This window comes from Nansenia antarctica, assembly GCF_963989245.1.
Source record: "Nansenia antarctica genome assembly, chromosome: 4".
NCBI lineage: Eukaryota > Metazoa > Chordata > Actinopteri > Argentiniformes > Microstomatidae > Nansenia > Nansenia antarctica.
Window position 1 is genome coordinate 21,695,483 of NC_137689.1, and position 123,378 is coordinate 21,818,860.

Here is a 123,378-nt window from a genome sequence, read left to right on the forward strand (position 1 = left end):
GGAAAGGGCCTTGACAGCTGCATTGAGATCAGTGGCAACTTTATCAAACTATACATCACTAGGATTTAAAGCTCCACATCGATGGTATGATTTAGAGGCAGATACATATAAGTGATAAACACCACATGAGACACTCATTGTCCAACACCCTGGAGACACAGAATTACAAATGTTCCAGGAGGATGACAGTATTTGTCGCATTAGAAACAATAAAATCACAAAATGAATGTTTTGGTGCCAAAGTACAGAGTACAGACGATTCATTCTTGAAGACATGCAGCCATAGCGGAGAGAGAGACCACATCCACATCTTTCATTAAAGAAATAACAGAAAAGACACAACAATACATATCCATATAATGTAGTTTCATAAAATCTTGGTCCTTGATATCTAGGCTACTGTAACTAATTGGCTTCATATCATGCCTATTATCTCACCATCATAGCCCCCCATGGCGGCACAGAAACAAACTGGTACACAATTCCATTTCTCGTCAGTGACAGAGTAGTCTGGGGTCACAGACAGTGGGGTTGAGGTTTGGTGATCAGCATTCCTAACATCCCCCTTATGAGGCTAGGGTGGGCTGTGTGTGAATAGAGAAGGAGCTGAAGCAGACACAATGAATCCTGCATGATTTATTTAAAGCACAAATTAATAAGGTCAGATTCATCATAGTCTTCTTCCTCTTTCAGTTTTAATATTTAATGCTATTCAGGGGACAAAAGAAGCTTTCTCTCTCCTCCATCCCTGATTTCTGTGACTAGGGCTATCCCATTACTCATGAGCCTATCACTATGGGTCTAATATATCTACATACACCTAGTAGGTGCTCTGGATGCATATACTTAAAGCAGCAAGGGCCTGGATCTGACTGTGTGGGGATTGACACTGTTGTCAAGGTTATTTCCCCTACTGAGAGAGTGGGACTTCTCAAGGGCAATTTAGAAAACTAAAATAAGTCGACCATCATACATCATACAATTTACATCATGATTCTCTATTTTCCTCAAACATTTGACATCTACGATGTCAAAATGAAGACAGAAAGGCATGCTGTTTTATGCAGTCTTTGGCCTCACTAAACATTTGAAGTTGTACATACTCAATGCAAAAGAAAATGCTAATTTGTCTATGCTAATAGCGGCAAATATGTGCCTGTGTCCTTGTAAACAAAGTCAACGTAAAATGGCTCCCTACAGGCCAGTGCTCAACCTTGTCAAAAGATTTTAAAAAGTGGTTTGTTTGGACAGCACTCTTTACTGAACGGTCGTCATCCTTGATGGCTGCAGATTTACCGTGGCCATTTAGCACTATTTTAAAGCTCAAGTCTACATCCTGGACCATTAAATCCACATATCTGGGTCCTTATGATATCTTCACTCAGTCCCAATTAGAGACGGCGAGGGCAAACGTTCTTTTAAGACATTTTTATGAAACAACGCTTCAATGATGGATCCTGCAATCCTCGCTGAAGGGGATGGAGTGGGCGTTGAATTGCCTCAGCCAATTACTGACAGACTTGTGAAGGCATAGAAAAGGAAGACCTTGATAGCTGAGAGCGAGGTTTGGTGTAATTGCATTAAGTGGGGGAGCAGCTCACAGCGTTGGGTCAGTCTGAATCTGTCCAACGCTGATCAGATGCTGCTTCTGCCGAGCGGGGCTGAGGGAGTCCTGTCTCTGAACCGGCAGCTTTCACAGCTGACTTCCCTCTGAGCTCCCCTCCACACCTCTCAGCGGCTGTACATTGGCGAGAGAGGCATGTTTGACCTCTCACTTCCCACAGGTATCTATCTACAGAAACCCATCATCGGGCTATAGTACACTTACATGGCATCTCGCTGTCCAGAAACATTGGATATTTGATCCAATTACATTTGATTCCATTGTCATACACAGTAGCATATATGTCAGGAGTCCCTGATATTAGCAGCTGCTGTCTTCTGGTTGTGGGGGTTTTCGTGGGTGAGACAGTTCTCATGTCACATTGGTGTTAATGGGGGGCGAGGCCAGCCCCAAGCCCACTCTCTTGAACCAGAGAGAGAGAGAGGAAGGAGTGTTTGATAGGTGAGTGGAGGAGGGGCCCTGCCACCATAGCCGTAGTAGGTTTCTCCAGGGGAGTAACATACAAGTAGGGATTTGGACGTGTTTATATTTGCTAAGTTCCTTCACCTAATCCTCCAGTACAGAGACCATGGGAGGGAGGGGGACTGAGCCTGTGTCCTCCTTATTTATTCTCTGCCAGGCTCGTGGCAGCAGGTGCGTCCCTAACTTGTGGTTATGGCATCAATTTAAATGACAGATAATTACTTTTGTGACAATGTGCCAATTAGATTAGGCCCAGGCAAACAACATAACGGCAATTTGCTATGCTCTGGTGAGCAATAACACACCGATCATAATTAAGAGCTATGACCAAAATAGCATGCTGCTGTGAATTGCAAATACTATTACTAACCAAAACGGAAAAGGAGAGATCGTTTGGTCTGAGGTAAAATCTGGAGGGTTATCTTATCTGACCTGTTGAATGTCATTAATCAGCTTTAATTAACTTATCAAGCTTTGTTTCAGGCAACACTAATCTAATGATGGTGAAGGTGCACATCAAGACAGCGACTGTCTGCTAAGTTTCCATCACTAAAACAGGCAGCGGTTAGCGGATGTTGTGTCTGTGGTGATGCCATGCCTGTTTGAATCTTTGTCACAATTCTGACACTTTGCATGAGTTGCTCCAGTCTGACTTTTAATTGCTCTAACCTGCCAGCAACTGCACAGGTGTAAGTGTAAGTAAACAAGAAAATTGCTGGAAAGGAGAACCATCAAGTCCCTTTCCCCTATCCCCACAGTGTAGGCGTTGTAGGGGTGTGGGGTCTTTGATTGTTTACCATTAAGATGGAGGTAAATGAGCACAGCAGAGAGTGGGACACACACAGGGGAGTGGGTGTAATATGACACTCAGACTGACTGGCTAGAGCTTTTCAGGCCTAACAGGGGGGCTTTGATTAGAGGCTGAGTTACTGTATGCTATGAATGCTTCTTACTGAATCAAACCGTTTCTGTTGTTATGAGAACATCATAGAATGGTTTTATAAGAGGGGCGAGTCACACTTCTATTACCCGTGTAGTCACTCTCAGAACACCATTTTAGTTGAGTTTATTTTATTTTGTTTGACCAAGCACATATAAAACCTGGATGAAATCATGAAAGATAGTACACAGTAGTCAGTCAAAGTCTTATTTTCTATTATGGTCCTCCTAGGATAATGTTGGCTCGAGAAGACATGGCAATAGAGTTTGGCAAGTGAAGGATATAAAAACATGTTGTCAGATCAGACTATCTATTTCATTGTTTGCTGTTACATTATTTCAGCATGAGTAACAACAAATCATGAATTCGTCTTTATATCTGATTGTATTAACATGCAGCCAATCTATAATAGCCTTGTAATTGCATAATAACTTTTCCCTACACTTGAGTCATAACATAAACCATCCAGCTCCTTATAGTACCACATTTCTGTATTACAACATGAATACAATGTTGTCACTAGAGTAATGACAGTGTTACTGCACAGGTGGAGGAGAAACATGATGGTATGATGGTGTTACGGAGAGGAATTACTTCAACTAGACTACTGGCTTCTTACTTCACTCATTCAAACTCACCAGTGAACAGTGCTGGGCCACACACAACATGGACCATCAACATGACACGGTCTTCATGTGGACCTGCACCACCTTCAGGATGACCACCGCTCATATCTCAAGGCTCTGCTTCCTCCCCACAAAGTACCAGGTACCAACCAGAACTCTCCTCTGTCACCAGAGAGCCTCTCCTCAAGGGGATTTGTCATCCCCTCCATCCATCCCCTCCACCCATCCCCTCCATCCATCCATCCCCTCCATCCATCCCCTCCATCCATCCATCCCATCCATCCATCCCCTCCATGCATCTATCTCCTCCATCCCCTCCATCCAGCTCCTCCATCCATCCCCTCCATCCATCACCACTGTGCAGTCCACTGGGTCTCTTCTCCTCCACCTCAGCCAAGATAGTCTCATCCTCTGTCCATCTCCTTTATGGCTGACACCTCCCTGTCTTCCGAGTCAAGGTACCCACATGGAACAAGCCTTTTCCTAGTCTTAAGGGAGCGTAACCATCACAGAGGATGTGATACCCAGCTTCCTGTTGTCAACATGAAGGGTACTAGAGTCCATCAAACCTGCCATTGATTATGCTGATGGCATTTAGTCATTCAGTTCCACTGAACTGAGAAGTCAGCTGAGGTTTATCCATGAGCACTCGTCTCTCTCCTCAGCATTGAACTGAATGAGAATACACCAGCAGGGCCATATGTTTCTAATATTCAGTCTTCGTTTACAACCCACTTATGACTGCCTACCAGGGGAGTCTTCAGCATAATTCATTGTTATTATTATCTAATTGGTTTGCAAAAGGCTTAATCTTCCTTCAGGAATTAACAGGGTGGTGTTGGGGAGATGGGGAGGGGGCGAGGTTGGGGGTTTTGGTGGGGGTGGTAAAGGATTTGAATAACTAAAGCTTGCGGAAGAGGCACTCTCTCTTTTCTGCTCACTCCGACTGAAACTTGGCAGCACCTCAGCGCATCTCTTGGGGTGGCTCCCAGAGCGGATCGCCTAGCTAACGAGAACTCAGTCATGGCAGCCAACTCCATGTTGTTTATCTGAAACAGACGCCGCTTCTTCCCCCAACGTCTTCAAGCCTGAATGACCGGCGTGAAAAACGCCAGGGGGCCCCCTGTGCGTCAAAGCACGAGGGCACCTTTCTCCCCATAAACGTTTCCTTTTGAAATAGGCTTCGGGGGGGGGGTGCCACCTGTATAGGTGGGGTGGTCCTGAGACGGAACAGTCAGACAGAGGAATATGCACCAGGGAACTTTACCCGGCTTCCTGTCAATAGAGCTTGCAGTGAGGCTCCATGAATAATATATCTTCTGGCATTTGCCGTCGGGGGCCTTAAGAGGGATGAAGGGACCGCGATGCCAGTCATCCGGCACGCAGCGTGACAATTGTTCTCTCTCAGTTGTCATGGGGATTCTTATTTATTTATTCCTTCTCCGGTTTTATCGGGATATGGTGATGGGCCGGAAAGGGGGGGGGGGGGGGGTGGCGGGCGGGCGGTTGTTTTGTGGTGGATGCCTCTCTAAAGACTGATCTTAAATGTATTCATTTGCTTTGCTACGCTCTGAATGATTGTCATGCACTCCCAGATTTACCTCTTACAGTCTTGTTATTCCCACATTCTGATTTACACCTGGTGTCTCAGGTTCCTGAAGCTTCTCCCACATCCCTGTCACTTGACTCCTTTACGCAAACACACACACACACACTCACACACACGCACACAGAGACACACATATGTACGCCCACACAGACACACACACACGCATGCACATTTCAAAGATATAGAAATGTGTACATGCAAGAATGTTTTTGTATCTCATGTATATAAGATTGCTTTCATAAAAACAGCAGACTATTACTCTCTCTCTCTACCATATAGTATGGACAGCAATTGTGCAGGCAATTTCAGAGCTCTTCTGTCATCTCATCATCCCCCTCACTCTGGGGCCACTACTGAAATGACTGAGAGTGGCATCTATACATTTCCAGCCTGCAGTCTGATTTCACAGCAGCCTCTGTTGTTTTCTTTTTTACACTATACTTAACTGCAGATTCAAAAATAAACATCCATAGTTTCAGCAGGAAGTACACTGCAGCAGGCAGCTGCCCTTCAATTTGCCACAGATGACAACTGCTCAGTGAACTGTGCTCCACACATAAGACTGAGAGGCCTCTTCTGGTCAGAGACAGAGATAGAGCAATAACAGCCTCACCCAGTGGCTGCAGAGGAACATTACCCCCTCCTGTCAGTGAAACTCTCATGGCTGCAGGCTATTATTCAACAATGACATTTCCCGGCTAATCAATATCTCATCATTGGCAGTCAACACAGCCTGATCCCAGTCCCTGGAAATAGCTTAAGTTCTAAGTGCACAGATACCATTTTCTGTGTTTGTGTGTGTGTGTGTGTGTGTGTGTGTGTGTGTGTGTGTGTGTGTGTGTGTGTGTGTGTGTGTGTGTGCGTGTGCGTGCGTGCGTGCGTGCGTGTATGCGTGCGTGTGTGTGTGTGAGAGAGAGAGAGAGAGAGAGAGAGAGAGAGGGGGGAGAGAAAGAGAGAGAGAGAGAGAGAGAGAGAGAGAGAGAGAGAGAGAGAGAGAGAGAAAGAGAGATAGTCCCAACTCAGACACTATTATAAGATAACTTGCAATGTCTAATTGATAAATGTGTTACATGACTATATCAGATTTCATGGACATCCAGTCTTCACATTGGTGGCAGGAGAATGTATCCAGAATCCATTTTGTCTATCTTTCGTTTCAGTCTCTCTTTCTTTGTTTCTATGCAAATCATCAAAGAAACACACAAACACTGCACAACAAAACGCACATCAAACTGAAATGGTGAAATGTCAGTCATAGTTCATAAGCTAATCAGCTTTACAGCCCCCTGAGATTTCTACTCTTTCTTCTGGAAGACAATGCTGTGTTGAGGAGGCGGATGATGGAGTGAGATGTGATGATACGGGGGTTTAATGGTAAATATGAGCAGGATATAAGTCGGTAGATAAAACAAGTCACTCAAAGCCATTTCCTCTCCATTTCACACACAGCGATACAGTTACATTTCAAAGCTGTCCGTCACAGTGACTGGCAGCCAGTCACTCTTCACCGATAACACAAAAATACCCACTGTGCATTCAATACATAATATCCTGTTTGCCATGATAATTACAACACCATGCCAGCTTCACTGCTTTTTGGGATACCTTAGGTATTACAGTGCACAGATCTTTTTGATGGAGGACCTTCATAAATATACACAAGATGGTGTGTGGTAACTGTAACACACTTCCCCATTGTAAGATACTTTTAGCAGACAAAACAAAACATATGAATGTTGTAGTAAATTGTTGCATTTCTGTACCAAAAGTGGCACAGGAATACCTATACTTAGTAGAAGTGACACAATTCCGCATTTTGTTGACATTTGACGTTAGTTTCACTCTCCGCCTTAAAATGCGTGCAACATTTTGTGGACCTCTAAACATACTTCGGAAAGCAAAGGCTTTATATTATAATATATATAAAAGGGATTATCATTTCTGTCCGTTTGCATCCATTGCAAGTGCTGGCTGTCTGTTTACTTTCATTTTCGGTAACAAAACCCTCATGTGCGCATGCGGGTTGTTTCAAGTGTTACACAAGTGTAAGCAAATGTAAGCAGGTATCGGATATGGGTCATTTTAAAAAGTAGGCGTTAAAATTTTTTGACAAATCTGAACTAGGCATTACGACCTGCAATGTAAATGCAGCCATAATGCTGACCCCAATGTGGACAATCCTGAACACTTTCCCACAGTATAAGGTCAAGTTTAAGACAGAAGATTCTGAAACAGGACAGGAACAGAGTCAATGACTCAGGCTGAAACAGGACAGAGAACATGGCAGTAATCTGAGGGCAGCTCCATTGGCACAGGCTGGCTCCATCTATCTATCTACAGGCCCGCCGCCTTGTGTTCCATGGAGGTGGAGTGATGCCTTAGTAATGGGGTGTCCCATCACTGGAGAACCCCCTTCCCCCCACCCACCCCCCCCCAACATTGATCTTGGTCGGAGGGCGGATGGATGGGTGGTAAACATCACCTGCACAACGGACTGGCCCTCCTGATGTGACAGCTCCTTTGACAGGCACACTCAGCACTCACGTTCGCTTACCGTATTAATTGGTGTGTTTGGCACGGCCCCCGCTGCTGCTTGGCACTGCCTCCTCAGCTGCCTTGCCAGACGCCATAAACTTTTCTCATTTCTGAATTTATTACACTCAGTCCACTTGAATGGCAGAGAGGAAGGCATTTTGATCAATTAAAATCCCGTCCATGCTCCATTGGAATCATTTATATCCACAGATCCTTGCCAGGAGTCTAACCGAAAACGTAATTACCTGCCTGGGAAGACGTTTTCAAAGGAAATATTGAGGAGGCTTGGTTTGGTGCCAGCAGCAGGGAAATACAGCTGAGCTTTGCAGTCCCTACAACATCAACCTTACAACAACACATGGTTTGAGGAAGTCAGTATTCATTCAAACTCAGCATGCAGGTATTGTAATATGGGAAACTGGCATGGGGTCAACAAGTACCAATTGTTGGCTTTGCTGCGAGGAGTTAAATAGGATACGAGCCCCATTTCTCAACCTCAAGCAGGCTTAATTACACTGCTGCTACTGTACAATATGAATCCACGCTAGTTGCACTTCTCATTTAGTGAGGGTATTATTACCATGACATTATTATTAGTAGTATTATTAGTATCATTGGTATTATTAGTATTACACTGAACAAAAATATTGAACACTTTTGTTTTTGCTCCAATTTTTCACGAGTTGAAATCAAAGACCTAAGACTTTTTCTATGTACACAAAAGGCCTATTTCTCTTAAATTGTGTTCACAAATGTGTTTAAATCTGTGTTAGTGAGCAGTAGCACTTCTCCTTTGCCGAGATAATCCACGCTCCCTCAAAACTTGCGACATCTGTGGCATTGTGCTGTGTGATAAAACTGCACATTTTAGAGTATAGCCTTTTATTGTGACCAGCCTAAGGCACATTTGTGCAATAATCATGCAGTCTAATCAGCATCTGGATATGCCACACCTGTCAGGTGGATGAATTATCTCGGCAAAGGAGAAGTGCTCATTAACACAAATGTAATATGAGAACACAATTTGAGAGAAATAGGCCTTTTTGTTTCCACAACAATTGACGATAACACAGTAACAGATTGATTGTACTGTAGACAGGGATATTTTGCAACTAACTGATAATGGCTACCAAGCAAGACATAAATACAACCGATTCTCTACATTTAAAAGCTCCATGTTAGGGAACAGAAGCAGAGCTTTTTCCTGATCATTTTAGCTTCATCTCGTTTAAGATTGAGAGCCTCTGTTGGAGCTACTCTCTCATTGTCCATGGTCACTTCGGAATTCATAGCACACACAAATGTATGGTTCTATTTTTTTTTTTTTACAATCTCATATCTATCATTTTCATTGCTGTGTTTATAACCCATCTCCACACCAAAGCCAGCCCTCTTACCGCCAGGATTGCTTTCCAGTCGATTGTGCGCGAACAATCACTGGTTCTATTATCATGGAGGCATTTCTCGAGGTACAACAGGGTGAGAGGAGGCATCAAAAAATACCACTTTCTTTTTTACAGTGGAAAAATAAGGTTAATAATAATAAGAGACACCGCCAAGGTCATTGCTTTCAGACGACTGTTAGCCTGATCTCAAATCTCTTTTGTCAGCTGAAGGAACTGGAAAAATGGTGGCAGTGGAAATCTCAAGCTTTCATGAGGGCAAACATCACAAAAGCCCCTTTCATTTAACCCCTTGGCTTTGTAAGCCTTCAGTCGGCGGGCTCTTTTGAATGGAGATCAGGTTTTGAGTCCAGAAATGAATAGGATCAATCTCCCTTCTGGTGGCGGGACAGAGAAGGGAAGTTTTGCCATTAACAGGAACAGGTAGAGAAGCCTTCGTTAAATGACAAACACTTCAGTGAGGGATATTACTGCCTGTTAGGCACTATCACCATCTGTCTGTATAAACTGGGTTTTAAGATACAGTCATGTGAAAAAGATAGAATACCTCTTGAAAATCTTTGTCTTTTTCAACATATTTCAACATATGGACATTTGATTTTCATTTTAACAATATTGAGAGATAGAGGTAATATGACTAAACAAATAAAACATAAAAAAAATATTTTAAACATGATTTGTAAAATGTAGTTAATACTTAAAATGCCTAAAATTAGAATCAAGTGCACTACATCAGGTGCAAATGATTAGAACATCGTTAGTGAGGATTTTGGAGGAGCCTGTTATTTAAACCTCAGACATTTAGTTTGGTTTGCTCTTGATTGTTGAAGTCAGTGGTATCACTATGGCGAGATCAAGGACTCTCTGAGGCTTTCAGAAAGACGTTTGTAGATGCATATGAGTCTGGGAAGGGATTTAAAAAGATCTCCAAACAATTAGAAAGCCATTAACTGTCCGGAAAATATCTTACAAGTGGAGAACATTTAAATCAACCTTCCTATCAAGTTCAGCCCAAGAGGAGATCGCAAGATGCTTAAAGTCTCCAACAATCCTCAAATGTCATCACAGGACCTACAGGTAGCACTTTCTGAAACCCTTGCTGTAAAAAAAAAAAAAAAAAAAAAAAAATCAGGGCAAGACAAAGGTTTGCCAGAGAACACCTAGACAAACATCAGGACTTCTGGAACAATGTGCTTTGGACAGATGAATCCAGCATTGAATTATTTGGGCACACTAACAGAAGACATGTTTGGCGCCAACAGCATTTGAGCACAAGAACCTCATACCAACTGTGAAGCATGGGGGTGGAAATGTCATGGTTTGGGGCTGCTTTGCTGCAGCAGGGCCTGGCCAGCTCACCATCATAGAATCCACTATGAATTATTTAATGTATTGTGCTTTGTATTGAGGAAAATGATCATCTGTCCAAACATTTAAGCTGAAGTGAATGTGGACCATGCAACATGACAATGACCCAAAACATTCGAATACATCCACCAAGGAATGGCTCAAAAGAAAGAAATGGAGAGCTCTAGAATGGCCAAGTCAAAGCCCGGATCTTAATCCTATTGAGATGCTGTGGGGTGATATGAAACAGTCTTGACAACCTCAAACATCACACAGCTGAAAGAATTCTGCATCGAGGAGTGGGAAAAACGTTATGTCTGAGACTGGTTGACAGTTACGGGAAACTAATTGAGGTTATTTCAGCCAAAGGGGGAAATACCAGCTATTAGGGTGTCCTAACTTTTTCCTCAGTAGAAATTGGCATCTTTGTTCAGTTTTTGTTAAATAAGTGATAACAAAGTTACATTTTCATTGTTTTTGATTCAATTACATCAACTTTATTTATAGATAATTGTTTGAAAGAAGATTTTTTTGATTTTGATTTGTTCACACACAACATTATCAGAACAATTATGAAAAAATGTCTAGTGTACCTCAGCAATATACTTTCAGTGTTGACACAATACTATTATTATTTTAGTTCTTGTGCTATTTTCCCCTCCACTGCTGGGGCAAATGAAATAATGGTGCAGGGCAGTGTGTGAATGGCTGTATTTAGCGGCTGTTATCAATCTCCTCCATTCACAGCATCCCATCCATTACACAGAGAGCTGGACTGGAGCTGGCATCCGCTGGGCCACTCGTTATATGAGAGAGAGAGAGAGAGAGAGAGAGAGAGAGAGAGAGAGAGAGAGAGAGAGAGAGAGAGAGAGAGAGAGAGAGAGAGAGAGAGAGAGAGAGAGAGAGAGAGAGAGAGAGAGAGAGAGAGAGAGAGAGAGAGAGAGAGAGAGAGAGAGAGAGAGAGAGAGAGAGAGAGAGAGAGAGAGAGAGAGAGAGAGAGAGAGAGAGAGAGAGAGAGAGAGAGAGAGAGAGAGAGAGAGAGAGAGAGAGAGAGAGAGATAACAGCACTATAAAACATACACTCAGTATTTGTATTGTCCACATTCTGTGAGATTCATCGGCTGGAGGGGACTGAAACAAGCCCTCACTGCCTCCGCAATGCAGTAAGAGAGGGCCGCGTGTCATGGACAAGGACACTGGCTGAGACAAAGCCTCTATTCCATCCATCCCGCCCCCATGTCAAGGGTAATCTTGTTCCCTGTTTGTCATATTGGCCACCACAATGAGAGGCGTCATCACTCTCGCCTGAACCGACAAAGGCGGACAGTGATGGCGAGCAGAGAGAGCCGTGTGGGACCACAGATACTGTCAACATCAAGCTAAAGTGAGGGTTCTGAGAGAAAGGGCGGGTGAGGGGGAATGGACAACGCTATCTCTACAGTTCAAAGCAGAGATTTGGAGGCCATCTTTATGACGCTCTTTGTACATATACATGTCTTAAAATGCCTAAACCAACTAACTTTGATTACGGTTTCTAAGAAGACCAAAACCACATCAAACCCCTAAACTATTGTACAAATATTTCAATAGCCACAGCTGTTGTGTCTGTTGTATCTACAGTGTCTTGACAGTCGGTCACACTGGGCCGCTGCCAACTTTAACAGTGGGATGATCACAGGATCATCACTTGTTAAACCACGGTTGCATTCCGATTCTCTTCCTTTGTCCTGAAGTGTGCACTCGTACATTCCCTCTCATGGATTTAAAAGGAATGGAATGGTGGAAAGAACATGGTGGAAACTCTCTCCAGCCCTGCTGGCGCCAATCCATGCACCAATCGAAAGCCATGCGGGAAAGTGCACAAGTGCACACTGTTGGGTGAGGGGGCCGGCCGCTGGCAGAAACAGTCTATGCCAGACCTGGGCATTGTACAGCCCCCGGGCCGCATGCGGCCCTATGGCTGTCCCTGGCCGGCCCTGTGTGAGGTCAAAAAAGTTTTTTCATAATAATAGAAATAACATGTAAATAAGTGTAGGCAATGTGTCCAGTACAATTGCATTGTCGTGAGAACAGCCCAGAAGATCACCGGCGCCCCCCTCCCCTCTCTGGAAGAGCTGTACAACACACGCTGCCTCAGGAAGGCCTCCAAGATCTCCAGAGACCCATCCCACCCTGGGTACGAACACTTTGCCCGGCTGCCCTCGAAAAGGCGGTACAGGACCATGGCCGCAAGGACAAACAGACTGAAGCTCAGCTTCTACCCCAGGGCCATCCAGGCCCTGAACACAGCAAAGACCTAGGTTCTGGGCCCTGGACAGTCTGGACGGATTGATGGCAGCTGCTGGATTGAAAAAATCAGGTGTAGTGCTGAGGCACAAATGTGTACATTTCAAGCCTGCAAACTGCGACACTTTAAATGAATGTGCAATAACACTATGTGCAATATGACAACCCTAGTCGTTTTATCTGTACAGTATAGTATAGTGGATAGTGTACATAGCCTTTATTTATGTAAACCAGCTCCTTTCCCTTCTTGTTCTTTTTTAGTTTTTTTTCTTTCCTAGCACCAGGGGAGCCACCCCTCCCAAATTTAGTTGTTTGGTACCTGTACTATAGCAATGACAATAAAGACCATTCATTCATTCATTCATTCATTCATTCATTCATTGCTTTTATTTTGAAAGCGACAATTTTTGATTTTCAATTTACGTATGTGCGTTTGTGACTAAGTTAACTAGGTAGTAGTGGGGATTACTCACTCACTCATCCATTGCAATACAATATTTTGACTTGACTAGCGAGTGTGTCATTGATTTTCAACAACGTTGACATTTATTTACATACATTTCAAAATAAAAGTCTGAAAAAATAATATTTAAGAATAAGTCTGAAAAAAGTTTCAAAACAAAAAAAGTTTCAAAAATAATAATATTTAAGAATAAGTCTGAAAATAAAGTTTCAAAAATAAAAGTCTTTAAAAAAGTTTCAAAATAAAAGTCTTAAATGTTTTTATTTCAGAATAAAAGTCTTTTAAAAAGTTTCAAAATAAAAGTCTGAAAAAAACGTTTCAAAATAAAAGTCTAAACAAATAAGTTTCGGAATAAAAGTCTGAAAAAATAAGTTTTTGGATTTTTGATCATTTTCTGAGGGGGGAATTCATCAAAGAGTGTTTGGTGGACTCTGCGGCGCTAATATGCCCAGAGAAAAAAGAGGCATTTGAGAATGTGTCTCTCTCCAGGCGAACCGTAAAGAAGGATCGAGGAAATCGCAGGAAATCTGGAACTTCAGCTGCAAAACAAAGAGGACAATTTTGACTTTTTCTCATTGGCTTTGGATGAGAGCTGTGATGTCCGCGACACAGCCCAGTTACTCGTCTTTGTACGTGGGATAACGAAGAACTTTAAGATTACGGAGGAGCTGGCAGCAATGCGGTCAATGAAAGGGACGACAACAGGGAGTGATTTGTTCACGGAGGTAAATGAATGCTTGGACAAGCTGGGACTGAAATGGGACAAACTGGCAGGTGTTACAACAGACGGGTGTCCAATCGCTTTTGAAGCGTCCAATCGCTTTTGAAGCGAATGCAAGACAAAGTCAGTGAAATGGACCCTGAACAGAAATTGGTATTTTTACATTGTATTATACATCAGGAGGTGTTGTGTAAGTCAGTGCTAAAATCAATGTTATTGATGTTGTAACTAAAATACTTAACTTAATCAGGGCATGGGCATTGAATCACAGACAGTTTGTTGCACTTTTGGAGGAGCATGAGACTGAACATCGTGACATAGGCTACCACACAGCTGTCAGATGGCTCAGCCTGGGCAAAGTGCTTAAAAGAGTATGGGACCTCAGAGCAGAGATTCAAGCGTTCTGTGAGAAGAAAGGGAAGGACATCCCAGAGCTCTCAGATGCAGACTGGATGGCAGATTTTGGATTTGCTGTAGATGTGACTGCACTAATGAATGAACTAAATACCAAACTTCAATGCAAGGGCCTTTTTGTACATGAAATGTACAGCTTGGTGAAGGCTTTCATGAGAAAGTTGCAGTTTCTCTCCAGCCAAATTGAGAACAACATTCTCACCCACTTGCCAACACTAAAGCAAGTCACACCCTCAGCTGTTCACCTCTGCAGGTACTCATCCATGTTAGGAGCTCTGCATGGTGTGATGTCAAGGTGTTTTCAAGACTTCAAAACAGTTGAGAATGAAATGAACATGATTTGTTCTCCCTTAACCTGCAGTGTGGATAATACACCCAGCGACGTTCAGCTCGAACTCATTGACCTGCAGTCTGATACACTACTGACTACAGTCAGTATCACTGCTGGACTTTTACTCTTCTCTCAAAGAGGAGAACTTTCCACACATGAGGAGGCATGCTCAGAGGATGCTAGTTCTCTTTGGATCTACCTACACATGTGAACAAACATTCTCAGTGATGAAGTTCAACAAATCCAGATACAGATCCTCTCTCACTGATGATCACCTGTCAGCTGTCCTTCGCATCTCCACCTCAGACATTCAACCAGACTTCAGTGCACTTGTTCAAGCCCAAGGCAGACTGGACTTTTCAAAAAAGAACTGAAAAATATCAAAAGCACTTGTTGCTTTTTCTACTCAGATGCTTAGCTCTGTGTGTTGTAACTTTATAGTTAGTTAGACAGTTAAAATAGATTGATTAATATGTTACATGATTGATTCACAGTTAAAATAGATTGATTAATGTGTTACATGATTGATTCACAGTTAAAATAGATTGATTAATGTGTTACATGATTGATTCACAGTTAAAATAGATTGATTAATGTGTTACATGATTGATTCACAGTTAAAATAGATTGATTAATGTGTTACATGATTGATTCACAGTTAAAATAGATTGATTAATATGTTACATGATTGATTCACAGTTAAGAGATTGATCAATATGTTACATGATTGATTGACATTTATGTTGTATTAGCTAAGAAGAAGAACTGCAGGTTCCAGAATGTCTTGTAGAAAGACGTCATATAAGTTGACAGTTTGTTGTTTTTGAGAAATGTGAATTGTACATTGAATTGAAAGTGAATATCTAATAGCTCGTTTTATTGACAAAGAAAGTGATCACAAGTGTATGTCATCAGATTTGTATATAAAGAACCTTTCGCTTGATATCACCAGTCCTAGCCATCATTTCAGAAGGTAGAAATACTACACTGTGACTCGTAATGTTGTATGTATGTAATGTTAATAAATAATAGGCACAAAGTGATGTTGCAAAAGGTCAAAACTATAGCTGTATTTACTTCCCTGTTTAAATGAGTCCTCTTGCTCTTCTATTTGACCTACTCCACATTTTCATAGCCTTATCGTAACATGTATTCTTACCAGTAGCAGCTAGTCAAAACCATATAATTTACTGCTTTTTATAAAGCGATAAAAGTAATATTGAGCAGAATTAAGTTCAGCCTACTGGTCCGGCCCTCCACAATAGTCCCGGTTTCTCATGTGGCCCATTGTGAAAATGAATTGCCCACCCCTGGTCTATGCGGTTGCTTAGTGCCACAATCGCTAGAGGGGGGGTCACACTTTTGCTGTCGATTTAGTGCAAGCTACCACCCGTCAACAAAACACCCGTCAATCAAAATGCTAAACATTGGCCCTCCATGTTTTACCAGAACACTTATCAAACTCATAAGCTTCTAAGAGGCTTCTTGCAAGGGCTTTTTCTTTTCGTCTACCTAGAAGTACTCATGGGCTCACAGCCCCATCTACAGGAGAGTCATGTGAAGTGGCCATTGGCGATACTGTGGCTGCTGTAGTGGAGAATCATACAAGACAACCAGAACAGTTTTTTTTTCTCCATTTTGTTCACCTTTAATAATGATACATCAACATGTTTCACAGCACAGACATTGGCAGGGACAGTATGCAAAGTTTCAAAATACAACAAACTCACACCCGTTCCAAACTCACTCCCGTGGTGTGTTTTACTAAACAACTCCAATAGCTACCACTATGAAACATGAATATTCTATTGTGTGGTTTTGGGAGTGCATTTATTTTATTTATTTATTTACTTGAATAGGAAACTGAAAGTACTGTAGCCTATAGTGTCCATTGTATTCCAAGGATGTTATCCAGCCGTACATCTTTTAACGGTCCAAAGAGCTCTTTGTGCTAGGTAACACACTGTTAATGGCATTTAGATTCTTCTTTTTTCTTTCTTTCTATTTGTCAGGGAACATACACAACAAGTATGGCACGAGATATAGCGACAACATATACCTCTTTATCATTTCCTGCAGTCCCTGGGCAGAAAACATTGTCATAAGATACAGCAGTAAATAAATACGTTGCAGAACCACAGCACAGAGGTTAACTAGGAGAACCAAGGCTTTTGGGTCATTCAGTACCTGCAGAGGCCACTAGAGGCCACTGCAGAGGTCAGACTCTCATGTGGATTCATTCTCTGAGTAAGTCTGAGTAAATGATCTGTATAAACTCATATACATTTAATGCTTCCCAATCCCATCCTTCCCATTTTATATCCAGGTTTATCCACACTGGTCTTTGGTATTCATGGTCTTCAGCCGGGGACATACATTTATAGACGTGTCTAGATGGAGTGATGTGCATGTGTCAGCAGTGGTGATGTCGCCACACCTATGTCCTGATAAGTCTCCTCCGCCACAAGAAGAGATGGGGGCATCTCATTTCCTGTTGGCAAGGTCACTGTAGAGCTGTGGAGGAAGGGGCAACATTAAAATAAAATAAATTTAATTTTTATAATAAAAAAAATGTGTATATATAGCAGCCAACTAAGGGGGAGGTAGATTGAACACATTTATGATAAAGATGCATTTTGTAAACCTTTCTAAAAGCATCCCAACAGGCTGCGCAGGCTCTAACGTTAAAGTGCTGGTATTGTGTAAAGGTAGACACAATGAATGTGTAATACTGACACAGCCTGGCGTGGCAAGCTTATCGTCAGAGGAGGGATCCGTTCACCAATCAAGCAGTCGCATACAGAACACACACCACGCCTGCCATGGAACAGGGAGAGGGCTTTGTTAGCAAACCGTTAGCTACCAAGAGCCAAGCTAATCCCTCGGTGGAGATAACGCCCAGGGGGAACTAAGAGGAAAGGAGGTCCAGTTTATTTTGGGAGAAGGTCTCTGCTTTAAGCCGACAGGCTTTCTAATGCCTGCTGACAGACTGGGGCCTATACAGATCCAAGGCTGAGGCACAGGATGACAATCCATTACAAGAAGACAAGTCCCTGGAGGATTTCACAGGGCCATGATGGAGGCATTATTATTATCAGTAATAGCCTCGGGAATGGATCAGTGTCATAAACAGTGACTGATGCTCCTTAAGCTCACATGGTAGAGTAAAGGCAAGGCAGGGGAGGACACCAGGGGGGGGACCCGCCCGGCAGCTGTCTCAACCGCAAACCAGGAGACAGGAGGGGGACAGAGACAGTCACTCGGGACATGGTTGGGTGACCTCAAACTTACACTAGTGGCTACAACTGACTCAAAGAGGCAGGTGTACTGTGCTATGGGCGGCGGTATCCTAGAGGTTAGAGAGGCCGGCTAGCAATCGGGAAGGTCGCTGGTTCGATCCTGCATGTGCCCTTGAGAAAGGCACTTAATCCCGAATTGCTCCATGGGCTCCGACTATGGCTGACCCTGTGCCTAGAGCAAAAAATACCACATTCCAACAACAATTGATTGACAAGTTGATTGCATGGCAAATAAAACATTCTCGTCGTTTTTCTTCTTTCTGTAGATCTGTCCGAAGGAGTTGGGGTGAGAGACAAGCATCCTACACAGGGTGTAGAGAAGCAGTAGAAGGCACTAGATGATGCCTGTGTAGAGGAAAATGACAACATCGATCCAGACAAAGAAATAACATTATCAAAACATTTCCACCCAACAGTTTCATGTATGTCCTACAACTGGTTTGCCATATTCCGCAGGTTTGGGGTGTAAAACACAGGCCATTTCCATCCCTGTGGAGTACAAAAACATGGTCCATTTGTTGGCCCTGATTGTACAGTATGATTGTACAGTATGATTGTACAGTATGATTGTACAGTATGATTGTACAGTTTGATTGTACAGTATGATTGTACAGTATGATTGTACAGTATGATTGTACAGTATGATTGTACAGTATGATTGTACAGTATGATTGTACAGTTTGATTGTACAGTTTCTCCACAACCGACCAGCTGGTGGTTCACTATTGTCCTCCCAAAAGTAGCTATCCAGGATCAGATCGAGCTGGCTGATTTCCCCTATACGACTCAAAATCAGCCAGATAGATTAAAGAAAAAAAAATCTGGATCTTTCTGATCTAGATTTCACATTTTGACGAACTGGGCCCTAGATATTTACAGCACCAGTAGGTCACATGAGAGAGAGAAAAAGCACCTTTGGATGCTGATGCTGCTTCCCTCTTCTCTCTTCGTCTCCTCTTTCTCCATATTGAACTTCTGACAGAATGCTGTACATTACATCTCAAGCCAAACCTTTCCTGCCAAGGTCTCCCCAAGCATCACCCCGTCCTCCGCTCTTGATGAATGCTCAACCCTCTGCTATGACCCCCCTTCCTCTTTCTCTCACTCTCGCGCTTATCTGTTGGCTCTCTTGACCTCTCCATCCCTTGGAGAAGAAAAGAGTGTGAGAGAAAGCTAAAGAGAAATGGGAGCAGCAGCAGTCTGTGTATGTGTGTGTGTGTGTGTGTGAGTGTGTTGAATGAGAAGGAGAAAAACAAATCCAGACACAGCCAGCCTGAACACTGAGGTGTGTCAACTTTCGAAAACTTTCTTTCATCTCTGTAATCTCCCTCACATCCCTCTCTTCTCTACCCTGCAACTCCCACACTTTCTCTTAGACCTCAGGGTGCTATAGGAACCCCATCAAGACACTCATTCAGACTTTCCTGATGCTTAACAAAACCAAAAAGGTTTGACATAGCATTTCATCTGGTTCTGCATAAGGTCGACATGCTAAGTGTCTGTACACTGTATATACAGTATGGTTGTTGGTGCTGGTTTGATTACAGGCTGGTTTGATTATTTCAGAAAGTGCTGATCTACTGGGATTTCCCCCACACAACCATTTCTAGGGTTTCCAGAGAATGGTCAGAAAAAAGAAAATATCCAGTGAGTGACAGTTCTCTGGGTGAAAATGTCTTGTTGATGGCAGAGGTCAGAGGAGAATGGCTAGACTGGTTTGAGCTGATAGAATGGCAACAGTAACTCAAATAACCACTTGTTAGAACCAAGTTATGCAGAAGAGCATCTCTGAAGGCACAACATGTCGACCCTTGAAGCAGATGGGCTACAGCAGCAGAAGCCCACTCTGGGTGCCACTCCAGTCAGCTAAGAACAGGAAACTGAGGCTACAATTTCCAAATGGGAATAGAAGTTAGGAAAAACGTTGCCTGGTCTGATGAGTCTCGATTTCTGCTGCAACATTCAGATGGTAGGGTCAGAATTTGGCGTAAACAACATGAAAAGCATGAATCCATGCTGCCTTGTATCAACGGTTCAGGCTGGTGGTGTGATGGTGGAGGGATATTTTCTTGCCACACTTTGGGCCCCTTAGTACTAATTGAGCATTGTTTAAACGCCACAGCCTACCTGAGTATTGTTGTTTTGATATGATATGATAGCTTTATTTTGAACATGTGAAAAAATTAAAATAGCAAAGACAAAATCAAAAAGAAAATAGTTATAACAAAAAGAAAAGAAAATGGAAAGAAACACTATTAACTTAACATGTCCGAAAAGGAGTAGGAAGAAGCATAAGCTTATTTAATCCTACCCCTTCTCCAATACTCAGAGATTAATAATAAATAATCAACAGTTAACTTCAATATTAATATAATATTTTTTATATTAAATAAAATGTATTTACGTATTTACATATTTACCAACAATAGAAAACAAATAATGTAAATAAACAAATAATCCGTGAAAACACCTGAGGCCCGTTCCACTAAACGAGATTATCTTCTAAGCCTCGATAAAGTTCTAATCGGCGATAATGTTAGCTTGCGTTCGGTTCCATCAATGTGGCTCAAATAATTCGCTGCTTGGTTGAGCTCCTTCTGAGTCAGATATAATTAGCCTGGTCGCGAGCAGGCTAAAAGACTGGCTAAAGTAATACGTGCGTCAAAATTGTCTCACAGGCGGAAACTATATCCCGAACGACAGTTCCATCAAGTGTCTTTTAGGAAATATTAGTTCCCACTTCACACGAGATAGATAGATAGATTGGTTGACTGTGTGATAGATAGATAATTTGATATTTTGAAAGTGTGATCGATCGATAGATAGTTTGATTGTGTGATAGATAACTTGATATTTTGAAAGTGTGATAGATAGATCGATAGATCAATAAATAAAAGAGTGTAAAAAAAAGAAGTAATTATTTCAATTTGCATTACTGTCATCACAGCGGTCTGGCTGGTGCAGTGGTTAAGGCAACCAGCTAGAGTTCTGAAGGTTGCGTGTTCGAGACTTGACTAAGTGTTTTTTTTTTTTTTACATTTAACCGAAGCCTTCATGCAAAGGCTTAAACACCATTGTAATCGTGTCAGTTCTTGTAAATTAGCCTGCACCATAATTTTATAGCCTACATACTTTTTTAGATGAGATTTTAGATTAGATTCAGACAACGAAATGCAGTAAAAAGTGTGTCCGAAGAGGGATTCGAACCACAGACTAAAAATGACGAATAAATACCACGGCAGCGGTCGGTACCACTAGGCCATTGTGACGATATGACGGTTTGTAGCCTGCTGCTGATATCACCACAGTAGTAAATATTCATTTATTAAAATATGAACATATAACAATAACTGGGGCTAGTATGACCTACGCATTTAATCGGTCAGCAATTTCTTGCCAAACCATTTCCCTCGCCTTGTTAATTGCGGCAGTATTGCACTATTTTACATCTTATTTTTCCGTCTTCATAAAGATCAATAATTCGGAATGCTGCGCAAATGTAGGACCCCTGCAGAGTGGAGTATCTTCATTTCGACAGATCGACTCTTCGGGGCTCTTTATGTCTGCATGCACGCGCCCATATCGAAGATTTGTAAGCCTGTCTTCTGTGAACACTGATGACACAAGCCTGATCCTCGTTCGAGGAATCACCTGAGGCTTGAATTCCAATCCCGAGTTGCCTGATCGCCTGATTTATTTCAATCGCCGATATACTGATCCACCTTTAGTGGAACGGCCCCCAGATCTCAATCCTAGATTAACGAACGTGTTCGATAGGACGCGTTTGGGATGTGGTAGAACGGGAGATTTGCATCATGGATGTGTAGCCAACAAATCTGCAGCAACTGCGTGATGCTACAATGTCAATATGGACCAACATTTCTGAGGAATGTTTCCAGCACCTTGTTGAATCTATGCCACAAAGAATTAACGCGGTTCTGAAGGCAAAAGAATGAATGAATGAATGGTCTTTATTGTCATTGATATAGTACAGGTACCAAACAACGAAATTTGGGAGGGGGGGCTCCCCTGGTGCTAGGAAAGAAAAAAAATGAAAAAAACAAGAAGGGAAAAGGAGCTGGTTTACATAAATAAAGGCTATGTACACTATACACTATACAAATAAAACACTGTGCTGTACTCTATGCTATGCTATACCTATTCTAACATTTCCTATTCTCTGCAACCTTATGTACCCTAGGGTTGTCATATTGCACATAGTGTTATTGCACATTCATTTAAAGTGTCGCAGTTTGCAGGCTTGAAATGTACACATTTGTGCCTCAGCACTACACCTGATTTCAATCCAGCAGCTGCCATCAATCCGTCCAGACTGTCCAGGGCCCAGAACCTAGGTCTTTGCTGTGTTCAGGGCCTGAATGGCCCTGGGGTAGAAGCTGAGCTTCAGTCTGTTTGTCCTTGCGAACATGGTCCTGAACCGCCTGTTCGAGGGCAGCCGAGCAAAGTGTTCGTACCCAGGGTGGGATGGGTCTCTGGAGATCTTGGAGGCCTTCCTGAGGCAGCGTGTGTTGTACAGCTCTTCCAGAGAGGGGAGGGGGGCGCCGGTGATCTTCTGGGCCGTTCTCACGACACTCTGTAGCGCATTCCTCTCTGGGGCTGTGCAGCTGGAGAACCAGTTGCAGATGCAGTAGGTGAGGATGCTCTCCACTGCGCAGCGGTAGAAGGCCACCAGCATCTCCTGTCCGATGTGGTCTTTCCTGAGGACTCTCAGGAAGAAGAGCCGCTGTTGTGCCTTCTTGATGATGGCTGCTGTGTTGTTCTTCCAGGACAGGTCATCCTGTATGTGCACCCCCAGGAAAAGGGGGTCCAACCCGGTACTAGCAAGGTGTACCTAATGAAGTGGTCGGTGAGTGTATATACACATAGGCCTAAATATATATATACCGATACACTCAGTGAGAACTTTATTAGGAACACCTGGGGGCCGTTCCACTAAAGGTGGATCAGTATATCGGCAATTGAAATAAATCAGGCAATCAGGCAACTCGGGATTGGAATTCAAGCCTCAGGTGATTCCTCGAACGAGGATCAGCCTTGTGTCATCAGTGTTCACAGAAGACAGGCTTACAAATCTTCGATATGGGCGCGTGCACGCAGACATAAAGAGCCCCGAAGAGTCGATCTGTCGAAATGAAGATACTCCACTCTGCAGGGGTCCTACATTTGCGCAGCATTCCGAATTATTGATCTTTATGAAGACGGAAAAATAAGATGTAAAATAGTGCAATACTGCCGCAATTAACAAGGCGAGGGAAATGGTTTGGCAAGAAATTGCTGACCGATTAAATGCGTAGGTCATACTAGCCCCAGTTATTGTTATATGTTCATATTTTAATAAATGAATATTACTACTGTGGTGATATCAGCAGCAGGCTACAAACCGTCATATCGTCACAATGGCCTAGTGGTATCGACCGCTGCCATAGTATCTATTCGTCATTTTTAGACAGTGGTTCGAATCCCTCTTCGGACACACTTTTTACTGCATTTCGTTGTCTGAATCTAATCTAAAATCTCATCTAAAAAAGTATGTAGGCTATAAAATTATGGTGCAGGCTAATTTACAAGAACTGACACGATTACAATGGTGTTTGAAGCCTTTGCATGAAATCTTCGGTTAAATGTAAAAAAAAAAAAAAAAATCACTTAGTCAAGTCACACACAACAAGTCACACACAACCTTTGGAACTCCAGCTGACTGCCTTAACCACTGCGCCAGCCAGACCGCTGTGATGATAGCAATGCAAGTTGAGACAATTACTTCTTTTTTTTACACTCTTTTATTTATTGATCTATCGATCTATCTATCACACTTTCAAAATATCAAGTTATCTATCACACAATCAAACTATCTATCGATCGATCACACTTTCAAAATATCAAATTATCTATCTATCACACAGTCAACCTATCCATCTATCTATCTCGTGTGAAGTGGGAACTAATATTTCCTAAAAGAGGAACTGTCGTTCGGGATGTAGTTTCCGCCTGTGAGCCTTTTTTTACGCACGTCTTACTTTAGCCAGTGTTTTAGCCTGGTCGCGACCAGGCTAATTATATCTGACTCAGAAGGAGCTCAACCAAGCAGCGAATTATTTGAGCCACATTGATGGAACCGAGCGCAAGCTAACATTATCGAGGCTTAGAACTTTATCGAGGCTTAGAAGATAATCGAGCTTCGTGGAATAGGCCCCTGTACACCTTCTCATTCATTCAGGTGGTGTCATAGTGTGGGGAATGTTTTCTTGGTACACTTTGGTCCTGTTAATACCAATCAATCATTGCTTGAATGCCACAGCCTATTTGAGTATTGTTGCTGACCATGTGCATCCCTTCATGGCCACAGTGTACCCATCTTCTAATGGCAACTTCCAGCATGATAATGCACCATGTCACAAAGCAAAAGTCGTCTCAAAATGGTTTCATGAATATGACAAAGTTCAGTGTTCTTCAGTGGCCTTGCGAGTCATCGGATCTGAATCCAATAGAATACCTTGATGTGGTAGAACGGGAGATTCACAGCTTGAAAGTGCACCTGAAAAACCTTTTGATGTTTTCAACATCTTGTGGAATCGATGCCACGAAGAATTTAGGCTATTTTGAGGGAGGCCCTACCAACTATTAGTATAGTGTTCCTAATAAAGTGGTCGGTGAGTGTGTATATATATATATATATAGGTTTTTAAATGCAACCTCTTGGATAAAAAGTGGGGGGGACAAACATGCAATTTTCTAAAACTGAGTGGGACATCCACCTATGCTTACTGAAACTTACAGTACTTGAACCACTTACAATGGTCTTGCAGGCCTCCAATTAGGTATTACTGCTGTTGAATATTGATCAATACTTTTCATAAAGGTAAAGTGGACATACAATTCAGAGGCATACTGTACCAGTGTGTAATGTCAGACTGACACCATGACACTTCCCCTCCTTTTTCTCCAGTGAAGTTTGGTTTGTTACTCATTTGTGATGAATGGTAGGATGGTGTCACCTTTAGATCAAAGCATCAAACATGGTACTGTGTATTGCATACCTGTAATGTACTGTACCATAAAGTATCCATTCACTTACATACTTCAATCAGGCGATAGTAACCATCCTTCCTTAATCATGGAAATTAATAGTACTATAGGCAACAATTCCACCTGAAAATAGCCCTTAATGACTATAAATAGTCTGTGATGGAACAAAAAGAACTCCCCAGAGAGAACTAGTAATAGAAGGTTACCACCAGTCAGTGTTACGAACAACATCACTTCACATTCTTACAAAAGGAAAGTACAAAGTGATTTCCATGCTGTAGGGAAACTAAAGAAACTGGAAATGGCCACTCAAATATTGCATACAGGACCTTTAGTAGGGTACTATTCAATGTTCTAAGCAAGGCAATGGTCTTGACTTGTGAAATTGTGAAGTTTATTTGGATGCAACATTGCACATTTCAGTAGAACATGTATGGGAAGAAAAAACAAGAACAAGAACCCAGTGAAGATTTTTAAAGAAAATTGAACATTTTAATGAAAACTGAAATTGTGAACACTGAGTCTCTTAAATGTATTACATTGGTTTGGAATTTGAGGGTTATTATCATGCTTTAAAAAAGAGGAACATTTAGGTATTTGTAATGTGATGCATTTGTTAAATTCAGAAAATGAAACTATTTCAGACAGCACACTTTAAAACGTTTAAATGTCAAATTATAAAACATGAAAAAACTTTTTTTTTTTCTTCTGCTGTTGCCTCTAAAATTCTGAGGGGGGGGGGGTTAATTTACTAGGAGCAGATTGCTAACGCTTCAACAGGCACAACAGCCACTAGAGATGACAGAGAGAAACAGAGAGTACAAAGATGGACTTGGCACCACACGCACAGCAGTGTTCTTCAGAGACACAGCTCAGTATCACCACATCACCCCGTGAAAAGAACATTAGCACTGTGGAGCCCCATAAACACACACATTTCCCTTGTCGCTATAACATATACAGAGATGTGTGCCCACAAATAGCTCTCAGGTGCCAGAGGGTCAAAAATACATCTCGCCACCCCCCCAAAAAAATAGTTTTCACAAGAGGCATGGACAGCAATAAGTGAGAGACAGGACAGAATGGAGCAAAAACACTAAGTCCAGCATTTCCCATTACAGACAATCGATAACTGGATGAAGAAGCAGCACTTTCGGTATTTGTTATTATTTCTATTTACATATTTTTTATTATTTTTTATTTTTTATTTGTCCTCATTCATACCATCACACACTCCCACAGTGGCATTCAGCTGCTACGATTCTGGCTACGCACTAAGTTCGCCATACGCAGTCGGATCAAACTATGCTGGCTTGCACCATCAAAGCCTTCCCAATTTAAGTGCCTCGACCATACAGTATAGCTGAATATCTGAGTTGTGTACCTTTGACATCGCTCGTATTTTGCATTCATCAAACTGTACATCAATCCCCTTTACCTTGCTCCCCTTCAACACACATGAACAAGAACACTACCGAAAACCCAGACAAATTCTCAACAGAACACTCTTGGTGTCTATCCGTGCTCACAACTCCACCACAACTATTTGAAGAAATGCATTAAAAGTAACTCAAGTACTCTGGAAAATAGCAAAACTATTTTAAGAAAGGAGTAACATTGCCATCAGCCACAAAGATCTTAACATTGAGGCTTCATAGAAAATTATGGAGGACTAATTCAGCTATAATAATCAATAACTAAATTGTCTAAAAAGTTTATTTCAAACAATATTTCAAAAGTGAGTCATCTTAATTATCCCTATAATTTTCCTTTGAAGCAAAGTAGTTTAATTCTAATTGTGCATCTACAAATAAATTAAGTGACAAAATTCAAAAAAATAAACACAGCTTATTAAACATACAAATAAAAAGTTAATACATTAATGCATTAGATCAATTCAAAGTAGGCCTAAAACGTAAAGATGCGCTACCTCAGACCGAAACTTATAATGGACTGACTATAGGCCAATAGACTATCAGCAAGCAGTTTTTATTACGCAAGCCTACTGAAAAATGATTTGCACGTCATATGATTTTCAAGCCATGACATTTTCATTAATCTAAAACACACATTGCTTTCAGCTACTTTCATGTCAGTGAAAGAAACAACAAAAGACAGCTGTAAGAACATTTGACCAGCATTGCAAATGTTGAAATAGAAAAAAAAAAAGAGAAAAAAAAAAAAAGTTTGACAAAAAGAAAACATGGCACAAAAAAATTCGGGAAGCAATTTTCATACACAAAAAATATAATCAAAAAAATAATCAAAATCGCTGTAAAAGTATAATTCTCACACAGGCACCTGAACATGACAACAGGGATTTTGAAATATAAGGGGAAACTTGCATATTATTAGAGAAACTCACTATTATGCATACACACACACATACGCACACGCACGCACGCACGCACGCACGCACACACACACACACACACACACACTCACACTCACACACCAGACTCATCATTCAAGACTTGGGAGGCCTGCATGGGCATCATTGAGGTGATTGCACATCCTGAAGGGGGATGAAAATACAGACTCATTACGTTCATGCTTTTCTTTCACAGCACAAAGCACACCAACACACTCATTCCCCCGTCAGAGTATTACTCAAACTCCACTCTTTAGAACCAGTTTTTGGTTTGCAGGCTACAACACTATCATTAAAGTAATAGCTATAATGTTTAGATGCATATTCAAAACACCCATTTTTCTTAATTAGGCTAAGTGCTTTCAAATACAAGGGGGAAAACTGTTCTGAAATTTCCCTATATCTTTGAACCCTCTTAAGAATCTGCTCAAACGCTCGTTCAACATAATCAGAACAATTCTGGATCATAACAAAGCACAGATAAGGCGCTTTGTACTGGTAGAGCACACTGACACAGACTGTCCACACCGCTTTAAGACCACCCTGTTTCACATTAAGAAGCATAGGGAGTACTTTCTCACCCACTCTGGATCAAATAAAAAAGGATAACCAACTTGGTTTGGCTTCTTTTTGTCCCGGGTGGTTCATATACCAACATAGAGGGACTTGGTAAAGTTCCTTCGTCAACTGTGCATGGACAATCAAACTACAGTACTAACCAATGGCAGTTTTAGCCATACAACTTGGTAGGTAGTCCATCTCACAAAAAACAACTCCAACTGATTTCGTTCAAGCGAAAATAAAACTAAACAAAAATATCGCTGTTGGGCAACATCCAGAAAAACAGAAACTCGTTATCCAGATAAGACATTAATTTTGAAGGGGGGATTACCTACAGTAGCTTGTCCAGTAACACAATGCATACAATGGCAGCAAAACAAAGCATTTGAAATCCCAGAGGTCTAATCTTGAACTAAAGTCAGAGTGAAGGAACTTAAAGTTTAGGTGATAGACAGTTTGAACACAGCAGGGGTGTGTGTGTGTGACCACCTTGTAGTTCCACAGGTCTGCAAGTACAAGCTGTGACGTGACCAGGGAACTCATCATGAGAGGAATGGACTAGGAAGCTCAGACTTGGATTCTTGCCATTGCATATACGCCTACTTTCATACTGACATTCAGTGGTGGTACAATGAGAGGTGCTCAAGGCTGTGAATGACAGAGGTCAAAAGTAACAAGGGTCACCCTGTCCATTATGGGTGGAAACCAGTGCAAAACAGTGTGCTTATCTACGGGGGAACTGCCTGGACAGTGAATTCAGAGGTTCAAAGCTTAACATGAATGACAGCTGCTTGCATGCCATGTCAGTGTTTTCTGCAAGCTAAAATATTTTGGTATTTTGTCACAGCTCTGTCGTTTATCAAATAGGACTCCCGATTCCATTTTTTGAGCAATTCAAATTTGAGCACAATACAAGACAGGATCTTACTCCAAACTATTTGGCAGAAAACAATATTGATCAACTTTGTCATGGCTTCACCAATGCTACCTGAGTGACATTTTATATTTCTGTATTTATTAATTCATTTTCTTAAAAATAACAACAGCCCAAAGCCATTCTTAAAATGAGTTAGTATTCCATGTCATTATTACATATATATCTGTAGTAATTAAAAGATAAAAACAATTAGTTTACATAAAGTGCTATTAATCCACACAATAACCAAATCACTTATGCAAGAGAAAAGAAACAAATACATTTCCTCCCTTAGCTCAGTCAAAACCAAAACAGATCAGAGATGGTAGTACCAATGACATCATGGCTGTCCACCAATTATATTGCCAAATTTGGCATGCCTGAAAACATTTAGGCCTCTTTTCACACAGCCACTTTTATCAAAGATACTGTATTACGCGGCATCATTACCTGTCCCCACATCTCTACCCACAGTATGACGAGGATTGGCTGGTCTGGGGCATTGAGTGATTAGTATTGCAATTGTTTACTGTCTGTCAACTTTGCTTGGTTAGGCTATATACTGAGACTTCTCACCTCATCCACTCACTCATCTACACCGGTAAACATGTGCAAGAAATACATTGTTATAATAACTAGAGAGATTAAAGACTGAAATGCTGAAACGGCACAAAATATCCTAGGCTGAACAGGTTAATTAGGAAATGAAAAACGTGTCGTTTTAGCATGTGGTGTATGCAAATGTCGCCTAAATAATGATGTCTGAGGACAGACTGTATTGTGCCTCCATGCTGATCAAATACACCAAACACTCCTCATGACAAGTATCACATAGCCCTTGCTCCACGATAAGTCACTTTTCTCCTAACAGAAAACTCCCACAATAAGTAAGAAAAACAAACCTATAAAGTTAAGGAATTAATGTCATGAAATATGTGGACTGACAGCTGCAAGGGCTAAAGAGACAAAACAAATAGAAATAAAAGCAAAAACTTTGATGAAAACATTTATAATACCGATAACTGGTTTTCAAATGTGTCAGCGTGCTGCACACCTATCAAAAGGTGACAACCAACACCAGATTAGGGTGTGGCTTTCATTCTAATTGGGCACTTCGCTGTCTGTGCTCTGGGATTTTGTTCCTACTGTAGGTCACATCTCAAAAAACACTAAACCATACACGAACAAAAAATAGTGTCAAACAAGAGATACCTAGCAGTATTCTCTCCTGGGCATCCTCATTTCACTAAAGTAATTAAGACAAATGTTTTCCCTCGAAAGATAGCCTTGCTCTCATTTAACTTGCAGCTAAACACGACTAATAATACTACCAGCCTTTTCATAATCTTTCCAATTTTGTGAATTTCAAGGCATTCCTTTTTCAAAGTGTTGCATTACATTTTCTTTCATGATGAATTCAAATTTGTACATATAATGATATGTATGCATAAATCATATGATACACACACACAGATCTACATATATTGAGCTAATTTGAATGCATGAAGAAACAAAATGATTGAGGCATCCTACTGTCAGACTGATAGTTGTCACAGTTCAATGGACAACAGGTTAAAGGCTTCGGAGATGCAGTTTGCACCCACCGTCATCTTATTTCCCCCTAACACCCAGAGGAAGGGGCTATGAGACCAATGTCTATCCCAGTGACGATCGCAGCAGGAAGTGTCACAAGAGTCCGTTCACGTGGTAGAGGCACCCAACATCTCTTACATCAAGTGCTTGAGTCTATGTGTAGTTCCGTGTGTCGGCACAAACTCCTGCAAATACTGGATTTATGTGTCCTCACATTACACCTCTTCTTTTCTTCCATATCCGACCCTTCTCCCCCCCCCCCCCCCCCCAGCCCGCCCCCAACCCCCCCCCCCAAAAAAAAGAGTTCCCATTATCCCACTCTGTATTCCAAAGAAAGTCTGTTGCGACACAACTGTCTGTCCCACTTTCACAGTTGACTCGATGTTGATTTCCAGGTGGATCATAACGGCCTAAGTAGATAACTGCAGCACCCAGGTAAGGAACAGGTTAGTGTTGACATTCTACCTCACTGATCAGGTCCGTCCTTGGTCTCGTCATAATAGACTACTCTTTTTGGATCTGGAGGGGGGGGGGAAAGGTTGGAGAAATTATACAGTGTGTGATCATTACGTATGAACAAACTTTGCTGAAAGATAAATCGACACATTTAACATCAGATCGTAAATAGCTGTGCACAGAACGTTCAAAATGTTACATAAAAAAGGTTTAGTTTACCTTGTTTTTGCAAGTTGAAAATGTATTCCATTTCTGTAGAGAGAAAAACAACCAAAAGATTAAATCAAAATGTACAAAATAGTTCATGGCCTGGTGTAAACGTTTAACTGAATTAAAATGGCACTCAGTTAACACTTTGTATTTAAGTGAAATGGCAATGTAAAGCTTAGTGTTGATTCAGCAAATTGAAGACTGACCTTTAGTGTGATAAGTAACAGCAGCTTTAAGATCAAACGACCCCCAGCCACAGCCTCTGTCCAGGCTCTTGGAGTGGGCCTGCTCCTTAGACATCCCAAACACAAGGTTGGGCTGAGCAGACTCAGCACCCAGGTCCTGACGCGAGGCCAGGACAGATGCACCTGGACTCTTAGTCTCGCCCTTTGTCTTTTCTTGCCCAGACAGCTGAGCCTTTGCCCTGTCCTCACCCTTCACTGTCGCAGAGGGAGCATTAGACACACTGCTCAGTGCACTAGTCCTTTTCTCTGAGTCTTGAGCCAATGTGAGAGGCAAAGGCTCTGGGATTGATAGGCTAGCATCAAAGCCCGTCTGGGCCACAGAATCAGGACACTCCCCTTGAAATGTGACCATCGCAGGCTTGCCCTCCATAGTCGGCTTCCCGCTTCCGCCTTCTGGCCCTACATTTGGCTCGTTGATGAAGGACAGCCCCCACTGATTCTGGAAGATGTCTCCCAAGGCTTTCTGATTTGTCTGAGCAGCCGGGGTGTCCACTTGACGAGCACTAGGGAGCACAGGTTGCATATTCAAAGGATTTAGGGGGTAAATGAAAAGAGTACACTTTCTTGGCTCGAAAGCTGCTGCCGCAGGGTTGGTTGTAGAACTACAGTCATTGTCCAAAGAGGATGCTACATTCTCACCACATGGGAGAGAGGGGGCTGTTGGAATACTACTAGCAGCAGGAGTGAAGAAGGTACCAACCGAGGGGCAACCATTCCCATCTCCAGAAACGGGGCCATTAGTAAAGCTAGCTGAGGTGATGGTTTTCATAGCGGACATGGGGACCTGGGACAGTCTACCGGGCGTCGGAGGAGGCAGAGCCTCTCCTCCAGCCTGGGCTGCTTTGTTGAGGTTCTCCTTAACTTTACTTGCATAACTGATCTTGGGCACAATTTTAGCACTGCTATTGTCCACAGGAAATACTGGAGGGGGCTTGAATAAAGTCCAAGAGTCCTCTTTTGTAGAGGAGGAGAGCTTGGCTTTGGGCCTGTCCTCAAACTTTTTACCAAAGGCGCCTGCTGTCTTACTGTCTGAGTTTTTCCTCTGCAGTTCGCTAACAGACACCTCTGAAACAACCATTTTCTTGACTACTGTGTGGCCGTCTGCTTTGTGGACAGCCTTGGTGCCGTCAAGTCGTGAGCTAACCACTTTGTCAGTTGGTTCAAGACTAGAAGCCTCTGGCTCCTGTGTGGCATTGCTCTGCTGCATGACTCTCTCCTTATCTCTAGTCACATTCTCTGTGTTCTTGATGCTGTTGCGTCTGGCCTTGCGTTTCTTAGGAGTAGTATATCCACCTTCTGAGCCACTGCCATCATTGTCAGGGGCTGGCCTGCTGGGGTAACCATTTGTAATGTAACCAGAGTTTACCACCCCATTTGGAAGTAACACAGACTCTTTCTTGTCCAATGATTTGCCCTCGTAATGATTGAAATCCAAGACCTTGTCCTTGTCATATTTGCTGTCCATAGTCTTCTTCTGATCTAAACCTTCTTTGCTGCCCACTTTTGAAACAGTAGTGTAAACCTTTCGTGTTGACTTCTGTTTTACGTTAGCAATTATCAAATGTCTGTTTCCATTGTTGTTGGTGGGATGAGGGATACCAACAAAATCATTTGCAGACAGAATCTTCTCCCCCTCCACGTCACTGGTGTTTATTTGTCCATTACCTGTCAATGGAAGCACAAGCAAATTAGTTACAAAGAAACATTTCAGCTAAATAGCTAAAATAAAATAAAAAGGTCCATAATTCTTCAGCGGTCCATAATCCTTCAGCGGACACAAATGGACTAATGGATAAATAGCCATCAGGTCTGTGCACCCTCTCAGCTCCTTTTACAGGAAACATGGCATGGCCTTTATGAGATGGCGCTGCGTCACCATGACTATTTACAATAGGCCGACGAGGACTAGACAGTACATGTCAGGTAGCAGCAAGTACAAAACAGAGAAAGATGTAGTATATGTGTTGTATGTGATGAGATGTGATGTGTATTAAACCCTGATATCGATAACTATAAAATGCTACTAACATTTGCTTATTGGCAAATAAGCATTAGTTAATTACTGGTCACATGTCCCTTATAAGACATTGTACCTAAATCAAATAGGCTAATATCTGCATTCAGAGATAACTTGGGTAATATTTCGGTAGTAGAAAAAAGTTTGAAGATGGTTTGGACAATAGATTTGCTAGGTAGCTGAATATGAGAGGCTTATTATGGTAGTGGATAAAGTTAAACAAGGGTTGGATGGTTGGATGGATGATAGATAGATAGATGAGAGATGGTTAGATAGATGGATACAGACAGATCAAGTTAGGTAGATGAGGGAGTTAGATGAACGATAGATAGATAGATAGATAGATAGATAGATAGATAGATAGATAGATAGATAGATAGATAGATAGATAGATAGATAGATAGATGCAAGGTCTTATGGTAGGGTTAAGTTAAAGATGGTTTGGATGGACAGACGGTGTGTTTGTTGATTGGATAGATGAGAGACTGTGTGACTAGATGAGAGGCGAGTTATAGATAGATCAATAATTAAGAGGTTAATCAGTATGGGTTATCCTGGCTGAAGCAGCAGTGACTGGTTAGGTAGTTGAAAGACTGTATAAGGTATCAAGTATAATACACATGCATCATTGTACTCATTTACAAGTAATCCTTGTTTCTGGTCTGACAGCAATCTAATCTAGTAACATTCCGCAAACTTGTTTCATTCTCAATTTCGACAGATTTTACAATGACTAATGGTTTAAAACAAGAGAGCCAGGCTTATTACAATACATTTTCAATTATTCTGTTAGAAAGCTAATGCAAACCGTATAGTATAGTGAATCGTCAAGTTATGTTCATTAATAATGTCATCATACATCAGCCAGGTAGCGAGCTCATCCAGTCAGCTAACAGCCAGTGTGAGCTACTGAGCTAGCTAGGAGTTGGCCAGCAAGTGTTTGCGTGGCTTCGTGTGGCTAGCTACCTAGCTACTTCACTGTGTGGCTAGCTACCTAGATACTTTACTGTGTGGCTAGCTACCTAGCTACTTTACTGTGTGGCTAGCTACCTAGCTACTTTACCGTGTGGCTAGCTGCCTAGCTACTTTACTGTGTGGCTAGCTGCCTAGCTACTTTACTGTGTGGCTAGCTGCCTAGCTACTTTACTGTGTGGCTAGCTGCCTAGCTACTTTACTGTGTGGCTAGCTGCCTAGCTACTTTACTGTGTGGCTAGCTGCCTAGCTACTTTACTGTGTGGCTAGCTGCCTAGCTACTTTACTGTGTGGCTAGCTGCCTAGCTAGTTTACTGGAGCGAGATGCAACAGGCCCACCCTAACCCAAGCTGCAGCGAGCGGCCAGCTAACTTATTGCTAAAAAAAACTCGCAAAAGTTGACTTGCCATCTGGCTGTGGGGGGCCAAGGTAGTAACAAACATTGCTGCGATGAAACTTGTTTAAAACACCCAAAATAGTTGGTGGCTAAGATTAGTTCGCTTTCTACTCAAGCGATACATTTTCTAACATGGCCGACAGGAAACGGCAACTCGGAACATTCCAGTGGAGCCGGCTTGTTTCGCTAGCCAAATATTAAACCCCTTTTCTGATCAACGCAACGTACACGTTACCCCCATTTTAGCCAAATCACGACCTGCACGTGACGAAACGACAGAAATACTACACGTCTTGATTATTCACACGAGGGGAATTTTTGTCAGGGAGAAAAGAAATGGGTGGTGGTGAGACCGGCGCACAAGGTCAATCCCCCATCTGTCAAACCACCAGCGACAGCTGTCACGCGACGTTTACCCCTAACTAAGCCATATCGTGGTCTGCTTTTAGCGAACTAACCTGGATGACATTATTTAACGATCTATGCTCCAACTATGACTGTGGCGTGAGTTAAGCTACTTCGCCTGTGCGGCTAGGTGTTTCTACAGCTAGCTATAGCCTGCTAAGTCATTGACATCGGCCAGCTAACTTTTCCGGATTGGCCCAACCTGTTTTCTTCGTCTGCGTTTCCTGATGCTGGTACTGGAAGTAGATCTGATCATTTTTTAGAGTTTTCTTATGTATAATAGGGTTTCTTCTTTCTTCTCCATGGTGGTTATATCGTCTTTCTTGTGCCCGATCTTTGGGCTGTTCCTCCATTGAAGTGTAATAGAATATCCGAGCTTCGCCCGTAGTGTGCACGGTCGCTCACTGGGCAAGTGTGTAGCCGACTATTGAAACTGTCCAATCAACGCGAGTGAAAAACGGAAGCTATTCGAGGCCTCTGTGTACGTCAGCAGTATTTCTACAAAGTATCAAAGATACTATTTTTGGTGGTTTCCTCCCCCCCCCCCCCCCCAATACCAGCTAAAGTGTTGTGGTAAATATAGACAAAAAAACAACAACCTGAAACCGAAATGGGAATATAGGAATTTGAGACTTTTGGAAAGGAATTTTGGAGTTTTTCTTTTAAACCACAACATTTGAGCATTTTAGCTTTTTAAATCATAATACTGTTTTACTTACTATTATGTTTTAAATGACTAGACTTTTTAAATAGGCACTACATTTTATAAACACTGTTATATCTGTCTGTTTTTATTGTATGTATGTGACCTATGTGTGTTTTTAATGTGGATAACGTATTCATGAACTGCACAACGCCTGTCAAAGGAGAATTTCTGTCACTCTGTGACAGACAATAAAGCAATCTTGAATCTTGAATCTAGACCCTTTCTGGCAAAGAAGGAGCTGGTGACATAAAAGTTGATATCTGTCATTCATGCAAATCTGAACCTCATGGTTGAGAGATGGGGTGGTTGAGTTGTTGAGTGACTATATCAGGCAGGCCTACCATTTACAACTTGTGCTATGTCTTATATCATCATGTCTTATAAGACACACTAGCGATTATTATTTCTAAATTATTACTTTATTGTTTATTACTCTTAAATCACTGCTCCAGTATCATCATAGACTCACTGCTGCCATTGTCTTATTGTGTATAGAGTCACTGCTGTATTGTGTATTGTGATGTTATTGCATTATTGTGTTACTGTATTCTGTGTTTTTGAAGAGGAGGAGAGCTTGCGAGTAATAAATTAATTGTGTTGCATACTCTCAGGTGACAATATAGCTTTGAAACCTGAAACTGAATAATTCTCATCAGTATCACTGTATTGTGTGTCTACTACTTTCTACCAGACTGTCCTCTGTGTAATGTCTCTATTGTCTGTACAATGTTTTTCTTTGTTATGTGCAGAGTGAAGACTGTGGAAAGAATTTCCCTTGTGAACAATAACATACTATTCTTGGTCTGCATTAGTCTATGACAGTATTGTAGCTGTCTAATTTTAGATGTACAATTACAAGATAAAGATACAAGATACATTATTAATATTATAAACTAACATTCATGCAATGATTATATGTGCACTTAAATTCGAGAATGCAGTTGCAAATGTTTAGAGTTTCATCTAGTGTGGCTTCTGTAGGCCTAAATCAGTGTTCTGCCTCGACAGCCACTAGGTGGTGCCATTTTGTAATGTAGACTTCACATAATAGATATATAATATCATAATAGTCAGCCATGCTTTAGTATTTCAAAGCACTCAAATGAAATGGTCCTGGTAGTATATTTTACCTGACTATCACAGATAAAGACATCAGCGTTTCCTACTTTATGAGAGCGAAAGCAGGACAGGTAAACAGGCAAGGCAAACTGAAATAGAGGACAGAATAGGTATTAGTTTGAGATATGATGATGACCATGACAATGTATTTGATGCAACAACATAAATCACTTATTTAGCAACAAAGAGTGACAGTTTAGTATAACCTCACTAAATCACTTGCACAGGTCACTATAGCACAAGGATACTGAATGTTCTAGCTCTTAAAAGTCTGTCTATTTAGATGTTGATCAACTAAATCATTAAAACTGTGAATAGCTTTCAAAATAGCTCAGCAGTGGCATACATATAGAGCTGACCCCAAAGTAGATGTGATATTAATTGAAACATTTGAGTCCGTCCCCACAGACAGCCCATGGATTTCTCATCCCTGTGATTCAGCTATCCCCCTCCCCTCCCATCCTCTCCTCTCCCAGCCTCCTCTCTAAGGCACTGGAGGTCCCTGTGCATGTGTTGTCCTCTTGAAGTCTACTTGAGTGCAGTGAAGATGAGCTAATGTGGCAGTATCCTCGCCAGTTCTGTTGCTGCTGGCCACTCTCTTTCATTTGCTTTTCAATCTCTCCCCTTTTTTGCCGCTCTGGGTGATGCAGCAGGACGGGGGTGGCAGAGAGCAGGCTGTGGATGTTCTCTCTCTCTCAGGACCCAGAGAGGCTTCTGGTGGTCTTGTGAACACTGTCCTGTAGAACGAGCCAGTTTCTCGACCTGGGATTGGGTTTTTCCAGAGCAATGGTAAGATTCAACTGTGAGTATAGCTATTTGCCTCTGTTTTCCTGATGATGTCGATGTCCTTCTGTATCCCTTCCTTTCTATGTGGATTTGGTAGTCTGAGGCAGTTTCAAAGTGTTCCATGTGTTGCATGTAAACCATTCAGGACGTGTTTGTATTTGTTCCTGAAGTGGAGCACAACAAAGTAAGGTCTTGTGCAGTCTGAGATGGTTACACTGTCGTTCTGGATTTGAAGACTCACAGATGTCTGCATGATGATGAGGAGCTGACTCAGAATGAATCAGAGCTCTGTGGCAGGATGGCCGGCCCAGACCCGTCCAGAGACATAGACGGTGAGTCCAATTATGATAAGCAGTGGTAAAATCATAGTGATAGAAGAGTAGAGAGGTGCAGCTGAAACACTGGCGTCTGCCTAGAGCATGTCCACCCTAACAGGATGCTGATATAGGTGAACATATCACCTTTTTGGAGAATATTAGAAAACAACACAGTTATCTTTTCGCACTGTCAATATTGAAATATGTGTATTTATCCCATGACAATGATTTACTTTGACTGATTGCTCTATTTGTTTATACATGATGTGCATCTGTGTTAGTTTGCAGAGACAGTTGTCGAGTTGTTTTTCTCTCTGGCTGAAACGTGATTAATTAAATTGTCTGCTCGGTTAAGCATCATTTTTACAAATTTATTTCTGTGTTTTGTACAGTTGATTATTTGATAGATTTGACTTCAAAAGACTTCTCCTGAAATAATTTGAAGGCCTGAGGAGTGAATTAATTTGAATGTTTATCTAAAGGAATTCATCTGTGATAGGATGATGTTGTCTTAGGGCTGGCAATGTTGAAAAGGATATTTAATTCTGCTGTTGGATTACCAATTGAATAGGAACCAGAATATGTTGTTCTGTGTTATTTCAATCCTTCCAAGTAATGTATTGAAATGGATTCATAATGGATTTTAGTCAATCTAATGATGAACTATGCATATGTCAAATATGTAGATTATTGTAAAAAATGTTGATCTTTGCCCACCCAGAAACAACACAATTATTGAAAATAGTATGCATGCTCTCCACCAGTCTTTCACATTGCTGTTGGGTGACTTTATGTCGCTCCTGGCACAAGAATTCAAGCAGCTTGGCGTTGTTTGATGTCTTGTGACCATCCATCTTCCTCTTGATCACATTCCAGAGGTTTTCAATGGGGTTCAGGTCTGGAGATTGGGCTGGTTACATTTACATTTTTGGCATGTAGCAGACGCCTTATTCCAAAAGGACTTACAATCAATGCATTTGACTAAGTAAATGAATCATCAATCCACGAGGCAGGAAAAGTAATCTAATTCAGGCCAGCAGTCGTCATGCTAGAAGAAGAAACTTAAAATAAAATAAAAAGTATTTATTTGAATAGTAGACACTGGATAAACAGTACAAGGGGGTAGAAACAGTAGGGGGGGGGGGAGCAGGCTAGTCATGACAAGGTCTTGATCTGGTGGTCATCCATCCACACCTTGATTGACCTAGCTGTGTGGAATGGAGCATTGTCCTGCTGGAAAAACAAACCAATCCTCAGAGTTAGGGAACATTGTCAGAGCAGAAGGAAGCAAGTTTTCTTCCAGGACAGCCTTGTACATGGCTTGATTCGTATGTCCTTCACAAAGACAAATCTGTCCAATTCATTCTTGCTGAAGCACCCCCAGATCATCACCTTGATCTTCTTCGTATGATCCGCCGTCTTCGAAATTTTAAGGATGGAAGCAACCTGACGCACACTGTATCCCTCTGCCAATAAAGCCAGAATTGAACCCTTCTTTTCCTCACTTTTCTTTTGGCATGGTTATTCCAATTACTTTTGAAGTACTAATAGCACTGTTTTTTCCATCCAGCTGGTCCTATTGCAAGAGGATAGTGATGACCACATCAATGGTTTTTACTTTTAATGGTTTTACTTTATACTTTTCCTTGTTAAATAAGATTCAGTTCAAGTGATCACCTAATCAGTACCTCACTAAGTAGAATGAGGTGTGAATTGAAAAGACACTGTAATGGAATGACTGGCATACATGTAGAGATACTGATTTAAGAAACATGATCTCACTCTGGAAGTTTGATATGAAGTTGGAACTGTTCTCATTAATTATGAATCAGCCTTAGCCGTTACAGCAGAGGATATACATATATGCATAAATGCCAGTACTTCTTTTTACCTGTCATGTAGTTCCCTATTACATAGTTGTAAGCGCCAACTGATTCTTTTTTGAATTATTAATTAAGGGCATTTCACTAATTCAAAAGCTCTGGTCCTAAACCAATGGAACCTCAAGGGCTTAGATCAGATCATGTATCAAAGAGCAGACAGTGGGAGAGCAGCTTTTCTTCTGTCAAGCAACATAGTTCTTCCTGCTCCACTTAATCTCTACTTTCCTTTTGAAAAATGCTCTACTTTCTTACAGTAGGTTCCCTCTAAAAGTATGATCAGATTGTTAGAAGAATATTCTGAACAGGCACCCGTTTTCATTTAGTCCTGTTTCAGAGATACTGATATGGAGCTCTTTTCCCAAACGTCTCCTTCTTCAGAATACTTATTTATGCAAGGCATTCCTTACTTTATTTTTTAATTGACCATTCACCATGTATGGAACTAGTGCTAGAGTCATGACATCTGCCCTGCTGTAGTGCCATATCTCAAACCATTTGCCTTTCTGTATATGCATGAGACACATACTGTATCTGTTTAGATCACAATTGATAAAGGTACAAAAAAGGTATGTTTACAGGATTAAAACATTCTATCGTTAGTCAGTATCAACTTCCTAGATATCCTAAATACACTAGATATTTTGACATTTAAAAAAACTGACTTCATAGATGATCAGATCATCAAATGCTGAGTAACCATTTTGATTAACATAATTAATATCCATATTACATTGACTAGTGCCCTGTAAACCTTTTGTAGCCCTCTGTCAGTAGCTATTGCCTGATACATGCATGCATACGCTTAGCTGGTAACTACTATTGTGTATACAGTAGGGGAGTAAGTATACTAGAGGTTTGTGCTCTAATGTCCTACTGCACTATCCATTGGACTGTCTTGCCATGAGCCTCCTTGCTTGTTTCTCTTTCAGCTCCAGGACGCCCCTCAATGATCCAGTGTCACGGTAAACCACAGCCACGTCCTGGAGGTCCTGAGGACCTGGAGTGGCCCAGAGATGGCCAGCAGGGTGGCACGTGTGAGGACTGTGAGGTGTGTCTGCACTGTAGGTAAGTCCAACAGAGGCCTCACAACACCAGGTATGAAAGAGTACCCAGGAGGAGTTTGAACACAATCAAATGAGGTACATGAAGAGTAGTACTAGGGCTGAAAAGATATTGTCTTGCTCCTAAACCACACCAACACATGATTATTATATCATGCACAAATACACCTCAGTTAGTGTGTAATCCCCTGTGATTGCCTTGCAAAGTTCAATGCTCAAGACATGTTCTGAAAGTTTTGGGAAAGGTTTATGATAATATACTGTATAATGTTATTTATCATATAAACATAGACAAAATGGTCTCTCTGTTGACTGATCCTGTCTGAAATTGTATCGTATCATTAGACTTGGGTCTGTGAAGTATGGCAACAATATAGCTTGTGTTGCATGTAAGACAATATAAAATCTGGACTTCTGTATTTATGTATGTCATGTCTTGTGTAAGATATGGAAATATTAGGACTTTCATAGAGTTTGTAAGTTAGATCTTTATGCAAACTGCGTACACCAAGAAAGTGTTTGTTTGTAATTATTTTGTGGTGTGCGTGCGTGTGTTGTGTGTTTGTGTGTGTGTGTGTGTGTGTGTGTGTGTGTGTGTGTGAAGGCTGATGTTTCTGGGTTAATTAATACACAAGGTAAGCCACTGAAGCAGAACAAGAGAGATGCAACTCTCCCATTTCCCCAGGCGTTAGCTTTCAGCTTCTGCGCAACCCAGCTAGATTTCTACTGTGATGCCACTGCAAGTCATACATAACCCTAACAGTGCATTTGTCAAATGGTAACGCTTAATGGATATTTACTCCACAATATCTGTTATGAAGGCCCACAATTTAGAGCCAGTTAGTTTCCCCAAATCAGCCCTATTTTGCCCCTGTTATTTCATTAATTATTTTCCATACTATTCATGTACGTTTTCATGAAGGTGTATGTATTGTTATTGTAATTGTATAAGTTCTGTCTTAGATTTGTTCAGTATTGTGCAAGCGCCAGATTAGTGGGCGTGGTTTTGATTGGCGTACGTGACTTGATGTATGTTCGGTTGGTATCTATAGCTACGGAGGTGGTCTTTGCGTTAGAGTGAAGAGGAATGAGAAGTTACTCCTGTCAGTCACAAAGTCGACCAAGCATAGCTGAATTCAGCCTCGTCAAGGTGAACTCATTACTGTGTACTGTGTGATGCTGTCTAGGAGACCTGCCTTTAACATCGACTGTTAATAGTAAATCACTAGCTACCCGCATCACCGCGGGAGTTCGGAGTTTAGTGAGTTAACAGCGCTAGCCCAGTTTAGCTGTGTCACCGTTAGCCAGCCTTGCTAGCCGCCGGCTGCTAACGTTGGCGCATAGCGAGACCAAAGCCAAACAAAGCCGTCGCCTCCGAGGTGGATTGCGACCGACCGCTAACACCACCGGAGCTGACCGTGGACCACCGGACCTGAACCATTCACACCTCGTCGTTTACTACGAAGACGCCCCTTTCCCTTCAAATTGCAACGTCACCCCCCCCCCTTATCTGCTGCCTTCCTCGAATCACATACGAGCTCCAACCAGGCCTCAACGCGCTCATTTTCAGTCCGGGACTCTAAGCCTTTTCAGGCCAGGTACTGTGTGTGAGTGAGTGAGTGAGTGTGTGTGTGGCCGGCGGGGAGGGAGTATATTGGGATGTATATATAATTTGTATAAATAAATGTGTTTGTTTATATTTGATACATTGCTGTGTGTTTAGTTGTCTGTATTGTTTAGTTTAACAGCAAATCTAGTATTGGGTTTAAGTATTGTCTTATAGTGTGATTAACTGAGTTATAGCTTGTATTATAATATATGATATATATATAACTGTGATATGCTAGTCTAAAGGGTTGCTGGCGCCCCCTGCCTCTATCCTCCTACACTGCCGATTTAGCTCAGAGTTAGTTAGATAACCAGCCCTTCCTAAAATTCTACAGTCCTTTAGCTACTCCCTGGTTACAATTGGTCCTTCGAGCCGGATAGGTTGTGTAGTGATAGCATGGCTGAGCGCAGCCAACCAGACAAGACAGTTACCCCCCCTTCTCCGCCCCCTGAGCCAGAGCCACGACCACAGAGAGTCCCGCGGTTGCCTCAGAGGTTACAAGAGTATGAGCTTGAGCTCGAAAGCTCACTGAGTGGTAGTGAGGAGCGCACTCCACGGGATACAGTGGTCGGAGAGGCCGAGGTGTCCGCCGGCGCGCGGGTGGCTAGCACCGAGACAGCCATCAAAGAGCACCAGCCTGAGGATGAGATGGCAGAACAGCAGGGTTTTGCCGTAGAAACGGAAGAGCAGGAAGGAGAGGCCCGGTCTGACAGCGCCTGCGGGCGGAAGAGGGAGGGCCTCAGCCTTAACGATCTGCCTCCCAGTACGGCGCGCTCGAGACCTAGCTCCTGCCGTTCAGTGGCTTCCTCCCGGTCCAGGGTTTCCGTGGGCAGTTCTGCCTCTGGGGCGGATAGCATGCACTCCAGAGGGAGTAGTGCCGCGCTGTCAGAATGTATGCGCCAACAGGCCGAGATGGCGTTAGAGCGGGAACGCCTCCAGTTCGAGCGTGAACGCCTCCAGATGGAAGGAGCGGAACGTGCGGCGGAGAGACAGCGCCAGGAGGCGTTAGAGAGGGAACGCATCCAGTTCGAGCGCGAGCGCCTCCAGAGGGAGGGGGCGGAACGCGCGGCGGAGAGGCAGCGCCAGGAGGCGCTAGAACGTGAACGCCTCCAGATGGAGCGCGACCGCCTCCAGATGGAGAGAGAGCAACTGCACGCGGAGAAGATGGAGGAAGTGATGCAGACCATGCGCGACGTGTGCATCAGCAGAGCTCCGTCGGCCCGTAGCTCCAGAGCATCATCCGCACGGCCCTCTCGAGTGCCATCTCCTGAACCCCCCGCCGATGGCTCCATGACCCCCGCCATGACTGTCCAACTACAGGCCCAGCTGACCACCTTGAAGGAAGAGGACCAGGGACCCGACCGCTACGCGGCCCAGAGGGAGCCAGCGTCGCTGCCCGGGAGGGGAGCCATTCCCCAAGAGCGTAGCACACCCCTAGGTCCTCCAGTGAACCAAAAGGCATGCAGGCCGGACACCCAGACCGTCACTCCAGCCCCGATCATCCACTACAGGATGTTTCCCCAGGTGGAGGGACCCAAGTTCCCCTTCTTCAAGGACGAGGACAGGAGCCAGTATGTGGAACTACGCATCTGCCTAGACACGCTCTTGGACGACTCCTGCTCAGAGTCCTACAAATATGCGATTCTCCTTCAGCATGTGAGGAACCCCAGAGCCCACAACATGGTTCTGGCCCATGCCTCCGCACCGACACCTTACACCAGAGCGCTCGCCGACCTGGATGCCCGCTACGGTCGTCCCTGGAACCACGCCCTTGCTGAACTGCAAGCCCTCGAACAGCAGGCCCCCATCAAGGATGAACGGGCGCTGGATGACTTCGCGCTCCGCGTGCACACCTTGGTTGGAATGCTGAAGACGCAGGGCCCAGCTGGCGCCAGCGAGATCAACAGCACCTCCAACGTAGAGCGGCTGCTCCGCAAGATCCCACGCTTCCGGCAGGAGAGGTTCCGGCGACAGCAGCGCGTTCGTAACCGCGGGAAGTTGGGTCTGAGCATGGCTGCCTTCGCGGAGTTCCTACTGGAGGAAGTGCATGACACCAACGTAGACGCCATGGGTTACGCTGAGCCGAAGAAGGAGAGGGAGAAGGGAGACCGCTGGGACAGGCCGAGCTCGAACAGAGGACGCCCAGTAGGAGTGCTGCACACGGAGGAGGAGCCTCGGAGAGAGAGGAAAGCCCGACCTGAGGGAAAGGATTCCTCTCAACCCCCTCAAAAGGGACGGAGAGGTCCACCGCCATGTCCGTACTGCACCAGCGAGCACTGGTTCAATGAGTGCAGTGACTTCAACAACCTGAGTACCGAGGCCAAGCAGAGGTGGCTCGAGGAGAACAAGAGGTGCTGGAACTGTGGGCGCGACCATCTGGCTAAGAACTGCACCTTGAGGAGAAAGTGCAACCGCTGTGAGGAGGTCCACCTCAACATCCTACACGAGGTCTCCCTCGCCAGGTCCACGGAGGGCACCAGAAGCCCTAGGTCCGGTAGCGCACCGGAAGAGGAAACACCTGTCTACTATCTAGACCCAACCCAGAGCAGCGGCTCCAAGGTCCTACTGAAGGTGGTGAAGGTCCGACTTCACCACAACAACGCTGTGTACGACACGTACGCCGTTCTAGACGACGGGTCGGAACGGACCATCCTTCTCCAGGAGGCAGTGCGCCAGTTGGGGCTCCAAGGGACTGAGGAGAAGCTGACTCTGCGCACGATACGTCGCGACCTTAAAGAGGTCACCGGGGCGAGAATCAACTTCTCTATCTCCCCGGCGGGGCGGCCGTCGGACAGATATCGGCTTCAGAATGTCTTCACCGCAGACCAGCTAGCGCTCTCCCGCTACGACTACCCCCTGGAGAGATTACGCGCAAGATATTCCCACCTACGGCGAGTAGACCTACATCCGATAGAAGGAGCGGAGCCAACCCTTCTCATCGGCTCGGACAACGCTGCACTGATCGTGTCGCTCCGTCCTCCGCTGAGAGGACCACGAGGCTGCCCGATGGCTGTTAAGACTGCGCTTGGGTGGGCCCTCCAAGGCGCTACCGAGTGGAGAGATAGAGACGGGAGAGCTACGTCATCCCTCCATGTCCGAACCGAAGAAGTGCAGACCATCAACTGCCTTCACACCAGTGTGGACTCCATGAATGCGGCGCTACTAGACAACGTCCAGAAGCTGTGGACGCTAGACGTTGCGCCCTACAAGAATGAGAAGCTCTACGTACGGTCAAAGGAGGACGTCTACGCCATAGACCTCCTTAAAGCAAAGACAGTGCGTATCGAAGTCCAGGGCGTGAAGAGATACGTCACACCACTACTCCGAAGAGAACCCATGCCAGAGTTTCGAGTATCCCCTCGAACCGTCCTACAGTGTCTGACCAGCACTGAGAAGCGTATGAGGAAGGACGAGGTCCTTGCTGCTTCTTACAGAACGGAGATGAAGAAACTGACGGAGTCCGGTCTGGTGAAGAAGCTTGAGCCAGCCGAGGCGAACCAGAGTGCCGAGTCTTGGTACCTCCCGCACCACAATGTTCACCACAACGGGAAGAACCGAGTGGTCTTCAACTGTAGCTACCAGGTGGGGAAGCTCAACCTCAACCACTATCTTCTCCCTGGTCCAACCTTGACCCCAGCCCTCTTGGGAGTTCTGGTGCGATTCCGTCAGCAGCCGATCGCAGTCAGTGGTGACATTAAGCGAATGTTTCACCAGGTCAGGATGTTGGAGGAAGACAAGCCACTCATGAGGTTTCTCTGGAGAGAGGACCCGAGCGACCCCGACCCCTCTATCTACCAGTGGGAGGTGCTACCCTTCGGGACAACCTGCAGCCCCTGTTGCGCCACCTATGCGCTACAGACTCACGCCGCGCAGGAGACGGCACCTCCTGGAGTGTTTGACGCCGTCCATAAGAGCTTTTACGTGGACAACTGCCTCCACAGTTCGAAGACAGCCACGGAAGCCCGCCAGCTAGTCCAGGACCTGCGTGCTCATCTCCAGGAGGGTGGATTTGAGATCTGCCAGTGGGCCAGCAACGACCCGCAAGTCATCAGAGACCTCCCGGAGGAGGCCACCTCGACCAGCAGCGAGGCTTGGGTCTCTCACTCACCAGATGATGCTCAGGAGATGACGCTCGGACTTATCTGGCAGTTCCAGACCGACACTCTACGCTATCGCAATAAGCCTGCCAAGCCCCAACGCGTCACGATGAGAACGATATACAGCACTCTAGCGAGCCAGTACGACCCACTGGGATATATCGCTCCCTTCACGACGATGGCCAAGGTGCTTGTCCGGGAGCTGTGGGCCCAAGAACGAGGATGGGACGATCCTCTGCCTCGTCACCTAGAAGAGAAGTGGAAGGCCTGGGAGCAGGAACTTCCCACTCTCCAGCACATCAAGCTGCAGCGGAGCTACTTCCCTCCCTCCACGGACCTAGAGAGGAGTGTCATCACGCTACATGTATTCTGCGACGCCTCGGAGATGGCGTACGGGTCCGTGGCATACGTCAGAGCGGCAGAGCTTGGAGGTGAAGTCCACGTCTCGTTTGTCCTGGCACGTTCCCGAGTGGCGCCGAAAAAGCAACAGTCCATCCCAAGACTGGAGCTGTGTGCTGCCCTGAACGGCGCGCAACTGGGAAGGTTCCTGCTCGACGAGCTCCAGCTACCTCTGATGAGCGTCACCATGTGGTCAGACTCAACTACCGTCCTCCAGTGGTTGAAGTCCAGCTCATGTCGGTATAAGGTGTTCGTGGGCACCCGAGTCGCAGAGATTCTGGAGTTGACTGAGGTGAACTGCTGGCGTTATGTAGACACCAAGAGGAACCCTGCTGACGTCATCACGAGAGGGGCAACTCTCCAGGATCTGGCTGAGCCCCACCTGTATCACACGGGACCAGACTTCCTACAGGAGCGGGAGTCAGAGTGGCCAGCCACGCCGGCGTTAGCAGAAGACAGAGAGGACAAAGAGCTGCGTAAGACGTTGTTCTGCGGAGCCACCCAGGTCGTAGACCCTGAGACTACTCCGGGAGAGGAGTGTGAGACGCTCGAAGAGCTGCAGAAGAGGATGTTCTGCTCCAAGGCCGGTCTACCCCTAGATACTACGCTCAGCGCCGAAGATTACACCGCGGCGGAGCTCCTGGTGCTGCAGAGTGCCCAACAGGATGCCTTCTCCCGAGAGCTGGAGTGTCTCGAGAAAGGGAAGCCGATCCCCTCGGACAGTAGACTCCGCGGCTTAGCTCCAGAGCTCGACGGTGTTCTCATTCGCGTGGGTGGCAGACTGCGCCGCGCTCAAGATCTAGACCTAGACACGAAGCATCCCATCGTGCTTCCCACTAAGCATCAGGTCACCAGATTGGTCATCAAGCACCATGATGACAAAGTGCAGCACGCGGGTGGAGAGCGTGTCTTCGCGGAGGTACGACGGAGATTCTGGATACTCCATGGACGGGAGGCGGTACGGAGATATCAAAGGTCCTGCTCGGACTGCCAGAGGTGGCGAGCCACGCCGCCGCAGCCCATGATGTCCGATCTGCCCGAGGACCGGCTGCGACTGAGACAGGCTCCGTTCCACTCTACTGGGGTCGACTGTTTCGGGCCACTCCTAGTCCGAAACCGGCGAGCCTCCGAAAAGCGGTGGGGCATCATCTACACGTGCCTGACGACGAGAGCAATGCACCTTGAAGTTCTGCACCAGCTCACAAGCGACAGCTTCCTCATGTCCTTCAAGAGGTTCACCTCCAGGCGAGGGACCCCTAAGACCCTCCGGTCGGACAGAGGCACCAACTTCGTCGGTGGTGAGGCCGAGCTGAGGGCGAGCTACGCTGCGATGACTGAGGAGGCCCGTGACAGACTCGCCTCCCAGCAAGTGAAGTTTGAGTTCAACCCCCCAAATGCTCCACACTTCGGGGGAGCCTGGGAGCGGGAGATTCGCTCAGTAAAGAACGTCCTACGTACCATTCTCGGACAGAAGGTGCCTACCGATGAGGTGCTCGAGACTGTACTAGCAGAGATTGAGGGCATCTTGAACTCCCGGCCCCTAGGCTATACCTCCAGTGATGTAGCAGATCTGGATCCCATTACGCCCAACTTCTTGCTGATGGGGCGGCGAGACTCTGCACTGCCTCAGGTAGTCTACGACCCTGCAGAGCTCACCGGAAGAAGATGGTGGAGGCACAGCCAGGTGCTCGCGGACCAGTTTTGGAGGCAGTTCATACTGCACTACCTGCCGACCCTGCAAGTCAGGCAGAAGTGGACGAGGGAGAGAGACAACTTGTCCGAAGGTGCCGTGGTACTGGTGATCGACCAGTCCCTTCCACGCGCCGCCTGGCAGACAGGCAGAGTGACCAAGGTCCTGCCGGGTCCGGATGGAAGGGTGCGGACGGCCATCGTGGACGTTGGTGGTCGCACTTACACCCGACCTGTGGCACGCCTGATTGAGCTCCCTCAAATTACAAAGGACACTATCACCTCATACCTCACGCTGCTAGAGCAGCCTAGCCAGTGTGCCTTCCATAGTTAAATGAAACCGAGGGTTTCATGGGGCGGCTGTTATGAAGGCCCACAATTTAGAGCCAGTTAGTTTCCCCAAATCAGCCCTATTTTGCCCCTGTTATTTCCTTAATTATTTTCCATACTATTCATGTACGTTTTCATGAAGGTGTATGTATTGTTATTGTAATTGTATAAGTTCTGTCTTAGATTTGTTCAGTATTGTGCAAGCGCCAGATTAGTGGGCGTGGTTTTGATTGGCGTACGTGACTTGATGTATGTTCGGTTGGTATCTATAGCTACGGAGGTGGTCTTTGCGTTAGAGTGAAGAGGAATGAGAAGTTACTCCTGTCAGTCACAAAGTCGACCAAGCATAGCTGAATTCAGCCTCGTCAAGGTGAACTCATTACTGTGTACTGTGTGATGCTGTCTAGGAGACCTGCCTTTAACATCGACTGTTAATAGTAAATCACTAGCTACCCGCATCACCGCGGGAGTTCGGAGTTTAGTGAGTTAACAGCGCTAGCCCAGTTTAGCTGTGTCACCGTTAGCCAGCCTTGCTAGCCGCCGGCTGCTAACGTTGGCGCATAGCGAGACCAAAGCCAAACAAAGCCGTCGCCTCCGAGGTGGATTGCGACCGACCGCTAACACCACCGGAGCTGACCGTGGACCACCGGACCTGAACCATTCACACCTCGTCGTTTACTACGAAGACGCCCCTTTCCCTTCAAATTGCAACGTCACCCCCCCCCCCTTATCTGCTGCCTTCCTCGAATCACATACGAGCTCCAACCAGGCCTCAACGCGCTCATTTTCAGTCCGGGACTCTAAGCCTTTTCAGGCCAGGTACTGTGTGTGAGTGAGTGAGTGAGTGTGTGTGTGGCCGGCGGGGAGGGAGTATATTGGGATGTATATATAATTTGTATAAATAAATGTGTTTGTTTATATTTGATACATTGCTGTGTGTTTAGTTGTCTGTATTGTTTAGTTTAACAGCAAATCTAGTATTGGGTTTAAGTATTGTCTTATAGTGTGATTAACTGAGTTATAGCTTGTATTATAATATATGATATATATATAACTGTGATATGCTAGTCTAAAGGGTTGCTGGCGCCCCCTGCCTCTATCCTCCTACACTGCCGATTTAGCTCAGAGTTAGTTAGATAACCAGCCCTTCCTAAAATTCTACAGTCCTTTAGCTACTCCCTGGTTACAATATCATTTATATCACATTTTACATTTTTGGCATTTAGCAGACGCCTTTATCCAAAGCGACTTTCAACAAATACATTTGAATAAGTGAGTGAATCATCTATCCACCAGTCATAGCAGGAAAAAGTAATCTATGCTCAGGCCTGGAGCCATTGGCAGTCGTCGTGCTAGAAGAAGGAAGAATTATTATTATTATTATTTTTATAAATGACACTGGGGAAACAGTACAGGGAGGTAGTAGATGTCTCAGGACTGGGACCGTTCAGGTGTAGCCTGAAGAGATGGGTCTTCAGTCTACGGTGGAAGATGGAGAGTATCTTATCACAGGGATGTGTTGTGATAAACACTCTAAAATCTGTCACCTGTTTGATAGAAATACTGCTGTAAATGTCTACTTAGTCAAATGACACATATATGTATGTACATACAGTATATGTTGTTTTTGTAAATACTTTCATAACATTCCTATTTTTCCTGTTGGTTATTTTTTCCATGGTTAGCTGTGTGTTGTGTTGTCTTTGTCATGCTGCGGAGTGTGGAAGTCATTGGAGCAGGGAGCATTCTATGCCCTCTATGGTCTCTCTCAGGCATTAATTAAGAGATGAACCATGCAGAGATCTCCACTGACTGTCTAAGCACTTCATGGACAGACTGGATTTAGCATTTTGATTTCTGGTGTTCACATTGAACTGACAGAAACCAGACATCGCTCTGAATCATAGATAGCAATGGGAAAACCTGTCCCTGTAAAAATGTTACGTGTCATTTCCACCTTGTATTGTACTTTTGAGGGTTCCATCGTTCCGACGGCTCAGCTCAGAGGTCCCCTCTGGCAAGGCATTAATTGCCTCCACGGCCTAAGATCAGGTCAGGAGCTTCCGATGGACACATATATATATATATACTTCTTCTTTTTTCAGACAGACAAACACGCTCACAACTTACACACAGCTAACAAACAAGAAAAATAAGATTTTTGTTTTTTAGAAATGTTTTAAGGGCATTTGTTGGGATAGAGTAGAGATTGTCAAGTAGAGATTGTCAAGAAAAATGGGTGAGAGAGAGGAGGGATGACATGCAGGATATGTCGACGGACGGAATCAAACTGGGGAGTGGGGACCCTGCGAGTACATGGCTGACGCCTTAGTGAGCTACGCCATCAAGCACCCTGCACACACATGTAATAACACATGACATTACATGACTGTCACAAGAGTGGTACCACCACTGGTTCCTTTCTTAAATTATGGCAAAGTCGCAGCATTTTTCATGCAAGGTGTATTTATTTGGCTCGTGTAGACAAAGACAAAGCATACAGATACCACAGCATCCTGGCTCTCCCAAACTCCGACTGCCTAGGGTTTACTCTGGGGCCCCATACATAGGGACGCCAACGCACACACACACACATTAACCACTCTCACATACAGATGCCATACTTTTGATATGATGTTTGATTTGCGAGAGTGCTGTATTTTTTTGTTCAAAGATGTACTAAAACAGCAATTGAACAACTTTTTGTGTTTATGAATTGTAAAATGTTTTTCATAACTACAGTGCAGGAATGGAGGCTCTCTCAGACATAAATGAAAGGCTACAGCTTTCGCTCCAGGAGATCATTGATTGGCTATCGCTGAAGAATGAGGAACTGTCAGAGAGTTTACCTCCAATGGGTGACTTAACAACCTATCAGCATCAAAGTGAGCAACATCAGGTATGCCAAAACAGGAAATATAATTGCTAGATTGATGATTTGAGTTTCATTGTATTTAATACAGGTTAGTATTAGATACATGACAATATAGTAAAACAAGAATGATCATTATATTAGCATTGTAATAGACTGTAATGCACATACGGTAGGGTTGGGCACCCCTAGTCAAAATGCCTTTTACAATTAATATCTAAGTGAAAAGAAGCAAACCTAACCTCTAAATGGTACAAAGTTAAACATTACACATTTCATCACATTTGAAAGCAAGATCTTTTTTAATTTTTTTTATTTACTTTTTACAGTTTCAAAATAATAAAACAAGGAAAAAGGCCTTGTGCAAAAGTTTGGGAACCCTGTCAGCTAGTACTTTGTAACTCCTCCTCGGGGCAACTATAACAGCTTCCAAACGCTTCCTGTAGCCAGCTAAGAGTCTTTCAATTCTTGTTTTGGGGATTTTTCCCCATTCTTCCTGGCAGAACACCTCTAGTTCAGAAACATTATTTGGCCTTCTTGCATGCACGGCATGTTTGAGACCTCTCCACAGATTTTCAATAATATTCAAGTCTGTGACTGTGATGGCCATTCCAAAACCTTTATCCGTCTTTCCTGGAGGTACTTCATAGTTGATTTTGAGAGGTATGCTTCGGGTCATTGTTTTGCTGGAATACCCAACCTCTCTTCAATTTCTGGACTGACCTTTTAACATTAGCCTCGTCTACAATGTCTTGATATTTGGTGGAATCCATTCTTCCTTCTACGTTCTACCCTCACAATATTGCCTGCGCCACCAGCTGCTACACAACCCCAAAGCATAATGGATCCACCTCCATGCTTAACAGTTGGCAAGGTGTTCTTCTCTCCAAATGCTTCACCCTTTGTTCTCCAAACATACCTTCTTTGGTTGTGGCCAAAAAGTTACATTTTAGTTTTGTCAGTCCAAAGCACATTGTTCCAATAGGCTTCAGGTTTCTCAAGGTTTTCTTTTGCATACTTCAGACGCTTAATGTAGGTCTTTGTTGTTTATGGTACACTGTATTGTTGTCCTGTGAACAACTAGACCGGTGTCTGCTACTCTTTTTTGCAGCTCTTTTGCAGTGATGTGTGGGTTCTTCTGAGCATTTCTCACCAGATCTTAGGCCATTCTATCTGAAATTGTTCTTGGTCTTCCAGATCTTGCCTTGACTTAAGTTGTTCCATTTATTTTCTATTTTCTGATGACGTTTCTAACAGTGGAAATGGGTAGTTTGAAACGTTGCAAGAGTTGTTTGTAGCCTTCTCCTTGATAGTGGAAGTGAACTATCTTGATTCTGACATCCTTGGACAACTGTTTAGAGGAACCCATGGTTTTTAACACCAGACACAACAGCCACCGCAGTTGGATACTTTAGAGGGCATGGAGTTACTTCAGAATACATAGTTCAACCCTGGAATTATATTCCCCTAACTCTTTGAAGCCCTAACGAGTAAATCACCTTGGCCTGGGCCTTAGTAAACGTCTTCTCAAAAGGTAACAAAGAATAATCCAAAAGGGTTCCCAAACCTTTGCACAAGGCCCTTTTCCTTTTTTATCATTTAAAAACTCTGAAAAATAAAAATAAAAATAAACCTTGCTTTAAAATGTGCAGAAAAGTGTCATGTTTAACTTTGTAGCATTTAATGTTCAGGTTTGCTTTCAGATTAATTGTAGCAGACATTTAAACCAGGAGTTTTCCACTGTAGAATATTTCCAATGTAGTTGGTAGATTGTTTCTTCAGATACTACTCATATTTCTGCATTCATAAGTATCTTAACCATCTTTGACTTCTGTCTGTTTTACTAACGCACAAACTCCCCAAGCATGACATTCATATAATGTAGTTCAATTGAAATTATAAATACAGTAGAGAGAGCATTTCATCTTACATTATAATTTCATTTGGAAGTTTCATCATTAAAGTCAACACAGATTCAGTCTTGAGCTTCAGTGAGCTCATGAATATTCCCTTCCTTGTACACTCTTGATTTTTCACCATTCCACAGAGTTTTTTTAAAATCTAATTTAGTAACAAGGTTGAAGAAAAACATTTCCAGTCTTCCCTTGGTTTCCTGAAAAATTGTGCATGGCACTCTAGGGCAAATTGCATGATGATGGAAAGCTTGTCTGTTGGTTTAATCCCCAGATTTTTGTAGAGGAGGTGAAGTCGAGGGGACGCTTCATTTACTCTGCGTTGGAGTCTGCTCAGGCCTTCCTGTCACAGTGTGCTATTATGAATTCAGAGAACAGCAAAGGTGGGGAGAGGATATACAGTACAGTAGATAAACTCTGCATGCATTCCAGTTAGTGGAGTCAAATATAAATTAAATGACTATATGAACTAGGGCTGTACAGATGAATCGGTTAATCAAACAGGTGAATCAACTAATGCTTTAATAGACAACACATTTTTTAACAATATCAGATTTCTATGAGACCAAGGACGAGAAGTTAAAGCTAGAGTGAGTGACATGGTAGTTTTTCAGAATAGTAATCGAAAAAGAGCCTTCTAAGCAAAACATATTTCAAATCACAGATATAAATATTATTTGAGCGAACTTCTCAGTCAAACTATATGGAGAGAATCACTTCACCTCGAAAAAGTGGCTCTATGTGAGCCTGACTGCTCTCCACCTCCCAAAAACCCTTTTCAAGATCTCGAATCTATCCACAAACTTTCACTCACAATGTGTCATCATCACTTTCCATGGGTAAAGAGACAGAATCAGTCTCACTCTCGTAGCACAGTCTGGTTGCCTCCTCCAAGCTAAACAGACGATGACGCTTTGGCGCAAACATTTTCGTGAGTAGGCCTGTAGTGTTAAAACTGAGAAAAACAAATTCGACAATATATGAACATTTTCCGGTTCCAGTTTTACAGTGACAGCCTTGCGTGTGCAATGTACGGTACTATTGTTAGCTAGTTAATTCTCCAGCACTCATTGCTTAGGCACCACTTTGGGTTTCTATAAATGTTTAGGAAATCTGAAACTGACCTCTGACCAGCCAAATTGCAGGGTGATAAATAAAGTGAATAAATCAGATGATTCAGTAGATTAAAAAAAAGAATGGCAACACATGAATCAACCATTTAATCAACTGACACCACTAATATAAACCCATTCATCTCAAACCAATTGCTCATGGGGAGAGGAAGCACATTCTCTTGACCATTCACAAACCCATTTGAGATGCATTACTTTGTGAGTAGGGCAGTTTATTCCACTGAGGCATTGCCATTGGCTGTCCAGCGAGCTCTGCCACTCCTGTTCCTCTGCCTCTCCCCCTCTAGATACCTGTCCCCAGCAGAGTGCTGGCCGCTGGGTGTGGAAGCAGGCTGCCGTGGTCAGTAACCTGTGGGGGAGAGTGATGGCGCGCAGCGTTGACCTGCACAAGCATCTGCGTGACACTCTGGAGCGCCTGACAGACCTGCAGGGGGCCATGGAGGAGCTCTGCCAGGACATAGAGCAGGCTGAAGGGGTGCAGGAGGCCTGGGGACCCATAGGAGATCTCCTCATCAACTCACTGCAGGACCACATCGATGCCACTAAGGTGTCCACCACTGAATGTCTCCCTGTGATGCTCTAAACAACACATTCATCCCCTAATTGAGATGGCTATGTAGTAGTCAAGTGTTCTAGTTACGTTTCATCATGTCACCTTTCCCGTGTCCCTTGTCCTACGTGTTTGTGTCTCTTGTAGTTGTTCCAGAGGGAGATGACTCAGGTTCATGAGGGCGTGAAGCATGTCAACAAGCTTGTCCACCAGCTAACCATCCTCGATGTCCCCCTGTCAGAGGACAACACCCAGTCCTTGCAGCAACTCAACACCAGGTGGAAACTGCTACAGGTCAATCCAAACACCCCACAATAATACTATACTGTAGTGTTCAGTCAGGGAGAAAGAAATAATTGTTTCTAAAGGCAGAAGATTCTGTAATATACAACACTGTATTTAGAGAGCCATAGAGCAGGGGTCTTCAACCTTTTCAGCCCAAGGACCCCTTGGACAGAGACAACCAGAACAGGGACCCCCACATGTAATAAAAAATGTAAATGTCACATTTTAAGGCCTATAATAACTTTATTCACCTTATTAACCTATTTTGTCACGACCAGAGGTAGGACCCAAACGCAGACACAGGTGAACAGGTAAGAGTTAAATAATAAAGGTTTATTTCTAGTAACAAGGCTGATGGGAATAGGCAGGTGGGTCGTCAGGCAGGCGGGAGGTCAGGCAGGAGGAAGGGTCGGCCGACAGGTGGGGAATCAAGCAGGAAGAATGGTCGGCAGGCAGGTGGAGTAGTCGGCAGACAGGCAGGGGGTCAGACAGGTGGAGTAGTCGGCAGACAGGCAGGGGGTCAGACAGGAGGAGTAGTCGGCAGACAGGCAGGGGGTCAGACAGGAGGAGAAGTCGGCAGACAGGCAGGGGGTCAGGTGGGTCACAAGGGAAAATTAATAAATAACAGGCTAATTACTGGGTTATTAACCTATATGTGTTTATGATTAATAAAACGTTCATGCATAATTATTATTGGTTATTATTATTATTATTATTGTTGATGAGGCTTATATTTTCTATTATTATTATTATTATTATTATTTTAGGAAGTCAGGTATGCTTACCTCAGTGAGATGACAAATGCCAAGAGCTGTGCGTCTTTGGAGATGTCCACTGATTCATCCAATTGGAGTGCAAATGCCTCCGCCGTTTGTAATTTCTCAATTAACTTCACCCTCACATCCGATGCCATTTCACCAATTCGCCGAGCAATTGTTGTGTCTGACAATGGGATAGTCTTCAACTTTTCTGCATATCCATCATTCCCAAACATGGTCTTGCACATATCAGTGGCCGCAGGCAATATCAAATCTTCTGCAATTGTGTATGGCTTTTTACACTGGGCAACGCGAAGAGCAACTTGATATGAGGCTTTCAAAGCAAGCTCACCGACTTTCGCAGATTTTCTTATCATTGTCTGTTGGCCTTGGAGAGAGTGCAGACGAGCCTGAAAGTAGTCCAGTGCTCTATCTTGTAAGTGGCCATGATTCGTCTCCAAGTGTCGTTGCAGCTTTGATGGCTTCATGCTTTCGTTTGAGAGCGTCGCCGCACAAACAACACACACCGGCAATTCCACTCCTTCGGTTTCTTTGAAAGTAAATCCAAACTTTAGGTACACTTCTGAATATTTTCGGGACCTTTCTCTTTTGCGTTTATCTGCCCCTGGGGCAGGCGCTGCTGGGGCCGAGGTGGAAGGAGTAGGCCTAGCCGTTGGATCTCGAGTTCGAGGTCTCGTTACTGTTACAAATGTATCCATCCTGCTTCACTAATTAATAGTAGTAACTAATAATGTGAAGTTATAATATAATTATTGGACTCGGACAACTTGCGCACGTTTAACTCAACCAGTTTAATCAACACTCAGCTTCAACAGTGCCTCGGGTCATTACCCATAATGCAAATAGTAAATAGTAAATTTTTATTGTAAATCGTTTTTTGTCAAAAGTAGCTTATTATTGCCTATTAATGCTTGTAGTTTACTCAATATAACTTTTGTTATATTTTTTAATTGTCACAAATTATTTTGGTGAAAATTGTAAATTATTCTGAAAAAAATTGGCGGACCCCCTGCAGTACCTCTGCGGACCCCCTAGGGGTCGCGGACCCCCGGTTGAAGACCACTGCCATAGAGTCTTCGTAAATGTTGAGACTTTTACATTGATCCCAACATAAGATAATAGCCACTGACATGAATATACACAGTATTACCCTGTGAGAATACCTGAGTAGATAATGTCCTCTGGGCCCATCATATGCATTATGTCTAATGCTCAAAGGACATGCCAAAATCTCAACTGTGATCTTCCCCTGCAAGCATATTTCTCTCTGCTCCTTGTGACCTTGTTGTTTTGGGGCTGCAGGCTTGAATATGTGTGTGTGTGTGTGTGTGTGTGTGTGTGTGTGTGTGTGTGTGTGTGTGTGTGTGTGTGTGTGTGTGTGTGTGTGTGTGTGTGTGTGTGTGTGCGCGCATGCTCATGTGTGTGTATATTTGTGCGTACGTGCGCATGTGCGTGCATGCATGTGTGTGTGTGTATGTGTGTGTGTGTTTCCCCTGTTGCAGGACTCCACTGAAGAGAGGCTTCGGCAACTGCTGGATGCCCACAGAGACTTTGGTCCCAGATCCCAGCGTTTCCTCTCTGGTAAGGTGCTTTGAGCCCTTATCTCTCTTCGAGCCCCGTCACAGCCGTGGTACTATTAGCCATGCTGAGTGACCGTGGTGCTTAGTTGTTTCACGCCGCCTCATTCATCAGAGGCGACCACACTCCTTTGCTTGTTTCACATTCATTTTTATCTCCCGCGGTTGTTTTACTGCTTTCTGGCTTCTGAGTCTCTATTGTTCTGTTCCACTCTCCACACCCGATTCATCACATTAGAACCTTCTCAGGGTGACCACGCAATTGTGCCTGCTTGATTTATGCGGCTGTTTGTTTCATTTCCAGGTTCAGTGCAGGTCCCGTGGGAGCGTGCCATATCGTCAAACAAAGTGCCATACTATATTAAGTAAGCATAGCTGCTGTATGTGGAAAAAACGATGTTGTGTCAGTGTAAACCAGTGTGGAAATGTCTGTGTACATACTGTATAAGATAACATGTTGCTACTATTTCCCTCCCAGTAGTGTTCTTTTTACGAACCCTGCCTCAGTTTGTTTACTGTGACCCCTGTCCCCCTCTTTTTCTCTCTCTCTCTCTCTCTCTCTCTCTCTCTCTCTCTCTCTCTCTCTCTCTCTCTCTCCCCCTGCAGTCATCAGACCCAGACCACTTGCTGGGATCATCCCAAGATGAAGGAGCTCTACCAGGCACTTGGTGAGACTGCCCGATCGCATGACAGTAACGTTCTCACTATCTGAAACATTCCAGAGAGAATGGGACATACTCTGTGTTTATCTCAGAGGGAAAAAAGATGGATATGACCATGCTCTGTGTCACTGCTGGATCTCTTCTCATTTAGCTGGTGATCTAACTATGACTACGATACATGTCTCCCTGTCCTCCACCTGTCCACAGCTGACCTGAACAACATCAGGTTCTCTGCCTACAGAACGGCTATGAAGCTGCGTCGGGTGCAGCGGGCTTTGAGACGTGAGTGTGTGAGATAGTTAGTGTGTTCGGTGGTCTGTGTCTGTGCGGGGGGGACGGGGGGTTTGGGGCAGCAGCTAGTGTCTGACCCCCCCCCCCGTCTCTCTCTCCCTTCAGTGGACAAGCTGAGCCTGACCTGTGTGGCAGCCGTGTCCAAGGGGCTGGGGGATAGTGACCCCGTGGTGGACTCCATGGAGGTCATGGATGTCCTGGAGGTCATCCACGCTCTGACTGGCCTGTACGAGCGTCTGGCAGAACAGCACACCGCACGGTTCAACGTCCCGCTCTGCGTGGACATGTGTCTCAACTGGCTTCTCAACGTCTACGACAGGTCGACAATCATCCCCCTCTTTCTCTCTCCTTTACCCCCCCCCCATCCCTCACTCTCTCTCTCTCCTCTGCTCTCCCACTGCCTCTTATTCTCTTCTACTAATGGATCAGTGCCACATCCGGGGTCGTCTCCTCAGTTGTGCTCAGTTAGCTGCCTACATCACTCTCAGTGTTAGAGAGAGTCATTGCAGCCAACTGTATTCCCTAGGGCAAGATTACGTGGGCAATCATATCAAATCCAGAATGGAATAGAATCAAGTTCCTTTTGATCCTCGGATGTGTCACGGATGGGTGGTTCGCGATTGTGTGTACGTTGTGTGCCTACGGTCTTGGGATAGCATGTCATTGTGACTGTCTCTATAGATTCAGGTTTGTGTGGGTAGGTTTGTGTGTGTGTGTGTGTGTGTGTGTGTGTGTGTATGTTTGGCTATAGAAGCATTTCTTTGTACTTAATCTGAAAGGCTAAAGGCCAAAACAATGAGCGTAATGCTGTGGGGCTAACACCTGGATATCCTGGGAATTATGAAAACGTGAGTAATGAACTATGTACATGTGTATGAGAGAGAGAAGAGGGAATAGTGTGTGAGTGTGCATCACTGCATTAAAACATCCCCACCTCACCTTCTCCCATGTAATCAAAAACTTTTATGTACTCCTCTCTTTCTCTCTCTCTAGTAATGTTTTTCTTATAAACCCTGCCCCAGTTTGTATACTATGACCCCTGTACCTCTCACTCAGTCTCTCTACATTTTCTCCCCCCTCTCTCTCTCTCTCTCTCTCTCTCTCTCTCTCTCTCTCTCTCTCTCTCTCTCTCTCTCTCTCTCTCTCTCTCTCTCTCTCTCTCTCTCTCTCTCTCTCTCTCTCTCTCTCTCTCTCTCTCTCTCTGTCTGTACCCTCTAGTGGGCGCAATGGGAAGGTGCGGATCCTTTCTTTCAAGACAGGATTGGTGTGCTTATGCAATTCTGACATTCAGGAGAAGTGTAAATGTAAGATTTCCTATTTTTTTTGTATAACAAACGTTTTCAATAAAGCATCATTCGAGTTCCTCCAATAGAAAAGAGCTAGGCTAGTCAAAGGCTAGTTCTGGGGTGAGGTGTGGGTTGTGTGCTATGGCCTGTCTGAGGAGGGAGTATCTCAGATCTATTCTGGCAGGTGTCAGGGCCTGATGGATGTGTCGACCAGCTCCACCTCAGTGCCCTGCTCCAGGAGGTCATCCAGATCCCACGGCAGCTGGGGGAGGTGGCAGCCTTCGGGGGGAGCAATGTGGAGCCCAGTGTCAACAGCTGCTTTCGTATGGTAAGCTGCCTTGGGGGGGCCTAAAAATAAAAATACAGTACAGTAGGGTACAGTATCAAGGTCAACCAGGCCACTGCTATGTGTCTTTGAATGATTATTTTTTGCTAATTTGATCATATGATATGTGAGCTATACTGTGAATATTGAGTTTATCTCCAAATTCCTTATGTTATACTGGTATAGGGTAATCTGTTTGTTGGTGATTAATAACTATTTACTGTATATTCATAAGGGTACTGGTGGAGCGTTTGGGTGTACAGGCTCTATTCATTCTAGATTAATAATTCATACCGATATGTACGGTAATCAAAGTGACTTTTGAGCGTTCTAAAAGCATTTGTACAGAGTATGTTTTTCCATATCATGTGAGCAGCAGGCTAATGTCACAGGGGATCTGGAGCTAATCGTGGATTCCTGAGAGCAGCTCTGAGACGGTGGTGCAGAGGCTGAGCAGCTGATGCCTGATTGAACACGGCTCTATTCAAGCGAAATGTTTATGATGATGACAGTCAAAATGCTATCTGAGAGCCATTAATACGTAATACATAATACATGAATGCATTAATTCACATGCAATTCATGTCAAACATCTCTTGACTCGTTCTGTGTGTGACATCAATGCGTTGTTTCTGTTTTTCTGTTTGCCTCTTATAGATCAGTCAGCCATGTGGCTGCTCCCCCTCTTTCTGTTTTACATGTTTAAAATGAGTAAACACTAAACCGTTTACAGAGGTCATGGTGTTTTAATATGCGGGTTACTGGAACTAGAAGGGCTAATTACCAATTACCAAGTGCTCGGCTCTGTTATTCTGACATTGTGATGAGCGTGTGCCTGTGCATGTGTGCGTGTGCATGCATGGATATCTGTGTCTATGTTATGTCTTTTAAATGGTCTACTATCATCATGCATGTACATGCTTGCTAAGTACACTAACTCTATGAAGCTCCACTGGCATCCTACTGAAACCCAAAAGGGAATGACAACTTAATTATGCCACTTCTCTTATCTAGAGGAAGGGGGCCTCAAGAAATTTAACATGGAGTGCTTTTCAAACCCTTTTAATGAGAATTTAGTCCAGTAATGAACGTTAGTGACTCATGAGACATTTCTTTAATATATTTTTCTTTTATCGTAAATGTCATGAATAATTTTGTGATTACTCTTTATGTTATATGACTTAAAGGCTGTAGCAATTTGCTACAGCTCTACTTAGGCAGTCTCTGAAGGGGACCCATTGCCCCAGACTGTTAAAGAGTGTGTGTCTTACCCCCTGTGAAACAAATGTCAAGTTGTTGCAAACAGTCGCCCCACAATTCAAGTTGTGCCGACCGAGTCTCGATTTTGTGACCTTTGAATTGACAACAAGTAATAATACTGTCTCCACAAACGGCTGATAAACTATCAATTTGACAGCACGGGAGTGGGTATTTGAACTTGAGGAGAGAGTTTTACCATCTCAACTCTCAATCCTAACCATGCTTCTCTGGTTTGTGGTGGTCCTCCTCACTGTTGGGCTACAGGCTCCCGGGAAGTCCTCTGTGGAGCTGTCCCACTTCCTGGAGTGGATGAGCCTGGAGCCCCAGTCCATGGTGTGGCTGCCTGTGCTGCAGCGCGTAGCCCTGGCAGAGAACGCCCAGCACCAGGCCAAGTGCTCCATCTGCAAACAGTGTCCCATCAAGGGCTTCAGGTGAGACACAGGACCTGACCAAGGGGAATTCTACATTTACATAAAAAAAAGTGACTTACAACAAATACATTTGACTAAGTACGGGAATCATCTATCCATCAGTCATAGCAAGAAAAAGTAATCTATGCTCGGGCCAGGGGCCATTGGCAGTTATAGTGCTAGGAAAATGAATTTTTTATTATTATTTACAGTAGAGAAACTGTACAGGGGTGGTAGAGGGGATGTAGAGGTTTGGTATAGAGGGAGAACAGTAAGTGCCATAGGACGGAGCCATGGGGGACCCCAGTGGTGGGGGGTAAGAGCGATCGACCAGGTGGGATGCAAACCAGGAGAGTGCAGAACCAGAGATGCCCAGATCTGCGAAGGTGGAGAGAAGTGTCAGGTCGAATGCAGCAGCCAGATCCAGGAGAGTGAGAACAGAGGAGAGGAAGCTCGAGCAGAGTGGAGGACCTCCGTGACAGCAAGGAGAGCAGTCTCAGTACTCAGAGTGCCCAGCCTTAAAGCCATTGGCGAGGGTCAAGGAGGTTGTTCTGAAGGAGATGGTGAGACGTTTAGATACAGCGCGTTCAAGGGTTTTAGATAAGAAGGAGAGAAGGGATAGTCTGTAGCTGTGGACAGAAGACGGTCAAGAGTTGGTGTCTTGAGAAGAGACTTGACTCTGGCTGTCTTAAAGGTAGCCAGGACAGATCCTGTGGATAGGGAAGAGTTGATTATGGTGGTAAGGAAGGAGGTCTTTGGAAATGGATTGGAGAAGGGGGGAGGGGATAGGATCGAGACGACAGGTGGTTGCCGGCTTAGATTTGACCAGTTTTTGAATATCATCAGGGGACTGGGGGGTTGGAAAGTTGATAAGCCAGAGACCGAGGGTAGCTCAGTGGGTTTGTGAGGGGTGGTATCAGAATTCTAATTTCAGTAATAAATGTTCATGTACAGTAAGTGTTGCCATATGTTCTCTCTTCCCACAGGTATCGAAGCCTGAAAGAGTTTAATGTGGACATCTGTCAGACCTGCTTCCTATCCGGGCGCACCACCAAGGGCAAGACTTTACATTACCCCATCATGGAGTACTACATCCCAGTAAGACTTACTACTTCACTTCAACCCCATCATGGAGTACTGTATTAAGTACGAATTACTACTGAACATTAGATCACATTCATTCCTAAACTCAATTACTGGAAAGGGAATTGAAAGATCCCACATAATCAACTCAAAATGTGCTCTCATGTTCACCAGTGTATCTCGTTTTGGTGTTGTTGTGTGAGTTTAGCTTGTCTTATTTACTGATCTCTGGACAGACAACATCAGGGGAGAGGATGCGTGATTTTGCCAGAACCCTGAAGAACAAGTTCAGGTCAAAGCAGTATTTTAGCAAGCACCCCCAGAGGGGCTACCTGCCTGTGCAGTCTGTCCTGGAGGCAGAGAGTGAGGACAGGTAAGCCCAGAAGCCTGGGAGGTATTATTAACACACTGAACTGGTTCTGGGAGATACAGTGCCCTCCTGTGTGATGGAACAGTGAAGCATTTTCTCTTCTTTTGGTGGTTGAAAGTGCAGCTGTTATTTGTGACTGGTGTCACAGAGGGTCTGGTGCAAAAGTCCCCAAGTAGGGCAAGGTCATTTTCAGGTTTTTACAGATTATGAAAGTGCAGATTGTGCTGATGTGTCATACATTGAAATCTGAAAATAGTTGAAGATGATATGCTTATTTTTATGTTTTTACACCTCAAACCAAATGCCAGAGGAAACTGCAAATTAATCATATTATCAAGTTCTACTGACATGCGTGGCAAACGCAGATAACACTGTAAAGGGGGTTTCAAGACAGACTGATTTGTATACTGGGTTGTAATAATGATGACAGTCGTTGGTTACATTCGTGGTCTGGCGGGGTCAATGCCTTGCAGACATAAGGCAGTTATTGAATACAAAGGATTGTCAATCAAATACTAAACAGCAGTGCTTAATTATATGAATCTGTCCCATTATTTTTGGTACCCTGAAATGTATAAAGCGTGTTGTCATTTCTAAATGGTGAAACCAATATATACATAAACACCCATCAAGTAAAAGCAGAGAATCAATACTTATACTCATAGTAATTGTTTGATTTCAAATCCAAACCTTTGGAGTATAGAGCCAAAAGAAGAGAAAATGCTTCACTGTCCCATTACTTACGGAGGACACTGTATGTTGCTCTGGGTGATATGCTGTACTCGGATGCCACGTCCCGAGACTGTCAGCTCTGATTGACACTTCTGTCTTTGATTGACACCTCTAGCCCCAGCTCATCCCCAAGGCTTCCACACACAGACACACACTCCAGGATTGAGCACTATGCCTGCAGGTACGAGTATGAGAAACCATTAAAGATAGCATGCTATGCATGTTGCACATTAGTTGGGTGGGCTTTACCTTGCGGGTGTTGTTGACCTGCAACACACATTTGAGTCATTCCGGGTCATTGTTGTAAGCCAGTGGGGGCAGCAGGGCCACGGACTGCAGAGACAGAAGAGGATGCTTCAGGTTATTAGGGTTCACATAACCCATTTTCTCAGGCCATGACAAACGACAGACCTGCAGACATCCTCTAATAGCTGAGGTCAGCAGCCTGCAGAGAGAGAGAGAGAGAGAGAGAGATCTATTGCTTATGCAAAGGGCATTCCTGGTAGTTATCTTTGCCTCAACCAAGCAAGTATAGGCTAATAAGCAGTGCATCTTGTCAGTCTCTTCACCAGAATGGCAGAGAGGGAACCTCTTATTTCTGATGACTTCTCCAGTTCTGTTCTGTACTGTCTGGCCTTAATCTCGACATTACGCATTCTGTCTTCATCTGTCACTTCAACTCAAAGCCCTGCCTAGGACATGCCTTTGCCCTGTGTCTCCACACAAATAAACATGGCACTAATGAGCGGGGTGGAGTGGAGTGACTTCCTTGTTAATCAGTTCATCATATTAAAACACTTGATGTGGCATGTCCTCCTTTCTGCCAGAACATGTTTATAGTAATTTAAATTTGCCATTTAGCCGACGCTTTTAATCCAAAGCGACTTACAATTACGAATTACAGGGACATTCCCCCCGGAGTAACTGAGGGCTAAGTGCCTTACTCAAGGGCACACTAGTAGTGTTGTGGTTTCAGGCGGGATTTGAACTCACAACCTTCCGATCACAAGTCCAACTCACTATCCACTAGACCACCACTACCCCACCACCACTATAGCAATTAGAGCAAGAATATACATACATATACATAAATACCATCTCTGCAGAGGAAATGTTACAGAAAAGGGCTTGAATTAGTTTTAACCAGGATAACAGCTAAGATAACCCGTGAGATTAGTGTAATTGGATTAGCTACATTAAGCAACTGGATTCGTAATTCTTCGTATTCCCACATAGGTGTTCCTTTGACCTCACTGTGACCTACAGTATATTGTCTACTTCTGTATGTGTTTCTGTTCTAGACTCTCTGAGATGGAGAACCAGAACTGCTCCTTCTTCAATGAGAGCCTGTGAGTATATCACCACCCCTCTCTGGTCAACTTACGACAAGACAGGAAAAATATGTTCTCTGGTCACTTGTCCTTGTTGAGCATCAAGCCAGCCTCACTCTCAGCCCTCTTCCAATGTCCCCATGGTTAGGGTTATCATTCTGCCCTGTTCTCTGTTACATTACTCAGTGATGAAGATCAGTATCTGGTCCGCCTGGAGCAGGACTCCATGGCCTATCAGCACTTCCTGACCGACACTGGCCGTGTGAGCCAGGATGAACTGCAGAGAACACTGGCCATGCTGGAGAATGAGAACAGGTGAGAACTCACTAAGCGGCATTGTCTCTTACCCTTGACAGCTCTGAGACATTGTATAGGGTTCTGAGGCTTTCCGGTCAGGAAAAAGTACTTAGCCATTAATATGAACCTTGACGTCATTCAGATAAACAAACCATGGTCCAGAGAATTCCCTCTAAACAAACCAGGATAATAGAGATATCTGTCTGCCTTGTTTATTCTCATCTGTCACCTCTTGAATAATGTTGTTCTCTGACTAAACCATGTCCCTTGAGTCACTTCTTCCCGTCTCATTAAAATATCTCTGCCATCATCCAATCATGATGAATTTAGCTCAACTAATACTATAAGTGACTCTGGTCATAATGGTGTAATGTTGCCCAGAATACTGCAGGGGGAGTACCGTCGTCTGAAGTGGCAGCATGCTGAGGCCCAGGCCTGTCCTCTCGTGATGAAGGGCTCTGTGGACTCTGCCCAGGAGTTCCTGGAGGATGAGACCCTGCTGGCTGAGGCCAGGAACCTAAGGCAACATAAGAACAGACTGGAGACCCGCATGCAGATCCTGGAGGACCACAACAGGCAGCTTGAGTCCCAGCTAGACCGCCTCAGAGAGCTACTGCTGCAAGTGAGTCGCAGCCAGAGACCAGCAGAGGGGAGAACACTCTGTTTCAAGCTCTGTCTGTTTTGGTATGACAAGAACTGTTTAAGACCGGTGTATACACTATGTGGTTATTGACCCAGGTTTAAACCAATCATGCATACATTCACATGTACTGTATGTCTGTGGTTTGAACCCTGCCTGTCACATATAATGCAGATGAATCCTCCGTGATCTAAACTATTAGTCCTTGAGGAAAAGGTTTGGTTAAAATCAATCCATGCATATTCCTTTGTTCTCCAAGATGTGAATTGTAAAATATGTTTGCTCATATTGTGAATCCAAAAGGCCAAAGAGGATTCAGAGGACAATGTATCTACCGGTACCCCTCTGTGGTACTCGCCCGTGTCACATACAAACTACCTGGGGAGACAGCCATGCCTAGGAGCTTCTGACACAGAACCTACAGGTAATACAATACAGTAGGCTGATGAGAAAGCATAAGAGATGCAATCATTGGGGCTCTGTTTAAAATGGACTCCTGATGTCTTCCTATTTAAGCAGGAGCGGTCCGGGAGGAGGACCAGTGTAATACATCCCACCACCTTCAGCAGGTCATAGAACAGCTGAAGAACGTCTTCCCCACAGAGTCAAGAGAGAACGGTAACTTAAGAGTGGTGCTGATCTGGCAGAGAGGCGTGCTGCATTCTCACACTACATCATCCTCATAATATTACATTGCTTCAAGACAAATCTCTCAAATTGGTGTGTACATTCAAACATATATTTTAAACTGTGTATTATTTTTCTCTTTGTCCCCTAGGTGCGAAATCACCTATTTGACCCCAGATTGGACTGTTGTTTGCTATTCAAGAGACCACACTCTGATGATCATTTCATTTCTGTTACTATCGATTTAACACTGTGTTTTACTATAAGCTCAATACAGTATATGCTTTTTCCACCCATTGCATACACATTGAAATATGTTAGTTTTAAAACAGTCCCTTGATCTGACTGATGATAACAAAAGCGTTGTATTTCCATTTCTCGGGTGTCAGGGTTTTTATCTATTCATAATTACCTTGTGATGTTAGTTTGTGTATTTCACCAGTGTCATCATTGTGGGTCACATGTTTCATCAGGCCATTTAAAATCATGAATTTGTTTAATAACAGAAGAGGTGAACTTTGGTTTAGTGGCCAAAATGTTTTTAGAATTGTCTGGCTGTTTAACATTTCATTACGTTCATATTTTTACATTTTCAAAAATTAATAAATTCTTAACTCAGTCTTTCTCTCAAATTTTTTTTTTTACCAGTTCCATATGGTTTAATTGCAATGTTTTCAAAGTTATTGTCAATGAGCATAGCAAAGCGTTATCTTAACATTTCACACTTCCTGCTGTCAGTGTGAGTTCATCCGGCTAGTTTGAAAGCTGAAAGCTGACGTTTAGCAATCGTGTGATCATTCGCTTGACTGTGATAGCTACAATCAGGCAACTACGAAAGTTGTTACCGCCACTATGCTAAATTCCTCCCATCATCACGGCCCTGAATGCCTCCAGTAGGACAAGGTCTGAATGCCTCCAGTAGGACAAGGTCTGAAGGACTCCAGTAGGACAAAGTCTAAAGGAATCCAGGCTTCAATACCACAGTGGGCTCCCATCTCTAAGCCTTCGCGGGTAAGTGATCTGTCCCTTCCACCTGAGAGCCTGCTATTGCTTGTCAGCTAGCCTATTGCCTGTACATACTTTGTTACTGGCCAAAGTCTTCTGTCTCCCCCAGCACCAAGAGGAGCAACAAATTGAGCATCCTACGCTCGGCGGAGAGGGTGATTGGCTGCCCTTTGCCCCCCCCTTGAGGCCCTGTTTAAAAGTAGGGCTTTGGGGAGGGCCAGGAAGATCATGGCTGACCCCGCACACCCAGGACACGGTCTCTTCGCCCCGCTCCCCTCAGGCAGGAGGGTGCGGTCCCTAAAAACTGTGAAGGCCCGACATGCACACAGCTTTTTCCCCACAGCCATCCGGCTCCTAAATGCCGCTGCCCCCCCCCCCCCCTGACCTGACCCCTATCTATCTACCCTCCCTCCACCCCCACCCAGAGAGCTTTGGACTGTCTGGATATGAACACTTGAACACTTGATCTCTGCACTTTATATTTATATTAATTATGACTCTTGCACTATGATGTTGGTTTGCACTGTCTTGTCCTGTCTTGCACCTGTCCTGCTGTAAACCGTGCTCCACTGTCCCAAACCAAATTCCTAACATGTTTACATGTCATGGCAATAAAGTCTTCTGATTCTGATTCTGATTCTGATCCATTGATGGCAGTGGCCACCGGATCAGTGGAGTCTGAGATGTCCAAACTGAGATCAGAGATCCACTCCATCCAGACCCTCCTGGATGATGTACTCCAGCGGCAGTCCTTGCTCCTCTTCCGGGTGGATATGCTACAGCTGGACGCCCCTCACGGCTCTGAAAGTCTGGAAAAAAGTGACACTCCTTGCACACCTGCTGTCCTGGGAAACCATTGTGAAGAAGGGGAGAAGGATTTCTCTTCCTCTATTCTCACCAGATATGGATGACAACCATGTACTGTTGTCAAACTATTTTTGCTCCGCTTGTAAAGCTAACGGAACTACCGGCTACACGTATGCCGACTGCCCTGGTGCAGCCTGTCCCGGTCTGCTCCAACACGATGACAAAGCGCTGTAGCTCCCCGGCGACCCTGGTATTGCATGGGAAACTTCGCTGACACATTTCCCCTCCTACTGTCACCAACTTCGAGTGCGCTCCTGATCGCGCTCCTGATCACAGGAAGCTTTTAGTACAGTCTACTTTCCTGTCAGTACTTGACTATAGCGACATTATCTACATGCACGCTGCCTCTACCACCTTGACACAGCTTGACACTGTTTATCATTCAGCACTTCGTTCTATTACTGCTGATCATTTTAGAACACATCATTGTAATCTATATCATGCAGCAGGCTAGCCATCTCTGGCTGCTAGGGAACACAGCATTGGCTCCTGTATGTTTATAAAGCAAACTTACAAAAGCTACCTACCCAGTAAACAAAGAGTCCAAAAGACATTCTCAGGGAAGCCGGAATGTGGGTTCAGATGACGTCTTTCTAGGACATCCAGAAAGACGTCATCTGGACGTCCTAGAAAGACGTCATCTGAACCCACATTCCGGCTTCCCTGAGGACGTCTTTTGGACTCTTTTTGTTTACTGGGTAGCTACCTGACATCCATCATTACATGGCATTCTAGTCTTTTTGTATTGATTTTAGATTCATGTGATGTTTTTGCATTGTCTTAAAAATGCTTGGTAAGCAGGTCAGCATTGAAAATGAGACTTTGGTCTCAATGGGTTACCCTGATGAAATAAAAAAGGACAACAGTCATAAATTCAATGATAATGATGGTTTATTACTAATATATAATTTTATTTAAAAAATAAAATAATAAATGTTATATTTAAACAGAATATAGCTGAATTGATCAGTGTAGAACTGGAGCCATAGGTGAATCTGTTGTGCTCAGGAATCACAGGTAGTGCAGCTTGTAAACGCCTTCGACACTATGGAGAAATCTCCAGACTGCCTTCCGCCCCGGATTCCTGTCAGTCTCTGGAGAACAACAAGGGAAAGAGAGTTAGTACCAAATCAGGCCTTAAATTCTTCACTCCATGTCTGCATTTAGTTTATGTAACTGCATATTGCATTTTCTGAGACCTACCCATGGTGAGCAGTTCTTCATAATTTCCATCAGTGGAGGAGGAGGTGGAAGAGGAGGCTAGCTAGAAACACAGAGAGTGTACCAATCTGTAAGTTATTCAAGTTCATGGAATCAATCTAGATTAAGCAACTTGACATATTAAATGCTGATTCAGCTATGCTTCACTAATGAGTCTAGAATATTGCTTCAACTAGGATGCTTTTGATGTTCTTACCTGACTGAGGTCATTCTTTGTTTCCCAGGCCCTTATGGAGGTAAGGCCTCAGTCTTGGGCTGGTGTTCTTGAACTCCTCAGTCACCCTTAGGGTCCAGTGTTGGAGCAGCACTCACCATATCAGACACCTCAAAGCAGAGCTTAGGGCCCTCCAGGAAGGCCTCTGGCTCAAGGTGGTGTTGTGATGTGAACCCCAGCTCATACTGCCTGCATAGCAAGTTTCCCTGCCGGAGCTCCAGTATGCTGAAGTCCTGGTGGGGCTCATGCAATCTCCTCAGGGCCTGCTCTTGTGCTTTGGTCTTAGATGCTTTAGCCAGTGTCTCCTGGACAAGGACTAAGTTGCTTCGTCGGCACCATACACTTTTCTATCTCCTCCTCTCACTGGGTATTACTGGGACATTCACAGTGCGTTTGACAGCCTGCCGTTGCTGCGTTTAGCTCTCTTCCAGAGCTGCAGGGTTCGGCTGGCCTGTCCCTCATGACAGAGCTTTCCTTAGGAGCCCTCTTGATTACACATATCTAAAAGCCTTACAATAATCTGGGAAGTTTATTATTATTTCTTTATTTCTCGCTCTCTTTTTTTTCTACAAGATAGAGTTACGTGATACAGTGCTTTAGCTGGCAAAGTTAACATGACCTTTGTAAGCATTTCTATGCTAGTAACAGAGTAGCTTGTAAGTAAGTAAGTAAGTAAGTAAGTAAAGCTTTATCTATATAGCGCCTTTCGTACATGAAATGCAACTTAAAGCTTGCTAGCAAGAGTGGGTAAAATACATTTAGAGAGTGTTTGTTTCGTACAATGCAGCTGTAAGCAGCTATAATAGCATATATAGCCTGCAGTAGGCCTATCATTTAATACCAAAACTTGACCTATATCAAACCAGAGCTGTGTAACCTTGGTTTATAGCCAGTCACATTTGTAACCATATGCCTATTATATGCAAATATTTTGTTTTAGCTAACGAATGTAGGAGTAATATTTTGAGAAATCATCTCAGATCTGTAAGAAGCAAGACTGATGACAATAGTGGCTGTGCAAATATTTGGTCGTAGCCTATTGTATTGTATGGCATATTATAGTTATAATGCATAAAAATTGCTGCAATTTCTGAATAGTGAAACCAATATGTACATAACCTACCATCAAATTAAAGCTGAGAATCTCTATTTTAACCTTATAGTATTTGATTGTTTGATTTAAAATCCAAACGTTTGGAGTGTAGAGCCAAAAAAGGAAAAACGCTTCATTGTGGTCGGGCACGCTCTCGTGATCAGCTGTTTATCGTGTTCGGACGGGTGCACTTGTGTAAATCAGCTGTAGGCCTTCATTTACCTGAGACCCGATCATTTCATGCTTTTCACTCGCACTACGCACTAATTCTCCCATCAAAAAGTCACCAGAACTGCGTGTATAACAGCTGATATGTAACATTTTGTTCTGTTATGCAAACTTAAGTCACACGGTGGCACTATTTCAGTTTCAAGACTGCCCATGTTCACTTTCTAAAGGCGCTCCAACCACTGAGCTCTATTGGTTCCAATCCTGTACTTTTGTGACGGTTGTGATAAATATTAATACTTTAAAAAAAAAAAATATATATATATATATTGGGTCACACTTTTATGAGGCTAAATAATAATCATAATCATAGAAAGAAGCCTTACAATGTCTAATAACATAACATGTTAGCGATGTATGTATAAGACATGTTTTGCTAGTCCCTCCAAACACCTCTTGGTCATAGTAATTTCCAGGTGCTAGTCTGGAACTGGAACTGTTGTTAGATGTTAGCCATTGATAGTGGCTTTACAGTCAACTAGTTCCTACATGTTCCTTTAGTAGGCTACTGAATCTTTAGCAGTGTTTGTCTTTTGGGGGGCCAAGAAAGGTGTACAGTCATGGCCAAAAATATTGGCACCCCTGCATTTCTGTCAGATAATGCACCACTTCTCCCAGAAAAGTGTTACAAATGCTTTGGTATTCAAAAAAAGGAGAAAAAAAAAGCCAAATCTGATCCACACAGAACTCGAAAAAATGGACTGGACAAAATGATTGGTAAATAAACAAATAATTGTTCAAATTGTAAGAAATAATTGTATTTCAAGTATGTAATGCTCCTTTAATTTGTATTTAAACTCAACTGTGGCAAGTTACAGGTGCTGGTAATATAGAAATCACACTGGCAACCAGTTAAAATGGAAAAAGGTTGACTCAACCTTTGTGTTGTGAGTCTGTGTGTACCACACTGAGCATGGAGAAAAGAAAGCAGAGCAAAGAATGGTCTAAGGATTTGAGAAACAGATTTGTAAAAAAGCATGGACAATCTCAAGTCCATCTCCAGAGATCTTAATGTTCCTGTGTCCACTGTGCGCAATGTCATTAAGAAGTTTACAGCCCATGGCACTGTAGCTAACCTCCCTGGACGTGGATGGAGAACATTTTAGAAAAAAGATTGGAACAAAGGATTGTTGGGATGGTGGATGAAAAACTCCCAAGCAAATTCAAGCTGACCTGCAGACACAGGGTACAACAGTGTCAGCTCTTACTATTCATCACAATCTGAATGAAATGGGACGCTATGGTAAGAGACCTAGGAGGACCCCACTGCTGACACATAGATATAAAAAAGCCAGACTGGAAAACAGCAGTTGACAAAAGAAGAGTGGTCAAAAATTCCAGTAGTTTTTTTTATTATTATTTTTTTTTCCAAAGGAAGTGCTAACAAAAATGAGCCAATAATTTTGTCCAGTCCATTTTTTGAGTTCTATGTGGAATGATATCCGATTAGCCTTTTTTTCTCTGCTTTTTTGTGTTGTTCTGCAAACAACGCAAACTAAAGAAATAAATGAATACCAAAGCATTTGTAATTGCAACACTTTTCTGGGAGACGTGGTGCATTATCTGACAGAAGTGCAGGGGTGCCAATATTTTTGGCCATGACTGTATGTACAGTAGGACAGCTACTGTATAATATATAGATACAGTAGCTGTCCTGTCCCCTATTAGCTAATGTTAATGGAAACCTATTGTCTACAGTGAAAGATTGGAAGCTAACCATTGTGATAACACAAGTGAACTTCTTTAGTAATACGTATTGAAGCATTTAGCTGACTTGCCTGGCTTCAGATCTGTATGTGCATTAGCCAAATCCTATGTGAATTGGTAAGTTAAGTAATCAATCAACCAACCAATCAATCAATGTCTTTATTGTCCCAATTGGAAAATGTGTAGTGCAGTCAGGGTAAAAAACAAAACAACAACAACAACAACAACAACAACAACTATACAACAAATATACACATAGTGAAGGTAAGGCTACCATCTCCTTGTCTAGATAGCTTTACCTTATTTACTTTCAAGCATGAAGTATTTTTTTCCATCAGTTTCCAATATAAATGTAGTTGTTAAATACTTCTCTAAAAATGTGATACTGTCCATGTATTATTTACAGTATCTAGTAGAATAGCTGTACAGTTGACTCCTGAAGATGTTAGTTACATCCTGAACTTTCATTCCTCTCTCATGAATATTTCCCCATACTGACTCATAAATGAATAATTAAACGATGGAAGCAAGTTGACAAGTCTTGAGTCATCAAGATCTAAATACATTAATTTGACATTGTACAACAGCTGTCATGTATTTGAATTCATAAATAAATTAACAATCTTCAATGTAACTCTTCCATCTTAATGAATTGATACACACAATATGTACTATATCCCCTATCAAAGAAGAATATGGCATACGCAGAAATAAAAATGGTCCCTTAGTCAAATTATGTTTATTCAGACATGTAACAGAAACACTGTTACATACAGTACTGTACAGTGTACAATTTGAAATGGAATATTATATACTATATATCATATTGGCTTGTATGATTTGCCAGTAAACTGGCAGTCCATAATAGTACAAAAAGTTATGAAATACTCAAAAAGCATGTACAATACTATACATGTCCATAAACATTTTTCATGCAGTCCTGGTTCAATATGTGGGCTTGTCATCTCTCCTTTTGTGACATTTAACAAATATAGTGCAATAAGAATTAGTGCACTGTACATGTCCATTGGAATTCATAAACATTTTACATAAATCAAGAGCACTTGTCTAGTGCATATTAGATTCGCTGTTATGAAAAAAATATATAAATGTTCGAACTGGACATTTTCATGGCACAGTTGAGGAGTTCCGGACATTGTCTGTGAAGTGTTTGGCTGAAGCCAGTAGAGTTAGCTCAGTATTGCATCTTGAAACATTGGTTTGTCACAGAGTGGCTTGTATGTCTTGATTTCGCAGCACTTTGTACGTGACCCAATAGAAGACATTAAAGATGAGGAAACTCAGGGGAAATACAGCTCTGGATACGGTGTCGATCCGTTTAGCCCGATCTACAAAGCGTTTGCGGATGTCATAAAAAAGGAATCCAGGAGGCAGGTCAGCATAGACGGGAGCGTCCATCTCCGGCCCGATTCCTGCCAGGCTCTGCATAACCTGGCCTATTCCGTAACCAGGGCAGTAGCCTTGGCCTTGTGCCAGTTCCTCCTCCTAAATAAACACAAGAGAGGAGAAAGGGGTCATTGTTTTCGTGTGTGTGTGTGTGTTTAGCAATGAATTCACAGGAAAGGACGGTTAGACATTGGACGGTTATCAAAAAGCTATACTACCTTTATATACATTTATAACTATGGCCACTTTATTTGTTTTGTCGCTGCAATGTCGAAGAACTGAAGTCTAAGAATTTTACTCTCTTATTCTTGTATAATGGGATGTAGCAATACACTTGAAACTTGAAAGTACCTTGTTTAGTTACCACATTCAGCTTGTCTAAGAGAGTACTCAGGAGGGAGTTACAGCACACATTAAACCACACTTGAAATGAAACAGTTTTTTTTACCCGGGCACAGACACTGCAGGGCTGGGGCACGGCCCCCTGGGAAGCGTTGTTGCCTGGCAGGTTGTTCCCTTTGACATTGCTCTCTCCGCTTCCCTGCTGATTGGCCAAGATCAACACACGTTTAGCAGCCATACGGGAACACGGTGACTTCAACGAACACTCAGTGATGCATCACTGCTGACATCTTCCAAATGTGGTGCATTAAAAAGTAAACAGTACTTTGAGATCAGACCTGAGATCTGTTGACCTATGACTGTATTACCAGTACCTGATTTACCTGTAGTTTCAGTACGCAACAGTGTGAGTCAACAGTGTGAGTTACCAGATATGCATTTAATGTGTTAATTGTGGGATTCATTTTACAAGGCATAAATCAATCCTGAACTACAGACAAACCACCGATTTCCGATTACATAAATACAGTATTTTAGGACGAGTTGTTCTATTTTGTCTCTGTTGTTTACTCTTTTATACTCTTTGGCATTCAGCAGTGGAAGGCACTTTTAGCCAGCAGCTAAAGGAAAATTACTTGAATTAGCACAGGTCAATGCTCTCTGGATCTCCAAGCATGGAACGTGACAGCCAGCTGAACTTTGTAGTCCCTGCATAACTGGCAATGAGAAATAGCAGGTGATGGGAGCATGAGGTCAGGTGATGAGGGGCTCCCTGAGGGTCTGGGTTGCGGTGGGAATTGTACTTACGGGTCTTAGGCGCTGTTGTTCTTTCATCTTTTTCCTCAGTCTGAAGAACTCTTTGTGCTGTCGTGAGACAAAGTTCACAGCTGCATACTCCAGTAGTGCAGCAAACACAAACAGAAGACACACAGCCATCCAGATATCTATGGCCTTCACATATGACACCTGCACAACACAACACCACACAACAAACAAATAAGAGTTAGAATCGAACTTGTTCAAATCAAACAACTCCAACATGGCGATGAAACACTTAAGAGAGGCCTCCCAACACCATAGGAGTTCACTGATTTCTGGCATTGTCTGAAATAATGTATATGTTTACACTGTTTCAAACCCATCACTGGGCAAAATTCACATTTGTTTGATTGTCTGTTGGTAATCCTGGTCATCGAATGCCTGAGCAGAATGAAAAATCACTCAATCAGGCAATCTCTCTCTTACCTTAGGCAGGGACGCCCTGGACCCCGAGCTTTGGGTTGTCATGGTGAGCACCGTGGTGATACCAAGGCCCACTCTAGCGGGCGCGGCGTCCATGTTGATCCAGAAGGAGACCCAGGAGAGGATGACAGTGAGCAGGCTGGGGATGTACATCTGGATCAGGTAGTAGCCCATCTGTCTCTCCAGGTGGAACTTCACCTCGATACAGGTGAATTTACCTGCCGGTAGAAGTCAGATGGTTTGAACATTCGGGCCTGAGTCCTTCATATAGGTGCAGCCTTGCAAGTGAGTGTAGGACCTACCTGTGTTGTAGTTCTTGGTGCAGTAGCCCAGGTCTTGCCCCTCTTTCAGTACGAACTGAGGAAGCTGCAGGTCATCAGCCACCTGTACAGGGGCCACGTCCAACCACTGGAAAACCAGGTCATTCATGGTGTAGCCAACTGCAAAAGAGACCGAAGTGGAGGGGGAACATGTGTGTCTAAGAGTCTTTGAGAGATGGGTGAGTCTATTTATAAAGCTGTTAACAGCCCCAGACTCTCTAGTCAAGTGCAGTGATCGGATAGAAAAATAGGGAAATGACTCACAGCTTTCAAGCTGCATAGTGCACGTCTGACTGTCCATGGGAAAGTTTTTCAGATCCATAGGACAGGAGAGGATGAGGGTCAACCTGTGTTACGAAAACAGAAGAACTCAGTTAGAGTGTGAGGAGACAGGTAGAACAGAACTGGGCAGCGGGCACATCCTGTACACTCTTAAGGCTGAGGCTTCAAGTTGAATTCAAAAGCTGGAGGTATTCCTTTATGATCATCACTTAAAGAGATGCTTCACCTCCCCACTGCTATGAGCAAAAGCTTATTTAGCAAAACTGTGTTGGCCTTAAACTGAGGACTGTGTGGTCCAATGAGATAGGAAATATATAGAAACATTATATATAAAAAACACTTAGGGCCAGATTCATAGAAAATGCTTAAGCCTAATCTTAAGACTAACATTTTACATTGAAAGTGTGATTCAGTCCAGGACTAGGCTTGAGCCTTGTCTGTGAAACCAGCCCTTAATGTACTAAATACACCAACATTTAATGTAAAGAATAAGTGCTAAAAAAAGAAATAATCCTGTAGCATCTCTACTGTATCTGTAGAGTGTTGGGCCCCATCATTTGAGGTTCCACACAGGCACAGGTCACCTGATGCTGTAGAGGACATTGCCATTCTGGAAGATGCGCAGTAGCTTGTTGTCTGTGGTAACCTCGTGAAAGTTTGCGCCCTTCTCGTTGGCGAAGAAAAGGTCGGGCTTCCAGATGGAGTCCAACATGGAAGGGTCCAGGTCCAGGGAGTCATCAGGATACTCCTTATACGCCAGCCGTGGGTCATTCCACTGTTGCCGTAGGAAAACATTGAGCCGGTAGTCCTATGGTTTTGATGCAAGTTGATTAGAGGGTCAAAACATTAGAAACAATGTTTGACTAAAAGGTGACGATGAGTGAAGGTGAAAAAGCATCTCACCATGGTGGTTTCAGTGATGGATCCAAAGCTGTTGATGAAGATGTTGATAGTGACATTTACAGGGGGACCTGAAACATAAATGTTCTCCATGACATCCCCACCCATCTCTAACATTCATTCATGTCATTTCCAATGCAGATCATTTGTATTCGCTTTGTCAACACAGTAACTTTGCTAATGCGCATTCACATTTTCATCAAAAGGATGCAGCAGCATTTGTGTCAAATCAGAACTGAGCTTGTCAAGTCGATCCCCTGATGACATGTGAAGACCTTCTCTTGTTTTCCTGTGCCTAAGAATGCGTCGCTCCATTCTGCAATAGTATCTTGTAATGGATTGAGTAATAAACAGACAGCATAAAGTGGTGTTGACTTTTCCAATTCACTCGCATTAGTATAGTGCTTCTCTCTGAACTACTGACACAAATATTTCAGTCTCCCAGGGTATGATTTATTGATTGTACTTTAATTACATGAGTGTATTTATAGACACTCATCTGAGATTTGCCCTGCATGTGCTGACACATTTCAGGGATATAGAGCAGGTATGAAATATATATGATAATTGTGGCCCATGAGAAATAGAGATGAGAGGAAGTACGTCAGACAGAATCTGCTTGCTTCGCTGGATGAGAGAGAGCAGACTGAAGTAGGTCTGTGGGTAAACATGCAAAGCAGTATGACACTTTTTAAACTCATAACAGACACTTGGAGGAAGGGTGCGTTACCAAAGCAAATAGCTATTATACTGCCAAAGTTCATATAGTTGTGATATATATGCTACTACATCATATCCTTTATTTACTCTGTAAAGCTCTTTTGAAAACACACCTATTTCGGTAGGTTTCACACCTGATAGGTAGACTACTACTACTGTCCCCTGCAGGTACAATACCTTTAAAGTTGGGCCTGATGCGAGCATCATAGCCAGATGTCCGTCCCATAAGTTTGTCCAGGAAGTCGGATGGGGACGGGGGCCTCACTGCCTTGCTAGGGAATTTCATCTCCTTACAGGAGCCAGGCCTGAAATATGGGAAGGGGGAACGTGTAACTGGTAGTGTTATTACTTATTGTCAATAGAAAGGTATGGAAGGGCAACTGTATGAGATAATGACAATGATAAAGGTCAGTGATGAACTGGGAGAGCTATAAAAAACTGCAATGTAGGTGAAATATTACTATGATATAGTATATAAACATGATCAAATGTGTCATTCTGTCAGCTAAAATATATTTAGAAAACTGTCAACTGATTATACTGTACTTCTTGTTATCACTTAGAGTATTAGTCAGACTATATTTTTCTGATGATGGAATTGTAATTATTATTAATTAATTATTACTTATGATCACAAATCACAGGGTCTTCAGCGGAAGTGAGCAATCTTGTGATGTAAGAAGACCCTTGCCCTTGGCTTGCCCATTTAGACTCTATAAACCTAATTCACTGGAAAAACCATCTATCTACCATATATCTGTCCCCATTAACTCAGCTGTTTTCTTGCTCTGATGATAATGATCTTGCTCTGTTAGTATATGAACTGTTACTGTCTAGTGGAGATGGATTTAAACTAACTGCAGAATGATGTCAAATCGTAGAGCTAAATCGTGAGTTGTAAGAATAAATATTTAATGGAGGGTAAAAGTCAGCAAAATGTGGATGGATGAACTGCGTCATACAGTACATCTCTTACTGCTAGTTGAAATAAAATCCTACAATTATTATTATTTTGTAAAAAAAACAAAAAAACAGAAAGACATTATTTAAGAATATACTAACCTTTCAAGGACTAAACATCTATTTTTTTCTACAGGCAATTATTACAGTATGAATAAGACATTCTCTCCATTCTCTCACTTCAAAGGTAGTTGGTTTGTCTTAAATTAATTGCACACTATAAATACAAATCAAATAAATGTCTCTTCCTAGTTTTACTCAGTAAACAAGAAGTTTATAATGAAAACTTGAATAAGTGTGTATGGTAATACAATATAAATGCTTAATAACCTTAAGACAAAGACTTTGATGCTTCTTACCTGCTTTGTAGAATGGAGACAGATGAGACCCATACCATCCACAGGACTTGTGATAGCATTCTCTGCTATCAACTCTAAGCATTAAAGAAAAAAATGTGATGAGAAAATTATTCTGATGTATAAAATTCAGTGAAAAGCCTGTAAACCTAGGCAGAGGAACATGATGTTAGGAGCCATCAGAGCTCCCACTTCCTCTGCAGGTGTAACATCCAGGATGGTGCCTCTCTATAATTCAAAGTCGGGAGACTTTTGCTATGCCAGTGTTTGTGTGGAGGACCACAAGCGTTATCTATTTTTTATGGCTACATGCATGCTCCAGGAATCACAGCAAGAATATTTAAAGAGACAGCAGCATGTTAGTCATTTTTCTGGATTCAGTGCTTTTGGCGCTTAATTACTTAGAGAATTTCTAGCTCATGATAGCTTTTAGACTTTAGACTTTAATGAGTGGATTCACACTAAAGCTGCTATCTGCTCTTCTCACTATAAATAAGGCTAAAACATCTATATAGAAAATGTGTGTCTACCCACTCCCCTTTATTGCTTTTATCCCTTTTATTATTACAACATAATAATACTTTAATAATATTCATAATGAATATTATTATAAAGTCCAACAACATTTTTGATTGAGGGAGAAAGATAATTGCAACAAAGAAATCTGTAAACCATGAAGTGAGGGGTAGTCAAGGCAGTTAAGCAGACAAAGGGAAGAATAGGAGCACATTTTTTTCCATCATGAGTAATTTCAATGTTGTCCCACTATTAGTCAATTAACTTCTAACTCAACGCAGTGAGTTGTCAGTTCATAGGTTAATTACTTCAGTCTCACTGAACAGATACATTATGAGGTACCACAAATTGATAGTAAAATAAATCAGTAAGTAACCAATACATCTCATGCTTTTCAGCATTTTACAGTAAGGCAGAATAACTGTGTGACATGGAAGCTATACCCCACACTTGTAAGACCTTTGCTTCACATGTAAGACACTTAACATTCTTCCATAGGGGGTCTACTGAAATATGATTAAAACAGCACAGTATGTTTTCTGCATGCATCCATAGTGCAGAAGTAGGCCAGCCTTAATGTTAATGTGGTCGTTTTCTTCAGAGGATTCAGACGTTCTTTCTCAGTGAGTGCCTCAGCACACTGCAGCCCACACAGGTCAGATGCCCTGTTCACAGGACTGTCTGTTCCCATCCACTCTGAGGACGGCCAAGGCACTTTAACATGGACACCCACAGGACATCCTCACCACATCCAGCACGTGTGGGAGCAGCGAAGGCAGGTTTGTGACAGTTGGAAATGTATCTTTTGTTCAACAAAACCACTTCTCCACCTTTCCAGTGAACTGTAGCAAAGTCTGAAGACTAAAGACTAAACCAGTAGAACATGTTTGGGGACTAATGGGGCTAGCATTTCATATGAGTTCTGTTATTAGGAGGGGTCACACTTGTACAGAGTAATTCAAACTGAGGGATCATTTAAAACATGTTTTGTTGCAGCCTTTTCCATAGTGAGCAGGATCACACTGAGACATACATCCATATACCAGTAGTATGTTGTTGGGCTGGTAGAATCGTCTGGACAATTGTGGGGGATGGACAATTTCAAACCTTGATCACAATATGGAACATGTATATTTCTGGGGTGAAGGCGGCATTCATATGAGACAGAGTGATTGAACATTTAGATCTTGGATTTTTTTTACAGAGCAGATGTGTGTCCAGAGATTCTCCCATGTCTATCTAGAGCTTCATCAGTTGGGTCTGCCGAAGCCTGGCGATGACTGTGAAAGTTCAAAGCCTTTATCAGTAGTGACATGTAGCATAGGCTCAGCCTCAGCCTCCCCAGAGCAGACTCAGTCCTCGTGAATGTTGAAGAGCCTAGCCACTTCATTCAATGTGCAAATGCAAAGAAAAAAGAAGAAGGAAAGCAATCCGTTTTTCTATTTCATATTTTTAACATTGAGAGAAACAAACAGGATCTCTCCTCCTCTGTGCTCACCTTCCTAGCAATGGGCATTCTGTTAAACACGTTCCACAGGATAATGCCCACGACCACATTGTCTCGTAGATAGAAGATCACTCCTTTGCCGTAGTCGTCCTTCTGTTGGGACACCGGAGCGGGCGCAGGGGTGCAGGAGGCCACAGGGCTACTGGCCACTGCCTCCTTGCTTTTTCGGAACATGGAATTTCTCATTTTGAAAAGCACACAGGTCCATGAGCAGAACCTAGATTGTGTTGACTGTACAGAAGCTCAACCGTTATTGGATCATACCTGACTTCTCTGCAGCAGCTCTAGGTGTGTCCTTGGCAGTGGCTTTGGCAAACACTCCTACTGTTGGAAGGCTACTGTCCACAATCCCAATGGCCTCATAGCCCACATCAGGCCCCAGATCACTCCTGTGAACACAATTGGAAGTGAGAGTGCAGGGTCAGAGGCAGGACGAGTCACTGATGGCTACTGGCAGGGAATATTAATTAATGAGTTTCAACTCCTACCAAAACACGGACTGATGCCAGTAGGGTTTGTTGACTCCGGTCACGTTCTCCCCAGCCAGCCTGCCACTCACGACCGCATGGTCATGATGCTCCACCCGCCTGCGGCCCAGTCTGATGTCATAGAAGCATGCAGCATCACCTGCCTGTACAGAAGAGGAAACCAAGGTCATTACACTGTGGTAGCTATGTGCCAGTTTAGTCATCGTGCCATTAAGTCATTTTGTTCCTCAGTTCAGTGATCTTACATCTCGTGCCCAGGGCACAGGCCAGCTCACTCCCCTAGAAGCTTCTTCCGATTATGGTGATGGACTTGATGTCTCTGGAGACCTTATCCAACGATTTGAAGTCCTCAACCATGGGATAAAACAAATTCATGTTTACACAGGGTAGCGATAACTATTGTGTTTGTGATTATATTGTGATCACAATGACTCGTTCCTGTTCAAATACATACTAATCTTAGGCAATATTATAATTTCCTCTATGTAGGACAATAGAGATTATATATTCACATTTACATTGAATTACAGTACATTTGTAAGTCTGGTTTTCCTTTGAAAACCGAGGTGTCATGATTCAGGAGCAAATGCTCCCCCTGGTGGCTCTCCTTACACATACAACATATTTTGTATGCTGTGCAGTCCCTCAACATAGCAGAAACTAACATGTATTGAAATGTAAACGTATATAGTATACACAACTTCCTGAAGAGTGTCGTCCAGTGTCACTTCTTCTCCAGCTCTCTCAATCACCTGCAGATTCCTTGGGATACCACCTAAAGAGAAAAGCTAAAATCAACTGCGATTCAATCTTGTCAAAAGTGACTTACATTTATTGAAGCAAAAGCTTTTTTGAAGCAAAAGAGTTTTTGTCCACCAACATAAGAGCATACATACCGTAATTCCTTGTTTGTCTCATCCTAGTTTTACACAATAAACAAGAAGTTAATTATGAGAACTTTAATAAGTTTGTACGATAATACAATATAAATGTAAAGAGATAAAGACAATGATTTGATGCTTCTTACCTGCTTTGTAGAAAGCAGACAGAGGAGACCTACATTCACATGACTGGTGATAGCATGCTCTACTACATTAGCAACTTTAAGCATTGAACCTAAACATTTGATGAAAAAATCATTAGCCTATGATGCATAAAATACAGTGAAAAGCCTGTAAATCTACAGAGGAACATGATGTTTTTTCTGTTACCCATAATTCCTAATGGAGCCCTCTGACCTCCACTTTCTCTGCAGTTGTAACAATTACGTTTTCAGTGAAGAGTTTGTTTATGGAGGTTTGTACTTGTGGTTAGTGTATTCATGCAAACTGTTGTATTGTATTGTTTGCAACTGGTTCTTGTGTTGTATATTTGTTTTGTTTTATTTATTTGTACTTTAATCTATGTATGTAAATCAGGTCCCTGCTGTAAAAAGGACTCTGGTCTCAGTCAGCTTTCAGCATTCAACATTTTCCTTTAAATGCCTCTCTATAATTCAAAGTCTGGGGAGATTTTGCAATGCCAGATTTTGTGTGGAGAACCACAAACGTCTGTTTTTTATGGCCGCATGCATGCTCCTGGAATTACAGCATGAATATTTCAAAGAGACAAAAGCATCTGTAATTTTTCAGCACATACTTTTGGCCCGAAATTACTTTTAGACTTTTGAGCTCATGATGGCTTTAGACTTTAATGAACAGAGTGGATTCACACCCAAGGTGTTATCTTTCGAATAAATCAGCTCTTTTCACTAGAAATAAAATAAACAAAACAATATAAATATAAAATGCCCCCCCCCCACCCTTTATGACTGAACACAACATACCACATCATACTTCCATTATTAATATTATTATAAAGCCCAACAACATTTCTGATTGAGGGAAAGATAATTACAACAAAGACATCTACATTTACATTTTTGGCATTTAGCAGACGCCTTATTCCAAAGTGACTTACACTCAAAGAAATATGTAAACCATGAAGTGAGGGTTAGTCAATTGTTAACAGAGGAAAGTTCTCTTAAGGTGATCAATTTTAAAAGGGGCTGATATTTTTTTCCATCACGAGTAATTTCAATGTTGTCTCTATTAGTCAATTAACTTCTAACTCAGTTCATAGGTTGTCAGTTCATAGGTTAATAACTTTAGTCTCTCAGATACATCTGAGGTACACATTCATAGTAAAAGACATCCATAAGCAACACATTTTTCTGCTTTTTATAATAAGGCAGAATACCGTAGCAACATGGAATCTATACCCCACACTTGTAAGACCATTGCCTCACATGCAATGCTCCCTTCAATGCACCCTTAGGGGATCTACTGTATCTGAAAGGGAAAGAATGTCTAAGGATCAGAGATGATTAAAACAGTACAGTATGTTTTCTGCCTGTTAAAGCATTTCACGCACGGTCAACAGTGGAGAAGTAGGCCAGCCTTAATGTTAATGTGGTAGTTTTCTTCAGAGCATTCAGACGTTCTTTCTCAGTGAGTGCCTCAGCACACTGCAGCCCACACAGGTCAGATGCCCTGTTCACAGGACTGTCTGTTCCCATCCACTCTGAGGACGGCCAAGGCACTTTAACATGGACACCCACAGGAAACCCTCACCACATTCAGCACGTGTGGGAGTAGTGAAGGCAGGTTTGTGACAGTTGGAAATGTATCTTTTGTTCAACAAAACTACTTCTCCACCGTTCCAAGTCTGAAGACTAGATATCTGAGCTTTACTTACTAAAAACCGAAAGGCTTGAAAGTAGAAAACGTCAGTACTGGTGAGTAAACGTGACCTTATAAACCAGGGGAAATATGAAGGTACTAATCGGGCTATGTTATACGCAGTGATCACATTTGCTCAGAATAATTCAAATTGTGAGTTTAAAAATATTTTTATTGCAGCCTTTTCCATGGTGAGCTGCTTGGATCACACTGAGACATACATCCATATACCAGTAGAATGTTGTTGGGCTGGTAGAACAATATGGACAAATGTGGGGGATGGACAATTTCAAACCTTGATCACAATATGGAACATGTATATTTCTGGGTTGAAGGCGGCATTCATATGAGAGAGAGACTGAACATTTAGATCTTAAATAGAAAAAAACAAACATGTATCCGATACAAATTACAAACATATGAAAATATCCCAGTGATGTACAGAGCAGATGTGTGTCCAGAGATCGTCCCTTGTCAATGTGGTGCTTCCTCAGTTGGGTCTGCCAAAGCCTGGCGATGACTGTGAAAGTTCAAAGCCTTTATGAGTAGTGACATGTCTCCCATCATAGGCTCAGCCTCAGCCTCCCCAGAGCAGACTCAATCCTCGTGAATGTTGAAGAGCTTAGCCACTTCATTCAGATCTGTATGCTCCTCGCCATCTTTAATGATCTGCAGACAAAATGCAAAGAAAAGCCATCAGTTTTTCCATTTCAGATGTTTAACATTGAGAGAAACAAACAGGATCTCTCCTCCTCTGTGCTCACCTTCCTAGCAATGGGCATTCTGTTAAACACGTTCCACAGGATAATGCCCACGACCACATTGTCTCGCAGATAGAAGATCACTCCTTTGCCGTAGTCGTCCTTCTGTTGGGGTACTGGAGCAGGGGCAGGGGCAGGGGCAGGGGCAGGTGTGGAGGAGGCCACAGGGCTACTGGCCACTGCCTCAGTCTCACTCTCTGAACGGATCCCAGTTCCTACACCAAATAAGCCAGGATAGTCTTAAAATCAACTGACTTTTTCGGAACATGGAATTTCTCATTTTGAAAAGCACACAGGTCCATGAGCAGAGCCTAGATTGTGTTGACTGTACAGAAGCTCAACCGTTATTGGATCATACCTGACTTCTCTGCAGCAGCTCTAGGAGTGTCCTTGGCAGTGGCTTTGGCAAACACTCCTACTGTTGGAAGGCTACTGTCCACAATCCCAATGGCCTCATAGCCCACATCAGGCCCCAGATCACTCCTGTGAACACATTTGGAAGTGAGAGCGCAGGTCAGAGGCAGGACGAGTCACTGACGGCTACTGGCAGGGAATATAGTCACTGAACACTTCATAAGGTACACTTTACTAATACTGGGTAGGGTCTCCCTTTGCTCTCAAAACAGCCTCAATTATTTGTGGCATTGATTCCACAAGATGTTGGAAACATTCCTTTGAGAGATTTTTCAGGTGCACTTTAAAGCTGTGATTCTCCCGTTCTACCACATCCCAAAGATGTTCTATTGGATTTAGATGCGGTGACTAGGAAGGCCAATGAAGAACAGGATGAATAGGCTGTGGCATTCAAGCGATGATTGGTATTAATGGGCCCAAAGTGTGCGAAGGAAACATTCCCCACACCATTACACCACCTGAATGAATAAGGTGTACAGAAGTTCCTAATGAAGTGCTCAGTGAGTGTAAATTATTGAGTTTCAACTCCTACCAAAACATGGACTGATGCCAGTAGGGTTTGTTGGCTCCGGTCATGTTCTCCCCAGCCAGCCTGCCACTCACGACCGCGTGGTCATGATGCTCCACCCGCCTGCGGCCCAGTCTGATGTCATAGAAGCATGCAGCATCACCTGCCTGTACAGAAGAGGAAATGTTCACAACAATGGCCTGGCTACTGTATGTAATCAAACCACATCAGGTTAACTATTATCATGCTGGAAATTCAATTAATAAATATTAGAGCATAGACATATTATATCTATCCTTCAGTGGGAGATTGAAAATAAACTAGCCCCCACCAATAGAACCAAAAATAGAACCATATGAATTCAACCCCAGTGTTGTACTTACCACCCATATATTGGCCCTAGCCTGCAGCTCTGCATTGACCCGATAGCCCCCAAAGTCAGCGTCCACCTCCAGACCTGCTGACTTGGCCAGCTCAACACTGGGCTCCAGGCCGACAGCTGCAACAACGTGGTCAGTCTTCACCTATAGTGGGGAAAGTGGAGAAGATCAGTCATTACCAAATAAACCTTCACTAAGTTCTGGTAAACGCTTGTTTGTGATCACCACTTACCACACGGCCATCCTTGAGTTTGATCTCCACTTGGTCACCGTTGAAGCTCACTGCTTTCACCAGCGCCTCCGTGATGACCTGGACTCCCTCTGGAAAAGAAGAGTAACAGAAGAGGAAGTGTTCAAACTGGGTGGCTCAGCGACTTGTACTGGGCAGCAAAGACCTCCTCATGAAAAAATTATTGGAGGAGAATATGTAAGGGGAGGAAGCTAGACCTTATCTTCCACTGTTTTCAGTAGGACACGAGGGGAGGACGGAGGAGAGGACGTGAGGAGTTGTGTACCTAACAATTGAGAAAAGGCTATTCTATACAGTATGGAGAGGACTACGGGGCACTTCTCTTTACCTCTCTTGACTTTCTCTGTTGTCCAGTTGCTCAGATACTCAGGTAGGATCTTTCCCATGTTACCCTTCTCTGGGAACATCTGGACCACCTCCAGCTCAGTCTCATTCGCTGGGAAGAAGGATGGACAGACACTTTACAATGGGTGATCTCACTGTGGTAGCTATGTGTCACTTTCAGTGGAGGTTGGTGGAGGTAGAAATCTGAGGCATTACAATGAGCCCGTCCTACGATTTCTGCTTCCATCAGTCTTCCCTGGTCAGTTTAGTCATAGTGCCTTCAAGTCATTTGTTCCTCAGTTCAATCAGTGGGGTCTTACATCTTCTGCCCAAGGCACAGGCCAGCTCACTCCCTAAGAAGCCTCCTCCGATTATGGTGATAGACTTGATTTCTCTGGAGACCTTATCCAACGATTTGAAGTCCTCAACCTTGGGATGAAAGCAAATTCATGTTTACACAGAGTGCACAATTATTTACTTTAAATACATCCAAAATACATAATTACTAACATAATACTAGGCTACAACATTAGCCATTTAGGACAATAGAGACTTACACTCACCAGCCACTTCATTAGGTACACCTTTTCAACTTTAACGCAAATATCTAATCAGCCAATCACATGGCAGCGACTCAATGCATTTAGGCATGGAGACATGGCAAAGACGATCTGCTGAAGCATCAGAATGGGGAAGAAAGGTGATTTACGTGACTTTGAACGTGGCATGGTTGCTCGTGCCAGACGGGCTGTTTTGAGTATTTCAGAAAGTGCTGATCTACTGGGATTTGTCCTCACAACTATCTCTAGGGTTTACAGAGAATGGTCCGAAAAAGAGAAAATATCCAGTGAGCAGCTGTTCTCTGGGTGAAAATGTGTTGGTCAGAGGAGAATGGCCAGACAGAACTTATAGAATGGCAACAGTAACTAAAAATCTCAGAAATGTTTCCAGCACATTGTTGAATCAAGGTTGTTGTTGAAGCAAGGTGTACCTAATGACGTGTATATTCACATCTTCATTGAATTACAGTACATTTGTAAGTCTGGTTTTCCTTTGAAATCCGAGGTGTCATGACTCAGGAGCAAAGGCTCCCCCTGGTGGCTCCCCTTACACATACAACATATTTTGAAGTCATGCTGTGCAGTCCCTCAACAAAGCAGAAACTAACATTTAACGAGGTGTAAACTTGAATTTTTGTCCAACATGAGTAGACGCACCTTTCTGAAGAGTGTCGTCCTGTTTGTCACTTCTTCTCCAGCTCTCTCAATCACTTGCAGATTCCTTGGGATACCACCTAAAGTGAAAAGCTCAAATCAACTGCGATTCAATCTTGCCAGAAGTGAACCAGTAGGTTCATTGGATGACTTTTCTCATAGTGGTTTACCTGTGGCGATCAGGCACTTCTCATAGGAGATTTCAGTGTCATCACTCAGTCTCACTTTGTTCCCTCTCACATCCATGTGTACAACCTGGGGGGAGAGATTTCCGTGAAATAAATACTTTGGTAAGGTAACAAAAATAGTTGTGAATTCTTTGTATTTCAAAAGAAAGGACCAACCTTTTTCCCAGTCATCACAGCCACTCCCCCATTCTCCACTTTCTCCAACTCCTGAGGACTGACGTAGAAGGAGGGAGGCTGGAAGTAGATGCTGACGCAAAAAAAAAAAAAAAAAGTATCAATACAAGCATATTGCAATAGATAGTGACTCATGAGAACGCAAACTTGGTTGTGTAGCATAAACACACCTCCTCTCCTTGCCATTCCACTGTTTGAAACGCAGGGTGTCGGTCACACTGGGGTCATCTGAGAACCAGAGCTCCTTGGAGAGAGGAGGCCTCATGTATGGAAGGTCTGGTTCGTCAGTGATAATCAACACCTGTAGACAGATCATCAGAACAAATACAATTATTAAGAAAAGGAGCTAAATACAGTAGATCTAATTCATGTACATTGTAGCCATGACTACTAGATCAACAGCAGAGGCACACTGACCCTGGCTCCTGGGTCCCTGGCTCGAATGGAGCGAGCAGCAGCAAAAGAGGCTGTGCCTCCGCCAATTAAGAGGTAGGGGGCGTGTGAGGGGAACTCTGGGAGGGCAGGGACCTCTGGGGCAGAGACGACAGTAGTAGGTTCCTCCACTGCTGGAGCTGTAATAGTGAGAGAGAGGTTAACATCACTGCCTGATCTCCTACTACACTGTGAGCTCAATCTCCCAACATGCTTCATCATCCTGCTGTAAAAAGGCAACATCACTTGCAGACAACCTCTAAAAACAATAGAACCATGTGTGTGAGTGTATGGTTTAGCCGTACAATGACCAAATATTTCAGCAAAGTAACCTTGGAGGAAAAAGAGAGTAGAATAAGGTCAAGGCAACATCCATCCATGTGTAAGAGCTTATCATTTAGCATTACAGGGACGCAAACATTTAGCACAAGTAAACTTAACAGGAGAGGAAGAAAAGAGGTAACCATCAAAAGTGAATGAACAAATAAAAAGGAGAAAGATGTGTTGCAGGTAATAGTATCATGTTTCTAGGGGGGGGGGAAACATATTGCTGTATTGTCTTCCCATTCCAGTTGAGGCTGGGCTCAGGTCTTACCACTCTCGGGCACAGTCGTAGATTGTGGCTCTGCTGTTTCTGCAGGGGGGATTTCTGCTACTGCTGTAGATTCTGTTAGTACAACCGGAGCATTAAGTGATGAAGAACAAAAATAGCTTAAAAAAAGAATTGAACATAAGTGGGGACATCTGCACTTGGTCTGAGTGCTTACCACTCTCCACAACAGGCGCAGGAGGTCCAGTAAGCTCTGCAGGGGACGGTTCAGATGAGGGTTCTGGCTCTGTTAGCACAATGGCAGCATTTAAATAACGCTTTATTTATTTAACTATTAAGTGCACCCCCCCAAAAAAAAGACTTCATCTTCTTTGGAAGGACCTCTTACCACTCTCAGCAGGAGTACTTGGCTGCTCCAGCGATTCTTCAGGGACGGATTCAGCTGCAGGTGCCGCTTCTGTTGGCATGATGCCATTTTAATAACATTTAAATAAATAAAAACTCTCTCCATTTTGATTCGGATAGAGATGTGGAAACTTCCATTCTTCATGGTGTCTGATCTTACCACTCTCTTCTGAAGGTGCAGCAGGCTTCTCTGCTGGTTCTTCAGAAGTTGGTTCTACCTCAGGTTCAGGTGCTGTTGGGGGGTAATCCATAGTCCATGTTTAGAGTGAACTCTTCATTAAAGACCTAAAGGAGGGGGGGGGGTCTTCTTGATCCATGCAAGCATTCCTTACCAATCTCAGCTTCTGTAGTGACGACGAGAGGTTCAGATGGTTCCACTTCAGTGCCTTCAGAGGAGGTTTCTGTGTATTCACCAAATTCATTTAAAAAACGTCCTCACGTCAATGATGTCTTCAACTTTTGAGTTGTAATATTCCTCAGCAGCAGGGATGTAAATGCAGGTGACGATGCTTTAGATCAAGCATTTATTCTACTAAAAAGGGGTGTTCTCTTCCACAAACTCACTCTCACCTTCAGGAATAGGGGTGTATTCTGGTATTTCTGCAGGAGCAGCTTCTGTGTCAGGAGCAATCTCTGTCAGCAAGCAAAGTGTCATGGTTCAATAGAGGGGGGGGGGAAGAAAACCAAAATACTTGATGCCTTTCAAAATGTCTGATGCCTTTCAAATCTCCATTTGACGCGAGGTACACTAGAGAGAAGTCAACTGTAAATGCAAGAGCTGCTTCCCTGCATTAGCAAACCCAGAACATCAGGGGAAAACACAACCGAAGAGGCACAAAATGCAGTTTAAACAACAGAACATTTCTACAACGAGAGAGGACATGTGGTTAGGTGGTGTTGGTCAAGAGAAAAAGAAATGTATAAAGTTTGAGTGACATTACAGAACATGTGAGACAGGAAGGGATCCATTCACAATCACAAACATGTGGCAAAGATATTTCATCCACCGACAGACATTCACGTGAGGCAGTCAGACGAACTCCAGAGACTGTGCCCCCGCCAACCTGTCATCATCTTCATCACTGACAGTTCCCATTTTTAGAATCACTTTAGATTCCTTGCTAGCTATTTTTTTTTTTTTAGAATCACAGTCAATTCAAGGACATGGCAAGATGGCCAAGGGCATGTTAGTGGAGTTCCAGAAGTACAAGACAGATGTGCAGTCATAGAACAAGGTCAGATGACTGATATATTAAGGGCTTCTATCAGTCGATCCAAGTTTGAGAGAACACATACAGTCACGAAAAATTAGGACACTCCATGAAATATTTAGTTCTTTTTTTAAGAAATATGGACATATCAATATTTGATCTTCTTTCAAATCTATAGATAAAGGTGATGTATTTGAACCAAAAACAACTTAACTTTGTTATCATTCATTTTACCAAAAATGAACAAAGATGCCAACTCTATTGCATTGACACCCTATGTCCTAATAACTGGTATTGCCCCCTTTGGCTGAAATAACCTCAATTAGACATTTCCTATGACTGTCTACCAGTCTCTGACATCGACTGGGAGAAAGTTTTTCCTACACCATGCAGAATTATTTCAACTGTGTGATGTTTGAGGGGTGTCTTGCATGCACAGCCCGTTTCAAATCACCCCACAGCATCCCAATAGGGGTTTGACTTGGCCATTCCAGACCTCTCCCTTTCTTTCTTTTGAGCCATTCCTTGGTGGATTTACTGGAAGGTTTTGGGTCATTGTCATGCTGCATTGTCCACATCCACTTCAGATTACATTTTTGGATAGATGGTCTCACATTTTCCTCTAGCACCCTCTTATACAATAAAGAATTCATAGTAGATTCTATGATGTTAAGCTGGTCAGGCCCTACTGCAGCAAAGCAGCCCCAAACCATGACATTTCCACCTCCATGCTTCACAGTTGGTATGAGGTTCTTGAGCTCAAATGCTGTCTTTGGTTTGCTCCAAAAATGTCTTCTGTTACTGTGCCCAAATAATTCAACTTTGGATTCACCTGTCCAAAGCACATTGTTCCAGAAGTCCTGGTGTTCATCTGGTGTTCTCTGGCCAACTTTAGTCTTGCCTTGAGGTTGGTTGTTGTTTTTTTACAGCAAGGGTTTCCTCCTTGCACACTTCCCATGAAAATCAAACTTTTGCAGTTTCTTTCTGATTGTAGATGCATGTACTTTGACATCAACTGTGGCAAGAGCTACCTGTAGGTCCTGTGATGACATTAGGATTGTTGGAGACTTCTTTAAGCATCTTGCGATCTGCTCTTGGGTTGAACTTGCTGGCAATGTTGGCAGTTGTTTTAAATGTTGTCTCCACTTGTAAATTATTTTCCAGACAGTGGAATGGCTGATTTCTAATTGTTTGGAGACCTTTTATAATCTGTTCCTAGACTCATACACATCTATAACCTTCTTTCTGAAGGCCTCAGGGAGCTCTTGATCTCACCATGGTGATACCACTCACTTCAACAATCAAGAGCAAACCAAACTAAATGTCTGAGTTTTAAATAAGACAGGCTCCTCCAAAATCCTATAAGGATGTGCTAATCATTTGCACCTGATGTGGTGCACTTGATTCTAATTAAAATGTTAAGTAATAAATGTGGGGATGTCCTAACGTTTTTCTCAAAAGAAAATTGCATTTCTATTAAATACATTTTACAAATCAATTTTAAAAGATTTTGTTGTTGTTGTATTTGTTTAGTTATATTACCTCCATCTCTCAAAATTGTTTAAATGAAGATCAAATGTCCCTTTGAATATGTTGAACAGGTTTCATGGGGTGTCCTATCTTTTTCACATGACTATTGCAGAGGAGTAACCATGAAATCAGCTGTGCTAAAGAGACATGCAGATGGAGGTTTAACAGAGAAAGAGACATGCCCCATGCAGCAAGGACAGAAGGTTTAATAACAACAGCCCCATGCCACATGCAGGAAACGCAGTCTGGACAAGGAACATATTTCTCAGCCTCAGAACAACACAATAGGAGTGTGAATGGTTTTGGAATGTCCAGACGTGACATGAGGCATACATATGCGTGCGTGGCTAAATAATCTATATAGAACCTGAAGACAGTTCCGCTGTTTCACTGAGGGCAGGTTCCTCTGGAGCGGGGGGTGGGGGGCTCCTCTCCTCAGCTGAAAGCGGGGCTTCACTCTCAGCTACTAAAGGTTCAGAACCCTGCTCAGATGGCTCTTCATGGTGAGAGATCACATAAAGTGAGTAGGTATTAGCGTCTTAAGGCCTTTCCACCATGCTTAATGCTGCTAGGTTTGATGAAACTGCTCAAACTGTAAGGGTGACCAAAGTTAAAGGATCAAGCTCAGCAAAGTGAAGGCAACTTAGCAAGTGTAGGACACTAAATTATGGCTGCGTCAAAATGGCAAGCAAAAGCATGATGCGATAGGTAAAACAATACAGGCTTTTCCGTGTTAGCTTTACCTTTACAGAACCATTGACCCGAGTTCTAACAACTTAGTGTTGCATTAAACGACTGTAACATTGATGTAACAGGTAATCAGTATGTAGAAAGTATATATTTTCAGGAGCATCTGAAAGATTCACTATTCAAAAAAGAAAGAAATCAACCATCCAAATGCAGACATAAGATATCAAGGCATCATCTATTCCCCCTGGTGGTGATTGTCCTGCGTTACAACATCACAGTAATAACAAGCATAACATGTGAAGGATATCATGGTTTTGAAAAATTATTTACGGTTACAACACAACCTTCTTAAGAAATAGTTCTACAAAGAAAGTTCAGGAGGCAAATAACATTATGTATTTCATCTGGACCACTACTACATATTATTTAAACAACATATTCTTGCCTGTAGATTTCTACTATCAAAGTTATACCATGATGCACACCCTTGCAAGAAGTAAGAATGAAGAACTATTGGTTAACGGACATGGACATGAGTAGGGGACAAACCACTTGCTCTTCTCAGCAATGAAGATAAACTCACCATTTGGTGTTTCAGCGGCTCCTTCAACTGAGAAACACAAGATGTACATCATGGGGCTTATTTTCATTAACTTGACAAGATATAACAATTTAAAATAGACTGATTGACTAGTATGCAGGTTATGCACGCAATAGCCTAAAGGTACATTATATGTTGTTAAAAACTGGTGGCAAGTGAGGTTGAAGACACTCATTAAACGGAATAGACAACATTTCAGTCCTCACCTGGGGACTCTGTCTGGAGGTATGTAGTTTGTTCTGTGCTTAGTTTATTTGGCCTTGATGCAATTTCTTCAATTCGATCCTGATACCTCTGTGAGTCTCCTTTGAGGGTGAAGTAACCCTGTGAAAATATAAAACAAACACCTCCAATTATTTTTGCAAACTGTCTTAGATTATTAAAATGAATTTGCCATTCAGAAATCCAGAGCCCAACATAAAACTCTCAGTCAAATGTTTTTTTTTAATAGACTAGGTTCCAGTCCCTTGAATAAAGTCCATATGCAATCATTAATAGAGTGACCTACATAGTGTTCTGGCCAAAACCCAAAAGACATCAAGATGATGCACAAAGGTGAGATATTGAAGTGCTGAAATGACATGGTACCATTTTGACAAATACGGCCTGATCCAGTTATCGACCTGGAGGTGTTCAGTATATTCACATGCTTCATCACAATCTTTGTACACTTAACAGAGATAAACCTCACAAAAAATAACACAAACAAATGCTCCACTGAAATGATTTGCATTTACATTTCACAGATGACAAGTCATGACGCCTATAATCCACTGAAATTAAGGTGGACCGTACTGAGAGCAACTGACATGATACTTACATACACTGCCCCACCAAGGCAAGTTGCTCCTACCAGGAGGTAATATAGATTGTTTTCCCCTCCACTCTTTGGAGCTTCTGAGGACATGTGGGCTTGTGGAACCAACATTGATCTTCTTTCATTGTTCAATACTGTAATCAAATCAATAAGGATTAGGATAAATTTCACACAACATCCAGTAGCAACATGACTTCTAAGAAGATGGAGCTGTTGAAGAAGACTTGGCTAGGCTAAATATAAATAACCTGTGTGGGACCAGTAAGGACACTTGTGTTTAATGAATCTTGGTGTTTCATGCAGTTTGTTGTAACCATCTGTGATACCTGAGTTAGTGAAGTGATAACATACTAACTTACTAACATAAACAGCATAGTGTAAACTTCTGTTACTGTGATCTAAAGAAACTCATGCATCAGGTAGTGAATTGTGCATGAGAAGTGTTTGGCAGACCCATTTGAATCTCATTAGATACCGACAAGCCCCATATAAAGGCCATACTAGTGGGTAGGTACTCAGAAGAACGTTTGCTTCCTATATCTAACTAAGTTAGCCAAATACTTGTGATTGTGTAGTGTTACGTAGCTAGCCAGTGTAGGTCCGTTAGTTTCGAGCAACGACCTTGGGTTGGCAGACTTCAAATGTGAGGTTGGTTCGGCCACGACTCAGTTTTCTAGCTAACTATGCCTGTCATATAAATGAAAACGCCACGTCTAATTAGGTACGAAAACGTTCTTACGAGATTCAGATTTGTATAACTCATGATGACCCTGCGAATACAGAGTTCAGACCTATGTGTTGACTCACAAGGACCAGCTGTCAATCACCTACGCGCTAGCCAGTTAGCAAAAAAACATGTACAAATTGCATTTACTCCACTGTAAACTGTGTCAGCTAGTGAGGTAATATTAATAACAGGGTGAGCAGCATATGTTGGCGTGGTGCCTATGCACATGAGGTAGGAGATTCATTGGTGCTCTTTGAAAGACATGCTAGCTAAGCTGGCTACCTAACCTGCAAATGTCACTGACACTGTAGCTGGCTAGCAGGTTGGACTTCTAGCGGTTATACAGTCAACCAGACCGGCACGCAGCAGCTCTACTTGCCTGCTCTTCTTGCATTTTGCCGGCACAACGTTGAGGAGGCTCGGGCGAGCGGTGCCAGCCTCTTCCACATGATTTTACACCTCAACATTTTGACTCAACCAATGTGCTGTATGTTCCAGAGACGTCGCTAGCAATACGCTAGATCTACTGTACAACACTGCCCTGAACACGCTTTACCCGACCAAGCCGTTCTCGCTACAAGGCCAGACGTTTTTAGGTCACATGGTTCAAGAAGGGGAAACAATTACCCGCCCTTCGAACAAACTCATTGGTGGTTGAAGTTACGTATACATATTCCCGCGAAGCGCATTGGTTGAATTTCCCAAGTAGAATTTTCTTATGTTCAAGTGCATCAATTCTGCGCAGGAAAGCCCATGGACATCTACAGTATACGTTACTTTGGCTGTGTTCGAAATGGCATACTACCATACTGCCTACTACTACACACTCAAGGTGTACTGCACTGCCTACTAAATTCATAATAAGTATGCCATTACCAGAAGACTGTTCACACTGAAGTATGCAGCTCAGTATCCCGGTATGCATTTCACACCAGCCGGCAAATAATTTCTACACGTAATAGGAGTAAGAAAAAATATATAGAAATAATTGTTCCCATGGCTGGAAATAGGAAGGGGCTAATACCAAAACTTGATCTACAGTACATCAACAGACACCAGAGTTGTAACAGGTTTATAGCCAGTCACATTTGTAACCAAATAACTTTCCTGTCCAGTCTTTGTCTTAGCCTATTGGTGAAATTTGTGTTTGAAGTGAAGGCATCTTATGAAAGCCTAATGGCGCCCAAATAACTGTTATTTTAGATCACAGGTGATTTCTAAGATACAGAGTTGATGAAACAAGTCAAGAAAGCCTAAAAGAACTACATTTTAAGCTTAACAGCTGCTCCTGATTCAGTACGTCAATGGCACTTTATTATAATTTAGGAGTAAAATTCTGGAACTAACAATTCAACAGTAAAAAACAGAAAAAAAGACATCAAACCCATTCCATGGAATTAAGAATTTATTTTTAAAGCTTTTCAGAAAGGCTGAGAGAGAATGAATATGACAAACATGTATTACTAATCCTATATAAAAGTACGTTGTTTTGAGGAATAAAAAAAAGAAAGCCTATACAGAAGCAGTTTCCATCTGAAATATGAAAATGCAATCACTTAAGTAACACAGTACGGTAATACTGAACTAGTTAAAACAAAAATGTCAAAATGTTCCCCATACAATTCACAGTACATAAAAAGTAATATTCCATGTATGAGCTTTAAAATATAGTACAGTTTGAAAAGTAAAAAAGTGTGAAAGGCCTCAGAATCTGCGCCGCTTATTAGCCCCAAAATCCTGGGGGCCTGGTGGGCCTCTTGGAAAGCCAGCCTGGCCACCACCACCACCACCGACACCACCACCGACACCGCCGCCGCCGCCACCTCCTCCTCCACCACCACCACCACCACCACTACCACCTCCTCCAGACATATTGTTGTTTCCAGCCCCCTGCTGGAGACAAAAGAAGAACATGTTATGAAAGTGAGCTTTGAAAGGCCAGTTAGAGGCATTCCGTGAACTAGAGCTTCACATATTTTCTCCAGCATCAAGTTAGATAATAGATAGATTAATTTGCCGAATGGTCAATACGTTGCTATGTAAAAAGTAACATTTTGGTTATTCTGTCTGTAATTCTGTATTCAAATCCGTTCGATATGGAATTTGTTTAAATATGATGATGATGATAATAATAATAATAACCTAAATGTATATAGCGCCTTTCAGGGGACCCACGGTCCCTTTGGGCAAATGTTTTAATTCTTATCCATATAGGTCTAGACATTACCATCAATGGGGTGTTCTCAGCTGGCATGTTGGCAGCTCCAGCAGGCGCAGCATTCCCTCCCATTGAGTTTCTGTTCATTTGCATCCCTTGACCTGCATCAACCGAATAGAACATGAGACAAACAAAAGACATACTACATATGAGCACGGTGCCTTTACATAGCCAAACGAATACCAAACACTAAATGAAGACTTACCAGCCATGTGCATCCTAATCTCCTGCTCCCGCTAGGTTGTTGAAGAAAGGAGAAAACAAATAAAAACATTAGAAAAAATATATAAAATAAAAATTATATTAAATGTAAGCCTCCCCCTCAAGCAAGAAGACCCAATACTGAAAAGGCAGGAAGTTTTACAAATCACCTTGGGGAGTCTAGCTACTAAGTCGTACATTTAGGGGGAAAAAGACAAAGCAGATAATGACAAAGCATGGTGGCCATAACCTTGTCCTAACACACTGGATAGGCACAGACTTACATTTCCAGATAGGTTTCCTTTGAACTCCTGCTGCCTCCTCATGATCTCCTCGTTGTGCATCCTCATCTCCTCTTCTCTCCTACGCCGCTCCTCCTCCTGGCGCAGCTCCATCTGCTTTCGCTTCTGCATCTCATTGTTATGGAGCTCCTCCATTCTCCTGAGCTCCTCCTGACGCCTCAGAAGGTCTGCAATGAGATGACACTCTGTTAGTAAAACTCACTCACTTCTGTCAGTCAAGTCATCATTAAACCGAACTGCATCAAAGTTGGTCAATATGAGGCTGACTGACATTTTAATAAAAGCCTATGGTAGGACACATGGAAAATAGCTCTGGCAGGGCAATAAAGCCCAAGTAAACAACTGCAGTAAACATTTAAGAAGTTGAAAGCTTTTGCATGCATAGGATCCAACAGAAATAAGTAGAAAGAAAATAACTATATTTGGACATGTTGAGACCAGTCCACTAATGATTGTGGCACTCAGGCACCAGTAGCACCTGCGGCATGGAGGCATTAAGTAGTCAGATGCACACTGACCATTGGATAACATGTGCCTTTGTTCAGGTGTCTGTAGTGAAGTGAAGTGAAACTTTATTTATATAGCGCCTTTCGTACACGGATGCAACTCAAAGCGCTTTAGTCTGTAGACTAAAGCATACACACCCTGCCTCATCAGCACGACCTGGTGTTCATGTCTGGCTGCTTCCATTTCAACCTCCAGCTTCTCCTGAGCCTCCTTGATGTTCCTATCCACCTGCTCATACTGCTGCTTCTCCATGTCCATCAGGGCCTTCCAGCGCATGGCATACTCGTACTCAAAAGTCCCGGGCTGGGCAAACCGTGGAGGCTGCTCCCGCTCCCTTTGGGAAGACATTTTAATCAATGTCAAAACATGTGGATTGTATCCATTTTCATATCAGCAAATGTATTTGATTGTTGTACCCAACATCTTCAAAGCTGAATTAAGTGTGAAGTAGGCATCACAAAACCAGTGTGGTATAAAAAAAGATCTAAAAGAACTAATCTAACTTTAAAAACTACTGCATCTGATAAAACTATTTGATTGAAACCATGTTGACTAACTTGTGAAACTGCTGGTTTTTGTTTAGAATCTTCTCTGGCAGGCCCTCATCCTCATCAAACTGCTCCATTGGCTCCACTGTCACTGGCCTTGGAAATCTGGAAGGCAACGTTTTATTTATTTCCAGCACAAACGCTCTGCTTGAGAAGGTCACATCAACTGCATTTAATAAAACAAGCATTGCTCCTGCTTAATACATTTTGAGACAATTACTTACGCAGTCAGCAGAAAGGATCCATCGGCACATCTATCCAGAGCCTTCCTCGCAGCAGGCTTAGCAGTGTACTCCACGATTCCCTTCCCTGTAGGTCTCCCCCTGTCATCCACTATAACTATGGCCCTTTCAATCTGGCCGAAAACAGAGAAAGCCTCTTCCAGGAGCTCATTGGATATGAATTGTGGCAGATTCTTCACAGTTAGAGCAGCTCCATGTGTTGCAAATCGCACACGCAGCTGTCTGCCTCTGAAATTGGTGTCATCAAGCTCTGCCTTAGCAATATCTGCGACGGTTTTTGTCTCCTGTTGTTTGAAAACAATGAAATGACAACATATCACACATACATTCTATGGTCTGGACAATAGATCAACCTAAAATCAAAGTATGATTTTCTAACAAAAGTGGTCCAATGTTGATTAGTCTTATCAGAAGTGTATGCCTCCTGCGAGCCGTGAAACTGGGACTCATAGACAAGAGATTACATGAGTACGCTCATATCAACATTAAGACCACTAACAATCTTAGATCTTGGAGTTTAATCACATGAACATGCTACTTACCAGTCTAATGAATCCAAAGCCCCTATCTTTATTGATGAAAATCTCAGAAGGCTGGCCATACTTGGAAAACAACTTCTCCACCTCTTGCTCAGTGGTCCCAGTAGGTAAATTTCCAACAAACAGACGGCTTCTCTGAGTGTAAGCCTTCTCTCCAGGCTTCCTGAAGTTCTGAAGATCTATAGTCAACTCTGCATCTAGAGAGAAGCCATGAATAAAATACAGCATTAACAATTACATAACCGATTTCATAACATTGGTCATTTAAGAATGTAATCTTACTTGGGTTTTTCTGCTCATTGTTATCAGCGTGCTGTCCATTGCTATTGCCACCACCACCTCCTTTTTTCTGTTCCATAGGGTTGTGTCTCTGTGGCCCATGGTTCTGTTGTTCACGGGGGCCCCTGTTACCTTGCATCTGATAATTACAAACATTAATCTTAGTGGGTAGTATTGATTAAAATGTAAACGAAGGGAGACAATTGTATAACTAAAAGCTGCAGGCCAAGTCTGCCTAAAGACAAAATAAGCGGGTCTGATTAATCCCTGAAACGAAAACGTCTCGTTGGACGTGCTTTTCAGTTAAAAGATCAACAACATAAATTCTGTTTGATAACGGGAGACTTTTCATCGTATGTGCACTGTAACGTTGTGTCCAATGTCTGCACGGAACAGCCATCCACCATTGTTAGGCAGCCTCCAGACGTGCACGGAGAGCCCGTCTAATGGCTGGATTGAAACGGAACGTCCCAGTTAATTAATACATTTGGTCAACAAAACAACGTTCATATGTGTATAAGTGTATACGTATGTTTATCTATTGATTACGTCTGATTGTTTTATACAGAAAATAACAAGTATCTAAATAGCATCAGGCTACTAGGCCGTCCTAGGCCTTGTTCGTGAACCCTTCCCCCCTCCCAGGTGGTTAAATAGGCCTGAATCGTGCTGAATCAGTAGCCTGTGCGATTTGGTTTGATAAAACACAGCAACTAGTTAAAGCTATCCAACTGAAATGTAACTAAAATACACGGTGGGAATAGCTATTAGCTCAGCAAAGTCAGCCTAACTGCTGCTAGCAAATGGCTAGTTGGTAATTTGGTAGCCTCATTTGTTCCTCGTTCTCAGTCCGAGCAAATTAATACAATATTGACTGACTAAATAATCCGTTACTTCTCAAATCAGAATATAACCTTGTCTTTTCTCTTTTTCGCTATGTTTGTGTCCATACCTTTGCAGAGAAAATGTCGGGTCAGCTTCAGCGATTTCAACCACACGTCGCTACCAGCTAAATTCTCTGCTTTGAGCGACAAAGGACCGTCACTCTGGGTGTAAACACTACCTTGATTCTTATAATACGTGAAGCCAATTCGCTGACACGGAACTCCGATTCTACTGTGGATATTTTGTGATTGGAAGAATAACAGACGAGAACACATAGCGCTCATCTCATTGGTTCACATCCATTTGAACATTCATTATTTTGCACCGGAACTGACGTTTGTAGTTTGTGTGACTCTCAATTGAAGGGGTGCCTCGGGATCAGAGGGATATACATCACAGTGAAAAATGTCGAATTATCAGCATGGCTACATATTTTGTGTTGTGTGACACTTTAATCCCTGTTAAGAACAATGTTTCCCTCCACATGAATTTAAAATATTTACATATACAACTTTGGATTAATTATTAAATGATTTTAAAAATATATATTTTTTAACAAGGAAATGTATAAAAACCACTAATGTGGTCATCACTATCCGTTTGCAACAGGACCAGCTGGATGGCAAAAACTGTGCTACTTCAAGCATTTAAAAAAAAAAAAAAAAAACGATTGACCATGCCAAAAGAGTTGAAGAGAAAAGTTTTGAGTGAGGTTGAATGTCACACAACAAACGTAGGATGACATCAAGTGACCTACAAAAAGAATGGCAACCGGCAGACGGCAGCTGGGGTGAAGTGCACAGCGAGGACGGTTCGAAACAGGCTGCTAGGGGCAGGGCTGAAGTCGTCCAAAACTAGAAATGGACTGACTTATAGCGCCTTATTCCAAAGCATTGGCCTCTCATTCACCCATTCACACACACATTCCCACCAATGGCGGCAAGCTACCATGCAAGGTGCCAGCTCATTGGGAGTCATTTGGGGTTTGATGTCTTGCCTAAGGACTTCGACATGTAGCCAGCCAGGGTTCGAACCGCCAATCTGCCAACCTTACGATCATTACCTTCGCTCTACCTTCTGCGCCACAGCTGCCCCAAGAAAAAAGCCCTTCATCAATGGGAAGCAAAGGTAACTGAAACCATCCTATACGGATCCCCATCTAAACTCAGAAAGGCTGAACATTTTAAAATAAAAGTGGGTAACATTAATATCACAAGAAAAGAGGATATTACATACCTGGGCTCCATCTTAGAGGCAAATCTTTCCGGAGATAAAATGGCAGCAAAAGTAATCAAAAAAGTGAACCATAGAACTAGATTCTTGTACAGGATATCCTCACTTGTCAGTAAAAACACACTGAGGACCCTATCAGGAGCTCTCATTCAATGTCACTTCGACTATGCCGTAACATCATGGTACTATAGAACCACAAAGGCCCATAAAACAAGACTCCAGACAGCCCAAAATAAACTGGTTAGGCTTCTGCTAGGCCTCAACCCTAGGACACATCTAACCGCTGCTCATTTTTTTAGCCTTGATTGGCTACGAGTAGTTGACAGAGTGCAGCAGCTTGCACTGGGCCTGGTCTTCAAGATACGCTACACCACAAAGACACCCAAGTACCTGTCAACATACTTCCAAAAAGTGAACAACGTCCACACATACAACACCAGAGGAAGCTCCACGAACCACGTTCAACCGCGTTGCACCACAAACAAGGGGTTAAACTCGTTTGCAAACTATGCAGTAAAAATGTGGAACGCCCTTCCTATAATCTTAAAGGAGTGCAAAACACTGCCCACCTTCAAAACCACTCTCAAAAAACATTTACAGGAGGCTGCAATCCGTAACTGGACCCTCTAAATCAAAAATCTGATTAAAAGACCCGAACTACCCACTGTACATACTTTGTGTTTTGTCCCCCGCCCCCACCTGTGGTGTATGTCCCCACCTGTCCTACCCGCTGTACATACCTTATGTTTTGTTGTATTGTTCTTCCCATGATGGATGTATGTTTATCTTGTAGATAGTAATAGTTATTTGTCTGTATTATCTTGTAGATAGTACTAGTTTTTTTTGTCTGTCTTACATGTAACGATGAATTGAGAATCAAGGACCCCAATTGAAATAAGCCAGTGGCTTTCTTGTTTTTTTTATCCTTTTAGTTGACCTTGTATGTAATATGTACTTTCATGTACCTACTTCTGCTAATCTTCTAATAAAGTTTTCAATCAATCAATCAAAAGAAGATCCAGGCTGACGTTTGCGAAAGACCATAAGGATTGGACTGAAGAGGATTGGAGTAAGGTCATATTCTCTGATGAGTCCTTTTCAGCTTTGCCCAACACCTTGTTGGTGTTAGAATGGTTAGTCAGAGACCTGGGGCTCATTTATAAAGCTTGCGTACAGCCAAAAACGTGCATACGCACATTTTCCTGCAATTTTGGGATTCATAAAAAACAAACTTGGCGTGAAACTGTGCGCCTGAGACCCATGTGTACGCCAGGAACTGGAGGGGAGCGTGTCTATGGTCCCACAGCCCAATGTTCCCACATTTCCAAGTAATCGAACTACCGGTATATAACAGAGAAGTATGTGTGTCTGCCTGTCTGAAGCCTCTTTTCTCCTCCCACAATCCATCTACCCAAACCCTAACCCGTAACCCTCGGATCGTGACCAAAATTTGAGGGGGTCTTCCTTGCTCCATGCTACACCTCTCCACCAAATTTCCAAATTCAGAAATGTGGGACCATTGGGCTGTGGGAACATAGGGCATAATTTAGACAAAAATAAACATATTAGAAATGTGGGACCATTGGGCTGTGGGAACATAGGGAACTGGAGAAATGACCAAATGCCCAAATGCCATTTCCAACAACATAAATCAAAATATTACCTCTCACGTATATGAAGGAGTGCACACAAAGAATATACGTGTACACTGCACATACGTGTACACACTTATTCGCCCTTGGGTTAGTGAAATTTCTGTCAGGTGTTTCACTGACCATTTATAGGAAACTATGGGCTCTAAAAATGGTGGGACAAGACGCTCATTCACGTGCGCAAAATGTAGAGTTGATTGTGATTTATAAAGGGAAGCAGGCGTGGAACTTGCACACTGCAAATTCCACTTGGGTGCGCACCATTTTATAAATCTCAATGTTGGTGTGCGGAAATGTTCTTGCTTTGCATACGTACACAGGCTGTTTACACCAGTTCTACGCAAAGCTTTATAAATGAGGCCCCAAGACTCTGTTATTGCCAGCCCAATCTCCAGACCTGAACCCCATTGAAGATTAACATTTTCTTTGCATTATTCAAGGTCTGAAAACACTGCATCTTTTTTTGTTATTTTGATCAGTTGTCATTTTCTTTGCAAATATGGGATTTGGGAGAAGTGTTGTCAGTAGTTTATAACAAAACATTTAATTTCACTCAGACACACCAGAGAAACTGATATTTTTGCAGTGGTTTCTATATTTTTTCTAGAGCTGTATATTCAAATAAAGGGTTGCTTTTATTTTAAAAGACACAAGTATTCATTAAACATTATGGAAGTTTAATAGTAGACAATACACATACAAATCAATAAACACACAATAAAGACAATCAGAATTAATGGGGATTTTGCACAGGGAATTAATTATTCTCTAAAAAAAAAATATACGGTATTTTATTATGTAATGTTCTGACTTTGTGTGTGTGTGTGTGTGTGTGTGTGTGTACACATGCAAATTGTTGTCCATTAATTCGCACCACAATAAACAGAAACTACAAATCAGCTGGTTCAGGCTGGGTCTGTCTCCTCGCCTCACCCAGCTCCTCCTCTAGGTGGCAGAGCTGAGCCAACTTCAGCTGATCTACAGACACAGACCCAAAACACACACAAGCATTATCCGGGTATATACAGGAATCTTGAGGTTAATTTCAATACCTTTCTAAGACTTTTTAAAGACCTTGTCAATATTTTTCCAGACCTCACCGCCACTTCGAGCTGTAACCGTTTACATCAGTGACACCTTTAACTTAACAGTTTTAGTTTGCAATAGACTAGACCACTATCATAGAATTTCCGGTTCATCTTTGTTTTTTTATAAAACTAATACATTCTTTTACTCAAAGTTTTTAGGACTGAAATTATTTGGACAGAGTCTAATTCAGAAAAATACCTACAAAAATCCAAGACCTCATAAAATCGTGATAAGACTTTTTTTTTATTATTCTTTTTTTTTTTTTTTCTGAGTGGGGCAGTCCCACTCATATTTTCCATTTTTTATTTGACAGATACAGTGAAGATTTAGACAGGAAGGAGGGGTGAGAGAGAGAGGAGGGATTACATGCAGGATATGTCCCGGCCGGAATTCGAACCGGGGACCCTGCGGTTACATGGTCGACGCTTAACCCGCTACGCCACCTAAGCGCCCCAAGACTTTTTAATACTTATTAACGGTCTTGATTTTCCCAAAATTGATTTATCAACTTTTAATACTTTTCAAGACACCGCGGATACCCTGATTATATGCAAAATCACGCACGCACACACACACACACACACACACACACACACACACACACACACACACACACACACACAATGTACAAACGGTACGTACCAGCCTTCAACAACTGAATCTTGGTGTTTTCAATGTTCTCTATTTCAGCAGGTAGTCTTTGTAGGGTCTGGGGGAGAGGAGATGAGAGGACAGAGATCAGATGAGACTAGGGCCCAGTTCCATTTTAGTGCCTAGCCCCCTCCTCTAGCTCCTATCCCATCGGAGAATCATATTTGAACAAAGACAAACTCACAAACACCTGCAGATTCTTATGCTGTTCTATCATTTGCTGAAGCTGATTCTCAAACTTCATCCTGCGTGAGAAAGTACACGATGTTCAACCTTAGCTCTCCAATAAAACATATAATCAACAACTCAATGCAGTCGAGAGACCAATATGGCATCATACCAACCAAGAATAATAGTACCACGCTATACATAAAAGTCAAATGTGCTCCTATGAGGCCCTTGAACATTGAAGAATATAATGAACAGTAAGAAAGCAGGCTATCAAGAACAGTGAAACAGCATATACCGTTGCTTCCTGTGTTTGAGCTTGGTCTCCTGGATCTGACACCTGTACTGCTCTACCTGCTCCTCACTCTTCTCGTTCAGCTGCAACTGCCTGTCATGGAGACACACACACACACACACACACACACACACACTGAAGAAAACAACTATTAAAATATATTTGAATTTTCCATTGCGGCAGATCAAATAAGCCTAAACATTTTAGAGTTTAAATGTATACTAACTGTACCTCTGCTGACAGACATTTCAGGATCTGATGATTTCTAAAAAGGTTATTGTTACTGTAAACCAAACAGCAGATGGTCTGTTACTAAACTGAGGTTTGAGGCACTCATCACTTCACCGCTTCAGCTTTGGTGTGGTTCTCCATGACGACACTACATCCATTGTTCTGGCAGTTCTTCTCTATACAATTTATCCTCAAACAGGGGCTGGATAGAGATCAATTCCAGGCACCGGTGTATGTGTGTGTGTGTATGTGTGTTTGTGTGTGTGTATGTGTGTGCGTAAGTGTGTATGTTTCCCATTCAAAACCATGGGGTTGTAGGGACACTGGACACCATCACAATACACAATACATTATACATTGCCTGAGGGAATATCAATAGGCTATACACACAGTAAGGCACATTTAGCAATGTAGCATGCTACTACCTCAATATCCTGCGTCCTTTGAAATGATCAATTCAGGGATGAGATCAAAACAAAATAGAAATGAAAAAATTGGTTTTGAGTTTATATAATATAATTGTTCAATCTGATCGATGAGGAGAAATTATATCGCTGGTTTCTCCTTAAGCCCTAAACACACCAAGTTAGAAAGGAGGACTACTACTGTAATTCCACTCACTACTGCTGTCATACTGCCACCTAGTGTTCCATGTGAGAATGGGAGACAACCAAGCTGAATAACTACGAAGATCAAACAGGTGAGGTCGAGAAGTACACCTGTATTATACCTGATCAGGCTCCTTTCCATTCCAAATGGACACATCCCCTTCCCTTGCTCCCTCCTATCGTGTGAGCTCTACGTTTTGATTACGTTTCTTGCTGTTTCGTACAGTACCAGTCAAAAGTTTGTACGTGTCTGGGTACGTCAAACGACAGGTATAAAAAAGCAACCATAAACTGCTCTTCGGCTGTGTCGAGTGAATTACAATGAACTTTGTGCTGAAGGCGTGTTTTTTGTTTACTTGGTGAAGGGGATATTTGGAAGGGATAGAATTGCCCTTTCCCTTGTTTACAACGGAATGGAATCAACCTGCTATTGGCCGCCATCTTACATCTGGGTCAGGGTTTCCGTTAACCGGTAATTACCGGTCTTTGTCCAGTAAAATTTGTTGAAGTCCGACAAATTTAAAACTCGTCGGTCATATTGTCCGGTGAAAATAATTCCCTCTAAGCACAATTTGAATACAATTCGCTAAAGTTCACATTCTGATTCCTTCTATTTAAAAAAAGACGAATATATAGGCTATGTATTTATTTTATTATTATATGATTTGACGCCGGCATGATGATGACTCCTAATGTGTAGGCTAGAGGCTGCCTATGCGAAACAGCGGCGGCAGGGTTGCCAGATGGGATTGACAATACAGCCTAACCAGTCTATTACCGCTAAACCCAGTAGCCCATTCGGCGGTAACCCGGCCCATCTGGCAACCCTGCGCAAACGATATAATACGCAAACGTTGCAGCTCAAAGTGCACCATAGCGAGCGATTAAATTAATGTAAACATGGCAAAACAAAGTAAGCTTAGCAATTACTTCATGAAACCAAGCAACAATGAGTCTGAGGAGAAGTCTGGCTCTGAAGAGATGGAGGCGGCTGACGCCGTCGCACCGGTTGCGCGAACAATTGCAGGCCCTCCGCCGGGTGCGTGTCCGACGCCCGGCTGGAGGAGCTGCTGGCCCGGGCGCTGGAGGTAGGTAACCAGTAACTACGGCGTGTCCGTGCTGGGGAACTCCAGCGAACCCAACTGGGATTTCATCTCCTCCCTGTTTTTCACCAGCACCGTGCTGACCACCACGGGTGAGTGCGTGTGTGCGTGTGTGTGTGTGTGTGTGTGTGTGTGTGTGTGTGTGCGTGTGCGAGAGACAGCGAGTGAGAGAGAGAAAAAACCTAATTAAAATGTCATCGTATCCCAACCTGCCTATCAATCGTTTCTCAATAAACAGTTATGTTCTCCTCATTGTCATACTCCCGAGTCCGATTAAGTATGATTTGACAGGCAGCTAAACGAAATGCCTTCCCAACCAGCGAGACCTGGTTATAGAAATGACGTTGTTTTATTGATTAAAAAAGGGTAAAACTGGAAAGAGAAAATAGAAAACTCACATTAATCCCAAACAATTTAACAAACTTCAGTTAACGTATTGTGGAGTCCGTTCATTGATCGATGCAGTCTGTTCAGTTCCCAGTGTGGCGCGCGTTCAGCGCTGGACATATATGCATAGCGCGCATGCAAATCATGTTATATTATTATATATTATATAGCTCGCATCTAATCGTATCGGATGAGAAATAGACATTAAATGGCATATATAGGCCGCTACACAACAGTAATCACCGCGACAAACAGCTATATTATATTTTAATATGATGACCGGAATATCTGACGTTTGTCCGGTAAATCGAAATCTTCCCGGACACGTTGTCCGGCAAAAAAAAATCTAACGGAAACCCTGATCTGGGTAGAACGGGGAATCTGGAGTGAAGGGAAGGGGATGCTGCTCAGTGTGACTGCTCACCTGGTGGAATCCTGCTCAGTGTGACTGCTCACCTGGTGGAATCCTGCTCAGTGTGACTGCTCACCTGGTGGAATCCTGCTCCATCTGCTCAGACTGGAACTGAAGGACCCTGCACGACTCTGAGAGAAAACATCACCATTATTATTATAACAACATTATCACCATTACCATTACCATTAAAGCATTATCGCCATTATCACGTCTCTTCACTACACTGGTGTAGTGACGCTGGTGGAATGAGCTTCCCACGGCTGTCAGAATTGCAGTCACTACCCATCTTCCGTCAGAGAGTGAAGACCCATCTCTTCAGGTTACACCTTAACTGATCCTCCTGAGACATTTACTACCCCCCAGCACTGCGTCTCCTGAAACACCCGCTTTTCCTCTTTACTATGTCCCCTAAGACTTCTACTGCCCACCTTGTACTATTTCTCCAGTGTCTATATAAAATAAATTTATAAAATAATAATCCTTCTATCACGGAGACTGCCAATGGCCCCGGGCCTGAGCTAGATTACTCTTTCTGCTACGACTGGTGGATTGTTGATTCACTTGCTTAGTCAAATGTATTGATTGTAAGTCGCTTTGGAATAAGGCGTCTGCTAAATGCCAAAAATTGTAATGTAAATTATCATTCAAACATTATCGTCATCATTATCAATAAAACATAATCCTCATTATCATTAAATTGTTAGTCGTTATCATTAACCCTGACACCACTACTGAACCACATAATGTCTGATGTCCACACCTAATGATGAAGAAACATGACAGCTGATTTCGTCAAACATAATGCACATTGCACTGACATAATTTGATCAAGACATACCCTCTCTGTCTTTGTGGATTTCCTCCAGCTGGTAAGCTTCCGCATGCACTGTGGTAAGGACATAACAAATGGCGTCAATATTGCAGAACTCATCATTACTCTAAGAAGAACATCGCTTCAGTTTGCTTCTCCGCCCGCCCACCAAACCCCCGGAAGTAATCGCTGATTTAGCATAGTTGGATAGGTGTGAGCAAAGGTTCCATTACAGGGCTTTCACCTATCCAGCCATGTGAGATCAGTGATTGCATCTCAAGGAAGGGAGGAGGGATAGATGCATCTGAAGAGTATTGGAACATGGTCCTAGCCATCTCCTCTTGCTTTCTTACAAGTGTCCAGATTCCCCTGCAGTGAATCTTTGAGCGACTGGGCCTGCTTCACTTCCTGCTCCAGCATCCTCTTTCCTGAGAACACACACACGCACACGCACACGCACACGCACAGTTTGACTTGTGTTGGTTACTGGGGAAGTGTGGGGGGGGGCACATTAGAAATCTTGCTTAGATTTGAGATTGTTTTCCTCAAAAGTCCTAGGACCGGCCCTGGTTAGGAGCCCTTTTAGCATCTAAACAGATATTAAGCCAAACATGAGTCAGTCAGGGGTGACAAGGAGTAACAGAGGTTTGGGTTACCTTGTTGCAGCTTTCTTAGTTCAGTCACTAACTGCTTAACGTTGGGTTTGACGTTGCCATCTGCAAAAGACCAGTTAACCAGTTAATATTTTTTGTACAAATACAAACCTACCTACCTCCTCTCATCGAAGTTCTTATGATATCCTCGATGTTGAAAGATGAACCTGTAAACAATGTTTCCAATAAATGTGAAAGACCCAAACTCTCACACAATAAACTGTAACCTGCAAACGTGCTAGCGAGTTAATGTTTGCTAACTAGAGTTGGGTTTGTTAACTACAGTTAGCTAGATTCAGCTGGCTAGTTACTTTGTCAAATGTCAAACTCAATCATGACTAACCAGGAGATAGGCTCATGTTTCAGTTTCGACCACGAAGGTAAAGTAAAGAATAGGTATATTAGGTATATATATAGTAGTTGTCGTCGGTGGTTTGTGGCGGAGCGGAGAGAGAGGAGCACCTGGGCGGAATTCTGCTACTGACTAAACGGCCGTTATCAGCGCGCGCCTCACTACGAAGCGGGAGCGCGCAGCACCGACCTCGGGAGGCAACCATGGCAACCAGGTGTAGTTCTTGTAGAACCGCTACTGCATCTTCCTCTAGTGCAGGGCACTCATTCACTCAATAACAGTTTGAAATTAATATTATTGACTTTGGTTTTACCAACACAGTCAATTCTCACTCCCCTATACGCTTAGCATTGTGATGTGTTCCTCTTAACGTTTACAACCTAAAATATACGATCGCTTGTTCTCTGTTGTAACTACAAGCAAAGGGTTGTCAAAATTATTATTCTTAAATATTATAATACATAAATGTATTACTGTAAACTATTGTATTGAAATTGTATTGAAAAGAAGCGAGGGGAGAGAGAATTCTGCACAACACCACTTGGGTGCTCACAATTTTATAAATCTCAATGTTGGTGCGGAAATGTTCTTGCTTTGCATACGTACGCAGGCTGTTTACACCAGTTCTACGCAAAGCTTTATAAATGAGGCCCCAAGACTCTGTTATTGCCAGCCCAATCTCCAGACCTGAACCCCATTGAAGATTAACATTTTCTTTGCATTATTCAAGGGCTGAAAACACTGCATCTTTTTTTGTTATTTTGATCAGTTGTCTTTTTTTTTTTTTTGGCAAATATGGGATTTGGGAGAAATGTTGTCAGTAGTTTATAACAAAACATTTAATTTCACTCAAACACACCAGAGAAACTGATATTTTTGCAGTGGTTTCTATTTTTTTCCTAGAGCTGTATATTCAAATAAAGGGTTGCTTTCATTTTAAAAGACACAAGTATTCATTAAACATTATGGAAGTTTAATAGTAGACAATACACATACAAATCAATAAACACACAAGTACAAATGCTTAAAGTTGCACATATTGTACTGTACTGTGCATCTAGCTGACAATAACATGAGGACAAGAGCAGAGTAAATGGGTTATTTTAATTTGACCCTCTTGGCACCCTCAATGTAGTCCTCCTTTGTCAGCCGATATCCCCAGTGTTGTAATGTCTGTCTGACCACTGGAGAGACTGTGGGGTTGTCAAAGCCACAGCCAGACCGGACTACTTTCGTGATCAGATTACTTCTCCACCGGCCTTTCAGCCCTGCACACTTTGCCCATCTCCCAATCTGACGGTCGTCATCCTTAGTGCGCCTACCCTGGTAAAACCTATGAAGAATTAACATTTCAAAATGAGATTCTGGAGAGAAAAATGCTGAGGTTTAAGTGTTTTTCAGTGTTAAATGGGCAGCGGTACACTAAAAAACATTACAGATATACATACAATCTCCATAGACAATCTTTATCTGCCAAGTTGAGTGCTACGTCAATGACTACAGTCAGGCATTAGATATAAACTGTTACTTTGGTCACCATACTGTGACACAGTATGTTAGTCACATTTAGAACTAAATAAATGCCTCTGCTAGTTTCAAAGTCATGTTACTGTAAGAATTTCACTGGAGAAAAACATGAAAGTTGGCAGACTTAATGTTTCAGTTACAAGTAGTCATGCTGGGTGAAACTCGCTGGGAAACACATTTCTGTCGACATTGATAGTTTCCTCCTCTCTGCACTCCTGGGAGCTGGTGAAAGAGGGAACAAGTCGGCAACTGACCAAATGTTCAGACTTTTTTTCTGAAAAATGTAAATAAATGTAAACTTTGTTGAAAATCAATGACACACTCGCTAGAGTTAGAGCCTGCTAACAATGTAAAGTAGTGTTATAGATAACTAGGTAGTATAGTAGTGGGGATTACTCACCGAATCCATTCCATTGCAATATTTTGGCTTAACGTTAAAATGTACTTACATTTTGAGAATAAAAGTCAGAACATTTGGATTGTTTGCCGACGTGTTCCCCCTTTTACCAGCTGCCGTCACATATTCCCCTACTATGCCCAGTTCAATCATAACTGCCTATACCTGCAGTACCACTGAAACCAGCCGTAGGGGTCCTGGGGAATGATCCATCCACTTGTCTCCCACATCTCCAGACTGCCCCCACACTTCACTTTATGTGTGTTTACACTCTCTCTGTATGTTGCAGATGCCACCTGATGCCACCAGTGAAGAAAGGCACACATAACAGTCAGTGATACTGGAATGAAAACAGAAGGCAGTAGTACCAAGTTTGGTTAAAAAGACAGTAGCCTACACTACCAGTGCATCGGTGTAGGTTTGGAAAAGTCACCTGTTTGGGAATGTCCAAGCCTTTCAGCCAGTCGTCAGGGAGCTCCTTCCATACTTCATCTCCATAGTTTTGTTCTTAGATGATAGGGAAAAACACTGATACTCCAATTGTGGAAAATGTGACATAAGTCATGAAGTAATACAGTGTGCCATAATGCTAACATCCCAAATGGTAATGATTTAGGTTTGTGTAGAATATACTTACTTGTGATTTTTGAGTATATTGGTCTGAAGTAAGTCCCACCAAAGCTGCCAGCTTGAAGGACCTCCTCTGGGGACATGTTGGGTCTGAACACTGGGAAGTCTAAGGAACAGTAGAATGACTTGAGACTCCTTAAAGCTATAGTTGAAAACGTTTTAAAAACAGAAACGCTCATATACTTTACCTTTAAATACAAGTTGCCCTTTGTCATTCTTTTTCACCTCTGGGCATCCATTTGGAATTGGAGTCTTGCTTCCATCCTTTGAACTTGGAAGAATTTCTGAGCTGCACACGGATTTCGGTTTCTTCTCGTCTATTAAGCAAATATATAATGTTGGGGGGTAATGCACATATTCTTTTCAGAATACATTGGCAATTCCTAAAAGCCATAGCTAGTAATAATAATCCACTGCCCATAAACTCCCTTACATAAACGAGACGACTAACCCACGTTATGATCCTGGTGTTGGTTAATACCTGTGCGACTTTCCTTCGGTTTAAACCTTTTACCAGCAATGTTCTCAGCTGAAGAGGATGTTTTTCTTTTAGAAGTCGTCTTTGTGTTATCGCATTTCTCCATATTCCGTCTTGATTTGTTCCAGCAGATTGATTCCCAAATTGAACAGGCAGGCTTAACTAGAAAACGAGGTTTGAATGACATGTGATGAAAGACAACGAGGCTCAGTAACAGAATCAGAACATAAACAATAACGTTTCTCTGGTTATGAAAAACATGTCGAGTAACCACGCGTGCAAGGACAAGAGGGGCGGGGCATGGGCTCGCTCGTTATACAAGACGAGTAGTTTTCTCTTCTCTGGCTGTGTTCGAAATGGCATACTAGTATACTGCATACTAGCATACTCAATTAGTATATAGTGCATACTGCCTACTAAATTCATAATAAGTATGCCAATTCGGTTGTTAAGTCGTGACGTGTTTCCGGGTCCAAAGTTGGCTGAGCCGCTGTCTTCGAAATGCCTCAGTAATAATAATAATAATAATTCATTATATTTATATAGCGCTTTTCCGAGGCTCAAAGACGCTGACAAATATGGGGAAAACGGGAAAGTGCTGTGTCCCTTGTATGAATAGATCCGAGTCTAAAAAACGATTGAACTGTCATTCTACCGCTGTAGTAAATTGGACGTCTATAGATTAGTGGAGAGCAAAACAGCAGCTGGCCATTGAAGATCAGAGCAGCCAACACAACGACCTTCAGCCATCCTCCCTCCAGAGGAATTACCTGGTGATCGGGTGGTTTGAGCGGGGTAACCATGGACGAGGAGGTGCAGGAACTTAGGGACATGGTGCAGAAATTGCAGGCTGATAATGAGAGGCTTTCTCGGGAGAGACTGGAGCCTGCCCCCAGCCCTTCTACACCCCCTCCTGAGTCTGTTCCTAACCCCCTACCTTCCAATAGGTCCAGTAGAGGTCCGTCTAGGGGGTCTTCCCCGACAGTTGAGCGAGTAGTTTATGTCCCTAAGGACAAGAAGTGTTCTACCTTCACGGGGCGGGGGGAATTAGCTATCAGTGAATGGGTTGATGAGGTTACGTCCACATTACGCACTCGTCGAATGTCCGTTATTGAACAGGCGCACTTTATTTATGAGCACTTGGGTGGGGACGCCAGGGATGAGATAAAATATCGGTCTAGGTGGGTTCAGGAAGACCCTGACAGTATTTGTTCAACCCTTCAGACCCAGTATGGCTGTGCAGATGCACCTATTGCCCTTCTGCAGAAGTTTCATTCTAGGAGACAGCAGGACGGTGAGACTATGCGCGAGTATGCTAACGCCCTATTTGCTCTAATGGATATGGTTGTCAGACATTCTCCCGAGGGTGCTCTGAAGGCTGATGTGTTGTTACGTGACCAGTTTGTACTGTAGAGTACGTCTGTGACGGCAACCTTAGCAGAACTCTAAAATACATAGTTCGAAATAACCCCGATTATGACCTGCATGATACTCGTGAGGCAGCCATCCGATGGGAGAGAGAGGGTAGACCATGGGAAGGTAGACCCAGAAGGTATTCAATTCCATCTGTTCAGAGCCTACAGCATAAGGCCCAAGGTGGGCCAGAGGTTCTGCCCCCCCCACGCATCTCTTGCATTTGAGGTGGCAGAGCTAAGGGAGATGTTTAAGAGGCAGCAAGAGCAGTTTAAGGAGTTCCCTCAAACACTTTTGGCACTAAACCCTCCCCCGCATCCACCTATCCAGCGTAGAGGCCCAATTATTTGTAGACGATGCCAACAGCCAGGTCATTTTGCCCAAGACTGTGACAACGAACGTGCAGTGCAAGCCCCACGCGCCCATCCCCCGCATAGAGTAGGAGGACTACGACCCACCCAGCAGTTATCGGGAAACTAACTCCCTCTGATATGCAGAGTCACTTATCAGAAGGGGCCATTGTTGGCTCAAATCACATTGTTCATGGGGGTCTAGAGCCGGTTACACAGTTGATCGGGGCCTGCCCAAGAGTAACTGTTAATATGGGAGGGGTGGAAGTCTCATGCCTATTGGACACCGGATCAATGGTGTCTACCATAACCGAAAGTTTTTTTACCCAGAACTTTCAGCCCTGGGGCCCTAAGAGACTCCAGTCCTGTGGATGGCTACAACTGAGGGCAGCCAACCACCTAAACATCCCCTACCTGGGGTATATGGAATTGGACATCCAAGTACTGGGTAAGGTCGTCCTCCGCCGTGGCATTTTAGTTGTTCAGGACCCACCACAACATTTGCCTAGACCAGATTGCCCAGGGGTCTTAGGCATGAACATCATTGGCGAATGCTATCAGGAATTGTTTGGCCAGCATGGCCTCGATATGTTTGATCTTCCTCCTGTAAAGGAGGCCCACAGTACCTGGCAACCGGCACTGTTACATTGTCACCAAGCTCGGCTTAGGCCCAAGGCAGACAGAGGGGGGACTGTTAGGGTCCGGGGTAAGGGGAGGAGGTGCATTCCAGCAGGCACCACCAAGTTGGTGGCTGCCACCTGTTCCCAGTATTATACTAACACTCCATGCTCTGTCCTGTTTGAACCCCGGGATAACTGTAACCTTCCCGGGGGTTTGTTATTATCACCAGCGGTGGGATTTGGGAGAAATGTTGTCAGTAGTTTATAACAAAACATTTAATTTCACTCAAACACACCAGAGAAACTGATATTTTTGCAGTGGTTTCTATATTTTTTCTAGAGCTGTATATTCAAATAAAGGGTTGCTTTTATTTTAAAAGACACAAGTATTCATTAAACATTATGGAAGTTTAATAGTAGACAATACACATACAAATCAATAAACACACAATAAAGACAATCAGAATTAATGGGGATTTTGCACAGGGAATTAATGATTCTCTAAAAAAAAAAAACGGTATTTTATTATGTAATGTTCTGACTTTGTGTGTGTGTGTGTGTGTGTGTGTGTGTGTGTGTGTGTGTGTGTGTGTGTACACATGCAAATTGTTGTCCATTAATTCGCACCACAATAAACAGAAACTACAAATCAGCTGGTTCAGGCTGGGTCTGTCTCCTCGCCTCACCCAGCTCCTCCTCTAGGTGGCAGAGCTGAGCCAACTTCAGCTGCTCTACAGACACAGACCCAAAACACACACAAGCATTATCAGGGTATATACAGGAATCTTGAGGTTAATTTCAATACCTTTCTAAGACTTTTTAAAGTCCTTGTCAATATTTTTCCAGACCTCACCGCCACTTCGAGCTGTAACCGTTTACATCAGTGACACCTTTAACTTAACAGTTTTAGTTTGCAATAGACTAGACCACTATCATAGAATTTCCGGTTCATCTTTGTTTTTTTATAAAACTAATACATTCTTTTACTCAAAGTTTTTAGGACTGAAATTATTTGGACAGAGTCTAATTCAGAAAAATACCTAAAAAAATCCAAGACCTCATAACATCGTGATTGACTTTTTTTTAATTATTCTTTTTTTTTCTTTTTCTGAGTGGGGCAGTCCCACTCATATTTTCCATTTTTTATTTGACAGATACAGTGAAGATTTAGACAGGAAGGAGGGGTGAGAGAGAGAGGAGGGATTACATGCAGGATATGTCCCGGCCGGAATTCGAACCGGGGACCCTGCGGTTACATGGTCGACGCTTAACCCGCTACGCCACCTAAGCGCCCCAAGACTTTTTAATACTTATTAACGGTCTTGATTTTCCCAAAATTGATTCATCAACTTTTAATACTTTTCAAGACACCGCGGATACCCTGATTATATGCAAAATCACGCACGCACACACACACACACACACACACACACACACACACACACACAATGTACAAACGGTACGTACCAGCCTTCAACAACTGATTCTTGGTGTTTTCAATGTTCTCTATTTCAGCAGGTAGTCTTTGTAGGGTCTGGGGGAGAGGAGATGAGAGGACAGAGATCAGATGAGACTAGGGCCCAGTTCCATTTTAGTGCCTAGCCCCCTCCTCTAGCTCCTATCCCATCGGAGAATCATATTTGAACAAAGACAAACTCACAAACACCTGCAGATTCTTATGCTGTTCTATCAGTTGCTGAAGCTGATTCTCAAACTTCATCCTGCATGAGAAAGTACACGATGTTCAACCTTAGCTCTCCAATAAAACATATAATCAACAACTCAATGCAGTCGAGAGACCAATATGGCATCATACCAACCAAGAATAATAGTACCACGCTATACATAAAAGTCAAATGTGCTCCTATGAGGCCCTTGAACATTGAAGAATATAATGAACAGTAAAGGGCTCTGCACACAGCGTGCGATTTCTGTTGCGCGTCAACATTCCATTTTGAAGTTTGAATGGAAGTCTATGAGAACATCGCATTTCAACACACACGGCCCCGATTTTAATCGCACGGCGAAAATTCGATTCCATTCATTTTGAATGGGACAAAGCACACGGCGTGCGAGTTTTGTCGCACTGTCAAATTTGTGCTTTTTCCCATTCAAAATGAATGGAATCGAATTTTCGCCGTGCGATTAAAATTGGGGCCGTGTGTGTTGAAATGCGATGTTCTCATAGACTTCCATTCAAACTTCAAAATGGAATGTTGACACGCAACAGAAATCGCACGCTGTGTGCAGAGCCCTTAAGAAAGCAGGCTATCAAGAACAGTGAAACAGCATATACCGTTGCTTCCTGTGTTTGAGCTTGGTCTCCTGGATCTGACACCTGTACTGCTCTACCTGCTCCACATACTTCTCGTTCAGCTGCAACGGCCTGTCATGGAGACACACACACACACACACACACTGAAGAAAACAACTATTAAAATATATTTTAATTTTCCATTGCGGCAGATCAAATAAGCCTAAACATTTTAGAGTTTAAATGTATACTAACTGTACCTCTGCTGACAGACATTTCAGGATCTGATGATTTCTAAAAAGGTTATTGTTACTGTAAACCAAACAGCAGATGGTCTGTTACTAAACTGAGGTTTGAGGCACTCATCACTTCACCGCTTCAGCTTTGGTGTGGTTCTCCATGACGACACTACATCCATTGTTCTGGCAGTTCTTCTCTATACAATTTATCCTCAAACAGGGGCTGGATAGAGATCAATTCCAGGCACCGGTGTATGTGTGTGTGTGTATGTGTGTTTGTGTGTGTGTATGTGTGTGCGTAAGTGTGTATGTTTCCCATTCAAAACCATGGGGTTGTAGGGACACTGGACACCATCACACAATACACAATACATTATACATTGCCTGAGGGAATATCAATAGGCTATACACACAGTAAGGCACATTTAGCAATGTAGCATGCTACTACCTCAATATCCTGCGTCCTTTGAAATGATCAATTCAGGGATGAGATCAAAACAAAATAGAAATGAAAAAATTGGTTTTGAGTTTATATAATATAATTGTTCAATCTGATCGATGAGGAGAAATTATATCGCTGGTTTCTCCTTAAGCCCTAAACACACCAAGTTAGAAAGGAGGACTACTACTGTAATTCCACTCACTACTGCTGTCATACTGCCACCTAGTGTTCCATGTGAGAATGGGAGACAACCAAGCTGAATAACTACTAAGATCAAACAGGTGAGGTCGAGGTAGAGAAGTACACCTGTATTATACCTGATCAGGCTCCTTTCCATTCCAAATGGACACATCCCTTTCCCTTGCTCCCTCCTATCGTGTGAGCTCTACGTTTTGATTACGTTTCTTGCTGTTTCGTACAGTACCAGTCAAAAGTTTGTACGTGTCTGGGTACGTCAAACGACAGGTATAAAAAAGCAACCATAAACTGCTCTTCGGCTGTGTCGAGTGAATTACAATGAACTTTGTGCTGAAGGCGTGTTTTTTGTTTACTTGGTGAAGGGGATATTTGGAAGGGATAGAATTGCCCTTTCCCTTGTTTACAACGGAATGGAATCAACCTGCTATTGGCCGCCATCTTACATCTGGGTAGAACGGGGAATCTGGAGTGAAGGGAAGGGGATGCTGCTCAGTGTGACTGCTCACCTGGTGGAATCCTGCTCAGTGTGACTGCTCACCTGGTGGAATCCTGCTCCATCTCCTCAGACTGGAACTGAAGGACCCTGCACGACTCTGAGAGAAAACATCACCATTATTATTATAACAACATTATCACCATTACCATTACCATTAAAGCATTATCGTCATTATCACGTCTCTTCACTACACTGGTGTAGTGACGCTGGTGGAATGAGCTTCCCACGGCTGTCAGAATTGCAGTCACTACCCATCTTCCGTCAGAGAGTGAAGACCCATCTCTTCAGGTTACACCTTAACTGATCCTCCTGAGACATTTACTACCCCCCAGCACTGCGTCTCCTGAAACACCCGCTTTTCCTCTTTACTATGTCCCCTAAGACTTCTACTGCCCACCTTGTACTATTTCTCCAGTGTCTATATAAAATAAAATTATAAAATAATAATCCTTCTATCACGGAGACTGCCAATGGCCCCGGGCCTGAGCTAGATTACTCTTTCTGCTACGACTGGTGGATTGTTGATTCACTTGCTTAGTCAAATGTATTGATTGTAAGTCGCTTTGGAATAAGGCGTCTGCTAAATGCCAAAAATTGTAATGTAAATTATCCTTCAAACATTATCGTCATCATTATCAATAAAACATAATCCTCATTATCATTAAATTGTTAGTCGTTATCATTAACCCTGACACCACTACTGAACCACATAATGTCTGATGTCCACACCTAATGATGAAGAAACATGACAGCTGATTTCGTCAAACATAATGCACATTGCACTGACATAATTTGATCAAGACATACCCTCTCTGTCTTTGTGGATTTCCTCCAGCTGGTAAGCTTCCGCATGCACTGTGGTAAGGACATAACAAATGGCGTCAATATTGCAGAACTCATCATTACACTAAGAAGAACATCGCTTCAGTTTGCTTCTCCGCCCGCCCACCAAACCCCCGGAAGTAATCGCTGATTTAGCATAGTTGGATAGGTGTGAGCAAAGGTTCCATTACAGGGCTTTCACCTATCCAGCCATGTGAGATCAGTGATTGCATCTCAAGGAAGGGAGGAGGGATAGATGCATCTGAAGAGTATTGGAACATGGTCCTAGCCATCTCCTCTTGCTTTCTTACAAGTGTCCAGATTCCCCTGCAGTGAATCTTTGAGCGACTGGGCCTGCTTCACTTCCTGCTCCAGCATCCTCTTTCCTGAGAACACACACACGCACACGCACACGCACACGCACAGTTTGACTTGTGTTGGTTACTGGGGAAGTGTGGGGGGGGGGGCACATTAGAAATCTTGCTTAGATTTGAGATTGTTTTCCTCAAAAGTCCTAGGACCGGCCCTGGTTAGGAGCCCTTTTAGCATCTAAACAGATATTAAGCCAAACATGAGTCAGTCAGGGGTGACAAGGAGTAACAGAGGTTTGGGTTACCTTGTTGCAGCTTTCTTAGTTCAGTCACTAACTGCTTAACGTTGGGTTTGACGTTGCCATCTGCAAAAGACCAGTTAACCAGTTAATATTTTTGTACAAATACAAACCTACCTACCTCCTCTCATCGAAGTTCTTATGATATCCTCGATGTTGAAAGATGAACCTGTAAACAATGTTTCAAATAAATGTGAAAGACCCAAACTCTCACACAATAAACTGTAACCTGCAAACGTGCTAGCGAGTTAATGTTAGCTAACTAGAGTTGGGTTTGTTAACTACAGTTAGCTAGATTCAGCTGGCTAGTTACTTTGTCAAATGTCAAACTCAATCATGACTAACCAGGAGATAGGCTCATGTTTCAGTTTCGACCACGAAGGTAAAGTAAAGAATAGGTATATTAGGTATATATATATATATATAGTAGTTGTCGTCGGTGGTTTGTGGCGGAGCGGAGAGAGAGGAGCACCTGGGCGGAATTCTGCTACTGACTAAACGGCCGTTATCAGCGCGCGCCTCACTACGAAGCGGGAGCGCGCAGCACCGACCTCGGGAGGCAACCATGGCAACCAGGTGTAGTTCTTGTAGAA

General features: G+C 43.0%; 6 protein-coding genes and 1 pseudogene across 11 annotated transcripts; 1 reads left to right on the plus strand and 6 right to left on the minus strand.

Moving 5' to 3' along the window:
* Positions 1 to 30,897: 30,897 nt before the first annotated feature.
* Positions 30,898 to 35,603, minus strand: LOC308155277 (FMR1-interacting protein NUFIP2-like; the record flags this gene model as incomplete). Its single annotated transcript, XM_080528566.1, has 4 exons — positions 30,898 to 31,067; positions 31,224 to 31,256; positions 31,421 to 33,124; positions 35,453 to 35,603. The coding sequence occupies 4 exons, from the start codon at positions 35,601 to 35,603 to the stop codon at positions 31,015 to 31,017; spliced, it is 1,941 nt and encodes a 646-aa protein (XP_080384692.1). The 3' UTR covers positions 30,898 to 31,014.
* A 2,556-nt stretch (positions 35,604 to 38,159) lies between these two features.
* Positions 38,160 to 67,840, plus strand: LOC308155873 (dystrophin-related protein 2-like; annotated as a pseudogene). Its single transcript has 23 exons — positions 38,160 to 38,193; positions 40,991 to 41,156; positions 51,989 to 52,145; positions 54,306 to 54,414; positions 55,452 to 55,711; positions 55,862 to 56,008; positions 58,281 to 58,359; positions 58,660 to 58,720; positions 58,962 to 59,023; positions 59,225 to 59,299; positions 59,414 to 59,627; positions 60,527 to 60,612; positions 60,765 to 60,922; positions 62,444 to 62,610; positions 63,576 to 63,687; positions 63,909 to 64,045; positions 64,890 to 64,955; positions 66,076 to 66,123; positions 66,292 to 66,420; positions 66,784 to 67,024; positions 67,346 to 67,466; positions 67,562 to 67,660; positions 67,821 to 67,840. The product of its transcript is annotated as a dystrophin-related protein 2-like (transcript).
* Positions 67,841 to 75,228: 7,388 nt separating this feature from the next.
* LOC308155874 (glycine receptor subunit alpha-4-like) lies at positions 75,229 to 80,595 on the minus strand (the record flags this gene model as incomplete). Its single annotated transcript, XM_080529240.1, has 10 exons — positions 75,229 to 75,510; positions 75,860 to 75,955; positions 76,561 to 76,719; positions 76,999 to 77,213; positions 77,298 to 77,435; positions 77,580 to 77,662; positions 78,182 to 78,405; positions 78,501 to 78,568; positions 79,395 to 79,522; positions 80,537 to 80,595. The coding sequence occupies 10 exons, from the start codon at positions 80,593 to 80,595 to the stop codon at positions 75,229 to 75,231; spliced, it is 1,452 nt and encodes a 483-aa protein (XP_080385366.1).
* A 1,704-nt stretch (positions 80,596 to 82,299) lies between these two features.
* Positions 82,300 to 83,419, minus strand: LOC308155875 (apoptosis-inducing factor 1, mitochondrial-like; the record flags this gene model as incomplete). Its single annotated transcript, XM_080529241.1, has 5 exons — positions 82,300 to 82,329; positions 82,548 to 82,716; positions 82,826 to 82,945; positions 83,045 to 83,187; positions 83,372 to 83,419. 5 exons carry the CDS (start codon positions 83,417 to 83,419, stop codon positions 82,300 to 82,302), a joined length of 510 nt encoding a protein of 169 aa, XP_080385367.1.
* A 2,502-nt stretch (positions 83,420 to 85,921) lies between these two features.
* On the minus strand, positions 85,922 to 97,500 carry LOC308155274 (apoptosis-inducing factor 1, mitochondrial-like). Of its 5 annotated transcripts, none has more exons than XM_080528560.1 (24): positions 97,320 to 97,500; positions 96,217 to 96,347; positions 95,603 to 95,720; positions 95,379 to 95,405; positions 94,473 to 94,601; positions 91,935 to 91,976; positions 91,697 to 91,765; positions 91,525 to 91,596; positions 91,348 to 91,416; positions 91,177 to 91,245; positions 91,005 to 91,076; positions 90,395 to 90,549; positions 90,148 to 90,278; positions 89,960 to 90,050; positions 89,786 to 89,870; positions 89,619 to 89,695; positions 88,722 to 88,830; positions 88,406 to 88,513; positions 88,060 to 88,148; positions 87,831 to 87,971; positions 87,472 to 87,614; positions 86,884 to 87,008; positions 86,529 to 86,740; positions 85,922 to 86,433 (listed from the first exon to the last, which is right to left on the minus strand). In XM_080528560.1, the coding sequence occupies exons 1-24, from the start codon at positions 97,405 to 97,407 to the stop codon at positions 86,362 to 86,364; spliced, it is 2,424 nt and encodes an 807-aa protein (XP_080384686.1). In that variant the 5' UTR covers positions 97,408 to 97,500; the 3' UTR covers positions 85,922 to 86,361. The 5 variants fall into 5 exon arrangements, with proteins under 5 accessions (XP_080384686.1, XP_080384685.1, XP_080384687.1 ...); XM_080528559.1 differs by having other exon boundaries at positions 91,935 to 91,997; XM_080528561.1 differs by lacking the exon at positions 94,473 to 94,601 and having other exon boundaries at positions 91,935 to 91,997.
* Positions 97,501 to 98,327: 827 nt separating this feature from the next.
* On the minus strand, positions 98,328 to 102,798 carry nono (non-POU domain containing, octamer-binding). Its single transcript, XM_080528576.1, has 10 exons — positions 102,729 to 102,798; positions 101,780 to 101,915; positions 101,501 to 101,694; positions 100,941 to 101,242; positions 100,726 to 100,821; positions 100,306 to 100,502; positions 99,644 to 99,828; positions 99,364 to 99,394; positions 99,168 to 99,259; positions 98,328 to 98,740 (listed from the first exon to the last, which is right to left on the minus strand). Exons 2-10 carry the CDS (start codon positions 101,913 to 101,915, stop codon positions 98,645 to 98,647), a joined length of 1,329 nt encoding a protein of 442 aa, XP_080384702.1. The 5' UTR covers positions 102,729 to 102,798; the 3' UTR covers positions 98,328 to 98,644.
* Positions 102,799 to 113,407: 10,609 nt separating this feature from the next.
* Positions 113,408 to 115,447, minus strand: LOC308155876 (uncharacterized protein; the record flags this gene model as incomplete). Its single annotated transcript, XM_080529242.1, has 6 exons — positions 113,408 to 113,642; positions 114,399 to 114,529; positions 114,667 to 114,740; positions 114,871 to 114,969; positions 115,052 to 115,180; positions 115,345 to 115,447. The coding sequence occupies 6 exons, from the start codon at positions 115,445 to 115,447 to the stop codon at positions 113,408 to 113,410; spliced, it is 771 nt and encodes a 256-aa protein (XP_080385368.1).
* Between the last annotated feature and the right edge of the window lie 7,931 nt (positions 115,448 to 123,378).

Coding starts and splice junctions, on each gene's coding strand:
- LOC308155274 (XM_080528559.1), bottom strand. CDS start 97,407: ATGTTGAGGTGTAAAATCATGTGGAAGAGGCTGGCACCGCTCGCCCGA. Junction 91,998..94,472: donor AACAGCGGAACTGTCTTCAG/GTTCTATATAGA, acceptor GCTTGCTGACAG/AGATTGCTCCTGACACAGAA. Junction 91,766..91,934: donor ATACACCCCTATTCCTGAAG/GTGAGAGTGAGT, acceptor GTGAATACACAG/AAACCTCCTCTGAAGGCACT.
- nono (XM_080528576.1), bottom strand. CDS start 101,915: ATGCAAGGTAACAGGGGCCCCCGTGAACAACAGAACCATGGGCCACAG. Junction 100,503..100,725: donor AAAAACCAGCAGTTTCACAA/GTTAGTCAACAT, acceptor GTCTTCCCAAAG/GGAGCGGGAGCAGCCTCCAC. Junction 99,395..99,643: donor AAGGAAACCTATCTGGAAAT/GTAAGTCTGTGC, acceptor TCAACAACCTAG/CGGGAGCAGGAGATTAGGAT.